Below are 144,179 nucleotides of genomic sequence, written 5' to 3'. Positions count from 1 at the left end.
TTGTGTTAATGGCAAGCCCTCAGCTGTGGGGCCGCAGCTATAAGCTGTGATACTCTCTGATGACCCGCTCCGCCGCAAAACTCCCCGTAAAGGGGAGATTCGCCCGTGGGGGGTCGAAGCAGAAAGGGCCGATTATTTATTGAGGACCCTGAACGCACCGCCGCACGCTCACGTGTGAGCGCACGCTCCCTCGTAATGCTATTTTCCTCACTATGGAAAACAGCATTCACCGGAGCTTTTACAGGCGTAGTGTGTTTTACTAAGGCCCCTGAACGCACCGCCACGCGCCTCTTTACGAGTGCGGGCGTTGCTATAATGCAGCCTCTATCACTATAGTAAACAGCATTATTTGGAGTCTTAGCTTCAGGCATAGAGTGTTTTCTAACAGAAAAACGTCGGCCATAATGTCCCTGTACCCGCACCGCACTATAACAGTGCTGCCTGCGGTTTATCACTCTCACCTGCGCACTCCCACTAGCCTCCTCCCTAACGGGAGCTATAGCTGGGGCGGCGAATGGGGAATTTGTACAGTCATCAACATGTGCAAGTGTATTGTGGAAACAAAGGACACTCAGACTTGGATACAGATCAACACCATCTTTATTTTTTAAAGGTTTTAACGGGGATCTGGGCATTAAACAGGGAGGAGGCGGGATTCGCCCTCGCGTCCCCGGTAGAGGGAATTTCTCCCCCCACCGAGGCGCTACCTCCCCCCGCTAGACGACTCCGCGAAGATGGAGCTCCCGACCCGGGTGCTCTCTGCTGTTGCGGAGCCTGCCTTAGTTGGGCAGCCCTTCCCCGTGACCGCCTTATGCCGGAGCCACGGGGTGGGCCGTAGAGGTGGAGGGCGCCGCAGCCCTGTGCCGGCGCCTCTCCCTTCGCTTTACTGTCGCACTACGCTCCCTCCCCTGCATGGCAACGCGAGGGGGGGCACGTAGCGGGCCCTGAGGAGGAGCCGGTGGTAGCACGTGGCTAAACTGGACTCTCTCCTCCTCTAGGCGGCAGAAGCGCTGGGTGACCGAGGAGACCGACCCAAAGAGCCCCTCCGTGGACACGGGGGCTCCGAGGAGATCCTCTCGGTCCTTTTTAGATAGGGCAGTGAGTCCTAGCCACACGTGACGAGACGCCACTGTGGCTAGGGAAATCACCCGCCCTGCTGCGGCGGCCACGCCACAAATCAGATTATTCATCTGACCCACAGCGCGGTCCGAATAACCGCTCTCGTCCTGAGGCGAGATGGCGGGGGCGTCTGCCTGAGGGGTGATCAGAGAGACGCCCAAAACGCCAAGATTATTGGCCGCAGCCGCCAACTGCGTACCGAGCTTGAACATCTTATCCAGATATTCCAAGGTATCTCGGTCCCGGGGCAGCGGGGGCAGAGGACGTATGCCCTCCGCCCAACCAGCCGCCCGCGGAAGCAGATGGGCCGCCAGGCTCACATCGAGGGGGGGCACACCTGGACATGTCGTGTCCAAGCGCTCCACCACCTTAATGATATCCGCCATGGCGGCTACCGGGGCCTTCGTTTTTAATGGCTGCTGCCATGTCGCCTCCACACACCGCCATACATCTGGCAGCTGGGGCGAAACGAAGGTCGGCTGCGCCGGATGCACCGGGCCATAAACCCCCGTTTTCAGGCGGTTTACAGGCCTCGGTGGCAGCGGTGAGGGGAGCGGTAAGCCTACACGCTCCACCGCCAGAGTCATCACCGCCGGGAAATCCCTCCGCGCAGACCTGAGAGCTGGACCTCCGGTCAGCGAGGCGTCCTCCTCGTCCTCCATCGGAACCGAGCCCGCCTGGTCCCATGGAAGAGAGGACCGGAAAGACGTCCCCTCGCTCCCCGAATCGCGCACGTTCACGACGTCGAGCTCCCGATCCTCCGACTCCTGCGGGGTAGCCCTCGCCAGGGAGTGCTGCCCACGATGCTCCCGTATGAACCGCGGGATCATCTGGCAACATGGGCATGCCGGCGTCGGGCCCATATTATCCACCGCGTGGTCAGGCCCCAAACACGTAAAGCAGAAGGGGTGCGGATCAGCCTCTGCGATGAGATTCGGGCATTTCGGGCAGGTCCTGAGGTCAAGTCTTACTGACTCCATGCTCTCACACTTTCCCCTTTTTTCTAACGTCTCAAGCCCGTGGAATCACTTCCGCTGCTGAAGAAAAAAGGATGGCAGTCAGGAGGCGAGGCCTCCTTTTATACGGTGTGATGTGCGCGCATTCAGGTAGGCCCGCCCTGGGCCGGCTACGTCTATAGAAGTCTCAGTGGGGGAATGCACGCGGGATAAGGTAGTACCCATAGAGTCCAGTAGAGGGCGGAGCCTGTGAGAGATATAACATAGCCAATAACAAATAAATGTAACTTATTTTATTTTTGTTGTTCATTCATATCTTATTTTACCAGTTAACATTTATTTATTTATGCATATTTTTGTATCTCTCCAACTTTAAACGATATTTTTGGTTTACTGTCCTATAGTATACATATATAATATAATGATTTCAAACCTGTTTTTATTTATCCTAATAATTATAAAGGAGTGCCTTGGAAATATGTGTTTACATAATTTGTGGTCAAAACGTTTGAGACCCACTGAGATAACATCTACTCCTTATATCCGTTTGCGCAGCTAGCACCATATTCTAATAACAACAGCGCCGGTACCGGTGCGCCCTCTCTCTCTCTCCCTCGCTCTCTCTCTCGCTCCCACGCTCGCACTTTGGCTGTGAGTTGCGGGCGCCTGATAAGCCAACATCCCCCACTTTCATCACTTACAGCATCAGCATTCATCAAATCCCCACAATGCTTTGCGCACGGACCAATTTCCCCAAATCTGTGGCGGAAAATGTAAGGCGGGGCCTCTCATATGACGCACACCTGCACACTTGCTAGCCTGTTCCACTCTTTGTTTTCCGAATGCCAGGAAGTATTCTTGCCTCACTTCTGAAGAAAGACGCTCGGAAGACATGTGCTACCAAGCAAGCGTACTCGAGATTGAGAAACACCCGCCGACTCCGAGCTGTCCGACTTCAGGCGAGCTTTTTGAGACCTCCCCCGGCTGCAATCGGCTATTCTCGTCTACTTTAGAGGCGAGCCGCAGCTCATCTCAAACAAGCCTAGTATCTCCACCCAGGACGCGAGGGCGAATGCCGCCTCCTCCCTGTACGATTCCACTGTTGTGACACAATCATTTGCACAGGCATAAGAGAGGCGAAGCTATCATCCCGAGGGGAGATAGGTTTCCTCTCGGCAGAGATTCAGGCCCTGTTGCAAAAACAGGCAGTGTCTGCTGTGCTCACTCAAGACAGAGAGGAAGGGCACTATTCCCTGTACTTCCTGGTCCCCAAGAAGACAGGCGAATTCAGGCCCATTCTGGATCTTCGCGGCCTGAATCTCCACATTGCACGCAGAAAATTCCAGATGTTAACTATAAAACAGTTACTGGGACTGGTGCAGCCAGGCGATTGGTTCACAACCATCGACCTGAAGGACGATTACTTTCATGTCGAAATTGCTCTGAAACACAGAAAGTATTTGCGTTTTGCCTTCCAGGGTGTAGCCTATGAGTACAACAGGCTACCGTTCGGCTACTCCCTGTCCCCACGCACGTTCAGCAAATGTGTGGCACAGCGCTCCAGCCGCTGCGCGCCCATGGCATGAGAGTTTTCTTTTATCTGGACGACCTCATAGTCATGGCCAGGTCCAGGGAACGGGCAATGTTTTATCCTACACCTAACCAAGTTGGGCTTTGCGATCAATTGGAAGAAGAGCACCCCCATACCTCACCAACAGGCGTTGTATTTGGGAGTGGTGCTCGATGCAGACGCGCTACGCGCCACCCTGTCAGAGAGCAGACGCGCGTCCCTGCTTCAGGCGGTTTGCAGGCTGTGACAGGGGGCAACAGTGACAGCTTTGACTATCATGCAGACTCTGGGTCTCATGGCGGCTGCTCACGTTGTGGTCCCGCTCGGGTGACTGCATATGCACCGCCTGCAGAGGTGGTTCTCCAGCCTGCGTTTGGATCCCAAGAGGCACAAACGGCGTCTGGTGACCATCAGTGGAGGGCAACCTCCGGAGGGGGGCGCCCTCCACGTCATAGTCCATACACGCTCTTCACAAGGTAAGTGTGTCTGAGTGTGGGACATGGGGCACTTGCACTCTCCCCGTGCTCCTTAGGGACTCGGGAGAGGTGGTGCATAGTGAGCCCATACAGGGCTGAGGGCTCTCTCCGTCCGCCTATGGGCGGAGGGGGAGGGCCCTCAGCGCTGTTCACGGTTGGTAATATTTAGTGGCCCCAATTTGCTGTGGTACATTTGCGAAACACTAGATGAGAATTTCTAGAAAAGGAACACCAATAATATGAGTTTAATTTGTTTTCTGACTACGCTGTTGTGTCATGCCTGAGAGCTACTAACTAAAAACATATTCTAAATTGATATTAATGTTGAAAATGTATCCCCACAGGAACACTTTGACCATTGCTTACTTTGCTCTTTCCCTGAACACGGCAAACCTTCACGGTAACGCTTACTTCAACTGTTTCGTGTCGGCTTTGGTTGAGATACCAGCCTACGCTTTGTCTTGGGTAATGTTTCGCTGGTGGTCCAGACGACTGAGTCTTTCATCAACCCTCTTCATGGGAGGAGTGTTTCTACTCTTCGTACAGCTCATGCCAGCAAGTATGACCCTTAGAGGAAGCATTTTCACAGTAGATTAATAAAGCTTTGTGCCTTTTTTTCATTTGTTTGTCTATGTAGGACTCATTATATAGTATTTTCAGATGCAAAATGTGTCTACTTTCTCAGTTGCAAGCAAACATAATTGCGGATAATTGAATTTGCATCTTATATAACTCAACTTACATGTAACCTCTGATTGAATGCTTTACCCGCTCTAGACCTGGTTTATCTCTCCATAACACTGGAGATGATGGGGAAGTGTGCGGTGACGACAGCATTTGGTATTGTGTACGCATACACAGCTGAACTCTACCCAACAGTGTTGAGGAATACGGCCTTGGGGGCCTGCTCCATGGCCTCCAGAATAGGCAGCATCATTGCCCCATACAGATGAAGCGTCTTATTTTGGACAGTTTAAAATGCGAGGGTCGTGATCGGTTCGTGCACGTTCCGTGATGGCCGGCCGGCCCCCAGTCTGACTTGATACCGCCCCCGTGAAAAATAGATTTAATTATTGTGAAGCCAGCTGCAATGGATCATTGATCCACCAGGGGGTGCAGTGGGGTTCCACACTGGAGTCATGTGTGGAGTCTTGTACAGTATGTCTGGTACTAATGTATAGCGGATCTTTGTTAAGATCCATATGTCACGGATAGGATCATAGTCTGTGCTAAATAAGACATGTAATCATTTACAAAACATCACCATGTTGTTATTTAACAAAATAATGTTGTTTAGTCGAAGAAAACGAACAGCAGCCGGCTCTCGATTTTTAATCCTAATTTAATCGTTTATGTTCGCCGAATTGACATGAAATCACTGACAAATATGAATATACTGTATTCAACTTCATTAAAATGTTATTAACGTGCCTAAACTCAGTAATTCACTAAAAATTACTGATCCCTCCGCGTCGCGTCGCGGAGGGATCTTGATCCCTGGGTGTTATTTTTCCCCATAATGACCAAGTCGCTGCAAATTATCCCGCTTATTACATGGCCACATTCTCAACAAAGTAACGACATGACTCCCAATATTAATTAAAATGCTTTTATGGATTTAGAAAATATTTGTATTGATTTAAAAAATAGTTGTATGTATTGATTTAAATTTACATGCATCCGCTAAGAAAAATAGTCCGTTGTTACCGTTTTTTAAACAGTCAGAATGAAACGGCAGCTCTCAGCTGTGTGTGTACACTCCTAATGGCCCATCACAGCTCTCTCCCCCCCTGATCTTTCTTTTCCAACAGTTAAGTTAACTGTAGGTTACTCTGAGTGACAAGCTTACAGTTAGTGAAGTAACACTTTTTTTTTTGTGAGTCACGACCTCGCTGTTTCATTCTAACATAACGCTCCAAATATGACTGTTTCCACTCGGACTTCAATACAGCAACACCATTGTTTGGTTTCCATGGTAGCGTGTCTCTTTAGTAGCGTGCACTCCTTTCCTGTAAATTACAGGTCCAGCCAGGCAAAACAGTAATATGAAACATGAACGTTAGTTTTTCACTGAAATGATCAAATAAAGTCAAAATGTCACAGTGTTTACAAACATTGACCATACCGTTCACCAGCCCCCACCCCACTATGTTGAGTATAGCCTACTCTTTGTTTAAAACGAATTGGCCATCGGAATGTGTGTGTCCCAACCCCCCCCCCTGTGATATCTCTTCTCCAGCAGTCTGTAGTTTGTGTTCGCAGATCATCACCCATAGCTATTTCAATTACCTCTCAAACAACCTAAACTAGTTATAAATGTTTATTTTAAATAAAGTATGTTTCTTCACATGTTAGGTCTATATTGAAGGTTCATTGAAAGTAAAGCTTACTTTGGTTCTTGTGCTCTAGTTCTTCAAGGAATCTTACTGAGAACGTTATGTTTCCTCTGACTGCTTATGCCAAAATCAACGACAAATTATCTGTTTTAAATACCTTTTTCGACCGTAAACTTTAGAATGAAATGTAATACCGGTTGTTCATACTGACAGAAGAAGAAATAAATTAAGTATGAATGAGAATAAGACTTATGTAATGTATTGACATTTGATCAGTATAAATGTATTACTAACTTTATCCACTGTGGTACCGAAGCTTGGATCACCGCCAAAGACATGGCCGAGGGCAGCTGGCAGCTTTCAATATTTTTCATGTGCGATTCTAACGCTTTCAGAAAGTGAAACATACAGCATCATTTGAGAAAAATAAATCAAAATAAGCGTTATAAATTAACCCTGACTACTTGTGTTTAGGACTCACTGTATTTTGGTACTCTCTAGGTCTGTGGGCCAAATCCGGCCCCCGACTTCATTTGATTTGGCCCGCAAGAGCTTCAAAACATATAATATGTTTATTATACGGTTTCATGCCACTTTACAGAAGCACAATGTCCATAAACTACATGTACCACAATGCATCTTGTGACATGCGCACTGAAGAGACTTGCAATTATTTGAAATTATTTGCCCTAAACTTCTGCTCTCAGACATAGTTAATTATTAAGCTTTTGCTGTGCTGTCCCTCCTAACCAAACTCGGGGTGTGTGTGTGTGTGTGTGTGTGTGTGTGTGTGTGTGTGTGTGTGTGTGTGTGTGTGTGTGTGTGTGTGTGTGTGTGTGTGTGTGTGTGTGTGTGTGTGTGTGTGTGTGTGTGTGTGTGTGTGTGTGTGTGTGTGTGTGTGTGTGTGTGTGTGTGTGTGTGTGTGTGTGTGTGTGTGTGTGTGTGTGTCTTTATGACTCAGAATATTAATAAATTGGGATTTGATATGGGGGGGGGGGGTTCTGTTAGAAGGTGCGACGGGGGAGGGGGGAGAGAGTTAGACGCTCGTGAATTGTCAACGGGGGGGGGCCTCTCTGCACGGAGGAGCCGCGGAGAAGTGAATCACAGTGATCTGCTATTTTAAAGTAAATTCAACACATATCGACCCTAAATATAGCATATATTAAGAACGAGAAAGTGTTAACATCGTTTTTTGTAAACATATGACCAATGTGCGAGGGTGATGACATCAGAGCATCGTCCTATGGGCTTAGCCCCGGACAGGTACAACAGGTATTCACTCAGAGGGGGGTAGTTACCCATTTACATGTCAAAAAGCAACATACAGTAGGCGGGTGGGGGATGGTGAACGTTTACATTTGTCTACAGAATACATTTAATTTAAGGGGAGCAGTTACTGAGAAGTATATAATGAGAACTGCTACCAATGGTGGCCTATTTAGTTTATTAAGAAATACATATTTGTAGCTTTTTTTTAATCTGCAGTAGGAAATGCAGAGAGTAGTAGGACAGGGCTGGTCCAACCTGATCTGTAAAGTGATCTAACTAAGTGCTATTCATTTTCTTGACGGGGAAGTGCAGTGTAAATGGGGGGCTTATATGCATTTGAAAAGCAATATAAATCACACAGTTCGTATACAATAGGCATTAAAAGCACCATCGATAACCATTGCCCTTCTCCTATTCAAACCAAAAGAGAAAATGCAGATATTACACTCTGAAAAGAAAGGGTAGACATATCTGTACTCTTAGTGCCAAGTAGCTAAGCTATTCATTCGCAGAAATGTAAAGTGATCTATACATTATTTTGTATTTTTATTAAATTCGACAATGTCAATTTCACTTTCCACTATGTCCACCGTTGTTTTTCACAACCAATGGCAGAACTTTATTGAGGCCTGTAATTAGTCAACTACAGGTCTCTTGGGTCAGTCTTTTTCTTCCAAAAAGCTTGTGACAAGATGTTATTGCTCTTGGGGCATTAAAAACAAGATTTTAACTTTAGTTTTTTATATAATATCTTCATTTTCTATTGTGAAAAACTAAGTCTTAGTTATTTAATATATAGCGCCATCTCCTGGTTAAACCCTGAAATTGGAGAATAGTGGGAGGGCCTAACATTCCTGGATACTGGTCTTTGGCAGGTCTTAGGCAGGTAACTGGCTGGCAGTAGGCAGGAAGCTGTATGCTGGCGTCCAAAATAAGAGGATCCATCTGTACTTCATTTACTTAAGTAAGGATGCTCTCACCTCTGCCTTATTTTACACTTCTTACATTTTCCCAAGTATAGAATTATTTGGATGCTTTCCAAATTTCTTACCCAACTGACTTCTTGTTAGAACAAGCTGGTGCCTCCACTGAAACAAAACAGAACAAAAGTCACAAGAACAAAGAATCTAAAAACAGGCTTGATTAGCAACCACATCGGATAGACCATTATGCTGAAAACGTAACTCTTTCACTTCAAATGTCGAGGCTTCTATTAAAAGATTTGATTTAAAGTACTGATGCAGCCACATCAAATCCTTACAGTCGCTATACCTTTTGTCTTTTTGTTGTTTTTAATTGCTGTGGACATGGTTGTTTTTCACTGGCTCCTCCTTTGATGTGCTGCCACAGGAAGCTATTCCGTTTCACTGCCTTACATCCTGATGGGAAGCATTACAGTTGCGTCCGGGTTGCTGAGCCTCCTGCTGCCCGAGAGCTATGGAATGCCTCTGCCTGACACCATCAGTCACATGCAACACTTCCCCGGGTAAAACTGCACCTTCCTGTCACTAAATCTCCCAGAAACCAGTGATATTATTTATTATATCACTTTATGCACCATAGCTGCTACATTGTACTGCCATGTGGTAAATGCTTGTATGCTGCTCATGCTCTTTCTGCATGTCATGTATTTATTTTTGCTATGTATATAAATGTCATGTTCTTGTATGTTGTATGTGAGGGGACTGCGGATGGAAATTAGCTTAAAGCTAAAATCCGGCTCATTTACGCTTGTAAGCATTGTTTTGTTTTAAAGTGTTCATCGATGTGCACTGTCCCGGTTCAAATAAATGATTAAATTAATTAATTAATTAAAAATAATAATTTGTACGTTAATTTGAATTAACATAAAAATGGACTGGGTTTAGTTTTCTTTAATTTTCTTTTTAAAAAAGCAAATATGTTCTTGGCTCAAAACTCATTTGTCTACCGGCATTACAAGTAAATCAAAAGAAAGAAACATGGCTAACTGTATGCTTTAAATCTGAAATATATATTTGTATGTGAATGAAAGACATAAAATAAAATAGATAAGTAAACTAAAAACAAAAAAATATGGCCTCCATAAATAAATAATAAAAACAGTTCAAATAATTACTTTACTACAAATACAAATAAATTACAATTCATCATATTCATAATAGTCATTAAGTGTCTGTCAGTGCTTAACAGTGCTTGACTTAACTGCACGTATCCAGTTTAATTAGAAACTAAACTGCATCTCTGGTAGGTCATAAGTAAGCCAGTCACACTAACTCAACACATTACATCAGGGGTGCCCAACCAGTGGATCGCGAGATGTGTCTAAAAATAGAACAACAATATTCTGTTTTATCGTTAATGTCCTATAAGATAATCTTCCTGTGCCAGAACAATAGAGTGGCGAAGTCCCTCCCCTTCCGGTGGACCTCCATGGGACCTTATTTCGGAAAAATTATGTATTGAAGTCAATGGAGAGAGAAAGATTATCTTTCGATCCCGTTTGAATTGTGCCACGAATTACACATATGATGTTTGTCAATTTAAAAGATAATTTTGCAAGTTAAAAAAAAAAAAATGTGTCGTAAAACTGTGAAGTAACACATTTGTTTGTGTGAAACACTCAATGAACTACATCTCTGGTCTCGCAGACTCGCACAACAACACACATCACCAAGATGGCCGTCACTACTGTCTTGTCAACAAAACAATTGACTACCCTCACTAGTCAGATGAAACACGTCCAGAAGAATGTCATGCAAAGCTGCCTGCCTGCCTGCCTTCCTTTGATTCTCTCTGAACTGCCTGGTCTTTTTAATGTTTAATGTCAACCATTTGTGCAGATAGCATGAAGTAGAAAAGATCGCAGATGCTAGCGTTAGCGTTAGCATTTCTCCCCGGTCTTAAAGTGTGTATTATAGAATGATCACACCGGTGACAGTACTCTTCAAAGGGTTCACGAAATATGACTACTACTCTTACTGTTTAACATTTTGGGTTACTTAATGTTACTTCATGTTAAGGCTAATAAAAATGACATGGCTGTAATGCTAACTAACGTGCTAGCTACTAGCTAGGTAGCTAACTTGATCCAGACACTCCTGGACCGAGGAATCAATGGAGACTTCGACATTCCCCCGGGGACGCCTCGGCAGACAGACACGCATGAGGCAGTGACGAGAGGAAGAGAACCGAGATCCGAGGGAACAAATATCCGCCATGTTGTTAGCCACCCTGCTAGCATATCAACGGCTAAAGCTACAACGGAGCCTCCCTCCCCCCCCACCCCACCGCTCCAAGCACCACGGCAGGCCGCAAGCCGGTTGCTGTAACGGACAAAGACAAATATCTGCAAGCTGACGACATTGTGCATTTAAGCAACAAAAATGGACTACATATTTTTCATCTGAACACTAACAGCCTGAGACACAAACTGGCTGAACTCAGGCAACTATTCATGAATGGTAAGGCAAGCATATTATGCTTTTCTGAGACCAAATTGGACAATTCCATTACAGATTCAGAGATTGAAATTGAAGATTATCTCGTAGTGAGAAGGGACAGGAACGTGAATGGAGGTGGTGTCTGCATGTACATACATAAAGACACCAATTTCAAAAACCGTACTGACCTGCATCATGAAAATATTGAATCTGTGTGGGTTGAAATTCTTTTTGACAATGCTAAATCTGTAATAGTCGGGACAATCTATAGACCACCGGAACAGAGTGACTTTTATGATACATTAGATGGGTGTTTGGCTGATGTGGGGGATGTAGAGACAATTATTATTGGAGACTGGAACACGGATATGCAACGTAAAGACACGTCCGTCTTCAAGTCCTTCAGTAGGATTTGTGATCTGCACGGCTTCAGCCAGCTAATCACCCAACCCACCCGGGTATGTGAAACAACACAAACTACCATTGATCTCATTCTGACCTCTGACAGGTCCAGGATCTCCAGTAAAGGGGTTATAGCATGCGGTTTAAGTGATCATTATATGATATTCTGTACCCGCAAAAAGCTAAAACAAAAGGCCGGCTGTCACAAAACAGTCATATCTAGAGACCTCAAAAACTACTCTAGCGAGGCCTTTAACCTAGAACTGGAGAGCCTGGACTGGTCAGATGAGCTCAGTGGTACACAAGTTGAAGAAACATGGCTTGGTTTCAAAAACAAATTCTCTGCAATACTCAATGATTTGGCCCCCCTAAGAACAACCAGGGTAAAAAATCGCGCTGAGCCGTGGATGCACTCCGGCATACTAACCGCCATGAAAACCAGAGACAAAAAATGCTCTGAGTTTCATAAAAGTCAGTCAATGCTTTCCAAAAGCACGAGCAGTGAACTCCAGGCCCACGTGACTGAACTAAAAATTGAAAGAAACAGACTAAGAAATTACGTAAGCTCCATGATCAAAACTGCCAAAAAGAATTTCATCAATGTCAAAACTGAGGAAAACAAAAATAAACCCCGTGAACTTTGGAAATTACTCAATAACGGCTGCAGTAAAAAACTCAAAACGAGATAACTTAAACATAAAGACAGATAACAGGCTCATCACAGACAAACTGGATGTGGCCAAGTACTTGACATTTTTTTTCACAAACATAGCCACAACTCTTGTAAATAAATTACCCTCCCACTCAGGGCTTTTTGGAGTAGATCACATCATGACCTACTACAAAAACCTAGGGGTACGCAAAGATGATTTCAGTCTAGCAAGGGTAACAACAGCAGAGGTACTCATTAAACTGAGCGCCCTCAAACCTAACAAGGCCACTGGCCACGACAATATCCCCTCCAAATTCCTCAGAGACACAGCAACTGCCATCTCACCAGTCATAGCTCACATAATTAACCTCTCCATAAAACAGGGAAAAGTACCCAAAGACTTCAAAATTGCAAGAGTAACCCCCCTGCACAAAAACGGCAGCAAATTGGACCCAGGCAACTACCGCCCTGTTTCTATACTTACCTCCATCTCGAAAGTCATGGAAAAAATAGTATATGAACAGGTTGAAAAGTACCTTGCGGAAAAGAAACTAATCTATGAATTTCAATCTGGCTTTAGAACATCCCACTCCACTGACACATGCCTTCTTTATTTGAACGACCACATCAAACAAGAGGTGGACGAGGGTAAATACTGCGGCATGGTGATGCTGGACCTACAAAAGGCTTTCGACACTGTCAATCACCCCATTCTGATTGACAAGCTAAAAGCAATTGGTTTTGATAAACTATCGGTGAGCTGGATGCAATCCTACCTGGAGGGGAGAGAACAGATGGTGGAGGTAAACGGTACTCTGTCCCCCCCCTCCCAGTGAGCTGTGGTGTTCTACAAGGAAGCATATTAGGTCCGTTACTGTTCCTAATTTATGCAAATGACATGTCATCAGCATGTGACTGCAACTTGTTCCTGTTCGCGGACGACTCTGCTGGTCTCTGACAGGAGCAGATTGCAGGTTGAAAAAACCCTCAGCTCCGAGCTCGGCAGAATCTGCACCTGGCTCGCCGATAATAAATTATCATTACACCTGGGTAAAACAGAGTCCATTCTCTTCGGTTCGAAACATAATCTCAGCAAATCCGACAACTTCTCAGTTGCAGTGGGTGACATTATTGTCACAAGTAAGAAGGAAATTACATACCTAGGATCTATTCTTGAGGCAAACCTCTCCTGTGACAAAATGGCATCCAATGTAATAAAAAAAGTCAATCAAAGAACTAGATTCCTATACCGGATCTCCTCTCTGGTAAACAAAAACACCCTGAAAACTCTGGCAGGAGCACTCATTCAAGGGTACTATGACTATGCCTGCACGTCATGGTACCATAGCACCTCCAAGGCGCTAAAAATAAAACTTCAAACATCGCAAAATAAACTGGTCAGACTACTGCTTGACCTTTCATCTAGAACCCACCTCACCTCTGCCCACTTTGACAACCTAGGATGGCTTAGAGTAGACGACAGAGTACAGCTACTTGCAATGGGCCTGGTCTACAAGATCCACTACACCTCTATGGTAGCCATGTACATGTCAAAATTCTTCCCAAAGGTCAAGGAATACCATGATCATAACACCAGAGGGAGCTCCACAAATCATGTAAAACCCAGATTTGGCACAAAAAAGGGGGAATACACGTTTCGCAATTATGCCACATCAAGGTGGAACGCTCTTCCCACAACTGTAAAGGAAAGTAAAACTATACTTACCTTCAAAACCTCTCTTAAAGAGCACCTTCGGGGGAGAGCATTGCAAAACTGGCCCCGGTAATGGTACAAATCTCAACCTGTCGTACAATGGACAGCTTCCCCCCCCCCATCTATGTATATACTCGCATTTTAGACTCTGTTACTAACTGTATATCTGTAGACTTGGTATGTCTTAAATGTCCGGTTAGGATGTATTAGAACGAAATCTAAAATGAAAATTGTAAATAAGCCATCTGTATGTAAAAAACCACCTGTATGTAAATTGTAAATAAGCCATCTGTATGTCAAATATGTCTTATATGTCTTAAATGATATGATGAATTGGAAATGGGGGACCCTGATGTAAACAAGACGAAAGTCTTTCTCTGGTCTGCATCCCCTTAACAATTGTATGTTTTGAGCTGTACTGTACTGTACCCAATATACAAGCTGTTAATAAACTTTTCAATCAATCAATCAATTCATCAGACGGGAAGCGAAAGAACGAGCAAGACCCATTGCTGGTATGATAACAACCTGGTACTAAGCACACAGGCATCTTGTTAAAGTTATCTTATCTTAGCCAGCGCCATATAGATAGATTATATCTATATGGCGCTGATCTTAGCTATCTCTTAGTAGAGGAAAACAATTGTGACATCACTTACGCGACTCTGGGATTTGTAGTCTTTCTAGTTACGTATTTTTCATAGTCTTATATTTCAACAGTTTTACGACAAACTGTGACTTTGTTGACATGGAAATAATTTTTTAAGATTGACAAACATCATATGTGTAATTCATGGCAAAATTCAAACGGGATCGAAAGATAAGTTTTCTCTCTCCATTGACTTCAATACATCATTTTTCCGAAATAAGGTCCCATGGACCGGAACTAGATGGGCGTGACTTCGCCACTCTATGCACTTGAACGCATCAAAGCTTTGTGATTGGCGTGACCCCATGTATCAGGGCGTGGCTGGTGGGCATTCTGTGTAGCTGCTCCAGCCGTCTCCACCCACTTTGAAAAAGTGTGTGGAGCCAGGAATGAGAAACGCAGGAATTTGCTGTGTTTCGGGATGATGGTTACGTGGAGGTATGCATCCTTCAGGACGGATGTGAACCAGTCTCCCTGGTGAACACACTCCAGCACCTGTTTGATCGTCAGCATGGGAAAAGGCCATTACCTTGTTGGACACTGACAGATCGAGGATGGGTCTCATTCCCCCCGCCCCGTCTCCTTCGGGACCAGAAACTAGCGGGAGTAAAAACCCCTGATTTTCTTCCCCTTGAGGAACCCTGGACACTAGGGGTGTAACGGTTCACATAATTCACGGTTCGGTATGTACCTCGGTTTGGGGGTCACGGTTCCCTTACGCAAAGAAAATATATTTCCCCATATATTAACTGTCAATATATTGCATTATTTTGTTTTCTGATTTACTGGTTAATTGAAAAGATTTAATAAAGGAAATCTTTCTGTTGGCTACACCAAGTGATACTGATTAATAATCAACATGAAAAACATATTTATTCATATCTACAAAATATATTGAAAATATATTGAAGATATATAGAATAATATATTGTGTTAATATATTACAATATATATATATTGAATAATATATTGTGATAATATATTGTAATATATGGGATAATACATCAGTAATTGCCGCTTTCCATATATTGAGTAATATATGTAAATATATATAATATATTGGTTGTGTATATATGTGAACATACATTTTACTATATATTAACATTTATATGGGGACATGTACTATATATATTCACAAATATATGGGGACATGTATGCTCTATATATTCAGATTTATATGGGGACATGTATGCAGAATATATTCACAATTATATGGGGACATGTACTATATATATATGCACAAATATATGGGGACATGTATGTACTATATATTCAGATTTATATGGGGACATGTATGTAGAATATATTCACAATTATATGGGGACATGTACTATATATATTCACAAATATATGGGGACATGTATGCAGAATATATTCACAATTATATGGGGACATGTACTATATATATTCACAATTATATGGGGATATGTATGCGCTATATATTCACAATTATATGGGGACATGTATGCACTATATATATTCAGATTTATAAAAGACCATGTACGTACCATATATTCTGAACATGAGTGCAATATATGTTCACAATGAGGAGAAATGCATGTTCTGATAAAAAAAATCTTTCATTTCATTTCAAACCTTTATTTATGCAGGTGAATCCCATTGAGATCATTGATCTCTTTTTCAAGGGTGACCTACTGCAAGTAGGTTCCACATGAATACATATAAACATAACAGAAAAACAAAAAAGGACATCATACAGCATATTTACAGTGACTACAGTTTACATAGCTAGTAACATTTACAGGTTCCAACAGTTTCCGATTGGATAGTATCTATCCTTGCTTTAAAAACATTTAGCGGAACCAAATTGCTCAGACTGTTCCAAGTTAGCGGAGCTGCGCATCTAAATGCTATCTTCCCTAAGACAGTCCTAGCAGTTGGCACATTTAATAAAACCACAGCATTCGATCTCAGGCAGTAGCCACTTACAATTCGCCGTGAGATCAGGGAGCAGATGTAGGAAGGAAGTTTCCCTAACATGGCTTTGTATATAAAAATGTACCAGTGACTGAGCCTCCGTACAGTTAGTGAAGGCAAACCTGCCCTTGCATACAGGGTACAGTGATGGGTTAATACTTTACAGTTTGTCACAAATCTCAGTGCACTGTGATAGGCGGCATCTAACTTGACCAGGCAATTGGCAGGTGCATTCATATAGATCAGATCACCATAGTCCAGTACAGGTAAAAAGGTCACAGTGACTAGCCTTTTCCTGGCCTCAAGTGAGAAACAGGACTTGTTCCTGGAAAAGAAACCTAGCCTAACCCTCAGTTTTTTAAGCAGGTTATTGACATGAAGTTTAAAAGTGAGACAATCATCAAGCCAGATACCAAGGTATTTGTAACAGGTAACCACTTCAAGTTTTATTCCTTGTGTAATTAAAATATCTAAAACAGGCTCTGGTGTCTTTTTAGCTTTTGAAAAGAGCATTACCTTGGTTTTATCAACATTTAAAAGAAGCTTAAGCGCTGAGAGCTGAGTCTGAATAATGAGAAGCTTAATTTGTTTTTTTCTATCAATGTGTAACAGTTATCAAAATACTCATTAAAAGAAGGACAAGGAACGAATAAAAGAAAAGGCCTATAAACAACACATTATGTCATGACTCAAGAACATTTTTATGTAATTATGTAATAAAACCCACATTTTGTAATAATCTGCTGCATTCTGTAACAGCCTGAACGCAATATAAAATAAATGTCCCTGCATTTTGTAATAAATTATTACATTTTGCAATGGTTATTACAAAATGCGTGAGTTGCCCTTTTAAAAAACTGTAATATTCATTATGTAACCATAACCAAACTGTAAATATATCCCAAAATTGATGTTGATATACATGTTGGCTAATGAATATGGTAACACTTGATCTAGTTTTGGCCAATGAAAGATATTCTACTGAAGTATTTTTAAATTATGAGTAAGGATGATTCATGGTTGAATAAATAAATAAACAGTTATAATGTTATTGTTTGCAACTCATTTTGTAATAACCACAGCAATATGTAATAATATATTTCAAAATGTGGCGGCATGTATTACATATTTGCATTGAACTTGTTTACTACATAATGGGCAAATTATTACAAAAGGAGGTGTTATTACATAATGAAGGGAAAATGTATTACATTTTGTATAGGTATAGTTAATAAATGATGCATTGTTATTTCATACAGGGCCAAAAAGAGCAGTCTGTTATCCTATTTAACAATCTTGTTTTTTGTTTCACCTGGTGACAACTTTAAACATGAGCTGATCACTCATTAAAACAATGTCCGGAACAGGGCCAAAAAAACAGTCTTGTACCCTATTTAATCGTCCATCTTGTTTTTTTCGTGCCTTTACTCACAAATTCTTGTGTTAATGGATGTTCTTATATCTGATGTCTTGGTCCCTGGATGGTGGTTTACTACAGCATCTGTGGAACAGAACAATTACAAATAATTAGAAGTTCACAAAAGACAGCAGGAATTATAACAATATCCATAATATCTATATTAAAGCATGGGCTGGCTTGGTGAATAATGTGGGAATACAAATAGTGGAAGAATAGGCTTTGTACATTTTCGTCTGAGTGTGGCGCTACTGGTTGGTATATTTTATGGAATTTGGACCAAGCATCTGCATCTGTAACAGTTCCGTTTAAAACTTTTTTAAATGTAATTGCATTCATCTTTAAAGGTGGGGTAGGTAAGTTTGAGAAACCGGCTCGAGATACACTTTGTGTTATATTCCATGGAATGCTCTTAACATCCCGATAGCAATGAATATCTGAAGTGCTTTGACAAAAAATCCATAAAAAAATATCATCTGTGGAAGCCGTGGTACTGTAAAAAGCACATCCAATCATTTTAGCCGGCCCGGCTGAAATGACTGGATGGCCTACCTGCCTGTCAGCCTTCCATCTGTGCACAAACTTATCTCTTGCCCTCATTGGTCATGTGCGCGTTCGTGTGTGTTGGAGGAGGGGCTCTGTGAGGAAGTGGCAGATTTTTTCCGGCTGTGTATTTTCAAATTCTAGCGCACTCGAGCTGGTTTCTCCAAAATTACCTACCCCACCTTTAAAAGACTACTTTTATTGAATGAGAGTTTTACCTAGCACAATGAGCCTGGGGTGGTGGGAAGGGAGAACTGGGCCTCGGCATCGGCAGGAGTGGTAGTCGCCTATGAGTATTAGAATTTAGATGAACAAAGGCATAGAAAAACCCTGAAATATGTACTGACACAAAGCTACAACCCTCGATTTTGTAAGTAGTAGTAGTAAATACATACGTATATACAATATACAACAATACGCATAATGCAATTAGCAGTACCAGTAATAAAATAACTGAATAAATAGTAGTAGAACCTTTATTTAGCCAGGAAAATCAATTAAGAACAAATTCTTATTACAATGATGACCTGACAGGAGGCAAAAGGCGTCCTGAGGGGATGGGGTTTGGGAGGAAAAAAATAAAAAGACAGACTCCGGGCACTACAGAACCCAGGAGACAACACAATGACACAGAGCAGAGATGACAGGCATAGCAGTTAAACATATAAAATCTCTAAAACAATATTGCTGTGGTTCAATCTGTCATTAAAATAATATAGAACATTCATCCATTCAATCCTTCATGGCAAGGATAACTAAGCTGAATAGTGAATAAAGTGATATGTGAAAAGTAAAATGACAGTGAAATTAAATGACAGTGCGTTCCTTACCACTGCGATCTGGCTCCTCTGTCCTCGTATATTTTGGGTCTGATTCCTCACTACTGATGTCTGCCTCTGCATGGGCCCTCTCTCCTTATTTATTCTGTCTCAGTCACCACTACTATCTGGCTCCTCTGTCCTCTTGACTTGTGGTTCTGCAGGCTTAGTTCGACCTATGAATTTCAACAATGCTCCTGTAAAATATATAGATATATAGTATTATGGGTCAACATTAAAATAACATACACTGGAGAGCAAAATGTGAAATGCCATTGACTGTAGGCTACATATTATCCACACAATTGTCAGCAGGGGCAATAACAACTAAAATGTGAACTAACTTGAATGCATTAGTCCACAACACATAGCCTAACGTAGAGTAGAGAATGAATGAATGGTTTCTGCAAAATACACAGAAATAGAAATAAGGTTCAAATTACAATAACTAACCAGACGATGGTTATTAATAATAAGCAACAGCAATACTAATTGTTGCTAAAACACATTAGACACGTTGCAAACACACGGCTAATAAAAGCTAAGTTAGCATCTCATCCACACACTATCATAGCTTAACTTAGCTAACTAGCTAGCATTAGCTCAATTCCTGAACAACATAGACACTAAAAACGGGACATCAAGACTCATTAACACACTGACTGAGCAGGACACTATGCATACAATCTTATAACATTACCAACACTAAAGATCTGCATATATGCTCACATTCTTCACGAACGCATTCTCTCTGTGACGATGGTAATTATGCATGTGACGATGCGCAATAATGTCCTGAACGCACATGTGTAACCAGCTCGAAGACCCGTAGCTGAACTACTTTAGCTGTCCCTAAATGTGCCTGACTAAAACACGAACGATATAATGCAGATCAAGGAGAACAAGGGGAATTTACAAGACATAGACTAACTGTGGTTACATTACTTAACTAGCTCATCGTCGTCACCAGTCAGAAAATGTCCGTTAGCCGTGGGGCTAGTTTTCGCTATGTTAAACTCCATTGACTTATGCTAAAATGTTAGCGATCTAAAGGTCCGCTATTTTTGGCTGTTTTGGGTCGACTTCAGTTGACTGTAAAATCGAAAATCTTCGAAATTGAATGTTCACAAAGCTGCGGACCGGTTATACACTCATACACGAGGGAACTAACATAGCTAATTTAACTAACGTTAGCTAATGTGGCTGGTGTAGTGCCGAGAGACGGGACATACGGATTAAGCAACTAGACTACTTATAGTGTACATGCAGAATTATTTCAATTTAAAATAGTTTTAAATGCTCACACACATACCTGACTCTGGTGCTGTATTTTCCTCTCGTTTCTTTTTAATTTTCCGTTTCGAAGCACCTGATGAATGCTTTCTCTTTGACACTCACGGGCCGTCTCCACGGCAGCGTTAAAAAAATCTTGGAGGTGGGCGTATCTGAGGCTTGGGGATTTTTTTGCGATCAACCAATCACATGAATCTCCCGCCCGCGACATATGAAGCCAAAAAGCCCGAAGTAAACTGGATATAAACTCCCCAAAACAGGCGAAAACATACCACTGTCTCTGCCACCTCCCTCCATGCCTGGCTCCTCCGGTTTATATCCCGGTAGGTCTGGTCATAAAGCACCGGGGTGATTGATTCGCTACCGCTAATTTCTCCTCCATGTTTTGGAATATGAGGAAATGACCTGCGGTCTGTCTCTCCCAGCATACACGCCGTTTGATTGGCTAGAGCTTGAACTGTCAGATTTGCGTACACGGGATTTGATTGGCTGACGCTTCCTCCTCAGCTTCAAAAGTTGAACATTGTTCAACTTTGGATCTTGAAAATCCTGAGAATCTCCGCTCGCCTGCCCACAATGCATTTCGGCGAAAGCGAAAAAAAGTGACGTCACCCCATTCAAAGTGAATGGGCAGAAGCGTTTCAAGATTTTTTAACGCTGCCGTGGAGACGGCCCGTCAGCGACAGAATCAACAGACAGAGGCAGCAACGCAGATTTGAATCTGCCAATCAGATCAATCTATTGCTGGAGAGGGGGGGGGGCTCCCCGAAATCAGCCGGAAGTGGCGCATTCGAATGCTGTTTGGGCTGTCTGCCGTGGATGGGCTGCGTTCCACTCCAAATAGCCGGTCGGCCGTAATATATGCATAGATATATATGCGTGCATATATTCATATATATATGCGTGCATATATGCATATATATATATTTATATATATATATATATATGAATATATATATGCGTGCATATATGCACGCATATATGAATATATATATGCGTGCATATATGCATATATATATGCGTGCATATATGTGTGTGTCTATATATATTTATAAACTGTATATTATTTTCCATCATTCAATGGACAATTTGTACTTTTTTTATATGTAGGCTACAATCAAACATATGTTCATATATAAAGTGGGTAACTATACAAAACGAAGTGAGATAACTGTTTATGAATATCTGTTCAATTTTATGTAAACTCATGAAAGATAAATGAGTGTTTCAATAAAACTATTACATATAAATGTATAGTGCAGTTTTTGTTTTCATTGCAATATATTTTTTTTATATGTATCAATATATAGCCATACATGGTCCATGCATATATTGCAATATATTTAAAAATATAAGGACTACTTTCCCATATATGGAAATGTATGATCCAATATATTGTATTATATTTACCAATATATTACAATATATTTTTGTTTCATAAGGGTTCGGTACGGGTTCGGTACAACAAGAAAAAGCAACAAAAAAAGTCCCAAATGCATAATTCCAGGTTTGTTGTTATTTATTTTTTGAACAGTGATGCAAGTTTCAGTATAAAAATAAGGAACTCTAACATTTTGAATAATGAACTGTATTACACAGTTAAAAACAAACCACAAACAGTACCACACACACTCAGATGGCCATAGTATCTATAATGGCTGATCTCAAACAAGAAGGTTTCATCAAGCTGTAAAACGAAAAAGAATGTCTTGAAAATATTACAAAATAAATAATAAGAAAGTGTTTTGAGGGCGCATAGCCGTTGAAATATATATGCCAATAGCTTCCGTTATTTATTTTGGTCCCTCGGCTTGCATGTCTATTGGCTTCTTAAAAACAGCGGGGATAAGCTGTTGAACTGCTGTTGTCTTTCGCCGGGCTCCGGTGATTGGCAAATCTGGGTGATGCCTTCTGATATGATTTAGCATGTTTGGCGTGTGTTACCCAGGTGTTATCATAAGCATACCGCACCGCTGTCGACCAACGCCGACACACCGTCCTCCCGATCCACCACTCGCACTCCATCGTTATTGTAGTCCACAGGGAACCCGAAATGTTCCCACACAGCAGATTTAAAAGAAGCAGGTGGGTCTTCTAGCTCCTGTGTGTTATCTGAAATCGCCATACTAACTTCTCTTCTTCTTGTATTTTGTTCGTTTTGTTGTGTTTTCTTCTTGTTCTTCATTTGTTGTTTAAGGGCGGCAGGCAAACTGCTTTTAGGCGCAATACCGCCCCCTGGATTATATATAGTGTAATGGATACTGTCCTGAGTGACAGACTTTTTTCCATTCATAAAAAAAAGGCGTATTCGTCGTGTGACTGCATGTGCCGAACCGTGACGTCCGAACCGTGACGGTTCGGGACGAATACGGATACCGTTACACCCCTACTGGACACGTAGCACAATTCTGCAAAGTCAAGGGTGTTTCATGTGCCTTGTGTAGTCGCAGACATCACCAGTCAGTTTGTGATCAAAGTGAAGCTAAACCAGATGCCGACAGTGGAAGTACTGATGCTGTGGTATCCGCTGTGTCAAGCACAGTTAAAATGAAAGCTAATGTCCAGAACACAGTCCTGCTCCAGACAGTCAAGGCGTGGACAGAGGGCCAAGCAGGGAGAAAAATCATACGCTGTCTGTTGGATGGAGGCAGCCAGAGAAGCTTCGTTCATGAGAATGTAGTTAAAGCACTAAGACTACCAGTGGTAAGGCAGGAGACGCTACATCTTCACACTTTTGGAGCCACCTCTCCAATAATAGTACAGCGCAACGTTGTGAAAGTGTCCCTAAAAAATGTGTGGAATTCACAGCAAGGAATAGAGATCGAAGCAGTGGAAACCCCTCAAGTGTGCAGTGCTGTGATAAAAGTGCCAGGCGAACCAATCCAAAACGAATTAAAGAAAAAGGGTCTGCAGCTTGCTGATTTTCCATTGGAAGGCGCTGATGATCCAGAACTGTCTGTGTTAATAGGAGCAGACTATTACTGGAAAGTAGTGACAGGCAAGGTCCAGAGGATAACAGAATCGCTGGTAGCTGTAGAAAGCAGCTTTGGATGGGCTTTGCAAGGGCCAGTAACAACCTCAGGTGTCACCGAAGCCACTTGTATGCACATACGTCTAGAAGAGGACACTCAGATCTCCAAACAGCTACACGCTTTCTGGGAGGTGGAGTCACTGGGCATCGTTCATGAAAAAGCCCAGAGGAAACAGAGGCTCTTCAAAACTTCGAACAGACTGTAAAATACAAAGATGGCTGCTATCAAGTCGAGTTGCCATGGCGACCAGAGAGACAAGATCTCCCAAACAACTTCAGAGTAGCAAAGGGGAGGTTTGAAGGTCTTAAGATGAGACTTAAAACAGATGTGACCCTGTACACAAGGTACAATGATGTCATACAGGATTACCTGCATCAGGGCATCTGTGAGGATGTACCAGTGAACACATCAGCAGAAGAGCAACCGGAGGCTGTGAAATATTACATGCCACATCATGCTGTTATCCGAGAAGATAAAGCAACAACTAAACTAAGAATTGTGTTTGATGCATCATCACATGAAGAGGGTTGCCCCTCACTAAATGACTGTTTGCTGATAGGTCCAAACCTTAACCCAAATCTGTTAGATGTGCTCATTAAGTTCAGACTCCACCAGATAGCCTTTACCAAGGCTTTCTTGCAGGTAGCTCTAGCAGAAAAGGATAAAGATGCTGTTAGGTTCCTGTGGCTACATGGGCCTCCAACCAAAGACTGTAAAGATGAGCTGCGTATCATGAGAATGAATAGAGTGACATTTGGAGTGTCACCTAGCCCTTTCCTGTTAGCTGCAACAATAAGAAATCATATCAAGCAGTATGAATCAGAGCAGCCTATAGCAGTGGAAGCACTGAGAGAGTCTCTCTATGTTGATGATTTCATTTCCAGCTCATGTGATGTGGATGAAGCCTTTTCAGTTACCACAACAGCAAAGGAGATTCTGTCTCACGCCGGCATGAACCTGTGCAAATGGGTGACACATTCACCAGATCTGAGAGCCAAGTGGACAGAAAGTGGAGTGGAGCACACAACAGAAACAGCCACTTGTGGAAATGTACTGAAGGTGTTAGGGTTAGTATGGAAAGCAGAGATGGATCATTTTGTATTTGACTTAAAGGGACTGCTGGACATTTTAAAAGGCAAAGAAAATACAAAGAGAAGTGTACTACAGACATCAGCTCGAGTATTTGACCCTATCGGTTTCCTGACTCCCTTCACTATAAGAGTAAAGTGTCTGTTTCAAGAACTGTGGGAGAGGGGAATCGGTTGGGATGAGCAGCTGCCTTCAGACTTGGCTGAAAAATGGGATCAGTGGTGTGCAGAGCTGCCAAAGCTTCACCTGGTGGCCATTCCGAGGTGGTACCAAATTGAGATCCAACCAAACTCACAGACAATCAAACTGCATGTCTTCTGCGATGCCAGCGAAAAGGCATACAGTGCTGTTGCCTATCTGCAAGGACAAAACAAAGATGGAGAGGTTGTAACAAGTTTTGTGGCCTCCAAGTCAAAGGTAGCTCCATTGAAGAAAATGACAGTACCCCGCTTGGAGCTTATGGGTGCACTGATCGGGGCAAGGTTAGGGAATAATCTTCTCAAGCCACTCAACATGGAAAAGATTCAACTTTACATGTGGACAGATTCGATGATCGTTTTCCATTGGATTCACAGCTCAGCTCAAAGGTGGAAGCCGTTTGTGTCAAACAGAGTGACTGAAATACAAGGACTCACAAATCCAGAGTCGTGGGCTCACTGCAGCGGCAAAATCAATCCTGCTGATTTACCCACCAGAGGCCAGAGCGTCGAGAACCTCATCCAAAGCAAGCTGTGGTGGAGTGGACCCACTTCACTGTTATCCACAGATGGAGCAGAAGTCATTGATGAGAGCTGTGATGCAGATGAGGTGAACGCTGAGCTTAGGTCTAAGTTTCAGGCTGTAGTACAGTTTACTAGCACTGAAGAAGCTGAGCCACTACTAGACCTAGAGAAGTACAGCATGTTAAAAACTGTATTGAGGATAACTGCATGGGTGAAAAGGTTCATAGCTAATGCCCGTTCTAATCAAAAGATTCAGGGAGAGCTAACTTCAGAAGAGCTCACAGCAGCAGAAGTGTACTGGGCAAAGGTAACCCAAGAGCAACATTTCAGCCAGGAAATGTGTCAGCTGAAATCTGGACAAAACATAAAGAGAGATTGGAAAATCAAAGACTTGAAACCCTTCTTAGATGAAAATGGCCTTATGAGTGTAGGAGGTAAGCTACAGCACTCTGATTTCAGTTTTAGGGAGAAACACCCATGGGTGCTACTTAAAAATCACAGATACAGATGGAGCGTCTTATTTTGGACAGTTTGAAACGCGAGGGTCGTGATTGGTCCGTGATTGGTCCGTGATCGGCCCGTGATCGGCCCGTGATGAAGAGCCGGCCCCCAGTCTGACTTGATACCGCCCCCGTGATAAATAAATGTAATTATTGTGAAGCCAGCTGCAATGGATCATTGATCCACCACGGGGTGCAGTGGGGTTCCACACTGGAGTCATGTGAAATCAACTTCGACACAGTAAGCTGGATGTACAGTATGTCTGGTACTAATGTATAGCGGATCTTTGTTAAGATCCATATGTCACGGATAGGATCATAGTCTGTGCTAAATAATACATGTAATCATTTACAAAACATCACCATGTTGTTATTTAACAAAATAATGTTGTTTAGTCGAAAAAAAACGAACGAGAGGAAATTCAGCCGGCTCTCGATTTTTAATTCTAATTTAATCATCATCTTCACCGCGATCATTTATGTTTATGTTCGCCGAATTTACATGAAATCACTGACAAATATGAATATACTGTATTCAACTTCATTCAAATGTTATTAACGTGCCTAAACTCAGTAATTCACTAAAAATATTTATATTTTAATGGAACGTTGTCTGGCAGATCAAGACCCGCGTCGCGGAGGGATCTTGATCCCTGGGTGTTATTTTTCCCCATAATGACCAAGTCGCTGCAAATTATCCCGCTTATTACATGGCCACATTCTCAACAAAGTAACGACATGACTCCCAATATTAATTAAAATGCTTTTATGGATTTGGAAAATATTTTTATTGATTTAAAAAAATAGTTGTATGTATTGATTTAAATTGACATGCATCCGCTAAGAAAAATAGTCCGTTGTTACCGTTTTTTAAACAGTCAGAATGAAACGGCAGCTCTCAGCTGTGTGTTTACACAGCTCTCTCCCCCCCCTGATCTTTCTTTTCCAACAGTTAAGTTAACTGTAGGTTACTCTGAGTGACAAGCTTAGTTAGTGAAGTAACACTTTTTTTTTGTGAGTCACAACCTCGCTGTTTCATTCTAACATAACGCTCCAAATATGACTGTTTCCACTCGGACTTCAATACAGCAACACCATTGTTTGGTTTCCATGGTAGCGTGTCTCTTTAGTAGCGTGCACTCCTTTCCTGTAAATTACAGGTCCAGCCAGGCAAAACAGTAATATGAAATATGAACGTTAGTTTTTCACTGAAATGATCAAATAAAGTCAAAATGTCACAGTGTTTACAAACATTGACCATACCGTTCACCAGCCCCCACCCCACTATGTTGAGTATAGCCTACCCTTTGTTTAAAACTAATTGGCCATCGGAATGTGTGTGTCCCAACCCCCCCCTGTGATATCTCTTCTCCAGCAGTCTGTAGGTTTGTGTTCGCATATTTATGCTGTCGCAGTTCCTGTTCTTTCTATTCCATTGCCGGTATGAAAGGGTCTGTGCCGGAAATATCAAGATAACACGGCAGGGTCCGTTACAGTTTGTTTTCATCTGATTTCAAATAAACAAAGTCTTGGCTTTCAGAATATTAAACTTGTTTCGGCAAATTTAGATGATAAATACAACTATGAAGCTTGTAACGGCATAATTACTTAAGCGGAGAACGGAGTAATTTAACGTTACAGCAGGCATAACAACAGCCGGTGTTTATTTTATTATTATATATAGTCGTTATTCATTTGTTTTAAAGCTCAATAAGGAAGATTTAAACTTTCACACACGTTGACCGGCGAAAAACTCGGCCCCCACCACGTTGAATGGGTGGCATTTAGTACCTACCCCCCTCTGAGTGAATACCTGTTAACTTCACATCTTGTCACAAACTTTTTGGAAGAAAAGACTGACCCAAGATATCTTGGTTTGATTTGGAGAAGGCTTTTAAAGCCAATTGTATACTAACTCTTCCCGTCAAGAATATGAATCGAACTTCGATAGATCACTTTACATTTCTGCGAATGAATAGCTAAAAATATGTATTTCTTAATAAACTAAATAGGCCACCATTGGTAGCAGTTCTCATTATATACTTCTCAGTAACTGCTCCCCTTAAATTAAATGTATTCTGTAGATTTTGGGGATTCATTAATGCATTTATTGCCATCACCATGCTTTTTCAAGACTCTTTTAAATTCTATCATTTTATAAGGACTTTTCAATGTTCGACATCGCGTGAAACAGAGAATTTCGACATTCTGTATTCCTTGCTTACTTCCTTAAACCTTTTCTCCTCCTTATCTCTTTCATGACTTTTTATTTAATGCCGGTGTTTATTTTATTATTATATATAGTCGTTATTCATTTGTTTTAAAGCTCAATAAGGAAGATTTAAACTTTCACACACGTTGACCGGCGAAAAACTCTGCCCGGTTCCTTCGGCCCCCACCACGTTGAATAAACAGAAGGCTGCTTTTGTGGAGGAAGTTACAGCGCTACATACGCACATTTAGCTTTCAGTGTTACTGACCTGAGATGTTTTTATTACATGAATTAATTACATTGACCATACCGTTCACCATCCCCCACCCACCTACTGTATGTTGATTTTTGACATGTAAATGGGTACCTACCCCCCTCTGAGTGAATACGTGTTGTACCTGTCAGGGGCTAAGCCCATAGGACGATGCTCTGATGTCATCACCCTCGCACATTTGTCATATGTTTACAAAAAACGATGTTAACACTTTCTCGTTCTTAATATATGTTATATTTAGGGTCGATATGTGTTGAATTTACTTTAAAATAGCAGATCACTGTGATTTGGCTTAGTGAACGTGTGTCTCTTCCTCCGCGGCTCCTCCGTGCAGAGAGGCCCCCCCCCGTTGACAATTCACGAGCGTCTAACTCTCTCCCCCCTCCCCCGTCGCACCTTCTAACAGAGCCCCCCCCACATATAAAATCCCAATTTAACCCCTGGCCTCTGGAGCAGAAATGAAAGAGTTTTAAAAATGTTTACGTTTTGGTAAGTTTTTAGGGAAATGTTGTAATATTGCAACGTTGGCCTTAGGTGGGAGCAGAATTTCTGTATTTCTACTCACATTGTCTGAATAAATATATTGAACAACTAAGGGTTCATTTGCAGGATTGATTGCTTACTTAGCCCTATATCAGTATATAGCATGAATAATAATCACACATCACTCATATTTGTTATGAATAATCATTTATCATTTATTAAATAGTAAGTCGCTTTGGATAAAAGCATCAGCTAAATGCAATTTATGAAAGCCTCACTCAGGATTTTTTTAACAAGTGTTTTTATTGCTCTTGGGGCATTAAAAACAAGATTTTAACTTTAGTTTTTTATATAATATCTGCATTTTCTCTTGTGAAAAACTAAGTCTTAGTTTGGCCATAGTTATTTAATATATAGCGCCATCTCCTAGTTAAATCCTGAAATTGAAAATCTGGCAACGCCCTCTTGGAAAATAGTGGGAGGGCTTAACATTCCCAGATACTGGTCTTTGGCAGGTCTTAGGCAGGTAACTGGCTGGTAGTAGGCAGGAAGCTGTATGCTGGAGTCTGAAATAAGATGCTCCATCTGTACTCTGAGCTACTAGTTCAGCGATGTCATGAGAGAGTGATGCATTCAGGGGTCAGAGATACTCTAGTTGAGGTGAGAGAGAGATACTGGATTTTAAGGGGGAGACAGCTAGTCAAGCGGGTGGTATCACATTGTTACATTTGCCGGAGACTGAAAGTTAAACCAGCACAGCAGGTTACAGCTCCACTACCCAGAGACAGAGTGACTGAGTCTCCACCTTTTGAAGGAACTGGGGTAGATTTTGCAGGGCCATTGTATGTCAAGTCTAGCGGTCAGGATAAGAAGGCATATATTGCACTTTTCACTTGGGCTGTCACCAGGGCAGTGCATTTAGAGTTAGTGTCAGATCAGACCACAGAAAATGTGCTCTTAGCCTTAAAGAGATTTATAGCAAGACGAGGACTGTGTAAAGTTATTTACTCAGACAATGCTAAAACATTCAAACTAGCAGACCAAGATCTAAAGGAACTATGGAAGTCATTCAAGGGCTCAGAGCTCACAGAGTTTTTCACTGACAAGGGGATCACCTGGAAGTTTATTGACGAGCGAGCTGCTTGGTGGGGCGGCTTCTGGGAGAGACTAGTGAGACCTGTTAAAACATGTTTAAAGAGGGTCATGGGGAAGGCTTCACTGAACTTTGAAGAGCTAACAACCATGCTTGCAGAGGTTGAGGCTGTGTTGAACTCCAGCCCTCTATCCTATGTACACAATGATGCATCAGAGCCTCAGCCACTTACCCCCTCTCACTTCCTGGTGGGGAAAAGACTAACCTCTCTACCACCAAAAACTTTGCTTCCACCATCTCAGGCAAACAATGCGAGCAGAGAGGACATGAGCCGGGGATGGCGGGTACCGGCAGAGACTCTTAACCAGCTTTTGGAATAGCTGGAAAAAGGACTACTTGATGGAGTTGAAATCAGCTCACAGGTGTGAAACACCTCCACCCACTTTGCTGAAGGTGGGAGATGTCATCCTGATCGGATAGGACAACACTCCCAGGCAGAATTGGAAATTGGGTAGGATAACAGACCTGTTTCCAGGGAGAGATGGACTCATTCGTTCCTGCGCTGTCCGGACTTCTACGGGCAGTTTGTTGAGGAGACCTGTTCAGTTAATATATCCATTAGAGATAAGTTAATGGACTGAAAAGTGATGAAAGACTGTTCATCTTGCGGGAGAATGTTGTAACTTGTTTTATTTAAGGCAGTAAAACATTTGTTTATTTGATTCTTGATAGAAGTTAAAAGGTACAACGTTTCACAGGAAAAGCTTTTATTTTGAAGTGCAAGTATATGTGTCCTCCTCTGACACCTTCCTGTTGTTATGAAAATTGAATACGAGCATGTCGAGTGCATTTTCTCTGTCTTCCACCGTTCTTGTTGGAAACTGTTTAATGAATATAAAGTAAAAGTTCAGTTTGGATAAGACTGCGCTTGGTTCTTCAAACGAAGCTTCTATTACACAACAGTGCTGTCTAATCAACCGACAGGTTTTAAAGACAGCCGGTTTGTGCCGCGAGCCCTGCTGCCTAATAACCGACAGGCTATGAGGCAGCCGCTTATGCAGCTTTTTTTATGTCATCCGGAGGAGAGCTCTCCTGAACCGGGGGAACGGGGAGATCTCATTAGGCGGCTGCCTTTCCGATGATCTCCGGGAGTTCCTGGAGAATACCGCCTATACGGCAGAGCCGAGATGGCGGATAGAGGGACCCGGTGACCCGGGACCCCGTGTCAGCCCGGCAGCCGAACCTATAGGCTCGGCTGTCGGGCTGACACCGGGCCCCGCACAGGGAGGATGGGGCCGGGGGAACCACATGGTGATCCGTGAATGGAGGGGAAGGAGTCGCCTGACTGCTGCCCGCCACTCAGATCCAATAAATCAAGGGCTTGATCCACGGAGTAAGACTCCTGGACTAGCCAATCATCCTCGGCCGCAGCAGCGAGAGCGTCTGCTCTCTGCTGTCTGTGGGCCAGAGGGAGACGGACACAATGAGTGCACGACACCTGGGGAGTGAGAGCCGCGTTTGCGTGCTCCCATCCCCGGCAGTACTTACCTGTATCGTCTGTGTAAAGCCGCTTCCTCCCTGGAGCGATCCAGCCACAGCCGGTCGTAACTCATATGTCGGGCTGACACCGAGCCCCCCCCCTGTCTCCCCCGTCCGGAGGAGAGGGAGGATGGGGCCGGGGGAACCCCATGGTGATCCGTGAATGGAGGGGAAGGAGTCGCCTGACTGCTGCCCGCCACTCGGATCCCATAAATCAAGGGCTTGGTCCACGGAGTAAGACTCCTGGACTAGCCAATCATCCTCGGCCGCAGCAGCGAGAGCGTCCTCTCTCCACTGTCTGTGGGCCAGAGGGCCAGTGCTTCTGCAACGGAGTGCTGAAGAAAAATGGGAGCAGATGGTCGGGCCTACTTCCTATTTATACGGAAGTGAGGCTGTAGGTGGGATCACGTCATAGGTGGGCGTGGATTAAGTCTGTCAGTGCTGCACACGTGCAGTGGGATTACGCAATAGCGATAGCCTTAGAGGGCGAAGCCTTATACGAAATAGAACTGCAGTATTTTATGAAGTATTAATCGTACAAAGGTCAGTTTTATACAAGTAGAAGTGTGTATTTACCTGGTAGTAGGCTGTCAGTAATGGCTACGCCTCTCTATTTGGACTGGTAGATCTCGGCAGACTGGCAACTTTAAAAGTAGCTCTCGGTTCAAAAAAGGTTGGGCACCCCTGCATTACATTAAACGTGTGTGGTAATTCACTCACAGTGCATTCAGGCCTCAACAGCACTGTTCAGTATCTGTGAACCATTACCGCATCTGAATCAATGTTTTCTTTATTAACCCTAGATGTTGTAAGAAGACACCCTATAAACTCCCAAACACCGAAGAAAAGGAAAAGGTTGCAGAAGGGAAGTCTCCAGTTTTCCCTTGAACTGCCTGAAGCAAAAACTGGATAACCATCTTATCTCCTTCCACTTATAATACCTGAGAATAATAATAATGTATGTCACTAGATTTGTGAAAGCATTTGACTTCAACTGCACCATGGAGCTTGACAGTTATTCAAACAACACAATTGTGTGTTTGTTTTTTTTAAATTAGCACCAAACAATCATGTTGCAAAGCACATCCATGTTAATGTTTTGTATACATCTGTGTGATTTATGATAACATTCATAAAGTGCATGTACAAATACTCCAAAATGTATTGGTCGAGCTTTAATTACTTCAATGTTACTCCTCACAAAAAATGTAATTAAATCGATTTATACAGATTGCAATTACCAGAAGGTAATGTTGACTAGGAACAACAGTAACCGGTATGAATTATATACAATTAATAGTACAATGTTTATATAAGCAATTTTTAAGACAATCAATCGACTTTCGTCAAGCACAGCAAGTTATGAATGTTGTTTTCTTGTTATGCACAGGCACTTCAAGCTGTTGGGATAAAATGCAAATAAAGAAACCATTATTTTGTTGTCAGCAAAAAGGAAATGTTTGAATATTGTTTAATTTCTACACATTTTATTTTTAACCTCATAAACATGTACGTAAACTATCAAAAGTGATGCCACCATCATCATATCCTCTCAAGAGTCATGTAGATGATGAGGATAAGGAGGGGTTGGTTTTGGTGGCTATATTAAAGCATGATGTTGCAGTTTTTGTTGCCATTATCTTGTCTGAACATCCAGTATCAGGAAGTTCTGTGGTTGTTTGGGTACAATACCTTGTTGTTTTTTTCAGCTACGGTGACTGTATGTTTTACCCCATAAGCTACCCACCTTTCTCTTTTTTGCATCTGTTGAATAGTTTGAGGTTGTCCAAAACTCTCTGCCAGGAAAAGAACAGAAAAGGCAGAAACAACAGCCAGAGTCCCCAGTGTGATATAAGGCAGGTACTCAAAAATATTCACCTGTACAAGGAGAAGGGGAAAATAAAAGTGTGTATACAGTAGAGCATCCAAACAACAAATAGGTGCTGATTATCCACAGAAATGTGTCGATGTGCTTACACAAATTCAGGTTGAACTAGATCTACCTGAGTACCTGATATTGAAGACAAATTGACTCACTCAGCTTAACAAAAAAGGAGCAAGGCAGCTTCCTATTCTGGAAACAGTAATGCAAATGCCTGTCGCTGTGTTCCTGAGCACTGTTGGGTAAAGCTCTGCAGTGTAGGCGTACATCAGGGATGTACCGTTGGTGATAACAAGTTTACCCAGCATCTCCAGAGCGACAGCCAGCTCTGATAAAGCTGAAACGCAAGAAATGGATTAACAACAGAATATATTGAAAACAATACCTGCCCCTAAATGATGTACTCTGTGAATTATTAACTGCATTGTGTTGGCCCAGGTTTTTACAAGGTAGAATAATGCATTGAATACAAAATATTATATCTCTGTATCCAGCGCAAGTCTGACAATGTTATATTAGTGCATTGCTGAATCCGTGGAGTACTCTAAGACTGAAAGCATTTGCTTGGAAGCATTGCAGTACCATGATACACCACATCATGACACTGCTTACTTTGAGGCACCAGTTGAATAAGAAACAGTGACACTCCAAGGAGTAAGATAAAGATGACAGAGTCGGCGTGGGAAGTATTTCAGTGCCAGCCAGCAGGACATGTAAGCTGGAGGTTTTCCAGGCACTTCAACCTACCAAGACACTCAGAATATGCTCTGGGAAGACATAGGTAAGGAGGCCTACCTCCCTAGCCTGCTGCCTGCATGATCCAGCCTGACATGGGTGTAGAGAAATGGATACATGCATGGTGAGATGGTTTGCTTGTTTTGAGTAAAACCCACCACCAGAGAGGTATGTAGAGGAGGCCAGGCAGAGAGATAGCAATCAGGTCAAAAGTAAGCAAAGAGAGGCAGCATCATGTAGCCAACTGCAAAACAAAGACAAACACCTAGTGATGGGAACAAGACCCGTACATCACCAGTCAAGATCTCAGTGGACAGGAAGAGAGAGAAATATATTAGAGAAGTTCAGGTGAAGATAATAGTGTCTAGACTACCCTAGACTAACTCATCACTTTATGAGCTTTTTTCAGCTTACTTCAGCAGAGAAAAAAGAAAATCGTAGCTATTAATTTGATCGTTAAAATTGTAAAATAGTAGATTCTTCATGTTTTAAATCACCTCTATCGGGATGATTGCATCGCACCAATCTTGAGTCAGATTTTCCTCAGGAATCAGGCAGTGGTGTCTGGGAATGTCTGTCAGGAAGACAACAGAGAAAACGCCTATCCATTGGGCACGATGCTGGCACAGAGCAGGAAGAAGACAACCTGCTGGAAACGTCCCCAGTGACCCAGAAAAGCAATTGTCTCATCGTAATCCTTCATATCATTATCCTAACTGTCCCCTCCAATGTTTTGCAGGTTTTTTTCTGCTGCAACAGAAAAAAAGACCGGTTTGCCCTCTCCAAAGCTGTGAGCTAGCCACGCCCCTGTACTAGGCCAATGCTAAGATAAAAAAAGAGAGAGTTTTACAATATTTCTTAAGCTATCATTTCCTCTTAGGACTTTTGTTACTACCATCATTTATTTATAGTTTTTTTTTTACTTAACTTATCTTTTTTACTGCTACTTATTTCTTCCATGGTTGTTGAGTCATTGGTTTTTATTTGACGTGTTTTAGCCTCTTATATTTAATGTTGCCCACTTATTTATTTTTCTTGCCTTCCATGCACCATCTCTTTGCTGTTGTAACAACATATTTCCTGCTGAGAAACAAACAATGTTCAATACCCTAGACATAGCTGTCAGGGAAACAATCATAAACTATAAACAAGATACCCTTATAGTACTTGTAATGAAAAGATCGCAATGTAGATCAAGTCAATCAAGTGAGGAAGTTCTCCCAGCAACATTGTTATTCTTTTTTGAGTTTTTTATTGCATTTACAGGTTATATATTCCAAAGGTTAAACAAAGATATTGATAACAGATCCAATAGCTTTTTGACAAAGCAATATGGTGTCACAACAAACATGCTAACTGTGCAACATTTGTCTAGTGAAAATGTTGTGCTTTTCAATGTTGTTCAAAAAGAAAATAGTGCAGTGTTTTAATATTAAAGCTCTGTTTTGATATTTGTCATTTTACTTAGCTTGCAAAGAGCGCACGCACAATTGAATTTGTTCCAAAATTATGAAGGCCATATTTGTATCATAGTGCTCCATAATGATAATTATCATTGTAAAAAAATGTCTATGTCTATAATATTTATGAATAACTCATTCATGTTTGACTATGCACCACAGGTTTCGAATGTTATTTTCTTCTGATGCATGGGCACTTCATGCTGTAGTGATGAAAGACAACAAAAATAAAACAATAATTAGATTTTCAAAAGGAACAAAAAACAAAAAAAAATAGACTGATGACACCATTATAACATCCTCTCATATTGCCATGGATAATGACAATGAGAGACGCTGGGTTTTGGTGGTTATATTAAAGGTACCATGAGATCTTTTGTTGAAGTTTTCTTTGTTCTAATTCATTGCTATAAGTGAATACATATATTCAAACACTGCTTTCTTGGTATGAATGTGTCAACAAGGACAGTTTAAGTATTGAGAGTGTTTTGCACGTTTCTTTAAATCTAATAAGTGAATTGTCTAATACTCAGTGTAATTTCTGTGTTTTATAATGTTGATGAAGAAATAGTTAATGCTAGATACCCACCTTTCTCTCTTTTGCATTTGCTGAATAGTTTGAGGTAGAGGTTTTCCAAAGCTTTCCGGCAGGAAAAGAGCTGCAAAGGCAGAAAAAACAGCCAGAGTCCCCAGTATGATATAAGGCAGGTACTCAAAAGATTCCCCTGTATAAGGAGAAGGCAAAATCAGGAAGAGGAAGATCCGGGGTCCTACACATGTGCACTGTAAACATTTACAGGATGTGACATCAGAGCATCCAAACTATTAAAATGGCAGCTTATCTTCACAAATTCAATATGTTAAGATAGGGTCAAACAAATATCTACTATTGAAGACAAGTTTACTCACTCAGCTGTAACAAAAAAGGAGCAAGGCAGCTTCCTGTTCTGGAAACAGTAATGCAAACGCCTTCCGCTGTGTTCCTGAGCACTGTTGGGTAAAGCTCTGCAGTGTAGGCGTAGATCAGGGATGCACCGCTGGTGATAGCAAGTTTACCCAGCATCTCCAGAGCGACAGCCAGCTCTGATAAAGCTGAAACGTAAGAAATGGATTAACAACAGAATGTGAGTGTTTTTTTATCAAATGTTCTCCTTTGCTTGAGTGACTCCAAAGCTTTATTCAAGTCCTCCTCTTTCTCTTAGCAATTATTCCACTTACAAAGCCTTCTTAAAAAGGAACTCTCTCTCTCTCTCTCTCTCTCTCTCTCTCTCTCTCTCTCTCTCTCTCTCTCTCTCTCTCTCTCTCTCTCTCTCTCTCTCTATATATATATATATATAAAATTAACACCAAACCAAAATGTACACATGTGCTCGTAATATCAAGAATTATGGTTTTAAGTTCTAAGTGATGGCACGAGAAGTAAGTGGGAGGAAAGTGACCCCTAAGTCTCTTTCTTAATTCGGCATCATTGCTGGTTTGATTCCACTCTGAAGAAAATCTCTCAATAAGGAAAAAGAAGGACAGGTCCAGATGTATGTCTCCCCCTCTCATCATGTAATGTAAAAATCACTGGCTGGTAAAAATCGACGAGCTAACAGCGTTAGCCTGGAGTCAGATGGAATATTTGGAGTGCAGTTTACTTTGATAATGAGAACATGGCTGTACCAGGATATATCTAATGACAACATTTCCATCGAGCTTCACCATGAGCCTGAGAGATCAGAGGGTCTCTGTGCTGTGGAGGACGCTACCTTGTTCCTGTGCTTAAGACGCCGCGTCCCAGTGGCTACTCTCATTGCACATTTTTACTCTTACTTCCTATGTTTGTATAAATAGTTATTGACTTTAGTCCAATATGGTGCACCTGTAATAAAACATAATGTCCCCCCGGAATAAATTAAGCATTCTGATTGATTGATTGAACCAGGTAGTGACTGCTTACTTTCAGGCACCAGTTGAATGAGAAACAGTGACACTCCACCAAGGAGTAAGATAAAGATGACAGAGAGTCGGCGTGGGAAGTATTTCAGTGCCAGCCAGCTGGACATGTAGGCTGGTACCTCTACAGCTGCTGAGAGGAAGCAGCTGATGTAGGGGTTAGCATGAAGCTGGGATGTGTTCAGGGACAGGCCATAGTACCCAATACTCAAAGAGAACCTGGACATACACAGACCAAAGAGATGTTTGTTATTAGGTTATGAATATATTGAAAATGTATGATCCAATATGGTTATAGAGAGCTTTGTCAAATGGGGCAACTTCAATCATTAATGCTCAATATGATCAAAACCAATTAGCAGGTTGTGGAAAAAGAACACCATTGTAGGAAGTTGTAGCCATGACAGTAGACATTGCTACAAATATAGATGTTGCAGCTAATGTTATGAGTTTATGTTGTTATTTTCTAGTCTACCAACCACTAAAAAGGACTTAACCCCACATAGCATCATTCTTCCATTTGCACACACAATAAAACACAACAACTAATGGCAAGAGCTGAAATGCCAGATGCCAACCTACTCATCAGAACCGTTTAAGGGTCAAGTGCTTTGGAGGAGCCGAGGAGTTGTACCTGCATTCCAACTGTGGGTATGAATTTAAATCTCATTATCTTTCTTAATCAGACATAAATCTGTAAGAATCATCTGCTAAACTACTTTAATAGGTATGCCGGTGTGATCTCAAATTCAATATGATGGCTGGGGAGTTGTAATAAAGAACACTACTCATCACAGTAATGTGATAACTTCTTCTGCTAATGCATTACCTATTGAGTACATTCTGCTGTCTTTTCTTGCTTCTCTTTACCAAGGAGCTTCACTTGGAGGTTTGGGACCAACTACTAGTTACAAGTTCAGTAAAAAGGACATGAACCCTGTTCAGAGTGGATACTCACCACACCAGGCAGAGAATGACAGTCGTGCTTCTGACGCTTTGTGTCTTCACCAGGCTGATAATATTGAGGTGTTTCTGAGGGTGCATGTCATCATCCTGCAAGATAATACAAAAATATAATAATATCAGTTTTACCAGCAGCTAGTTATGTTTTAGCTAGTCTGTAACCTACCACTTTGGTGAAGAAGTAAAAATGTCGAACTGTAGGAAAAATAGCTATGAAATGTGAAAAAGGACTGCTCTTTACAGAATAAATAGTACTATTAAAGCGGCCTTAAGCATATCAATTGGCTCCTGTGTCTTCACAATCCTATTCAAGTCAGACTCACATGTGCACTGTAATCTTTAAAGATGACCGTTGGAGCCTCAACTCTGTTTGTCTTAGCCGCCTTTCTCACTATGGCCTCGGCCTCCTCCACTCTTCCCTGAGAGAGCAGCCAGCGAGGAGACTCCGGGATGAACCTTCCTCAGCATTAAAGACAGAAAACAAAGTTAACCAGAGGGTTTAAAATATAAAACAAAAAAGAAGATGGATGCAAGTTAGAATATTTCAGGGAAATAGCCAAATTGTTGTTACCCTCTCCTGACATTTTGCTGTTATAAGTACAACTTACCACCAGAGAGGGATGTAGAGCACGCCAGGTAGAGAGATAGCTAACAAGAGAGATTTCCAGTCCCTTAAAAAAAAAGCTATGAGAGGCAGAATCATGTAGCCAATGGCAAAGCCCAGACACACACCCATAGATGAGAATATGATCCGAACATCGCCAGTCAAGATCTCAGTGCCTGTAGACAAAGAGAAATGTATGATAGAAGCAAGATGTACATGGCAAATATATGCATATCATTCAGAATCAGATATGTCTTTAAATAGTACTTTTCTTTGTTACAAGAGCATTTACCCAAAACAAAACCAGATACATAGTTGGATATCTGTCCCAAACCATTGAAGAAAATGAGGATGGTGAAAACCGTCCAAGAAGGTGAAAAAGCTTGACAGAAGGAAAAGGTTGTCTGAACTGCCATGGTGGCGAAGAAAACAGGCTTTCTTCCAAACCTAGAGTGAGAAATCCAGGAAATACAGATGATAGAATACAAATTATACAAAATAACATACTAAATATAAACAAGAAATGTTTCATCAACTGTATGGATCAGAGATCATCCAGCATTATGTACCAACATAAAACTTTACAATAAGTGACGTAATACTGAGGAAAACGCCTGTTGGATTTGTAGACTTAAATATTTTCAGTGATTTCTGTACCTGTCTGAGAGCTGTCCTGAGATGAAGGATCCAACAAGATATCCCAGGAAGCAAGCTGTGGAGGTGAACGGTTGCTTCCAGTGATCACTGCACACCAGGTCAAACTGGAATATCCATACATGAAAAATGTAGCAATGAATACAATGACCAAAGGAATCCATGTCAAAAACAACCTGATGAATATAAGTACAATATTCAGTAGCTGACTAGCCTGGATGCTATACTTAACAGCTCCGTGATAGAATGGTTTATCTGTTTGAATGTATAACCATTTTGTCAAAGCTGCAAATGGTAGTATGTGAATGTGCATGGTATTTGTAGAATTGTATCCTTTTATCAAAGGAATTCTCTATCATAGCATAGGAAATTAAGATCCTCAAACATCCTTTAAACAGGGTTAACTGGGGAAATGTTATTCTTATCACCCATTAATTAGTTTAAACAGGTTATTATTTTACATTTTGAATGGCCTTTTCAGCTTCCCTTGGTGAGTTCAGCCCATCTTTTTTTAAATGAGCAAATAGTCTTATGAGAACATGACTAGCCCTTCATATGTGTACAGAGATCACCTTGTAACTTGTCACCTATTTAGTCCATAGATCTAACATTCTAGAAATGTTAAGAATAGAGTCTGCTCTCTACAGCTTAAACTAGGGACACACACACCTCAGAGACCAGAGTAGACTGGTAGATGTCTTTGCTGTAGCTCCACCCGTCCACACAGCCCTCCTGCTCCAGGTCGGTGAGGTTGACGTCCCTGCCAGGAATGAAGCCCTGAGCAGAGAGGTTTCTGACCACATCCAGCCTGTACCTGCTGCATCTGCTCTGCTCCTGTTTCCCATTCACCACCTAACAGTCACATTAACGTTATTACTGTTATAAGCAAAAATGTAATCAAAACTAACCTACCCATGTCAAGTGTGGTGCCATACCGTGTAATAAAAGAGTAGAAATTGTGAAATGTGGAATGTGATCAAGTACTGATGCTGCATCAGTGCATATTGGGGCTGAACATCTGACTGTGAAGAATGTGGTACTACATATTGGAACAAATGATGTTGTGAAACAACAGTCAGAAGCGCTGAAAGAAGACTTTAAATGTCTGTTGGAAACTGTCAGCTCTCTAAATGCGGAGGTGTTCATCAGTGGCCCTCTACCGCCAGTCAGAAGAGGAGTGGAGAGATTCAGCAGACTGTTTGCACTGAACACGTGGCTTTCAGCTGCCTGTACTGACCATTCTGTCCATTTTATTGACAATTTTAACTTTTTCTGGGACCGCAGACATCTTTTTAAGGCAGATGGAGTTTGCCTGAACAAGTCAGGAGTGAAATTGTTTATCTCTAACATATTCAACTGCCTGCGTCATCAATCTGTTCCCTCTGCCAAGGACAAGCGGCAAGAAGAATCAAAACAGGAGAAAGACACAACACATCGTGCAGAAAACCCTGAAGAAGTATCACTGCACCCGCCTGAGGAATGTTCTGATTATGGGAGACCTATGACACAAATGGAGTAGTCTCCACTGCCCGTCACCCCCCCCTGTCAACGCCTTTGAGGATACTCTTCATTCATCCCCCAGCTCTCTCTACTCTCCACTCACCCTTTCACCCTCGCCCTCCCCCCTGGAGTTCGATGACCGCATGAAGGCGATACGCAGGGTTGGCAGCATGTCCTTTACCCCCGCCCCTCAACGACGCCCACCAAAATCACAGAAGACAAGCCTACGTCAACCACCTCCCCCCCCTGGCAGCATGTGCTTTACCCCCGCCCTTCCACAACGCCCACCAAAATCACCGAAGCAGAGACGCGCACCATCTCCCCCGTCTTCATCACCGTGCCTACGTCAACCACCTCCCCTCCCTTCAAGAAAGCATCTGCAGTCTCCGAAGCCTGATAAGGATGTGTGTGTACAAAACGCAACAAACTCTTACTGATATGTGCTGGGTGCAGGCTCAAGGGCGTTTGGCACTCTCAACTCTTTCCAGCACATGCCGGGGCCCTTCCTGCCTGTAGCTTTGCCGATATCTGTGTTGATAGGTAATAGATTAAGAGCGGTGAATCAGCTTAGAAACAGGAAGTGCTCAAACGTTTGTGTGAGTTTATCAAATTTAGCAGTGATTCCATGTCAGCCACAGCTTGTCACAAAAAATCTTACTGATAGTGTATTTAACAAACTTAAACTAGCTTTATTAATGTCAGGTCTTTGGCAGGAAAAACATTTTTAATCAATGATTTTATCACTGAGCACAATCTCGATTATATGTTTTTAACGGAAACTTGGATTGAACAAAATAACAGTGCAGCTGTTCTTATCGAATCAACCCCTCCCAACTTTAGTTTTATGAGTCAGGAAAGAATGCATGAGAAAGGGGGTGGAGTTGCTATTTTGTTCAATGATTCCATTCAATGCAGGAAGACATCTTATGGGGACTTTGCTTCTTTTGAATATGTGGCCCTTCAGCTGAAATGCTCCTCTCGAGCTCTGTTCCTAAATATCTATAGACCACCCAAATACTGTGCAAGCTTTTTTGATGACTTTACTGAACTGCTGTCTATAGTGTGTATTGACTTTGACCGTCTAGTCATTGTTGGTGATTTTAACATCCATGTTGACAACCCCCAGGACAGAGGGGCTAAAGAACTGTTTTGTGTTCTTGATAACTATGGACTGACTCAGCATGTGGCGGAGCCCACGCACAATAAGGGGCACACTCTGGACTTAATTATCTCAAAGGGTCTGAATATCTCTAAGGTTGTGGTGACTGATGTTGCACTCTCTGATCATTCCTGTGTTTTCTTTGAGAGCTCTATTTCTGTTCACAAAAATGTTCAGAAAGAGGTAACCACAAAGCGATATTTAACTGAAAATACTAGGGAAATGTTTACTCATAATTTTTCATCCTCACTTGCCCCTGCTAACATCTCAGTAAATGAGCTAGTAGATCATTTTAATTCAAAAATTAAAAATGTTATAGATACCATTGCTCCAACTAAGATAAAGGAAGTGATTGGCAAGAAAATATCTCCATGGAGAAAGGCCATGACCGTGAGAACAGAAAAAAGAGTGTCGAAAAGCTGAACGTAGGTGGCGAAAAACAAATCTCCAGGTTCACTTTGAAATCTATAGAGAGACTTGGCCTTTATAATTTGGAATTGAAAAACGCACGACAATCTTTCTTCTCTGACATCATTACCAAAAACAAAAACAACGCACGTGCCTTGTTTGCTACCGTCGACAGACTAACAAACCCCCCAGTGTCAGTAGCATCTGAATTTCTATCCACCAGGGCATGCAATGATTTTGCCTCCTTCTTCACTGACAAAATTCAGAAAATTAGACAAGCAGTCAGTGCCTCTGCATCAGGTACAGCAAATGTGTTGTCCCTATGTCCACCTAATATCAATTCAAACACCATGACACAATTCCATCAGATTAATGATAAAAACTTAGAGGACATTATACAACTTCTGAAATCCTCCTCCTGCTGCCTTGATATTATTCCAACAGGATTTTTCAAAGATGTTTTTCATTGCATGGCCTCAGATCTACTTCATATAGTAAACACATCTCTTCACTCAGGTATTTTTCCACAGGCCCTGAAAACTGCAGTCATTAAACCGCTCTTAAAAAAGAATAATCTAGATGCTTCAGTAATGAACAATTACAGGCCAATATCAAACCTGCCATTTCTAGGTAAAATCATTGAAAAAGTTGTATTTCAACAGTTGAGTAACTTCTTGCATTTAAATAACTGTTTGGATGTGTTCCAGTCAGGATTTCGTCCAAACCACAGCACTGAGACTGCTCTTGTAAAGGTCTTCAGTGACATCCACTTAAACACAGACAGTGGCAGAACTTCAGTGTTAGTATTATTAGATCTCAGTGCTGCGTTTGACACTGTTGACCACAACATATTACTAGACCGACTAGAAAACTGGGTGGGACTTTCGGCAACAGTTCTAAATTGGTTTGAGTCCTACTTAAAGGACAGAAACAACTTTGTTTCTATAGGTAAATACACATCTGAGTTGACAAATATGACATGTGGGGTACCTCAAGGCTCCATCTTGGGGCCTCTTCTCTTTAACATCTACATGCTACCACTGGCTCAGATAATGAAAAACAACAAAATAAGTTACCATAGCTATGCGGATGACACACACATTTACGTAACAATTTCACCAGGAGACTATGCTCCAATTCAAACACTGAGTAAGTGCATTGAACAAATCAATGACTGGATGTGTCAGAACTTTCTCCAATTAAACAAAGATAAAACTGAGGTAATGGTTTTTGGAGCCAAGGCAGAACGTATAAAAGTTAGCGCTGAGCTTCAGTCTGCAATGTTCAAAACAACAGATAAAGCCAGAAATCTAGGTGTAGTCATGGACTCTGACCTGAGTTTCAACACTCAGGTCTTCAGGGACTGGTCAGCTTTCTGTCCCCAGAGTCAGAACTAAACATGGAGAAGCAGCTTTCAGTTATTATGCTCCAAATATCTGGAACAAACTCCCAGAAACCTGCAGGTCCGCTGCAACTCTTACTACTTTTAAATCCAGGCTGAAGACTTTTCTTTTTGCCGCTGCTTTTAATTGAACTATTCATATCTTAAACTGCACTGTAACTTTTATCCATGTATTTTTTTCTTTTAATGTTTATTTTATTATCTTTTCTTTTTAATGACTGATTTTAAATGCCATTTTCTTAATGTCTTCCATTTTTGTAAAGCACTTTGAATTGCCTTGTGTTGAAAGGTGCTATATAAATAAACTTGCCTTGCCTTGCCTTGCCTTACTGTACTTAAGTAAAAAAATGTAAGCACATATACTTAAGTATTTTCACATGTTGCTATTTTACTCACTACATTTCTTTTACAGACTTAGTTACTGGTTACTTTGAAGATTTCGTTTTAAATTAATATATGTTATTATAGGTTAAGTTAGCCAGTGTGTGTATAAAACAATTCAAATAAACCCCACCTTTACCAAGTCCAACATTGAAGTTATGAACATATCAATACATGAATAATGATAATACAATTATATAAACTATATGGTGCTTATTTGTGTCATTCTGGTCCGTGTACGTTTTGTTAGTTTGATTTTTCGTTTGAACCAAAAAAACGAAAATACCAGCCTTTTTTCCTTTTAAATCAAAAACGAAAAATCGGGAAACCAAAGCCGTTTTCCCGTTTTTGTTGTTTGAATAAAAAAACGGATAACAAGAAGACCTAATTTAAAAAACGGTCCGGTTTTGGTTTTTGATAACAACTTCATTCCATTTTTTGTTTTGTATTGAAGAATGAAGAAAAGCAGTCCGGTCGACCAGAAGTTAAAGAACATATTTCAAAATAAAAGACACGAGGATATAATGGCAATGCTGTAAAAGTTCAATCCTGGAACCCAGAAGTCTGACGAGGATACGTTTATTTCTGCATTCACATGCAGATATGCGTTTATGGAGAATACAAGTATGCAAGCTCTTTGCATAACTTTATTTCGCTGACTTCCGGTTTGTACTGTGTCGGCAAATCCAGTGTCCAGCTTGTGTGACAACGTCATGTTTGTTGCATACCTGCAAGATTGACCTGTGACAAATGTCAGTGATGTGAACAGAACTGTTGCCCTACTTTCACCTGCACCCAGCAGCAAGCGGGAGAACGATATCTCATACAGTCGACCCCTAAAACAGTTCACACAGTAATGGAACAGTTGTTAACCATGATTTTGTCCAACTAGTCTATATTATGAATTTGATGTTTGTCTAAACTGCTAAGAAGCTGACAGCTGAGTTACAACAGAAAGACATGCAGGCCATAATCACTAGAGACGCTCAAAAGAGGAATGTGTGTGTAAGGCTTACATGAACTGAATTGAAACACTGTCCATTAGTTGATTAATAAACAAGAAATTCAAGTCAAAGTTTTAGGCATTTTCATTTTTAGCACGCTGTAAATATGGACTATGAATGAACACATGCAATGTGGAAACACACAAATAGGTTTATTCTCAATACTCATAACAGTATCAGACACAATGACTTTACTGAGAGTGAAGATGACATGAACATAGTTACTGTATGGTACTGAAGACAAAATACAATATATTGCATTTACCTCTTCCTCTAACTCTCTCTCCAAAATTGGCCTCCATTGTTGTGCACAACAAAGTGTTCAAGCTCAGGTTTCTAAGTGATCTAATTGGTTACGTGGCTTTTAACATGTTTCTGGGGGCAGGGGTTTGATAATTGAGTGTGGTATTTCAGTGGCAGTGTTTAGCAAACAACACACAGGCTGTCGGTTTTGAATAACGTGTCAAATGTAAATAAGAGTGTGTAGTTATTTGGTCAATCCAGTGTCCAGCTTGTCGCTGTGTGACAACGTCATGTTTGTTGCGATACCTACAAGATTTACCTGTGACAAATGTCAGCGATGTAAACAGAAATGTCGACCTACTTTCACCTGCACCCAGCAGCAAGCGGGAGAAATGTTTCAAGTTGTACTTGAAACATTTACGTCTACAATTAGGAGGGTGAGTAATTAAGCTTTTATTTCTGTAACGTTAAACTTATTGTTTTTCTTCAACAAGTTTGACTACATTGAAAGACAGAGGAGGGACAGTATGTGCATTCTTAATGAACATACTTTGTATTTTGTATGTGTCAGGGTGTTATGCTACAGGTCCATGAAGACAGGCCCCACAGTGAGTTCAGGATGAAGTGTTGTTACTGTCTTAGTTACCGTCCGGTTAAACATGTTCCTGGGGATTTGGCTCATTTTAGACAGATTAGACACAGCCAATAGTAAAACATAAACTTTAATATAACTAGCACAAGGTAGCTACTCCCCAGAAATGGACTGACTGGTCTGTGTGTGCTGCACAGAGGTCACAGTTGTGTTTTGTTCCTGTTCTGTTGTTAAAGAGTTATTTTTCTTCGTTCATAGTATAAAAGTAAATCAATTCATATCAGTATGTATAAGAAGTTGTAAGTAGAAAACATTTAGGAAAAAATATGTATTCTTATTAAAGAAATAATACAAAGCAAACTGAATACGTATTTATTTTGTTTCTCTTCTTACAGGTGGGGCTGAAAGACTCGACCCCCGTTGAGCTGGAGCATCATGGCTGCAGGTGTGACGTGTGTTACTCTCCTGCTCCAGTCACATGACTCCCAGTGGGTCCCCAGTACTCAGCTGTAGAGCAGCAGTGGTACAAACCAAGAACTATGGCAAGTCTGAGAATAATGTCATTAAATACTAAAACTACACACTCATCATGTCTCATACACATCTCATCATTTCTATATCTTGCTTAAACCCAGTGTGTAGAACCAGGCCCGGTAGAGCACATGGCTGGGATGTCCGCAATCCAAAGCAGAGAACAATGTCAGAGAAAGTCAAGTGAGAGATTAGTAGTTATGTGAAAGTACGCTATGCACACAGAATAGTTTATGTGTTGATGTCTCTGAGAGCTGAGAGGTGCTGGATCTGTCTGCCCTCAAAGTGCCAGGGATCTACAAGGACTTCACTGCTGCTTCTGCACCATACAGTAGGTATCCCTGTGAGGTGCCACTAGTGGACTCTGCTCTCTGTAAAGTTCAAGCTGGCAGTCCCCTTGTCATATGAACATCACCATGACAGCTAGAAGTCAATTTCTGGGGAGTAGCTACCTTGTGCTAGTTATATTAAAGTTTATGTTTTACTATTGGCTGTGTCTAACCTGTCTAAAATGAGCCAAATCCCCAGGAACATGTTTAACCGGACGGTAACTAAGACAGTAACAACACTTCATCCTGAACTCACTGTGGGGCCTGTCTTCATGGACCTGTAGCATAACACCCTGACACATAAAAAATACAAAGTATGTTCATTAAGAATGCACATACTGTCCCTCCTCTGTCTTCAATGTAGTCAAACTTGTTGAAGAAAAACAATAAGTTTAACGTTACAGAAATAAAAGCTTAATTACTCACCCTCCTAATTGTAGACGTAACTTCACAAGTACAACTTGAAATATTTCTCCCGCTTGCTGCTGGGTGCAGGTGAAAGTAGGTCGACATTTCTGTTTACATCTATGACATTTGTCACAGGTAAATCTTGTAGGTATCGCAACAAACATGACGTTGTCACACAGCGACAAGCTGGACACTGGATTGACCAAATAACTACACACTCTTATTTACATTTGACACGTTATTCAAAACCAACAGCCTGTGTGTTGTTTGCTAAACACTGCCACTGAAATACCACACTCAATTATCTGCCCCCAGAAACATGTTAAAAGCCACGTAACCAATAAGATCACTTAGAAACCTGAGCTTGAACACTTTGTTGTGCACAACAATGGAGGCCAATTTTGGAGAGAGAGTTAGAGGAAGAGGTAAATGCAATATATTGTATTTTGTCTTCAGTACCATACAGTAACTATGTTCATGTCATCTTCACTCTCAGTAAAGTCATTGTGTCTGATACTGTTATGAGTATTGAGAATAAACCTATTTGTGTGTTTTCACATTGCATGTGTTCATTCATAGTCCATATTTACAGCGTGCTACAAATGAAAATGCCTAAAACTTTGACTTGAATTTCTTGTTTATTAATCAACTAATGGACAGTGTTTCAATTCAGTTCATGTAAGCCTTACACACACATTCCTCTTTTGAGCGTCTAGTGATTATGGCCTGCATGTCTTTCTGTTCTAACTCAGCTGTCAGCTTCTTAGCAGTTTAGACAAACATCAAATTCATAATATAGACTAGTTGGACAAAATCATGGTTAACAACTGTTCCATTACTGAGTGAACTGTTTTAGGGGTCGACTGTATGAGATATCGTTCTCCCGCTTGCTGCTGGGTGCAGGTGAAAGTAGGGCGACAGTTCACAGGTAAATCTAGCAGGTATGCAACAAACATGACGTTGTCACCAGTCTATGGTTGTCACACAGCGACAAGCTGGACACTGGATTTACAGACACAGTACAAACCGGAAGTCGTACAAACCGGAGGTCAGCGAAATAAAGTTATGCACAGAGCTTGAATACTTGTATTCTCCATAAACGCATATCTACATGTGAATGCAGAAATAAACGTATCCTCGTCAGACTTCTGGGTTCCAGGATTGAACCTTTACAGCATTGCCATTATATCCTCGTGTCTTTTATTTTGAAATATGTTCTTTAACTTCCGGTCCACCGGACCGCTTTTCTTCATTCTTCAATAGAGTGGCGAAGTCCCTCCCTTTCCGGTTGAGCTCCATGGGACCTTATTTCGGAAAAATTATGTATTGAAGTCAATGGAGAGAGAAAGATTATCTTTCAATCCCGTTTGAATTGTGCCACGAATTACACATATGATGTTTGTCAATTTAAAAGATAATTTTGCAAGTCAAAAAAAAAAAAAATGTGTCGTAAAACTGTGAAGTAACACATTTGTTTGTGTGAAACGCTCAATGAACTACATCTCTGGTCAACCACACACGTCACCAAGATGGCCGTCACTACTGTCTTGTCAACAAACGATTGACTATCACCACAATGAAACACGTCCTGAAGAATGTCATGCAAAGCTGCCTGTCTGCCTTCCTTTGATTCTCTCTGAACTGCCTGGTCGTTTTAATGTTTAATGTCAACCATTTGTGCAGATAGCATGAAGTAGTCTAAAATGGACAACATTGTTAGGAGATTTAAACTATACAGCGATTCTGCACTGCGCTCAGCTCAGCCGTCTCTCGAGTTTGTTATAATTTTTTCTGCCATTAGTTCTTCGTGAGATCGATCCTGTTGGACTCAGTAGGCTAGTAGTGAAACTTCTCCCTCAAGAATGTGGGAACAAGAATGCATGTTTCTCTGCTATTTTGAATCAGCGTTAAAACACCTTTCTTCATGAGACTGATATTGTTGGACAGAGTATTTTAAGAGGATATGGTAGACATGATATCAGCAATACTTCCAGTCAGTAGTCCGGCAGCAGCATTTTTACCCCTTGGAAAGTCTTGCCCGCTATTTCAATTGACTTTGATTGAAGTTAATAACAATATTGATATTATATAGATATATAGATATAGCATATTTGATGCAGTCTTTCTGAACACTTTTAAAATAAAATACTGCAAATTAAGAATATTTCTAATGTTCTGCACAGATAGTGCCTTAACTTGAATTTGAAAACACGTGGCAGCTTTATTAATACCGTAGATGAAAAGATTTGTGGAAGGATACATTCTTCATGGGCTTCAATGGCTCTCTAGATAAAGGGCGTTTTATGGTTGCTTGTATTATCCTCAGATAGGGGTTTGTTTAAATAACTAGTGACATTTTAATAAATATTGCAAAAAAGGGCTCCAAAAAAGGCATATATCCTGGCCGGCTTAGCCAGTGTGTATTTTTTCAAGCACCACAAGATTCATAGTTTATAAAGTACAATTCTGGGCCATTGATTGTGTCATTCTCCAAACTCATACAGTAAAAATTGCTGTTTTTGAAGCCTTAAAATGGTGCAGGAAAAGGACTTTACATTGTATTATACTTAAAGACAGGACTATTCAGTTAAGAGAAGAGAAAAAAGGAAAGCAAATTGTTATAATGGGTGATGTAACATTAATGACAGACATAAATTGAGGTCCTTGGCACTCAGGCGCCGTTTACACGAGAAGAAAACTGCTTGTATCTGCATAGTTTCGCGTGCGTATAGCCCTATTATTTACACGAGGCCAATAGAAACTGACCCCACAAACAATAACGGGTCCCAAGGTGGATAGATTTGCAAACGAAACGCTCTGGGGGGTCAACCGAGTCCGTGTAATCACCTCGATACGAATATTTCCTGAAAAAATAACGATAGCCCCGCCTCTCCCCACCTCTCCTGCTCACTGCTGTAGCAACTATCAAAAATAGCTGTGTTAATTAAACGCACAAGGGGTTCTTGAATGAAATAATATTATAAAAGGCAAACCAGAATTGTTAACGCCCAATATACTCCTTAAACAAAATAAACAGAGTCAGATTTCATGCATTGATCCATTATATTGACAAAGGAGGATCTCACCCGGTGTTTGTAGAGAATATCTCTCTCTTTCTGAGCCGTCCTCTCCACGGAGACGTGCTTCTTGGTCGGGATGCAATATCCACAGATTCGGTTTCTTTCAGTTTCTTTCAGTTTCAGTTTCAGTTTCGGGGCTTAAACAGAAGGGTAGCCATGGCAACATTGCAGCGGGGCTGCTCGGTTGCTCTTCTTCGCGGCTTTTGGTGTATTTTGGCGGAAGTTACAGCGCCACTTACAGTCCCAGCATATGTACTACAGCGTTTCCAGCGGCCTCGTTTGAACAGACACGTTAAATGAAACAAATGCATGTGAACGGAAGACTTTTTTGAATACGCATACTGTGCATAAACGCAAACGGTCCCGTGTGAGCGGGGCCTCAGACTCAGAGGGGTCATTTTGTGATCATGGGGCATCACCCTTACAGCATCAGGACAATATCATATGGAGTCAGACACTGGAAGTGTGCTGGAGGCGTTGACTGGGACTGATGGAAGGATGAGGCTGATGAGACTGAAGAATCTGCGAGGAACGAATTAGCGGCTGAGAAATAGTTATATATTAAAAGACAGCAGCATCATAAGAGGGCAACCAGAGTGACAGAGTGTGTTACTTTGCTGAAGGATATTTGGGACCAGCTATCCAGGCCAGTCTCTAAAGAAGTTCCAAGGTGTAAAAATGCTGCTGCCGGAGTACTGACTGGAAGTATTGCTGATATCATGTCTACCATCCTCTGTCCAACAATATCAGTCTCAGGAAGAAATGTTTTTTAACGCTTATTAAAAGAAAAACATGCATTCTTGTACTCGGGAGGGGACATTGACAGAGGATTACTGGAAAAGTACACAGTAAGTACTTCATATAGCTACTTGTGGGGGTAGTAGTTTCTGTGGTACTGAGACCAACAGGATCAATCTAACGAAGAACTAATGGCAACAAAAAATAATTCCCTCATCAAACTTAGCAGAAGTGGCTTGATTTTGTTCTCAGCAGGGGACTTTGACAGAGGATTTCTCAAAAAGTACACAGTAAAATTACTTCAATGTATTGTTAGTATAGGCTAACTAATATAAAGTCAAACAGTATCAATTTCATTCAGTGTTATAGCAGAATGTTTAATACAGCGTATTTCTGATATTCATTAAAGATCACATGGTATTCCATATGATGTGTGTTACTGAGTTGGGTCACACACAGTTAGAGAGACAATGGTCGTTCTGAATTATCGATAGATGTATTCATTTTAAGTGAGCTGACACAGAGGTTAGAGGAAGTTCAGAGAAGGCCTAAGGTTATAAAAAACAGTTCACCTTTTTGTTTGTTAACTACTCCTAAAGATGTCATGAGACGATGACGTTTAAACATATACAAGTATAGCTTTCAGAGAGAAAAACATGTGACATTTGTGTGATAGGCTGCATGGTCAAATGTGTGTGCGTTAAACATGCTTAGGGAAAATGTGTGTGTGTTCATTGCAGTGGCTATATATGCTGTATGATTGTTGCTACTGTGGGGGGCATTTCCGCGATTGGCTGCTGTGGCAGCAGGTGATGTACTCCCCATTATTGTTTGTTTGTTTGTTGCAACAACTAAATAATAATTACTGATCAGCTATGTCTGTGTTTGTGTTTTATTGATTCCTCTCTGTTACATTCTTTCCTGTTGTGTTATGCTGGACCGCCACAACAAACTAATGGTAAAATTGTATTTTTATCATTCATCAAAGATAGCAGAAAAACATGCATTATGTAGGCTACTATGGAGGGGACTCTGACAGAGGATTACTCACAAAGTACACAGTAAAAGTACTTCATTTCATTTCTGGTAGTGTAGCACCCATAAGGTTGAGGTTGTCTACCTGCACATGCATGTTTATATCACAAGGGGGCAGATCACCTGATGGTTCATCATTGTTTTATGCTGGAGATGAACAGAAGAAGTGTGTCTGTGTGTTGTGCTTTGAGATTGTTTGAGATGCTGACATCTTGCACATGTGCCTTGTGGAAGTTAATAAATGAACGTTTTCTACACCTATAATACCCTTGCGGTCTGAGTGGTGTAACAGTAGCAGTCAAATTAGTACCGAGTCCAACAGTGTCAGTTTTATTAAGAACTTGTGGACAAAAATATTTGTATCACTCATTGAATATAGCAGGGAAAAAAATGAAGAGCAGCTGATTTGAAAAATCAAACTCGAGAGACGGCTGAGGTGACCATGGTGCCAGAAAGCCACAAGTGGGACAGAGCTCTGTCCCACTTGTGGCACAAACATACTCTAGAGTTTTTTACCAAAAGTTCTTAATAAAACTGACACTGTTGGACTCGGTACTAGTTTGACTGCTACCAGAAATGAAATGAAGTACTTTTACTGTGTACTTTTTGAGTAATCCTCTGTCAGAGTCCCCTGCTGAGAACAAAATCAAGCCACTTCTGCTCTAGAGTATGTTTCTGTGGGACAATGTGGCCCGTGGGACATGTAAATGCAATGTCGACGTGTGAACTGTCAACGGGGGGTGGAGAGACACTATGGACGCTCGTGAACTGTCAGCGGGGGGGGGGGGGGGGGGGGGGGTACACTGTGAACTTCTGTCGCCTGTCAGCGCAACTTACATGATGCCGTTTAAAACCATAGACTGTATACAGTTTAAAACATATAATAATAAAGGGCGGTGCCGGCCGTCAGCGAACCGAGCCGGCCTTTCTCCACATCTGATTCATGTCATAAATCAGATTTTAGAAAAGCGTTTTAGCCAATCAAAATGAAATATGCGGGACATCGTCTCAATTTGCGGGACGCACCAAAAGTCGTGAAAATGCTGTGCAATACCGCACAAAGCGGGACATCAGGGGCCTCATTTATAAAGGGATATACGCTCAAAAAATGGCGTACGCCAGTTTCTACGCAATGTTTGCGATTTATAAAATACTAACTTGACGGGAAAATGTGCTGTCCTCCACGCAAACTCTAACCCATGCGTACGCACTAAGCACACAAACGGGAGAGACGAGAAACTGCAACACCGTTGGCAGAAGGAAGAATGGAGAGAAATATGTGGAAATAATACCATAAATAAAATGTTACCTCTCATTTATCAAATATGAAGAATTCATTTTCAAACATTGATTAAAGCCAATCTTAAAATGATTAAACAAACGCCTGTTTGAGACTCCTCAGTGCACACAAAAACATAACTTGGAGAAATAAATAAATACGGATATGCTATTTAAAACCACCTCGAATATGTTGTGTTAATGTTATGAAATGTTTTCTCATAAATGATGCGGTAAGCAGGAGGACAGAATTACGTCTAAACTGACGGCGTTTTGCATTTCTATAGGTTGTAGATACGAGCATGGTTTTAATACTATCACGTTTAATCGTGTTTTATGCCGTTTGCCAAGACTTGATAAGTCGCTCGTAAAACACAGGAGGTATGGAAACTAAGAACACCATATGTGGTAAATTGTACAGCTAATATAACACAACACATTAGTTGTATTTCCTTTAACTGGTGGATTATGGATATATAGTTGCTGATCGACAGCTGGAACACAAACCACCAAATACAACAAAAATAATTCAGATCCAGTTGTCATGACTCCACTCCGGAGGGATTCCCCGATCATTTCTTACAGTTTCTCATCAAGGGGGTGTCTCCTGTCCCCGGTACAAACACACTGCCTGAGGAAGGTTATGTGTATTTTTTTTGTCATTAACTTTTTTCTGACCACTTATTTATTTATTTTGGTGACGATCCGACCTCCATGCTGCTACTCTGGTTCAAACTGCATCCACCAAACAATATGATTTATCTCGACCTCCCCACAATAACCAAAATCTGACACGGTGTGAGATGTCTTTTTTAGCTGTTCTATCGTAATTTCCTGCGATCTTCTTCATGCAGTCAGTCAAAATGAATGAATGAATGGGCGTTTCTTTGACTATGTATAGGCAAATATGGGCGTTACGAGTCGATTGTGATTTATCAAGGGAAACAGGCGTAGGGAGTGCCGTACGCACTTCCCTCGCCGGTACGCAATGTTTTGTGAATCGGAAAATGGCGGAAAATGTATGTACCTATTTTTGTGCTTTGTACTACGTAAGCAACCTTCCTACGTCAATCCTACGCAAGGCGTTATAAATGAGGCCCCTGGTCACCCAGACGGCTGAGTTGACCGCAGTGCAGAATCGCTGTATAGTTGAAATCTCCTAACAATGTTGTCCATTTTAGAAATAGGCCTATTATATTTACAGCCCTTAATAACATTCATTTTCTAGGCTCAATGTGTGTCTTGGCCGTTTTCATTGTGATCGCTAAATTCCCCTTGTTTATAATAATCACAGTTCCTTCAACAGGATGCTGTAGTGATTCAAAGTGTGATTTTAGCATAGCCTACGAGTGCTTTTGTTTTGAAATCACTTCCGTGAGTTTCGTCTGCGCTCTTATTTTGTAAGGTAACTTCCGGTAGCAGAATATGAAAAAACGGGGTTTTTTTTTGTTTCTGTTTTTTAGTGATTTTATTTTTTGTTTTGAGAAGTAGAAAATGAAAATCATCCCGTTTTTTAAGTTTAGTAAATCCCTTTTTGACCGTGATAAAGAAAAACGCCTTGTATTTCAATTTTGGTTTTTCAATTTGAAAACGAAAATCAAATATCCAGTCGTTTTTTGTTTTTGAATTTCCATTTGTGAAAAGAAAATCCAATGACCAAAACATACACTGACCGGACGGGGTCAGTGTATGTTGTGGTCATTGGATTTTCTTTTCACAAATGGAAATTCAAAAACAAAAAACGACTGGATATTTGATTTTCGTTTTCAAATTGAAAAACCAAAATTGAAATACAAGGCGTTTTTCTTTAACATGGTCAAAAAGGGATTTACTAAACTTAAAAAACGGGATGATTTACATTTTCTACTTCTCAAAACAAAAAATAAAATCACTAGAAAACAGAAACAAAAAAACCCCCCGTTTTTTCATATTCTGCCACCGGAAGTTGTCTTTCAAAATAAGAGCGCAGATGAGGACGGTCAATCCGTGTATCTACGGTCCATTTGTTTTCACAACGAAAACAGCCATGACACATATTGAGCCCAGAAAATGAATGTTATTAAGGGCTGTAAATATAATAGGCCTATGTCTAAAATGGACAACATTGTTATGAGATTTAAACTATACAGCGATTCTGCACTGCGCTCAGCTCAGCCGTCTCTCGAGTTTGTTATAATTTTTTCTGCCATTAGTTCTTCGTGAGATCGATCCTGTTGGACTCAGTAGGCTAGTAGTGAAACTTCTCCCACAAGTACTATGAAGTACTTACTGTGTACTTTTTGAGTAATCCTCTGTCAATGTCCCCTCCTGAGAACAAGAATGTATGTTTCTCTGCTATTTTGAATCAGCGTTAAAACACCTTTCTTCATGAGACTGATATTGTTGGACAGAGTATTTTAAGAGGATATGGTAGACATGATATCAGCAATACTTCCAGTCAGTAGTCCGGCAGCAGCATTTTTACCCCTTGGAAAGTCTTGCCCGCTATTTAAATTGACTTTGATTGAAGTTAATAACAATATTGATATAATATAGATATATAGATATAGCATATTTTATGCAGTCTTTCTGAACACTTTTAAAATAAAATACTGCAAATTAAGAATATTTGTAATGTTCTGCACAGATAGTGCCTTAACTTGAATTTGAAAACACGTGGCAGCTTTATTAATACAGCAGATGAAAAGATTTGTGGAAGGATAAATTCTTCATGGGCTTTAATGGCTCTCTAGATAAAGGGCGTTTTATGGTTGCTTGTATTATCCTCAGATAGGGGTTTGTTTAAATAACTAGTGACATTTTAATAAATATTGCAAAAAAGGGCTCCAAAAAAGGCATATATATCCTGGCCGGCTTAGCCAGTGTGTATTTTTTCAAGCACCACAAGATTCATAGTTTATAAAGTACAATTCTGGGCCATTGATTGTGTCATTTCTCCAAACTCATACAGTAAAAATGGCTGTTTTTGAAGCCTTAAAATGGTGCAGGAAAAGGACTTTACATTGTATTATACTTAAAGACAGGACTATTCAGTTAAGTGAAGAGAAAAAAGGAAAGAAAACTGTTATAATGGGTGATGTAACATTAATGACAGACATAATATGAGGTCCTTGGCACACATTTTGTGATCATGGGGTATTACCCTTACAGCATCAGGACAATATCATATAAAGTCAGACACTGGAAGTGTGCTGGAGGCGTTGACTGGGACTGATGGAAGGATGAGGCTGATGAGACTGAAGAATCTGCGAGGAACGAATTAGCGGCTGAGAAATAGTTATATATTAAAAGACAGCAGCATCATAAGAGGGCAACCAGAGTGACAGGGTGTGTTACTTTGCTGAAGGATATTTGTGACCAGCTATCCAGGCCAGTCTCTAAAGACTTTCCAAGGTGTAAAAATGCTGCTGCCGGAGTACTGACTGGAAGTATTGCTGATATCATACCATCCTCTTAAAATACTCTGTCCAACAATATCAGTCTCAGGAAGAAATGTTTTTTAACGCTTATTAAAAGAAAAACATGCATTCTTGTTCTCGGGAGGGGACATTGACAGAGGATTTCTCAAAAAGTACACAGTAAAATTACTTCAATGTATTGTTAGTAGTAATATCCTTCAGCAAAGTAACACACTCTGTCACTCTGGTTGCCCTCTTATGATGCTGCTGTCTTTTAATATATAACTATTTCTCAGCCGCTAATTCGTTCCTCGCAGATTCTTCAGTCTCATCAGCCTCATCCTTCCATCAGTCCCAGTCAACGCCTCCAGCACACTTCCAGTGTCTGACTCCATATGATATTGTCCTGATGCTGTAAGGGTGATGCCCCATGATCACAAAAGGATCCCTCTAGAGCAGGGGTCACCAACCTTTTTTAGGGTGAGGGCTACTTTAAAAAAATAAAACAAGTCAGGGGCTACTTTTACCCCTTTTGTTGTTTTTGTTTTTTGCAGTGTATATATTTAGCACATTTTAACATTATGATATGCTTACCTTTAACCTTTGTGTGCTGTTTGGGTCTGTGGGACCCGTTTTCAGTGTTTACTAAAAGAACATGTATGCAATTTAATTATTTTAACCTGCTTTATTTGGGGGTGGACGGGCCTCACCTCCTCTAGGGGGGTCCGGGGGCATGCACCCCCGGGAAGATTATTTTTAAATGTTGAAGTGAAATGCATCAATCTGGAGCACTTTGAGCACAACATAAATTGATGGATACAGCTCTCAACACTCAGATGAAAGGGAGCTGTATACTTTTCAATAATCCAAACATCTTTAGAATATGATCACAACCAATAACAAATCATTTAAACTTGTTTATTCTTATCTTACTTTATTTTTTACAACTAGGCTATATTAAATAGATAAAGGTGTGCTCTCTCTCTCTCTCTCTCTCTCTCTCTCTCTCTCTCTCTCTCTCTCTCTCTCTCTCTCTCTCGCTCAAAGAGGCTGTGTGCTCCTCCGTGTCGATGACGGCTTGCGTTAAAAAATAATAATAAACATATTTGTAAAGTGGGGGGACACAAACGGGATTTCGAAAAGAGCGGGGGACATTTCCCCCCTGTCCCAGGTGGAAATTACGTCATGCGTGTGTGTGCGTCAAGTGCAATAAATATATATGCAAGTTGCAACACACAGAGTAAAACTCTGCCCCTCATGTGTTGTATAGGCTGGCATGATAGGTTGTTCAATGGGGCTGATGTGTTGTGTAGATTCTGCCAGAAGGAAAATCAGCGGTGAGCTGCCACTCCACATTTGCTTTTCTTCCAGACTGCAACGCTGGTCCCGCAAATCAAGCAAGAACGTGATTGGTCGATATTCATTGTGGGGGTGGGGGGAGGAGGGGTGTTAGATAGATATAGAGTTGTAGTAAGTAGATAGAGTTCGCTATGATTTAGGTTTCGTTTATGCATAGGGTAGATTCTTTTATTTACATTTCCTTTTTTGTTTTGTGTATTTTATACATTTTGGATTTGCTTGGCGAGCTATTTTTAGAACATGCCCCGCGGGTGACTCACGTTGCCCCTGCGGGCGACTAAGTGCCCGCGGGCACCGTGTTGGCTACCCCTGCTCTAGAGTCTGAGTGCCAAGGACCTCATATTATGTCAGTCATTAATGTTACATCACCCATTATAACAGTTTTCTTTCATTTTTTCTCTTCTCTTAACTGAATAGTCCTGTCTTTAAGTATAATACAATGTAAAGTCCTTTTCCTGCACCATTTTAAGGCTTCAAAAACAGCCATTTTTACTGTATGAGTTTGGAGAAATGACACAATCAATGGCCCAGAATTGTACTTTATAAAATATGAATCTTGTGGTGCTTGAAAAAATACACACTGGCTAAGCCGGCCAGGATATATATGCCTTTTTTGGAACCCTTTTTTGCAATATTTATTAAAATGTCACTAGTTATTTAAACAAACCCCTATCTGAGGATAATACAAGCAACCATAAAACGCCCTTTATCTAGAGAGCCATTAAAGCCCATGAAGAATTTATCCTTCCACAAATCTTTTCATCTGCTGTATTAATAAAGCTGCCACGTGTTTTCAAATTCAAGTTAAGGCACTATCTGTGCAGAACATTACAAATATTCTTAATTTGCAGTATTTTATTTTAAAAGTGTTCAGAAAGACTGCATCAAATATGCTATATCTATATATCTATATAATATCAATATTGTTATTAACTTCAATCAAAGTCAATTTAAATAGCGGGCAAGACTTTCCAAGGGGTAAAAATGCTGCTGCCGGACTACTGACTGGAAGTATTGCTGATATCATGTCTACCATATCCTCTTAAAATACTCTGTCCAACAATATCAGTCTCATGAAGAAAGGTGTTTTAACGCTGATTCAAAATAGCAGAGAAAGATGCATTCTTGTTCTCAGGAGGGGACATTGACAGAGGAGTACTCAAAAAGTACACAGTAAGTACTTCATAGTACTTGTGGGAGTAGTTTCACTACTAGTCTACTGAGTCCAACAGGATCGATCTCACGAAGAACTAATGGCAGAAGAAATGATAACAAACTCGAGAGACGGCTGAGCTGAGCACAGTGCAGAATCGCTGTATAGGTTAAATCTCCTAACAATGTTGTCCATTTTAGACATAGGCCTATTATATTTACAGCCCTTAATAACATTCATTTTCTGGGCTCAATATGTGTCTTGGCTGTTTTCGTTGTGAAAACAAATGGACCGTAGATACACGGATTGACCGTCCTCATCTGCGCTCTTATTTTGAAAGACAACTTCCGGTAGCAGAATATGAAAATACGGGGGGTTTTTTTGTTTCTGTTTTCTAGTGATTTTATTTTTTGTTTTGAGAAGTAGAAAATGAAAATCATCCCGTTTTTTAAGTTTAGTAAATCCCTTTTTGACCGTGATAAAGAAAAACGCCTTGTATTTCAATTTTGGTTTTTCAATTTGAAAACGAAAATCAAATATCCAGTCGTTTTTTGTTTTTGAATTTCCATTTGTGAAAAGAAAATCCAATGACCAAAACATACACTGACCGGACGGTCAATCCGTGTACTGTGGCGCGTTTGCACTGTACTGTAGGTGCGCCGCATTTGCACTTCAGATGCTACCCCCGCAAAATGAAGAACCCTCCGCAAAATGAGGCCCCCTCCGCGAGGTGAGGCCCCACGCAGTCTGCGTGATCGGCCTGTAGGGAGGGCCCTGATACAAATATTATTATTATTATTTTTTACTACAAGTTCTTAATAAAACTGACACTGTTGGACTCGGTATTAGTTTAACTGCTACCAGAAATTAAATGAAGTACTTTTACTGTGTATACTTTGTGAGTAATCCTCTGTCAGAGTCCCCTCCATAGTAGCCTACATAATGCATGTTTTCTGCTATCTTTGATGAGTGATAGAAAGACAATTTTACCATTAGTTCTTAATGAAATTGATACTGTTTGACTTTGTATTAGTAAGCCTACTACTAACAATACATTGAAGTACTTTTACTGTGTATTTTTTTAGAAATACCCTGTCAAAGTCCCCTGCTGAGAACAACATCAAGCCACTTCTGCTAAGTTTGATGAGGGAATTATTTTTTGTTGCCATTAGTTCTTCGTGAGATTGATCCTGTTGGACTCAGTACTAGTGAAACTACTCCCACAAGTACTATGACGTACTTACTGTGTACTTTTCCAGTAATCCTCTGTCAATGTCCCCTCCTGAGTACAAGAATGCATGTTTCTCTGCTATTTTGAATCAGCGTTAAAACACCTTTCTTCCTGAGACTGATATTGTCTTTTAAGAGGATGGTAGACATGATATCAGCAATACTTCCAGTCAGTACTCCGGCAGCAGCATTTTCACACCTTGGAAAGTCTTTAGAGTCTGGCCTGGATAGCTGGTCACAACTATCCTTCAGCAAAGTAACACACACTGTCACTCTGGTTGCCCTCTTATGATGCTGCTGTCTTTTAATATATAACTATTCCTCTGCCGCTAGTTCGTTCCTCGCAGATTCTTCAGTCTCATCAGCCTCATCCTTCCATCAGTCCCAGTTAACGCCTTCCAGTGTCTGACTCCATATGATATTGTCCTGATGCTGTAAGGGTGATGCCCCATGATCACAAAATGACCCCTCTAGAGCAGGGGTGTCAAACTCAAAATTAAAAAATGGGTACTAGTCGAGGGCCGGACTGGTTCAATGTTTATTGGAAAACGTATTGAAATTAACTTATTGCACATATTAAACCTGGAACTAACAAAGCTTAAATTATTGCCTATAAAAACAACATTAAATAATCAGTTGCATTCATTTCTTATGGCTCTATCTGCAGCTTTTCCAGAGTCATTTCTTATGATTACATTTTTCCACAGGCCAACAACAGCTTCAACAAAACTATTTCCCTCAAAGAACAAACCAAACATGCCCTGTTGTCGTGAGAGAAAAAGTGCAGAAGGAAACATCCATGTAAACTCAGTTTGCTGCTCTGTGATGCTAGTTCAAGCCAGATACTTGGCATCTCATCTTGGGTGCAAGTTCATCAATGTTTGGGGTCAGGCTCGGAGCTGAGGAAATCGGGCACAAATTGGTTAATTGCCATGGATGTGGTGTTTGATATAGTTTACGTTCAATTTCAACTATTTTAGGCAGAAAAACGTATATTGACTAAAACTTTTAAAATAATTTACTATAATTTAGAAAGGTTTTTGTGAGAAATCATTTAAAAAAGTAAACTTTTTTTCATTTTATATTTTAATTTGAAATGTTTGCACACAATATTATTAATTTAAACATTTTTATCCATTTTTTAAATTATGAATCCATTAATTGTATTGTGTTTCCTTGAGGCTGGGGAAGATATCCAGCATGTAGTTCAACATGCAAATGTTGTAATACAAGTAAGTATATAAGTATAACATGGAAAAGTAAATAAAATACGTTTAGTGTGGATTTATTTTCTCTCACCTTGTAATTACACAATCAAACCATCTATAATTTCGCTCTGGCCTTCACTCACAAAAAAACATTTTGTTGAATTGCACACATTTTTCGAAGCTCTATTGACTGACATGCAATGACTGGGACTGATGGAAGAATCTGCGAGGAATGAACTAGGAGCAGAGAAATAATCCTATTTAAAAGACAGCAGCTTCATAAGAGGCCAACAAGAGTCACAAGGGTGTGTCAGTGTGCTGAAGGAGTTGGGACCAGCTATCCAGGCCACACTCTAAAGACTTTACAAGGGGTAAAAATGCTGCTGCCGGAGTACTGACTGGAAGTATTGCTGATATCATGTCTATCTTATCCTCTTAAATGACTCTGTCCAACAATATCAGTCTCAGGAAGAAAGGTGTTTTAACGCTTATTCAAAATAGCAGAGAAACATGCATTCTTGTTCTCAGGAGGGGACATTGACAGAGCATTACTCAAAAAGTACACAGTAAGTACTTCATAGTAGCCTACTTGTGGGAGTAGTTTCACTACTAGCCTAGTCCAACAGTGTCAATCTCACGAATAACTAATGACAGAACAAATAACAAACTCGAGAGACGGCTGAGTTGACCGCAGTGCAGAATCGCTGTATAGTTTAAATCTCCTAACAATGTTGTCCATTTTAGACATAGGTTTATTATATTTACAGCCCTTAATAACGTTCGTTTTCTGGGCTCAAAGTGAGTCTTGGCCGTTTTCATTGTGATCGCTACATTCTCCTTGTTTATAATAATCACAGTTCCTTCAACAGGATACTGTAGTGATTTAAAGTGTGATTTTAGCATAGCCTACGAGTGCTTTTGTTTTGAAATCAGTTCCGTGAGTTTCGCCTGCGCTCTTATTTTGTAAGGTAACTTCCGGTAGCAGAATATGAAAAAACGGCAGTTTTTTTGTTTCTGTTTTCTAGTGATTTTTGTTTTTGTTTTGAGAAGTAGAAAATGAAAATCATCCCGTTTTTTAAGTTTAGTAAATCCGTTTTTGACCATGATAAAGAAAAACGCCTTGTATTTCAATTTTGGTTTTTCAATTTTAAAACGAAAATCAAATATCCAGTCGTTTTTTGTTTTTGAATATCCATTTGTGAAAAGAAAATCCAATGACCAAAACATACACTGACCCAAAACATACACGACCAAGGTACGTTTTAACCGTTTGTTTTTTAGTTCTAATTGAAACTAATAATAAAACAGAAACGGGTCGTTTTTTTGTTTTTCAATTTTGCCCCAAAACCAAAAAACGGAAATTCAGCTCGTTTTTTCGTTTTTCTGTTCTTACTGTTAAAACAAGTATACCACTCAATGTTTCGTTTCCATAGGTGGGTGGGTCTCCAGTGCCTCCTTGCTTCTGATTGGCTAGTTTGCCCTATGCTTACACTGTACTCTTCAAAATAAAGGTTCATACTCTTTGCCTAGACAGTGCAGTGCGTGTTTGCACGAATATATGGCTACATGCAAAACATACAGAAGACAGTCTGTCCGTGTGTGGGTGCGTATGTGTGTGCGCATCTGTCGGTCTGTTGGTCTGTCTGTCTGTCTCGCGATCTGTCTATCTAGCTGTCTGTCTTGCACTGTCAGCCATGAATCCCTATCTTATAAAGTATGAGTATCTCTCTGTTTGATATTACTGACACTGCTGAATTGATGCGGGCGTATTTCCCGTTTGCGTGGTCAAGTCAGCATCGAGGTTTTTTTCTTCAAATCTATATTAAAATAGCTTGGAGGTTGAGGATTGATAAATACTATTTAGAGTACTTTTACTGTATACTCTGTCAAACTCCCCTCTTGAGTACAATAATGCATGTTTTCTGCTATCTTTGATGAGAGATAAAATGATGTTCTGCCATCAATTCTTAATGAGAGTGATACTGTTTGACTCAGTAGGCTATACTAATTTAACTACACCAACAAGTACTTTTTCAGGTATTCTTTTTCAAATTCCCCTCCTTAGTACAAGAATGCATCTTAAATAAAAATGTATATAGGGCAAACTAGCCAATCAGAAGCAAGGAGGCACTGGAGACACACCCACCTATGGAAACGAAACATTGAGTGGTATACTTGTTTTAACAGTAAGAACAGAAAAACGAAAAAACGAGCTGAATTTCCGTTTATTGGTTTTGGGACAAAATTGAAAAACAAAAAAACGACCCGTTTCTGTTGTTTTTTTTGTTTCAATTAGAACTAAAAAACAAACGGTTAAAACATACCTTCGTCATACACTGACCGGTTTCCCGTTTTTTCGTTTTTGATTTAAAACAAAAAAACAAAAAAAGGCTGGTATTTTCGTTTTTTGGTTCAAACGAAAAATCAAACTAACAAAACATACACGGACCTTTTTTTAATTAGGTTTTCTCGTTATCCGTCTTTTGATTCATACAACAAAAACGGAAAAACGGCTTTGGTTTCCCGTTTTTTCGTTTTAAATAAAAAAACGAAAAAAAGGCTGGTATTTTCGTTTTTTGCCTTTTGGTTTAAACGACAAATCAAACTAACAAAACGTACACGGACCCATTTTAATCCGTGTATCTACCGTCCAATTGTTTTTCTTTATTAAACACGTAAACGGAAGAACGTCTGAGAGACGTTTTTTTTGCTTTTTGCTTTTTACCTTACTAAATGGTCTAATGGTCTAATGGTCATTGGAGCGAGGGGCGGGGCTAAACTCACGGAAGTGATTTCAAAACAAAAGCACTCGTGTGCTGGAACGGTGATAATAAACAAGAGGAAACTAGGGGCTGTTCTCATTTCATCAAATCCCCCTCCTCGACTCCTCAACTCCTCGGTCCTCCGGTAGTGACCTGGAAATGAATTTTAGCGCGCCATGTTGAAGGACATCTCATTTCTCTAAATGCACATCGAGGACTGAGCATCGAGCGTCGAGGAGGCTCTCTGGAGGAGCTATAATCGAGGATACACTGATGGGTCCTCCACGGTCCTCCACGGCTCCTCCGCTCGCATCTCCTGTGGGCGGGACTAAGTCTCGAGGATAGGAGTCGAGGAGGGGAGTCGAGGAGGGGAATTTGATGAAATGAGAACGGCCCTAGGTGAATTTAGCGATCACAACGAAAACGGCCAAGACACATATTGAGCCCAGAAAATGACTGTTATTAAGGGCTGTAAATATAATAAGTCTGTGTCTAAAATGGACAACATTGTTAGGAGATTTAAACTATAGCCTACAGCGATTCTGCACTGCGGTCACTCAGCCGTCTCTCCACTTTGTTTTTTCAAATCAGCTGCTCTTCATTTTTTGTCCTGCTATATTTGATGATCGATACAAATATTTGTTATCATAAGTTCTTAATAAAACTGACACTGTTGGACTCGGTACTAGTTTGACTGCTACCAGAAATAAAATGATCACTTTTACTGTGTACTTTGTGAGTAATCCTCTGTCAGAGTCCCCTCCATAGTACATAATGCATGTTTTCTGCTATCTTTGAGGAATGATACAAATAAATTGTTACCATTAGTTCTTAATGATATTCATACTGTTTGACTGTGTATTAGTTAGCCTGCTACTAACAATACATTGAAGTACTTTTACTGTGTATTTTTGGAGTAATCCTCTGTCAGAGTCCCCTCCATACTGTACATAATGCATGTTTTCTGCTATCTTTGATGAGTGATAAAAAGACAATTTTACCATTAGTTCTTAATGATATTGATACTGCTGGACTCCGTAGTCTTACACCTACTACCACAATACAATGAATTACTTCTAGTGTGTTGTTTAAAAAATCCTCTGTCAATGTCCCCTCCTGAGAACAAAATCAAGCCACTTCTGCTAAGTTTGATGAGGGAAAAAATGATTTTTCTTCTTGAGATTGACACTGTTGGACTCAGTACTAGTGAAACTACTCCCACAAGTACTATGAAGTACTTTTACTGTGTACTTTTTGAGTAATCCTCTGTCAATGTCCCCTCCTGAGTACAAGAATGCATGTTTCTCTGCTATTTTGAATCAGCGTTACAACACCTTTCTTCATGAGACTTATATTGTTGGACAGAGTATTTTAAGAGGATATGACATGATATCAGCAATACTTCCAGTCAGTACTCCGGCAGCAGCATTTTTACACCTTGGAAAGTCTTTAGAGACTGGCCTTTAGCAAAGTGACAAACCCTTGTGACTCTTGTTGGCCTCTTATGACAATGCTGTCTTTTAAATAGGACTATTTCTCTACTCCTAGTTCATTCCTCGCAGATTCTTCCATCAGTCCCAGTCATTGCATGTCAGTCAATAGAGATTCGAAAAATGTGTCCAATTCAACAAAATGTTTTTTTGTGAGTGAAGGCCAGAGCTAAATTATAGAGTGTTTGATTGTGTAATTAAAGGTGAGAGAAAACAATTCCGCATCCTCCTATGAAACGTATTTTATTTACTTTTCCACTTATACTTACTTGAAATAAAACATTTGCATGTTGAACTGCTGGATATCTTCCTCAGCCTCAAGGAAATACAATAAAATAAATGGATTCATAATGAAAAGAATATTGATAAAAATGTATAAATTAATAATGTTGTGTGCAAACATTTCAAATTTAAATATAAAATGAAAAAGAAGTTTACTTTTGAAATGATTTCTCACAAAAACCTTTCTAAATTATAGTAAATTGTAAAAAAAGGTTTTAGTCAATATAGGTTTTTCTGCCTAAAATAGTTGAAATCGAACATTACGTAAATTATATCAAACACCACATGCATGGCAATTAACCCATTTTTGCCCGCTATTTAAATTGACTTTGGTTGAAGTTAACAATATTGATATTATATAGATATATAGATATATAACATATCATTGATGCAGTCTTTCTGAACACTTTTAAAATAAAATACTGCAAATGAAGAATATTTGTAATGTTCTGCACAGATAGTGCCTTAACTTGAATTTGAAAACACGTGGCAGCTTTATTAATACAGCAGATGAAAAGATTTGTGGAAGGATAAATTCTTCATGGGCTTCAATGGCTCTCTTGTAAAGGGTGTTTTATGGTTACTTGTATTATCCTCAGATAGTGGTTTGTTTAAATAACTAGTGACATTTGAATAAATATTGAAAAAAGGGCTCCAAAAAAGGCATATAACCTGGCCGGCTTAACCAGTCTGTATTTCTTCAAGCACCACAAGATTCAGAGTTTATAAAGTACAATTCTGGGCCATTGATTGTGTCATTTCTCCAAACACATACAGTAAAAATGCCTGTTTTGAAGCCTTAAAATAGTGCAGGAAAAGGACTTTACATTGTATTATACTTAAAGACAGGACTATTCAGTTAAGAGAAGAGAAAAAAGGAAAGAAAACTGTTATAATGGGTGATGTAACATTAATGACATACATAATATGAGGTCCTTGGCACTCAGACTCTAGAGGGGTCATTTTGTGATCATGGGGCATCACCCTTACAGCATCAGGACAATATCATATAGAGTCAGACACTGGAAGTGTGCTGGAGGCGTTGACTGGGACTGATGGAAGGATGAGGCTGATGAGACTGAAGAATCTGCGAGGAACGAACTAGCGGCTGAGAAATAATCATATATTAAAAGACAGCAGCATCATAAGAGGCCAACCAGAGTGACAGAGTGTGTCAGTGTGCTGAAGGATAGACCAGCTATCCAGGCCAGTCTCTAAAGACTTTCCAAGGTGTATAATGCTGCTGCCGGAGTACTGACTGGAAGTATTGCTGATATCATGTCTACCATCCTCTTAAAATACTCTGTCCAATATAAGTCTCATGAAGAAAGTTTTTTTTAACGCTCATTCAAAATAGCAGAAAAACATGCATTCTTGTTCTCAGGAGGGGACATTGACAGAGGAGTACCGGAAAAGTACACAGTAAGTGCTTCATAGTACTTGTGGGGGTAGTTTCAGTAGTACTGAATCCAACAGGATCAATCTCACAAAGAACTAATGACAACAAAAAAGAATTCCCTCATCAAACTTAGCAGAAGTGGCTTGATTTTGTTCTCAGCAGGGGACTTTGACAGAGGATTTCTCAAAAAATACACAGTAAAAGTACTTCAATGTATTGTTAGTAGTAGGCTAACTAATACAAAGTCAAACAGTATCAATTTCATTAAGAACTAATGGTAAAATTATATTTTTATCATTCATCAAAGACAGCAGAAAAACATGCATTATGGAGGGGACTCTGACAGAGGATTACTCACAAAGTACACAGTAAAAGTACTTCATTTTATTTCTGGTAGAAGTCAAACTTGTACCGAGTCCAAGAGTGTCAGTTTCCTTAAGAACTTGAGGTAAAAAAATATTTGTATCACTCGTCAAATATAGCAGGAATAATGAAGAGCAGCTGATTTGAAAAAGCAAACTCGAGAGGCGGCTGAGGTGACCACAGTGCAGAATCGCTGTATAGTTTAAATCTCCTAACAATGTTGTCCATTTTAGACATAGGCTTATTATATTTACAGCCCTTAATAACATCCATTTTCTGGGCTCAATATGTGTCTTGGCCGTTTTCGTTGTGATCGCTAAATTCCATCCGTTCCTTCATACTGTAGTGATTCAAAGTGTGATTTTAGCAAACGAGTGCTTTTGTTTTGAAATCACTTCAGTGAGTTTCGCCCCGCCCCTCGCTCCAAGGACCATTTGACCATTTAGTAAGGTAAAAAGCAAAAAGCAAAAACGCCTGGGAAACTGTCGTCGCTGCTGGAGGAAGCCGGAAGAAGGAAGTGAAGTTGGAGACGCGTGGCAGAAAGCTCAGAGAGAATCGGAAAATTCGGATACATACAGAAACGGTAGCATTGGACTGTTTTTTTTGGACGGATTTGCATAAACTGTACATTGAGTGTTTCATCATGTCAACCAGCTCAGATGGTAGCCAAAGAAACAATATGGAATGGATGATATCCAAAGCTGCGAAGAAGAAAAGATCTTTGAGAGACAGAGATAGTTCAGTAAGAGCTCGAAGTTGGTCGGATTGGTCGGGTGAAGCAGACAAGGCTAATCAAAGCAAAAAATCAAGAGTCAGTCAAAATGACAGCCAAGCAATGTTGAATAAAGAACTAGAACACGAGTGGAAAGTTGTAATAGAATTCAATCAGGATGGTGGGCATTACCACCCGATTAAACTTACCAAAGCAATTGAAAAAGAGATTGGAAAAATTAAATTAGCTAAATTCATGAACAACAAGCGGGTATTGATACATGCCAATAACAAACAGCAGCAGGAAAAGATTCTGGGAATGAACTCACTGAATGGGGAGAAAATGAAGGTGCATGTTCCAGGAGCAATGGCAAAACTGAGAGGAGTAATCTCAGGAGTACCATTGGACATGTCAATGGAAGATGTTAAAAGTGAATTAAAAGGAGACAAAATAGTGGAAGTCACAAGGCTTAAAAGCAAACGGGATGGTACACTCAAAGAAACATTATCAGTTCTCATTCAGTTTGAGAGAATCTTACCTAAGGCAGTACAAATGGGATATTTGAACTTCATGGTTAGGGAGTACATCCCCAAACCTCTCAGGTGCTACGCATGTCAACGAATGGGGCACACAGCGCAGCAGTGTAAAGGACAGCTAAGGTGTGCGAGATGCGGAGGAAAACATGAGTATGGAAAATGTGAAAAGGATGCAAAGGTTAAATGTTGTAACTGCGGAGGAGATCACAGTGCTGCGTTTGGAGGATGTGAAGTGCAGAGAGAGGCCAGAGAGGTGCAGAGAGTTAAGATTACAAACAAAGTTTCATACGCAGAAGCAATAAAGAAAGTAAGGGGAACAGTAACAATCAATAAGACCCCTAGTGGAATGGAGCAGAGCATTACAATACAAAATGTCAGGAACACACCAAAAAGTAATCTTCAAATCCAACCCCACAGCGCCACCAAGAGTAAAGAGGATGATGATGTTTTAGGAGTGAAAAAGGTGAATTTTGTGGTATTTATATGCCATACTGTAAATGTTGCATTACAGTTAAAAAAGAAAAGTGATAGAATCAAAGCCATTGTGGAGGCAGCTGGAAAATTCCTTGACATGAAAGATATTAAAGCAGATCAGATACATGCAATGCTAACTAGAGATGGGCGAGTCCTGATTCATCCGGATCATTAACCCGGATCCTAGAAATGAGCTGGTCATGACGAGTCTCCCCTCTCCATTAACCCGAGTCACACACTTGGTGTGACGTACAAATTAAAACTATAAATTGCGTCACTCGCTACTCTCTTTATAACATGTAAAATCACATTACAACGTACCCCAGTCCATCTGCCTACCCTTTAGCAAGTAGGATAGCTGCCAGAAGTTATCATTTGGCTCAGGGGAGGGGACGCGGATCAGTGAAACTTCCTGCAGACTCGTGGGGACTCAGAGGAGCCGACGGCTCCTAACCGTAATAGCATAGCAGATCCAGAGATCCATACTCGTCATGTGCACGAGCATAGCCCCTCCTCCAGCACCCGGCTCCCGCGGCTATATTATGCACGAGTCAACAGCAGACTCAGAGATTCGCAAATCCTGACTCACTGTGCAAAACATAGCAGACTCGTGCGGACTCAGAGCCGTAGCCATATAGCAGCAGATCCAGAGATCCAGCAGACTCGTCATCATGCACGATTCAACAGCAGACTCAGATTCGCTAAATCGCAAAATGACCTTTTTTTTGTGATCAATATGTTTTATTAAAGCAAAAGACACCACTTTACACACATTTAACACATACAAACACCAGTATTGCAATGATTACGCAGTCCATGAGAAAATATGGGGGGCATATGATTAGATATAATTATATGTTTAATAATAATAATTGTATAATTAAGACATTTTATATATTCTAACTGTTTTGCAATTTTCTATCATTTGTCATTGTTTGTTTCTTTTTGTGTGCTATGTTCAAAATAAACGTTTTGCCAAGTAAGATCCTTATTGAAAATGCAGCTATTACACGCAGGAGACTGTTGCACAACATGACAATTTTGTTAGAAGTCTACACTGAAACTTAATTTAGAGCCGGAAACATAATGGACTTAATCAAAATCGCGGGATCCGTGAATCCAGGTCAATGATCGAGAGAGACCAGTAGCCTACGAGTCAGCGGAGCTTCACAGACTCAGATTCGCAAATCCTTACTCACTGTGCAAAACACAGCAGACTCGTGCGGACTCAGAGCCGTAACCATATAGCAGCAGATCCAGAGATCCAGCAGACTCGTCCTCATTTTTTTTTTTTATTTAACCTTTATTTAACCAGATAAAAACATTGAGATAAAATCTCATTTTCAATGCTGACCTGGCCAAGAAGGCAGCAACGTTACACATAACACATAACACAAACATATAAAATACAGAGAACATAACAAAGAAAACAAAAGACGAAAAAGCAGTCACTACATTGTGCACATTAGGACAATAAAAAAAGTACACTACTTATTACTGCAAGAGCAGCTGGTGGTGAGGACTTCAGACAACTTCAATTTAAAACATGATATAGAGACAAGTGCCCTCAGTTTAAGGCGTGATTGAAGGTCATTCCAGGACCAAGGACCATAATAAGAAAGACTCCTTTTTCCAGCCTCAGTCCGTACAGTAGGTACCTGGAACCGTATCCAGGCACTGGATCTGAGGTTGTAAGAGTCACAAACTGGGGCAAATCTGACACATATGTACAGTGGAAGCTTACCTAAAATGGCTTTATACATTAATAAAAACCAGTGCTGCATCCTACGCATAGTAAGTGAGGACCATCCAGTTAGGCTATACAGTGTGCAATGATGAGTCCTATAGGGTGCATTTGATATATAACGCAGTGCAGCATGGTAAAGTGGGTCAAGTTTGGCCAAAACAGTGGGACAGGCAAATCTATAAATGGTATCACCGTAGTCCAGCTGGGACAGGAATAAGCCAGAGACCAACCTTTTACGGGATGAAATTGAAAAACAACATTTAAATCTGAAAAGGAAGCCAAGAGTGAATTTCAATTTCTTTGTTAAAACTTCAATATGGTGTTTAAAGTTCAGATTACTGTCCAACCAAAAGCCCAGATATTTGTAGGTATCAACAAACTCAACAGAAACGCCATCAAGGGTGTCAATGGAGAGGCAAGAGGACGACGCTGACTTGGGAGCAAAAAGCATTGCTTTGGTTTTCTTACTGTTCAATAGCAGTTTAGAATCAAGAAGCGCATGCTGCAGCGTGATAAAATCTGATTTTAAATTGGAAACGGCCATATCCAGAGAAGGAGCACACGAGTATACAATAGTGTCATCAGCATACATATGATAGGTAGAAAATTGCATCTGATTACAAATATTGTTTACATATAATGAAAAGAGCAAGAGCCCCAAGATAGAGCCCTGTGGAACTCCCTTCTCCAAGGTGACAGGGTCAGAGACAGTACTACCCAACCTGACGCATTGAGTACGGTCGGTTAGATAACTCTGAAACCAGCAAATGGCATTAGGCGCGTTCACACCAAGTACTTTTCCCACAGTAGTTCCTGAGAACTTTAGTTCATGAGTTCTTTTAGTTCTGATGAACTAAAGCAGATCGCGTTCACACCAAAATGAGTTCCTGGGGGTGGATTAGGCAAATGAGCCGCTGATGTCACTTCTTCTTCTTCTGCTTAGCTTTTCCTGGCAGGCCGCAAACAACTTCACGGCGAGTACAGTAGGTGGCGGTATGCACCTTAAAGTTGCAATCCGCCAAAAAACCGAGAGAAGAAGAAAAAAAACTTCCGCTTCCGCTGTATGCTTGTGTTTACCTTCCGACCTCAGTCAGACACGCTATGGAGTTGACTGAAGTTGTGGTTTTGGTGCTGAGTTATTTAAGCCAATAACTCAGCCACAAATACAGATTGCGGTTAAGAAGCCTTAACAAAAGGACTGGACAGCGACAAGCACACGCTATGGACATGTTTCGTCAGCTGAGGATGATGACCGTTATCACGCCCAAAGAACAGCAATGGTACGTTCAGTAAATCACATTATCTAATGTAGGATTTATGGAGTTATGTCGGGCTAATTTGTGTCTTTGTATGTGTTCCAGATATGCGGTGCTTGAAGCGAAACGACTGCAACATGGACAATATCAAAATCCAGGTGGCAGCATGTTGCGTATTGCATAACCTGTGTGAGCGTCGTGGTGATGAGTACAGGGAGGAATGGACTGCCTTACCGGCGACCCAGCTTGATGACAACCATTCATATTTTTTTGTTTATTACAAATGAAAGTAAAATATACACAAGTGTCTTGATTAAATGATTGTAGAATAAGGATTTTGGACGTTTGCCCTGCAGCCATGAATTGCATTAAAAGCAGCAAGAAACTTTGAATTGATTTCATTTTATACACATTTATATCCGAGTAGGCAATATCAATATAATCAATTACTGTAGTACATGTCATTTATTTATTTGTGATATAAAGTCTGCCTAGGTGGTGCATATTCTGGAAAATCAATTGAGAAACAAAAAGAACAATCTCAAATTGTTTAAATGACTTCTGATTTGTCTGACCATAGGAAAGAGTTAGATAAGAAATAATACCACTAACATGTCTGTAGTATTGCACAGTAAATAGGCTCAGCAGTTAACACCTTTATTATATATCCTCCTATGTTCCCTTACTATAATTAATTAAAATATTGAACTCACAACACTGTTAATTACAAACTTAACCATTTATCTTTCTATAAATAGTGTTTGTGTTGATGGATGCCATTTTGAAATACAATTGAATGATCTTTTTCAAAGACACATATATGGGGTGGGACACAATAAATAAAGCTTCGCCAGTTTCATGGTGTCATGATGGTATCAGAATAATCACTTACATGTGATGTATAGGATGCTACACAGGTCACCATAAAGTGTCAGGAGAAATAAGCAAGATACATTTTCTGTTTAATCGCAATGTAGGTTCTCTTTTATTTATCAGCAGCAGATCAATAAGTGTCAGTAGTATCAAAACAATATAATAACAGGGACACAACGACATCCTGACTGCAGTGGGGTTTGAACCTGTGCTCCCCTGATCCGAACACCAACGCACCAGACCACTGCACCACACGCCTCCCAACAAGTCATTGTACAGTTTATCAACGACGACAAGTTTTTCTTAATTTTTGTATTGAAGGCCTGTTGGATTTAATCAGCTCGCTTACCACTGCCAGAAGCCCAGCCTGAAAGGTATTTTGTTGCTCCACCTGGCGCGCCGACACCTCCACCTGGCGCCGCCGAGTCAGCATGGCGCTGCATCAACATGAGCAGCTGGTCGTCCGATTCCTGGGCCTTGTGTGAATGCAGCAGCCGTTCGTCGTGCATCTCCTTGGCACGCAGGTCCTCATTCTCCTTGCTGACCATGGCACGGCAGTCCATGGTGTCAAGGAAGCTGTCATCGCGTGCCCACTTTCCTAAGGTGAAATATGCAAGATACAAGATCAGTTTAATCGCAACAACGACACAACATTGTCCAAATACCAGAAGGGGAGCAGCCCATAACAGAGAGCCTCCCACATCAGAGTCATCACTGTGGGCGATCTCCACCTCTGAGGCCCAATCCCAAACCACTCCCTCGACCCTACCCCTCCGTGACGGAGTGAACTCCGTCTGTAGCCACACTCGCAGCTCAACGAGGCTCCCTCCTGTCAGATGGAGGGAGTAAATACAGCGGCAAGCTTTGGGACAAACTCCCCTCTCTCCGGCAGAAACAGGAAATGCCGTAACTGTATGTAACAACGGTTTCAAATCAGCTTCTCTTAGACAAAAAATGTAAATTAATAACTCAAATAAAACTCCAAACATCTTTCATTGTGTTACTTTTTTGTAAAGCTCTTTTAGTTTTAAACCTGATGTTTATAAGCTTCTTAGTTTTTGCAACAGTCTGTAAATATACACAACTTTATAATAAAATGCACACATTTACCTTTTTCTAGACTAAACACAGGTATGATCCTAAGTTAAAAAAATATGAGGTTATCATGAGGTTGTTAACATCGCAATTTATCAGTGGATGTTTGCTGGAACTACTTTTTAACAGCGTGTTTCCTGACGGACACACACAGCGTGACTCCGGTCAGGTAGAGACCGGTCTCAAGTCAGCACCGATGCAGACTCGCTGTTTGAGGGCTTGATAGCCCACTCCCCCTCCACACTCGTTGGTTTGGAACAGCACTTAATGTGGCGGACCCTCCGCGCGAACGCGCAAACGGAGGGGTAGTGTGTAGGGGTAGGGTGTAGCATGTCGTTGTGTCCCCGAGACACTTCACCCCAAAGTGCTCCTGTGGGGATTGCCCACAGTATTGAGTAGGTAAGCTTTGGATAAAAGCGTCTAACAAGTGACATGTAATGATTCAAAAAGCTTTTGGTGGCCATATTGAATAACAAACCAATGTGGTTTACTTGTTATCCACAGTTTAGCTGCTAAATGTTACCTTTACAAAGCTACGCTGAAAACACAGCAAAGTTCATATAACGGTATTAGGTTAGTTGAAACTAATATTTTTATAGTTAAACTCAACACTTTTCTTTGTGCTCCACATATCTAAATGTATAAAGTGTGTTTTCACCTCCGTTCCCTCCTGTTTGCTGCAGTATGGCAGCAGCGGTCAGGATGGGATCCTCTGTGATCAGATAGTGGTCCTGATGGTGTCCGCTGACCGGGCGCAGGCTGCCTACTCTCAGCGGGGGGGAACTGAACGTGGAAACTGTGTTTCTCTGAGGGATCCTCCATGTAGTCTGAGAAGCCTTCTGAGGAAACAAGGTCAAACTATTTAGCATAATACTATGAGAAGGAACAATGTTAAGCCAGTAAATAGAATTTCAATTACATTTCTACTTAAATGTGCAAAAATATTAGAACATCAGTCTTTGTGGCATGCAGGTAATCAACTGTTTAAGCTTTTACCATTAACATGTAGAATGAATGTTGCAAATTACTTGAAATTAGAGCAACTACAATATATTGTTTACCTCAGTGTAGCCACACAGGTCCAGCTATCATGCTAATTGCTAACGTTATATTATCGAGTTATCCCGGAGGGGAAAACTAGTTTCTAATCCTGAGAGAAACACCTCGCCTGAAACACACGATTAGTGCCATGAGTTAGTGAAGCAAATTACAGAACATTGCACACTTATTCACAAGTCAAAACGTGTTCATAGCGGGCATGGATGAGAATAGCTAGCTAGCTAGATGTTATTAGCCAGCTTGGACCTAACGTTAGCAAGTTTTACCGTGGCTAGCTCGATCTACTGAGCAAATAAAAGTACATCTAAGACCAGTATTGTGCAGATTAAAACAGTGCAGTGCATGTATTTTATTTTACCTTGGTAGTCGTCCCGACATGACTTTGCCAGGTCTGCTAACTTTGCAGAGCCACAGAAACTGCATTCAGTAGAAGCTTCGGAATGTGGCGCTTCGCGTCCTCCGAGTCAATCGCCAGAAGCGCAGACACATCCTCATCCTCATCACTCCACCGCTCCAATTTCAAAAATTTCAAACTTTCAAAAAAGGAATCTCTTCATGTGTGCTGCGAAGCGAGGAAATACAATGGCCGCTTACAACAAAAAATTCGGAGTCAAACGGGCGTGGTTTGCTTTCCGCACAGCCAATCAGACGTACGAACTACTTTATCCCACGAAAGACCCTGCTCTGTGGCAGGGACTGAAAAGCGAGTCTCGCGAACTAAGTTGAGCTACTTTAGTTCCTGGGGCTTTTTGGTGTGAACGCAAATATATCGTAGTTCTGATGAACTATTGTGGGAAAAGTACACCAAAGTACTCCGGTGTGAACGCACCTAGTGTGACCGAAACGAGACACCAACATAACATTAGACATAATGTGGTGATCTACAGTGTCAAATGCTTTGGCTAGGTCAATAAACAATGCAACACAAACTGATTTCTTATCCAAAGCAGCCTTAATATCGTCTAAGACTTTCAGACTGGCAGTCACAGTACTGTGCTTTGATCTGAATCCAGATTGCATAGGGTTAAGGATGTTGTGTGAATTTAAAAAAAGTTTTAGCTGAGTAGAAACAAGGGACTCAAGAATCTTTGATAACACAGAAAGATTTGAGATAGGACGATAGTTATTCAACTCCGTGGGATCACCAGCTTTCAAGAGGGGCGATACCAGAGCTTGCTTCCACACAGCTGGCAGTGTGTGAGTGGACAGGGAGAGATTAAAAATATCAGTTACTGGTTGTGCTATCATCTGAGCTGCAATTTTTAAAAAGAACGGGTCAAGGCCGTCAGGCCCGGCAGACTTTTTAGGATCAATCGAGTGCAAACCCTGTAAGACTTCAGAGACCGAGAAATAAGCTAAATCAAAAACAGGGGAGTTCAACTCTTGACTATGGCTGTGAGTACGACCATTGATACCCCTTTCACACCGGCGCTTTTCCAGCTCCTGCTGGGAGCTAGAGCCTGAAAAGCGCCGGTTTTTCCTGTTCACACCGCAGCGGCGGCGCGTCATAGCTCCGGAATGCGGTTCACTTCCAGCTCCAAAAAATTGTCGGTCCAGAGGCAAGAGCTTCGGAGCTATGACGCGGCGTCGCTTACGTCTCTTACGTCGAGGCGTGCAGGAAACCTTACTTTGACCATCCGTTCGCTGTTATTGATCATTGTAGAGATACATGGGCTATACAGGTTGTCATGTCCGACTATCAGAAGTAGAATCATAATGAAAATTACGCCGGTAAAATGTGCCTATAGGAAACGGCTTAGCAAGTAGTCAGTTTAGCTTCGGTTGCTATGCTAACATCACCCATGTTATACCAGAGAAACTTTCATAACAGCGTTGTGATGCCAAACAGCGTCAATTCAGACTGACACACATTCACTTAAGGGGAACTGGGGATATGTATCAGCTGCTTGTGTGACAGTCAGACAGTGAATACTTTAGAGCCGTGTGAGCTAACCCGGAGCTAACGGGAGAATAAACTCCCATTGAAGAGCAGCCAGCACTGTAGCGGTCGGTAAATGCCGCTGAAACACATTAATAAACAATGAACCACGGCACTCTGGAGAAAAGTATAAGGTTGGAGAAGTCGTTATTTAATTTAATCTGGCTTCGTATGATTAAAAGCAACACGATCATCGACCCGATGCAGTCCCCGGCCCGTTGTTGTTGTGGGAGAAAATCAGCGACGTAAACTGTGACGTCATGACGCAGCAGCGGCAGCTCTGGGCAGTGTGAACAGAGCGGGAGCTGAAAAGGGAAACGGGAGCTGAACCAGAAAAGCTCTCGCGAGGAGCTAGAAAGTGAAAAGCGCCGGTGTGAAAGCCGCATTAGAGAGTCATGACTTTGCTCATCAAAAATGTGACCAGCCTTTTTGAAGTGAGCATTAAAGGCATTAGACATACCATCTGAATCTGAAATAAAAGAATCACTGACCTTCAGTTTTTGTGGGAAACTAGAAACCTTCTTGTTCTGAAGTGATTTAATTGTTTTCCAGAATTTGGAATGGTCATTAAAACAATCAGTGGTTAAGCTCAGATAGTAATCAGCTTTAGCTTTTTTAATAAGGGCAGAACATTTATTTCTGAGGACACGAAAAAGAAGCCAGACATCACTAGTGTTAGACTTTCTAGCTAAGGACCATTGCTTATTTCGATCATGAATGAGATCAGATAGTTCTCTAGTAAACCATGGAGTGTTCCTATTCTTAACTCTGAATTTTCTAAGGGGGGCATGTCTATTAATAATCGATAAAAAGTGATCAATAAAAAATTGGACGGCAACATCAACAGATGGAATTAACGCTATGAAGTGCCATTTAACCTCCGCCAGATCGTGTAGGAAAGCCTGCTCAGAGAAGTGTTTGAAGCAGCGCCTGAGCACAATAAGGCCCTTGGCTTTGGGCAACTTAGTGCTCCTAACGCAAGCGATAGTGCAATGGTCCCTGATATCATTAGGAAAAACACCAACAGACACATACTTATGAGCTGCATTTGTTAGAATGACATCTATAAGGGTATCGTTATTGGGTTTGGCAGGGTTTATTCTAGTGGGACTATCAATAAGCTGAGTTAAGTTCAAAGAATCACAAACCTGCTTAAACTGTGAAGATGTATCACTTAACCAGTCCCAATTTAAATCACCCAATAAAATGATTTCAGAAGAAAACTTAGACAACAATTCAGTAAGGCTAGTAGTTGCATCCATGATGGCCGATGGAGGCCTATAACAGCCAATAACAGTGAGAGGAGCATTTGCTATAGTTATTTGGACTGCTAGCAACTCAAATTGCCTTGGAATTGAAATTGAGTGAAGGACAGAGCACTGTAGTTTCTCAGCAGTGTATATTGCAACACCACCAGCTCTGCCCTTACGATCCGCTCTGAATACATTATATCCATCAATGTGAATAACAGTGTCAGTGACAGAGGGTTTTAACCAGGTTTCAGAAACTACAACAATATCAGGCTTAGCAACTAAAAACCAGGTCTTGAAAACATCTAATTTGGGCACTAGGCTTCTAGCATTAACATGCAGAAAACCCAATCCTTGCCTACAGCTAAACTCATTCGGAGTTGGCAAATGATGCAAGGAAGCAGAGAAACACTCAGGACCAGGGTTAATGTTAATGTTACCAGAGAGTAATAGCAGTAACAATATTAACAGTCTGGAAGATGATTTTTTCACATGTGCTCTGGACGCGTCACTCCTCAGAGGGGCAGGGCTGCTCCGATCCTTCGATATTAGCGAGTCCAGATTCAAAAGGGCAAACGGGAGTGCGCATTTCGTGCCATGAAACGTCAGCTTTTGGTAAAAACTATCCGATGGAGTCAGTGCTCCAGAGGTTCCACCATCCGAATGTCCGAAGTGAACAGAGGCATCGCTGAGAGGCAATCCGTCAGTTTTGCCGACATGCACGAGTCAACAGCAGACTCAGATTTGCCAAATCGCAAAATAACCCTTTTTTTTGTGATCAACATTATTTATTAAAGCAAAATACACTGTGTAGCGGAGGTTAATATAACGTCAGTTTAATATGCTCGTGAAATGCAACAACTTTTCGGTTTCACCGATAGGATTTCTACGGTCTTGGTGATGCTGACTCATATGACTCAAATGACTCGTATGATCCGGATCTCTTCAATGACTGACTCAGAAGACCCTGAGTCCGTAAAAGGATCCGGATTTGCCATCTCTAGTGCTAACTATAAATGGAGCTGGGGAAAATGAAAATCAGGATGAGGGTTAGATCTTTAATCATGGTGCTGCACATACTACAGTGGAACGCAAGAAGCCTCATAGCTATTGGCCAAGAATTCAAGAAATATATATATGACCTAGAAGTAGTCCCTGAGGTAATATGTGTGCAAGAAACCTGGTTTACGACCTCAATTAGACTTTGTCATTCCAGGATTTAGCTGTATAATTTATACCTAATGTATTTAGGTGTTTAAGATGCGCCGGTGAAAATGGCCGCATCGTCTTTGTGCTCCTCTCCAACTTTGCCCATTTTCGTATTTTGTACATATTTATTTTACTTTTGCCGTTTTACTTTTAACATGGTTCGCAACATGCTAGCCGACCGCACCTACTCTGCCATATAATATAGCAGAGAGGAACTTCTTCAATTGCGAAACTTCGTGGACAATAATAACTCTCCGACAGACAATGGAGATTCACCATGGCTACCTGTTGCTGTTCTACCTGAGAGACGCAAGAAGAAGACAAAGCGCGGGTGCCGGGCCGGGCTGCTGGTCAGACTGAGGAAACGAGAGAATCGACCCCCTCTTCCGAGTATTCTTCTGGCTAATGTTCAATCCATTGAAAATAAGCTAGATGAACTCAGAAGCCGGATTGCTTTTCAACGGGACATTAAGAACTGTAACGTGTTAATTCTCACTGAGACTTGGCTCAACCCCGCTATCCCGGACTCCGCCATTGTTCCTGATGGATTCTCTATTTTTCATCAGGACCGGACTGCTAACTCGGGGAAAAGTAAGGGAGGCGGTGTGTGTGTAATGACTAATAACAACTGGTGCTCAGATGTGAAGATTATTTCATCGGACTGTTCCGCACATCTAGAGCACCTCATGATCTCATGCCGGGCTTTTCACCTGCCGAGGGAATTCACATCTGTTGTGATAACAGCAGTGTATATCCCCCCGCAGCCGCTCGCCGACAACAACACGGCACTCGATCAGCTGTTTGGGATTATTGATAAAACCGAGACTTCGTGGCCAGATGCGGCGTTCGTTGTGGCCGGAGATTTCAACACCGCCAACATGAAGAAGGTTTTGCCAAAATATTACCAACACATCAGCTGCCCGACGCGCGGGGGAAACATACTGGACCATGTTTATTCCCCTTTCCGAAATGGATATAAGGCTCTCCCTCGCCCTCCCTTCGGCAAATCAGACCATATCTCACTACTGTTGTTGCCTGCTTACAAGCAGAAACAGGAACAGCCCGGTAACAAGGACAGTACAACGATGGAGCGAGGAGTCAGATGCAGCACTGCAGGATTGCTTTGCATCTACGGATTGGAGTGTGTTTGAGGACAATAACATCAACACACACACGGACACTGTCATCTGCTACATTGGGAAATGCATCGATGACGTGGTACCGAAGGTTTCTGTACGGACATTCCCAAAAAAGCCCTGGATAAACTGCGATGTGCGCTGCAAGCTGAAAGTGCGCCCTATCGCGCACAGAGCTGGAGATTTGGAGGAGTACAGGAAGTCTAGGTATGATCTCCGGAGAGCAATTAAAAATGCAAAGAGACAGTACAAAGAGAAGGTGGAATCTGACTTCAAAGGCTGTAACACTAGGAATATGTGGGCGGGACTAAGGACAATGACTGACTACAAAGGAGCAGCGGGGGGTGCTGCGGGAGTGTCTGCGTGCGCATCTCTCCCAGATGAGCTGAACAGTTTTTTTGCACGCTTTGAGAGCAGCCGGGCTGTGGAGGTACAGAGGGACCAGGAGCTACCCTGCCCTTTTGTTTTAAATAGGGCAGATGTGTGTAAATCCTTTAAAAGGGTTAACCCACACAAGGCTCCTGGACCTGATGGCATCCCTGGCCGTGTTCTCAGGGTGTGTGCAGTTCAGCTGGCAGAGGTGTTCACAGACATCTTCAGCAGGTCCCTGTTGCAGTCTGTAGTCCCCACATGCTTCAAACATTCCACTATCGTTCCTGTCCCGAAAAAGACAATCATCACCTGCCCCAACGACTACCGCCCAGTAGCACTCACCTCCACCATAATGAAGTGCTTTGAGCGGTTAGTCAAATCATTCATCACCTCCTCCCTCCCTGAATCTCTGGACCCCCTGCAGTTTGCAGTTTGCAGGGCCTAATTTTGTGGCGCAAGGACCCCCCAGCCTGGTTCTCTCAATACTTTAAGTTTGACATGGAGGAATGCGAGGGCACTTTGCAGGTGACTCTACCCGATTATGAGACACTATTTTGGGGCGTATTTTTTACATTTTCCTGGTTCTCAAAATAGTTTAAGTTCAACATTTTGAGCCATGGAGGAATGCGAGGGCACTTTCCAGGTGACTCTACCCGATTATGAGGCACTATTTTGGGGTATAATTTTTACATTTTGACCCCTTTGCCCGGTTATCACCAAAGTTGAGTTGGATGATTTCGACCATGGAGGAATGTCAGGGGAGTCCGCGGGGGACTCCTGCGGGGTCATGAGGCACTATTTTGGGGTACAATTTTTACATTTTGACCCCTTTTCCCGGTTCTCACCAAAGTTGAGTTGGATGATTTCGACCATGGAGGAATGTCAGGGGAGTCCGCGGGGGACTCCTGCGGGGTCATGAGGCACTATTTTCGGACACTTTTTTCCCATTTTCCCCCCTTTTGCCTGGTTCTTTGTATTTTTATTTATTTTCCTGTTTTGGCCCGTTTGACCCGGTTCCTTCTGCCGGGGGCACTGCCCGGTCCCGGGTGCCCCCCAAGGGCTCGCGTAAAGCCGTTTCACCCCCCACATTGACGGATTTTGACCATTTTTGGCCGGCTCTCACAAAAGTTGAGTTTGTTGATTTTGACCATGGAAGAATGTCAGGGGAGTCCGCGGGGGACTCCTGCGGGGTCATGAGGCACTATTTTCGGACACTTTTTTCCCATTTTCCCCCCTTTTGCCTGGTTCTTTTTATTTTTATTTTTTTTCCTGTTTTGGCCCGTTTGACCCGGTTCCTTCTGCCGGGGGCACTGCCCGGTCCCGGGTGCCCCCCCAGGGCTCGCGTACAGCCGTTTCACCCCCCACATTGACGGATTTTGACCCCTTTGCCCGGTTCTCACCAAAGTTGAGTGTGATGATTGCTGAGTCATGATGCACTATTTTGGGGTACATTTCCCCCATTATCAACACGGACTAGAGATGTCTCGGAGATGGCTCGGAGCCCACACCCTGGTTCTATGTAACCCTGGAGGAATGTCACATGAGTCGACAGGGGACTGCTGCTGGCTAATGAAGGACTATTTTGGGGTACATTTCCCCCATTATCAACACGGACTAGAGATGTCTCGGAGATGGCTCGGAGCCCACACCCTGGTTCTATGTAACCCTGGAGGAATGTCACATGAGTCGACAGGGGACTGCTGCTGGCTAATGAAGGACTATTTTGGGGTACATTTCCCCCATTATCAACACGGACTAGAGATGTCTCGGAGATGGCTCGGAGCCCACACCCTGGTTCTATGTAACCCTGGAGGAATGTCACATGAGTCGACAGGGGACTGCTGCTGGCTAATGAAGGACTATTTTGGGGTACATTTCCCCCATTATCAACACGGACTAGAGATGTCTCGGAGATGGCTCGGAGCCCACACCCTGGTTCTATGTAACCCTGGAGGAATGTCACATGAGTCGACAGGGGACTGCTGCTGGCTAATGAAGGACTATTTTGGGGTACATTTCCCCCATTATCAACACGGACTAGAGATGTCTCGGAGATGGCTCGGAGCCCACACCCTGGTTCTATGTAACCCTGGAGGAATGTCACATGAGTCGACAGGGGACTGCTGCTGGCTAATGAAGCACTATTTCCGGGTACTTTTTTTTCATTTTCACCCAAATTTCCCTGGATGAAATATTTTTTAGTTTTTTTAGTTTTTAGCCCAGTTTTGGCCACAGCGTTGCCTGGAGGATAGGACCGAGATATGACAGACTCTCTGGCCGCCTCACAAGTCACTATTGTCGGACACTTTCTTTGCTTTACCCCGGTTCTATCACTCTTTCCTCCTTTGACCATACAACCCGTTTCCTGCTGGGGTGGTGCCTGGTTCCGGGGTACCCCAAACCCTCTCATGGTCGGGGCACCATGTATTGATGCATCGGACCCAATGTTGCCATCACCAGCCCCGCGTTGGTGCGGAAGTGGGACCATCTGACCCGGTGGTAACCCAATACTTCCCTTCGTCCATGCACCATGAATTGATGCATCGGACCCAGTGTCGCAACCACCGCTCACGCTAACGCATATAAACGGAGAACTATAACATAATTTTGATCAAATTCATTATGTGTGTTTCAGTAAGGATGTCATCTGAATGCCCGGTGTGCAGACTCTTCTATCTGGCATTGAACAAACACCTTAAGCACAAGCATGCAGTGCGGAACTTGGAGGAGAGGGGAATCCTCCTGAAAATAGCCAGTGGAAGGATAAATGTTCGGACCAAACCCTGTCCCATCGCTGGGTGTTCGTACGCTGGGAAGAGACTGGACCGTCATGTAAAACATGACCACCCTGAGTTGTCCCGACATGAGGCACATCAGGTCATGGCAAGGCTGAAGCATAGTGTGGCACTGCAGTTGCTCCATGACCTCCGTGAGACTAACCCCATCATTGGAATGGCTACATCATTGGATATAGACAATGAGGAGGAATACCCCGGGCACCCTCCACCCTTCTCCCCACATACCGAGTGTGACAACGAGGACTGCAGGCAGGTGATGCTGGAAAATGTGGCATTGAGGGCTCAGAAGGATGCCCTCAATGATGAGGTGAAGACCCTGCGCTCCAGGCTGAAAAAGGAGCTAAAACCCAGGAAGCAGAGTGCTGCTGTTCTTGAGGAAGAGGACGAATGTATACGATTTAAGGGCCTGGCAATCCCAAGTACCTCCGGCATAAACACAGTAGCCTCAGGCAGCAATACCCCTGTGAAGAGCCCGGTGAAGACTGTCATGCAGTCCCCAGTAACCTCCGGTAGCGAGACCCCTGTGAGGAGCCCGGTGAAGACTGTCATGCTTGCAGTAGCCTCCGGTGGGAAGAGACCGGTCAAGAACCCTGTGAAGAGCCCAGTGAAGACTGTCATGCTTGCAGTAGCCTCCGGTGGAAAGAGACCGGTCAAGAACCCTGTGAAGAGCCCAGTGAAGACTGTCATATTACCAGTTTCCTCCGGTAGCGAGACCCCTGGGAAGAGCCCGGTGAAGACTGTCATGTTTGCAGTAGCCTCCGGTAGCGAGACCCCTGTGAAGACCCCGGTGAAGACTGTCATGTTTGCAGTAGCCTCCGGTAGCGAGACCCCTGTGAAGACCCCGGTGGAAACTGTCATGTTTGCAGTAGCCTCCGGTAGCGAGACCCCTGTGAAGACCCCGGTGGAAACTGTCATGTTTGCAGTAGCCTCCGGTAGCGAGACCCCTGTGAAGACCCCGGTGGAAACTGTCATGTTTGCAGTAGCCTCCGGTAGCGAGACCCCTGTGAAGACCCCGGTGGAAACTGTCATGTTTGCAGTAGCCTCCGGTAGCGAGACCCCTGTGAAGACCCCGGTGGAAACTGTCATGTTTGCAGTAGCCTCCGGTAGCGAGACCCCTGTGAAGACCCCGGTGGAAACTGTCATGTTTGCAGTAGCCTCCGGTAGCGAGACCCCTGTATGCCGGAAGACCCGTGCCTCTAAGCTGGCTAATGACTTGCCCTCTCCCTCAAATTACTGGTCCACTGGGTGTGGACGGGGGAATACCATGCGTGAAATCACGTTGCCTAGAAGCATGGAGGCGTACCTTCAGACATACTTGGATCACTGTTTGGGTGTCGCTCCGACAGTAAAACAGAAAGACAATGTTGTGTCGAAGATCAGCCGGATAAAGAACTTCATAGTATACATGGCCCATGGTGTTAACCGCCTGTCAGACTGGCTGTTCCTAAGAAACATGAAGATGATCCGTGGCTGGAGCGAGTATATTGTAAAGCCGGGCCGGGCAGTCACAACATCAGAGTTCTTCCTGAAGAATGTGCACCAGTTCATGGGGTACATGTCTGAGTCAAAGCCCCGGGGGTGCAAGCTCACCCAGTCTGATATGACCCACATAATGAGAGAGGTGAAAGCCAACATGAAACACTTGAATAAGGCAGTCACTCTACATCAGTTTAAGGTGAAGAGGAACAAACTGGATCGTCTGCCGAGCCAGGCGGAGCTTCTCGCCGCCATGGCGGCCGCTGAGAAGCGCATCCCGGAGCTCCTCGACCTGATGGCCGGCACGCCGACCTCAACCACCCAGAAGCTTCTCTATGGCTATCTCACCCTCCATTGGAGCCTCCTGTATGGCCACCGTACGGGCGTGTACGCAAACATGAAAAACAGTGAGGTCTTAGAGGCAGCCATAAGGGGAACTGCTGAGGGCTACATCATCCATGTGCAGGATCACAAGACGGCCAAGACATATGGCGAAGCACAGCTGGCGCTTACAGTAGAGGAGTTTAGCTGGGTCATGCGGTGGATGGGGATTAAAGAGGCATTGCTGGGTCCTCAGAATGAATTCTTCCTTTTCACAAGGGGGAATCGGGCCTCCAAGAACCTGAACGCTCACTTGAAGAGGGCATGGGCTGATGCTGGGCTAGAAACAGCCGTCACCTTCACAATCCTGCGCACTGCCCTGGCTGACAATATCAAGCATCACCAAGATCCAGAAAGCCGGTCGATTCTCGCCAGGTTTATGTGTCACGACGTAACCACGGCGGACCGGTTCTACGCGAATGCGCCAGGTATAAAGGAGGCATTGAGAATCCGCTCCATATTCAGGGCGTCATCAGATGCGGCAGCAGCTGCATCATCATCAGAAGGATGTCTACCGCTGTCAGATGGGGAGACCTCCGAAGAGGGCTGCTATAACAGTATTGCTCCATCATCTTCACCTGATGGGTCATTGGAGCGGCAGCAGCAGCGGAAGCGGAAGCGGGAGGGAAAGAGGCCAATGAAGTCGGGACCGGGGCTGGTTGACACTCCTGATGATGGGGCAGGGGCCGTGGACTCAACCTGTTTGCCCTGGTGCACCGTAAGAATTAGACGCCTAATTTGGTCCCCTGAATCCCGCTAAACATTGTGAATATGTATACCGTGTATATAATTATTATTATAATCCTGTGTATACATTTTGTAAATAGTACAATATCTCCAGGGCGCATAACTGCACTTTACAAGCCAGGAAAGGTGCCAGAATCCTGGGCATACATTTTGTTAATAGTGCAACACCTCCAGGGCGCATAACTGCACTTTAAAACGTAGGTTAAGACATTTAGTAGTACTGTTATAGCAGCAGTAGTACGTGTAAATAGTTTATGTTTTAGGCTCTGTGTACTGTGGTTTTTGTTAAAATAAAATAAAAAATAAAAAAAAAACAATAACCTTGATGGTTACCAGGGGCAGAAAAAGTGCCACTTTCCATCAGCACCGGGGAGGCACTCTCCTTGGTGCTGAACCCTGTGATGAGCGCTCAAGTGTTGGCGGAGGAGGTGTAAGCCAGAGGAGGGTGAACAAAAGTTAAAGTGTTTGAACCTCCAGCCCAGAAGGGGGGGTGATGCCGTGAAGAAGGCCGAATATGGATGCTGATGGGCGGACACAGAAGCACCATAAAACCACCCCCTTGTAAGACCACCAGGGGCACGAGAATACCCTCCACAGAAGGGGGGGTGATGCCGTGAAGAAGGCCGAATATGGATGCTGATGGGCGGACACAGAAGCACCATAAAACCACCCCCTTGTAAGGTCACCAGGGGCACGAGAATACCCTCCACAGAAGGGGGGGTGATGCCGTGAAGAAGGCCGAATATGGATGCTGATGGGCGGACACAGAAGCACCATAAAACCACCCCCTTGTAAGGTCACCAGGGGCACGAGAATACCCTCCACAGAAGGGGGGGTGATGCCGTGAAGAAGGCCGAATATGGATGCTGATGGGCGGACACAGAAGCACCATAAAACCACCCCCTTGTAAGGTCACCAGGGGCACGAGGTTCTGGTGGGTGTGAATACCTGTGTTTAGTCCGTGGGGGAGTGCTTAACTGTGGGGGCCCGGGGACTCAGGGTGTGCAAGGTTATGGAGGTCCCACTGTTAGGGGCCCATGCTGGAGGTAATTAGTCCGTCCTTGGGGCTCTGTGAGCGGGCAAAAAGAGGTGATTTCCCCCTGGTCTCTGCTGGAGGTGCAGAGTCCCACTGTTAGGGGCCCATGCTGGAGGTAATTAGTCCGTCCTTCGGGGCTCTGTGAGCGGGCAATGAGAGGTGATTTTCCCGGTCTCCGCCCTGGAGGTGTGAAATAAACAGAGTCCCCCTGTTAGGGACTGGTGCTGGAGGTCTCTAGTCCGTCCTTCGGTGCTCTGTGAGCGGGCAGAGAGAGGTGATTTTCCCCTGGTCTCTGCTGGAGCTGTGAAAGAAACAGAGTCCCACTGTTATGGGGACATGCTGGAGGTCTCGAGTCCGTCCTTCGGTGCTCTGTGAGCGGGCAGAGAGAGGTGATTTTCCCCTGGTCTCTGCTGGAGCTGTGAAAGAAACAGAGTCCCACTGTTATGGGGACATGCTGGAGGTAATTAGTCCGTCCTTGGGGCTCTGTGAGGGGGCAGAGAGAGGTGATTTCCCCCTGGTCTCTGCTGGAGGTGCAGAGTCCCACTGTTAGGGGCCCATGCTGGAGGTAATTAGTCCGTCCTTGGGGCTCTGTGAGCGGGCAGAGAGAGGTGATTTTCCCCTGGTCTCTGCTGGAGCTGTGAAAGAAACAGAGTCCCACTGTTATGGGGACATGCTGGAGGTCTCGAGTCCGTCCTTCGGTGCTCTGTGAGCGGGCAGAGAGAGGTGATTTTCCCCTGGTCTCTGCTGGAGCTGTGAAAGAAACAGAGTCCCACTGTTATGGGGACATGCTGGAGGTAATTAGTCCGTCCTTGGGGCTCTGTGAGGGGGCAGAGAGAGGTGATTTCCCCCTGGTCTCTGCTGGAGGTGCAGAGTCCCACTGTTAGGGGCCCATGCTGGAGGTAATTAGTCCGTCCTTGGGGCTCTGTGAGCGGGCAAAAAGAGGTGATTTCCCCCTGGTCTCTGCTGGAGGTGCAGAGTCCCACTGTTAGGGGCCCATGCTGGAGGTAATTAGTCCGTCCTTCGGGGCTCTGTGAGCGGGCAATGAGAGGTGATTTTCCCGGTCTCCGCCCTGGAGGTGTGAAATAAACAGAGTCCCCCTGTTAGGGACTGGTGCTGGAGGTCTCTAGTCCGTCCTTCGGTGCTCTGTGAGCGGGCAGAGAGAGGTGATTTTCCCCTAGTCTCTGCTGGAGCTGTGAAAGAAACAGAGTCCCACTGTTATGGGGACATGCTGGAGGTCTCGAGTCCGTCCTTCGGTGCTCTGTGAGCGGGCAGAGAGAGGTGATTTTCCCCTGGTCTCTGCTGGAGCTGTGAAAGAAACAGAGTCCCACTGTTATGGGGACATGCTGGAGGTAATTAGTCCGTCCTTGGGGCTCTGTGAGCGGGCAGAGAGAGGTGATTTTCCCCTGGTCTCTGCTGGAGCTGTGAAAGAAACAGAGTCCCACTGTTATGGGGACATGCTGGAGGTAATTAGTCCGTCCTTGGGGCTCTGTGAGGGGGCAGAGAGAGGTGATTTCCCCCTGGTCTCTGCTGGAGGTGCAGAGTCCCACTGTTAGGGGCCCATGCTGGAGGTAATTAGTCCGTCCTTGGGGCTCTGTGAGCGGGCAGAGAGAGGTGATTTTCCCCTGGTCTCTGCTGGAGCTGTGAAAGAAACAGAGTCCCACTGTTATGGGGACATGCTGGAGGTAATTAGTCCGTCCTTGGGGCTCTGTGAGCGGGCAGAGAGAGGTGATTTTCCCCTGGTCTCTGCTGGAGCTGTGAAAGAAACAGAGTCCCACTGTTATGGGGACATGCTGGAGATAATTAGTCCGTCCTTGGGGCTCTGTGAGGGGGCAGAGAGAGGTGATTTCCCCCTGGTCTCTGCTGGAGGTGCAGAGTCCCACTGTTAGGGGCCCATGCTGGAGGTAATTAGTCCGTCCTTGGGGCTCTGTGAGCGGGCAGAGAGAGGTGATTTCCCCCTGGTCTCTGCTGGAGGTGCAGAGTCCCACTGTTAGGGACTGGTGCTGGAGGTCTCTAGTCCGTCCTTCGGGGCTCTGTGAGCGGGCAAAGAGAGTTGGTTTTCCCGGTCTCCGCCCTGGAGGTGTGAATGCAGGTGCCTGCATTTAAACAGATTCACCAGTTTATAACATTACTTTAGCCCTGATCAGAGCCCTGTTTTATGGGTAAGAAAGTGGCTTTTTTCCAGTTCTGCCTCCATAGGCGTCTTCGTCGTCATTTTTCCATTACCGACACTTCTTTTGCCTCCGTCTAACTCCACTTTTTCCATGTGTAACATTGTTCCTTCTGTATTGCCCCTTCTTCCGCAGCACAGTCACAGCTGTTCCCTGATTCGCGGGACCCGCAGCCTCTTTTGACTTCGGAGCCTTTCCCTTTACATTTTCTTCCACTTCCACCACAGCCGTCTTCCCCTTCATTTTCTCTTGCGAAACACTGCCTCGCTTTTCATTTTTGACCGCTGATTCAATGTTTCCCAACACTTCTTTGTCCGTCACTTTCACTTCCTCATTCCTGACGCGTGATATCCGCATTCCAGAAATCACGTTGCTCCTCTTCGTAATATCTTCGGTCCCAGACCTCATATTCTCTCAGGAATAGTCCCCCCCGACAGCTGTGCTGTTCAGGGGGGTTCTCAGCACAAAATCCTCCAAAGATTCCTCCGTAATACCACTTTTTTCCCCGGTTCTCCACCAAACAATCTCGCTGCCTCTGACACAAATGCGCCACCGGGCGTGCACAGGGTGGTATGGCCGTAAGCAAAGAGTTTGGAGGGACATTGGCTTCCTATAGCTGGGTGTCAGAGAGGGGTTGTAGGTCCCCGGGCCCAGTTTGGGTGCTGAAAGGCGGACTGCCCACCTCCATGTCGATGCCCAGCAGCTGGGGGGGGCCTGCTGAAGGTCCCAGGCCGTGCTGTGAGCCTTTCTCCCCCGCTTCAGCACCTGGGCGCTCTCCGGGGTCCTGGAGAGTCATTTCCAGCCTTCTCTCTGCACTTTTTCGGGGGAATGCTCCTCTCCTCTCCTCTCCTCATTGATTCAAACAGATTCAGCAGTTTCTAACAAGACTTTAGCCCTGATCAGAGCCCTGTTTTCTCAAATCGTATTTTCAGAATCTGACCCTCTGCCGTAACTCCGCTCCCCGAGGTCCTAGAGACTCGGCGATAGTACCGTTGGATGCGGGGTACGTGGAAATGGGGGGGTACAAAAAAAGCCTGAACCGAACAGAGCTTGTTATCAAAAGTTATGGATTAGTAGCAAGATTTCACAATGGAGCTCTCCGGGGTGCTGGAGGTCTCTAGTCCGTCCTTGGGGGCTCTGTGAGCGGGCAGAGAGAGGTGATTTCCCCCTGGTCTCTCCTGGAGGTGTGAAATAAACAGAGTGCTACATTTTGTAAATAGTGCAATATCTCCAGGGCGCATAACTGCACTTTACAAGCCAGAAATAATGTTTAAATGGTCGGGGAAAGTATTTTTAAATGTCTGGAAGAGAGTTTTAGACAGTCATTTTGCACGAAATCATTTAACATAGACGCTCTCCTGAAAATGCACAGAATATGTGCTTTTTCAGGAGACCGTCAATGTTAAATGATTTCGTGCAAAATGACTGGCTAAAACCCCGGAATAAGTGTTTGAAAGGCGGGGAAAAGTTGTTTAAAATAGTCTGATACCTCCAGGGCGCATCACCAAAAATGTACAAGCCAGGGAAGATGCCTGAATCCCGGATACTTTAGGTCTGTCACTTAGGGTGACCGCACCACTCCGACGCTCCCGAGAGCGGACGTCCATTGTTTGTAAGGCACCTAAGAGGGAGAATGTACAATTGGGTAAGGGCCTTTTTAACAGACAGGACATTTAGAGTAAAGGTTGGAGCAGATATTTCCAATTATTTTGAAATAGAAAATGGTATTCCCCAAGGGAGTGCAGTCAGTCCAATATTATTTAACATCATGATCAATGATATATTTACATGTTTAGACACATGCATTCAATCGGCTCTATACGCAGATGATGGGGCTATTTGGATGAGGGGAAGAAATGCCCCATACGTAATGGAGAATATAGCTAGAGCGATTAAAAAAGTGGAGAGGTGGTCATATAACTGGGGATTCAAAATGTCAGAAAGCAAGTCATGCTACATGGTATTCACAAACAAACGCAAGATTGATGGCCAACAGCTAACACTATATGATCGTCCAATGACAAAGCTGAATGAGTTCAAATACCTAGGACTGTGGTTTGATAGCAAATATACATGGAAAATGCATATTAATCAAGTGGAAACAAAATGCAAAAAAGTATTACATTTATTGCGAGCTGTAGCTGGATGCAACTGGGGCGCAGACAAACAAGCATTAATAGACATTTACAGATCAATTATGAGGTCCACAATAGACTATGGTTGTATAGTCACTATACAACCATAATCTATTGTGGACCTCATCAATTTTTAAAAGCGGTGTTTTTGCTGCTGCAGCAAAAACATCGCTTTTAAAAATGGATAGAATACAATATAAAGCATTGCGGTTGTGTATTGGAGCGATAAAGTCATCCCCTATCAATGCAGTTCTGATAGAAGCAGGAGAGACGCCTCTGGAGATCAGAAGAGAGAAACTTGCTCTGTCATACTGGGTCAGGCTACAAGGAAGTGGAGAAGAAAATATTTCAAACAGAATATTACAGGATTGCTGGGATTATGCAAAATTCCAGGGACGTGGGTTTGGCTGGACGAGTAAGGAGAGAACGAGGGCATATGGAGTGGAGAATATCACGTTTGCCAAAGCAACCCCATTTAGTAGTGTTCCCCCATGGCTTTTCCCAGAAGCTAACATAGATATGAGTATCATAGAAAGGAAAAAAGAGTGGCAAATAAATGAAGTGGGAATTAAAACAAGTATGTATCTGAATGAAAAGTACTACAATTACCTACAAATGTACACAGATGGTTCTAAGAACAAGGAAGAGTGTGTTGGAGTTGGTATATACATCCCAGACTTTAAAATATCTATTTCAAAAAGAGCGTCTGATCAATTATCAGTGTACACAGCAGAAACGCTTGCTGTAATAATAGGATTACAGTGGGTTGAAGAGGTCAGACCAGATAGGGTGGTGATGTGCACACATTCATTATCCATATTACAAAGCATACAATCAACAACAACTGCCAGAGAAGACATTCTCATAGAACTGAATCATAGCCTGTTAAGACTGCACAGAGGCGGCATAGATCTGCAGTTCTGCTGGGTGCCTGCTCATGAGGGGGTGAAAGGGAACGAGTGTGCTGATAAATTAGCAAAAAGTGCACTTCAAAAGGAAATCACATTACCAGTTCAACTTGGTAAAGGAGAAGGAAAAGCAATAATTAAGAAGAAAGGGATGGAGATCTGGCAGAAAAGGTGGGAGAAAGACCAGAAAGGCAAAGAGTATCACAAAGTACAAAAGACAATTACAATTCATATTTATAAAGAAAGAAACAGAACGGAGGAAATCACGATCTCTAGACTCAGAATAAATCACACGGCTTTGAATGGTACGCTGTATATCATGGGGAAAAGTGACAGTGACAAGTGTGGGAACTGTGGAGTAAAAGAAGATGTAGAACATATCTTGTTACATTGTGACATCTTTAAAGCGGAGAGAGAAAAACTAAAGGCTAAAGTTTTAGAGGCAGAGAGGGAATGGAGTGTGGTTGGTGTTTTGGGAACAAAAGGAGAGGGAGTAAGAGCTATCAGAAAGGCACTGTTTACATTCTTGAGTGAAACTAGGGTAGGGAAAATAATTTAACATTAGGTCAGGAAAGAATATAGATTTTTATTTTTGTTTTATTTATTTCATGTTTTTTGTTGATTTAATTATTTATTTTGATTTATTTTGATTAGATCATAGGTTAAAGAGTTGGTATGATATGATGATTCATACTCATGTACAGTAGGTGGCGGTATGCACCTTTTAAGTTGTTTGCAATCCGCCAAAAACGAAGAGAAGAAGAAGAAGAAGCAAAAACGCCGATGCGGCTGTCACTACCCGATCCGTTCACCTGCCCGATCGGTACTGCGCATGTGCGAGATGGTCCGCCATATTGGACAACTACATACGGCAACTCTAATAGGACACTTGACACAGTGGCTTTTGGCAAAGCAGAAAAAGAACCGAGAGAGATTATTGTTATTACAACGTGACTTCACTATTATTTAACAACTCTTTTTTTTTTGTCAGAGTAAGTGAGACATGGATTTAACTTCTGTTAGACAGCTATCATACTGAATAAATATTTACTGTGAATGTATGCAAAAATGTATGGCATATAGCTGTCTAACAGAAGTTAAATCCATTTCTCACTTATTCTGACAATGTACTTAACCCCAAATAAAAGAACCCAATAAAAAGAGTTGTTAAATAATAGTGAAGTCACGTTGTAATAACAATAACTCATCTCTATCAGTTCTTTTTCTGCTTCGCCAAAAGCCACTGTGTCAAATGTCCTATTAGAGTTGCCGTATGTAGTTGTCCAATATGGCGGACCATCTCGCACATGCGCAGTACCGATCGGGCAGGTGAACGGATCGGGTAGTGACAGCGGCTTTCACACCGGCGCTTTTCACTTTCTAGCTCCTCGCGAGAGCTTTTCTGGTTCAGCTCCCGTTTCCCTTTTCAGCTCCCGCTCTGTTCACACTGCCCAGAGCTGCCGCTGCTGCGTCATGACGTCACAGTTTACGTCGCTGATTTTCTCCCACAACAACAACGGGCCGGGGACTGCATCGGGTCGATGATCGTGTTGCTTTTAATCATACGAAGCCAGATTAAATTAAATAACAACTTCTCCAACCTTATACTTTTCTCCAGAGTGCCGTGGTTCATTGTTTATTAATGTGTTTCAGCGGCATTTACCGACCGCTGCAGTGCTGGCTGCTCTTCCACGGGAGTGTATTCTCCCGTTAGCTCCGGGTTAGCTCACACGGCTCTAAAGTATTCACTGTCTGACTGTCACACAAGCAGCTGATACATATCCCCAGTTCCCCTTAAGTGAATGTGTGTCAGTCTGAATTGACGCTGTTTGGCATCACAACGCTGTTATGAAAGTTTCTCTGGTATAACATGGGTGATGTTAGCATAGCAACCGAAGCTAAACTGACTACTTGCTAAGCCGTTTCCTATAGGCACATTTTACCGGCGTATTTTTCATTATGATTCTACTTCTGATAGTCGGACATGACAACCTGTATAGCCCATGTATCTCCACAATGATCAATAACAGCGAACGGATGGTCAAAGTAAGGTTTCCTGCACGCCTCGACGTAAGAGACGTAAGCGACGCCGCGTCATAGCTCCGAAGCTCTTGCCTCTGGACCGACAATTTTTTGGAGCTGGAAGTGAACCGCATTCCGGAGCTATGACGCGCCGCCGCTGCGGTGTGAACAGGAAAAACCGGCGCTTTTCAGGCTCTAGCTCCCAGCAGGAGCTGGAAAAGCGCCGGTGTGAAAGGGGTCTGACAGGAGAGCTCTCCTTGGAAAAATTATTTTATTTTTTTGATACTGATACTTCAGTAAATCATCCGATTTATTTTTCCACCCCTGGATACAACATTATGGCATTGACAACCGTGTCCTTACATTATCTTTTCCACCACAGTCCAAAGTATAGACTAATTGATCACTTTATGAGCCTCCTTTAACTTTTTACAGCAGACTCGTAAAAAAACTAAAAACATGCTGCACATCTGAACAAAAGTATTGTGAAAACAAATTAACATTTTGTTTCTGGTTTGGCGAGTGTAATAATTCATAATGAGGGAATAAAACTGCTACATTCTTCATTTTTTGTATTACCTCTATCGGGATTATTGCATCGCGCCAATCTTGAGTCAGGCTTTCCTCAGGAATCAGGCAGTGGTGTCTGGGAATGTCTGTCAGAAAGACAACGGAGAAAGCGCCTAATCCATTGGGCACGATGCTGGCACAGAGCAGGAAGAAGACAACCTGCTGGAAACGTCCCCACTGACCCAGAAAAGCAGTGGACTCATCGTAATCCTCCATAGCCTGAGTATTAACTGTTTTCTCCCAAGCTTGCAGAAAAATTCCTTTTCCAACTCAACAGAATGAAGACATACAGTTTGCAGTCTCTTAAAACTGTGAGATAGCCACGCCCTTTAATAGATAACCATGAATGCCAACAAAGAAATACAAAAATAAGAATTTTACAGCATTTCTCAAGCAATCATTTCCTCTTAGGTCTGCTGTTTAATATCTATTTAATGTTGTTATAACTTGCTTTTATTACTGGCTAGTACAGTAAAAGTTATTTTGCCTTTCATCTGAAACATTCCTTTGCTGCAACACTAATCATTTTCCTAGCCATAGCTGACAGGAATCAAGCATGTATAAGCCACATTGCTACACATATTACAATTACTTGTATATAGACTCTCCTTGCAGTATTTATATTATATTGTATTTGTATTTACTTCTATGTACAAATGACAAAAAAAGCCTTGAATCTTGAATCTGTTTTTTTATTATCCTTGTCAGGTTATATATTACAAAGGTCAAACGGTATAGTTTATGGATGCAATTTTTTGCTGACAACGCAAATGGCTATTACAACAAACATGTGAACTGTGCAACTTTTGTCTAGTGAACATGTTGTGCTGTTCTCTGATGTTAGGTTAATCTTTCACAGCAAAACATGAATTCACATTTAACAGGTCACCCTTATAACAGTAATAACGGAAACCTGTCTCTGTCTAGACCAGGGCTCTCCAACACGTCGATCGCGAGCTACCGGTAGCTCGCGGGCAGCTTTTCAGTAGCTCGCCGCTCGATTATTGATTATAGCGTAGTAAGGTTGCTTATTGATTTTTCGGCCGCGGCTGGACAATAACGTTTTTTTATTTTAGAATTTTTTCTGTCACACGAATATCAAATGGTCGGTGACGCAGAGATCAAGGAACAGACGTGACAGCAGCACAGCGACAACACACACGGAGCAGTCTGCTTTCTCCACCAACACCAGTCCAGAACTAACAGCAGAATGACCCGCTCTGAATCAGGCCCTGTCGCTGCGCGTCAGAGACACACAGGGAGGGATTTGTGTTTTTTGAAAAACACTCGTTATCGTCATGTCAGGTTTTTGGTGGATTTAATCAAGTCTTGGATTGCAGAGTATGAATGTCCTCTTGCTATTTTCAGTTGATAAATACTTGTGTAAAGTTTGTGAAGGCAGGAGGAAAGCTTCCGCGATCACCGTCTCCTCTCCGTTCCTCCAAACCCCGCCCCCTCCCTGAAAATAATGAGTGACAGGCTGATAGTGACCCGATAGAAACTTTATTATTCACTTAATCACTGATTGAGATATGATGAAGCTAACTTAATCTCATACATTCATGGGATTTATGTAACAGTAAGACAGATAATGTAAGTGTGCACCCACATGCACTATTTTTGTTTTTATAATGCTATTGTAAATACTCCTGCTGTTTTCAGACTCAAGTCCTGTGTGTGATGCATTCAAGACATTCAGTGTCTTTTTTTTCAACTGATGAGGGCTATGTGAATAAATGTAAGTGATGTGATGCAAGTAGCTCTTGGCCACTTTCATTTTTTGAAAGTAGCTCTCAGATGAAGAAAGGTTGGAGACCCCTGGTCTAGACAAATGCCAGAAATGACTTTAGCCATATCCAGTCTGAAAGTTCACTAAGACAAAAGGTCAGGTTATTTATTACCATGGCTAAAAAAAAATTGTGAATGCAAAAGCTTGTTGACTGGTCACTTGCATTTCCACAATACACAGTGTTTATTAAATGTGTGGGGGTTTTTGCATTAAAAAAGGTAACAGACCTGTTGCATTCTATCATGAAATTAATGTATGTAATGAAAAAAAGGTTGCTACAGTTATTTGACATTTGACAAAACTTATGTTATTAAATATTATTGTAAGGATCTTTTCTGGTTCCCTTTTAAGGTAACATACATTTCCACAGGTAGATTTAAACTCCAAGTTTTCATTCAACCATTTCAGTTACAAAATAGATGTTTGGGAAAATGAAAGAGTGATGTTTTCAAATGGCTAAAAATGTGTTAAACAATGAGAAATGTTAACAGGACTAACACAATTCAAAAGCGATATTCACATATAACTTTCATTAATGAAGTGCTAGATTGTCAAAGTGGACTTTCAAGATGTTCCAATCGTATTGTTTCTTTAACTTATGGCTGATTTACATTTTCTATATGCAAGCATAGTCATTTTGAGTGATGGAATACATGTTATTCCCATTTTCTTTTAACCAAGCCTGTGTGACTGCAGTTCTTAGTGGCAACCTCTCCAAAGAAAGAAGATAAACCATTTTTTTAAATATTAATATTGGTTTGTTGTACTAACAGTGTGGCTTTTTTGGCCTTTAAAGGTAGGGTAGGTAAGTTTGAGAAACCGGCTCGAGATACACTTTTTGTTATATTCCATGGAATGCTCTTAACATCCCGATAGCAATGAATATCTTAAGTGCTTTGACAAAAAATCCATAAAAAAAAAAAAAAATTCATCTGTGTTAAGGAATAATTCTTCTAGATATCTAACCTTTTACTCTGACATATGTTATCTCCTCTAAGGAAAGGCCTTGGTGCCATATGTGTTGTTGTCCCCAGTGTGAGACCGGTCAACTTGACTGGCACGTAGGGTAATTGTTGTGAGAACACTGAAGCATTTCTTTATCGGTGTTTGTGGGCTCTCGGATGTGAAATCCTTGAGGCCATGAGCGTTGGACGCAGATGATTCAGTGTTTAGTCTACTCCTTCAGAGATGTTGATTCTCTGTGAACCTGTTGAAAGGTCTAGCATAGAGAGAGGTTCTTCAGAATTGACGTGGCAACTCTACCGTGTGGTCAGAACCTCTGACTCTTTGATTTGTGATGTGAATCCTCCGGCCGAATACTCTGAATAAACCCATCAGTGTTTGACATCAAAGCTCCAACTCTCACCGTGTCTCCTTCCTGAGTCGGTGACTCCATGCATTACTACACAGAAGTTTCCTCCACAAATTGGCGTTGTCGGCAGGATACCAACATATCTTCAGAGACTGGTAAGTGTGATTTCAAATCTACATTTGGACATTGCCTTACCAGAATCTGTGATTGACGGTATCCTAAAATTATCTGTGAAGCTAAGCGGCTGCGGTTCGTTTTGGTTAATGAACATTTGGGGCTATTAACCCCAGGGGATCATCCAGGGACTCTGTCCTGGCTGGTTCCCTCTGTGTGTGATGCTCGGACGTATGTGCCGTGCAGGCATACACGGAGATGTTTAAAAAAAACCTTAATGAGGGCAGCAGTAAAGTGGAACTTCTGTGTGAAATCAAAATAGAGATTTGTAATGAACAAATCGCCGAGATTCCGGGGGTTTCAGCGGCCAACACTAGCAGTTAACTAAAGCAGCCATAGATATTACCCCCAGCGCCTCTAAAAAACACACGGCTCCAGCTGCTGCAGCTCCGGGGAATGTGTGTCAAATACCTCCCCGTATCTGCATGAGCTGGTGAAGTGAACTCAGAGGGAGAAAATCACAGCTTTTGTCTATAACTTTAACTCACACCACCGCCGTCTCTATTAAAAACGAGACGGTTTAAAAGCACTCTCGTGGCTTGTGGCCATTTACGATGTGCTGGCAAGTGCGAGGTGCGTGCATTACCTGATGCGACAGGCACCCTACATTGCTGAGGAGCTGATGTCGGTCCGGGGTGCATACATAAAATGATAGGCTAATTGATCATGGGTGGGCAGTGGTATGCAAGTGTAGAGCAAAACTTTGTTTCATCGTTGGGATGAGCTTGATGGGAGGTGTGTAGGCTGGTCGAGTAGGACTACAGTTAACTGTGTGGTTTCGGATAGAAAGGGTAGAGGAAAAAAGTCTATGTGCCCCGATCGGGGGGGCATAGCACCACTAAAGCAGGGATAGTGGAGTCGCAAGAGGATAAGCTAGTTATTGCTCTTGGACGGTCTTCAGGCACCGATCTAAGGACTTGTATACAAGGGTGGAGGTACGAGTCAAGGTACCCCACTGGATTCCCATTGGGAGAGATCATAATAGTCCCTACCTCCTCTGAAACCTCTTTAATCCGGACTAAATTGAGCTGGATGAATTTTTGCTGTCACGCTGGTGTTTATTATGAGTTCATCATGTTTGTTTGTCTGATTGTTTGTATCAGGGGTCTATATTGGTTTGTCTAACCGCCGTCTTGTGCATGTTTTGTAACAACTAATAATGAATCAGTCCATAGCCAGGGTAAAATAAACTAAGCTTTAGTTAACTCACCAAAAGTAAATGACTTGAGAAAGATAAATAATATATAGTGTTTTGCAAAATTCTGGTAGTATAGATGTGCTGCAAAATGAAAATAAATAGCAAAAGAGTGTTTTATGTCCTGCATCTGAGTGTGCAGAGGAAATGTAAACAAGGAGCACACTGTTCAGGGTGTGCGCTGTAGGTGTAAGAAGAAGAGAAGATAATATTACTTTAAGAATACATTCTTAAATTGTATTGCTGGTATGTTAAGATATGTTTGTGACCTTTTATAAACCCTATGCCCCGTCCTGCACCCTGAGACCCTCAGAGGCATCACTGCTGGTCGTAAACAACCTGCTTGAGGAGGTCAGGGTGGCAAAATCTGTCTGCTGTTTTAGGTCAATATTGTATTATTTGTTTCATTTATTCTTAAATCTATGTATTGTTTGGTAATAATGAAAAAAAACGTAATGTATTGAACACATTCCGAAACAAAGCTGATAAGACAGAACTTGACTCAGACATAATACAAATTATTGTTGAAACCTTTTGCGCTGTTGCTGCAAAATGGAAACTTTGTTGATTATCTATTCCAACTGGCCACTGGATTCAGATAATTAATATAAGTTGAAGTTTAATTACAGTTTTAAATATAGTTTAACATTCTTTATTAAACTGCTTCAAATGATTTCTCGTATCAACCAATTGGTCTCCATAGACATTACTAAAATTCTAATAGTTGTTAAACTACTGACAAGTTTTCTGAAACCGAGTTTATTAACAAAAGAGTAAAGGTCGCTGGTTAAGCCAGGATCAATATATTTGTTGACGTTTTCATTACAGTGTGCATAATAAATGTGTTAAATGAATTGAGCAATTCTTTAAAAAGTATAATGTTGCAATCTCTTTACAATAAGTAATTACAGTTAACAAAGAAATAGAGGTTGTTTTCCAAGGGCCTCTCCTTCACAGCCCTACACTTTAAATCATGAGACTTTCAAATCATAACAGACAGAGATCGGTATCACTTTGTGTTGCAAGCCAAATCCATGTAAAGGTTCTACTTGAGCCCAATTTAAATACCATAAAGAAAGTATTGAACCCAGCTCAAGCTAAATGTCAAATGTATTTAATTAATGTACAAGTGTTTTGATTTATTTCAAATGTTCTAATCTCAGCTTCTTTCGAGTTCAGTCGAAGCAACAAATTGTTTCTCATAACATTCTCACTGCTGTCCCAAATGTTTTAACCTTGGGCAGACAAGCTGTTCACACACCCACACCCACACACACACACACCCACACACTTTGGATAAGTAGTCACCTTATCCACATTGTAAATTGTTGCTTTCTTTAAAGTTATTAGTAATTTAAGATTAATTATTAAATTAAATGTGGTACATAAGATAAAATAAATAAAATAACTTGACTTGATCATTTTGTTCACAACATTAGACCTGTCCTCTAATCTCTACTAGAATAAGATAAGTGTGCATGTTTGGATGTTTTAACACTCCTGTAATGTACCTAATCTTGATATCCTTTTCATTACAGAGCTGGGAAAATGGTGTATTGATTAGATTCTGATCCGTGCAAGTCCAATTTTAACTGACTTTAGTTCTAATGTTAATGTTAATTTGACTTCAACCCATAAGTAATTAAGTAAATGAACTCTAAATGTCACATGATGATGGATTAGGGTTCCACATTTCTTCCACTAATTTGTTTTACAATTAGACCAAAGGTAAAGAGAGACATTGATGACCTTGTGTCCCTTTTGTTAGTACGTGGTTCCATTTTGTCTATGGCCTTGGACGGCTTCACTAAAAGTCACCCAGTTCTGCCCTGCTGCAGTCCGGCTGAGTGCAGTCACAGAGATGCTATGGCTGCTCTACATGACATTAATGGTCTGGTCTGAATGGACACCATTTCCTGCTCCCAGAGAGAATGACACTCCTCAAACTGAACATTACAGCCGTTGATACTGTCTCACATGGGTCTGCTCCCCCCCACTGAGCCATGACCTGAAAGCATGACATCTGCTATGAACACTTGGAAGCCTCCCTGTCACACCAGCACCAACCCTTGGGTCAGTCAGATGAGACTAACGGCTTCACTTAGGGCATTTGGTTCAGATACATGACTCTCGTTATCGCAGAGTGGGTTGTTTTTAAGGCTATTCAGACTGCTATGCAGAGGACGCCTGTAAGTGGGCGAGCTGGTAAAAGCCCCTACTATTGTTTCAAATAGGCCTAATGTCAGGGGTCTCTTAATGTCTAGTTCTACATGTATTCACATTATATAGACAATGTTTCCACCTGGTAAAACTAAAGGCTGCACAAAACTCAGGCTACAATACAACCATTCTGTTCTGCTCTAACGATTCAATGCATAGATTCTACATCAAAACAATTAGCTTTTATTGTTTCCAATGATAACGTCACCTTAAGTGGAGGAATGCAAACCTGTTTTCAAATGTAAGGTTTTGATTTTGTTTGACATTTCTCAGTAATGACACCCTCAGACACCCAATATCATTCATGCTATGCCTTCAGTAATAACTCAGATGTTAAAGGGATGAAACTGTTCCTCCCAAATCAGATAAGCTTTGTTTTTCAACAAATGTATCAATTTCCTGCATAATATATGTTTATCACAATGGTTTTTGTAAGCTGCACACAGGTGATACTGAGTCTTCTCGATTAATAGATTATAAACTATACCATGTTTAAATAGACTCCTAAGTTATTATTTCATATGTACCATATGTAAGAAAAGGGAGGGAAGAGTCAATTATATTGAGTAATTGATTTTATATTGGGTAATTTATTTCTCAAACCTATGTTTTATGGAAGAGACTAAATATTTCTGATAAACTAATATGTTATCAAAAGGTAAATGGTGAATTAATATACATTTAGAATCATTGAGAAGGGGTTATATCCACAGGGACAAGCTCACCTTTAACTTACAATAACATTTCTCTGCTATGGACTGATGAGTATATGATTCTTGCATGTTCAATGACTAACTATGTGAAATATCTAACCAATATGTTGAGAAGGTTTCACAGGCAGGCTCCCTCAGCCTGGAGAGGAGCCCACACACCCTTTTCAGATCGGAGATAATGTGCTAATCAAGTCTCTTGAAAAAGATGTTTTGTCTCCCAGGTGGAAAGGTCCTTTCCAGGTGTTAATAGTGACCAGAACAGCCTTAAAAGTCCAAGGTAGGACAGAGTGGATCCACGCTTCACGATGCCGTCTGTCTCCTCCACCGGTCAGTGGGGAGGGTCAGGGTGTAGGCGTGTGAAGGCGGTCCTCATACTCCTTGTACTGCTATACCTGGCCAAGGAAGCCCTGCTGGACGACGCTGAGGCAATCCCAACGACAGGTGGCGAGGGCTCTCGCCACTCCGAGGGAGAGTATAAGGTGCTCTTATCTAAGGGCACAGACAGGTTGTTTTCGAGCACCACACAAACATTCAGTATGGTGCGAGAGAGAAAAAGAGTGAGAAGAAGGAGGAAAATGGGCCCCGAGAGAAGGCTTCTCTCTCTTCCTGCTCTTTTCAGTGACAAACCCCTTTTCATCCCCAAGAGAGGGTCACAGAATATTTCCTTTGAATGTTCGACTACAAAATGTAACTCCAATGACTGTGTTGTTGTGTTTCCTGTGTTTTTAAGCAAAGGCTTGTGGGCGTGGAACGTCTATCCAGAGACGGGGTACCAGCGGTTCCAGGTCTCACAGCGGATGGTAAGAATAACACTCAACACTGTTGCAAATGTGCCCCCAGAAATGTGGTGTTTCACTAAGGAACAATTAAAGGATGATCCCATGTGTACCACACGGACACCAAATTACAAAGATCCCAGTGCAGGGGTCACTAGATGTTCATTTAGTGAACCAGGTTCAGATGTAATTAAGTCACCAGAGAGTGATGTAGACTCTTCAAAAAATGCCTTAATTACTCCACCTAAACAAACTCAAACCAATTCCGCAATGAGTTTAATGTTAGACTATGCACATGAACGCAAGGTTAGCAACTGTTGGCTGTGCCAGAACATGCCAGAATCCATGTACTCTCCCATGTTCAGCCCAATTCCTTTCACAAAAGCTGACTACAGTTTAGTCACCTGGAGTGATATAGCATCCCGAATTAGCAAGGCCCTGGTACGGTATTTATGTTTCCCAGCAGGAAATTATAGCTCTCTCCAAGGTTGTGGAGAAGCACCTTAATGTGTCCAACACAGCCATGTTAGCTGAACACAAAGAACTGCAGGAAGTTAGAACAGTGGCATTACAGAATCGCATGGCACTGGATCTTCTACTAGCAGCACAGGGGGGTACATGCAAGGTGATTGGATCTGAGTGTTGTTCTTTCATCTCTGATGCCACACCTGAGGTCATGGATATGGCTCATGATACTGCTAGGGGAATAAAAGAATTGCACGAAACTCATGGGTTTGCATTTGGGGATTTAACTGGAACATTTGGGTCATGGGGAGGAGGGATTGTAAAATTCATTGTTACCATTTCAGTGTTTATCCTAGGTGTGCTAATCCTGATAATATGCCTAGTCACTGTAGTTAAACTAGTCCTGCGAAAGATTACCAAAGTCGCCCTCCAGGCCCCACAGAGACTAGTGGGGTACACCACCGTTGATGACACCGTGATGATGTACGACGCCGAGCTTCCAGACCCGTGGGTCACTGCCGTGGTTTCCGAACCATGGGTTCCCCCTTACAATGACCAATGAATTAAAATTGATGCTGAGATTAAAGAAAAGATATTTTGACTTTTCCCTTTCAGGTTGTTACACTACACGACAAATATCTGATTTTTCCTTTTCAGATTTTGAACACTGTATTTGATTAAAATGAATGTATTGATTTTTCTAAGACTAAGTGCCTTACTCTTGACTAAAGCGTAATGAAGTAAACATAAAGTAATCCTAAAATTGAGGACACTGCAACTTTGTGGATTACAGATTGATCAAATCACCACTGTGAATGTTATGCCTTAGCTGGATCTCTGATGATCCTAAGTTTGAAATGCTTTTGACTAGTGATTGCCTTAAAGCAAATCTTTAAGCTGTTTCTGGTTTTGATTTTATAGTTTGATAAATGACATTAACTAATGGTTTAAATGATAAAAGATATTAGTTTAAAACAAATATTTTGCTATTATGTATCTGTGTTTTATGTGTGTTCATTATTATGCTTTTGACAAAAGATGCTCCAAACACTGATGAGAGATAATTGTTCCTATTATGATTGGCTGTATCAATCATTGTGATTGAATGTTTCAATCTTATTCTACTTTGTGATGTAATTGAATGTAAGGTGAGACCACACTCGAATCTGAAGATTGATTTAAGTATTGACCAGAATTATTAGACTAATGTTTTAAGGTTATCAAAAATGATAAAAAGAGAGGAACTGTTAAGGAATAATTCTTCTAGATATCTAACCTTTTACTCTGACATATGTTATCTCCTCTAAGGAAAGGCCTTGGTGCCATATGTGTTGTTGTCCCCAGTGTGAGACCGGTCAACTTGACTGGCACGTAGGGTAATTGTTGTGAGAACACTGAAGCATTTCTTTATCGGTGTTTGTGGGCTCTCGGATGTGAAATCCTTGAGGCCATGAGCGTTGGACGCAGATGATTCAGTGTTTAGTCTACTCCTTCAGAGATGTTGATTCTCTGTGAACCTGTTAAAAGGTCTAGCATAGAGAGAGGTTCTTCAGAATTGACGTGGCAACTCTACCGTGTGGTCAGAACCTCTGACTCTTTGATTTGTGATGTGAATCCTCCGGCCGAATACTCTGAATAAACCCATCAGTGTTTGACATCAAAGCTCCAACTCTCACCGTGTCTCCTTCCTGAGTCGGTGACTCCATGCATTACTACACAGAAGTTTCCTCCACAATCTGTGGAAGCCGTAGTACTGTAAAAAGCACGACCAATCATTTTAGCCGGCCCGGCTAAAATAACTGGATGGCCTACCTGCCTGTCAGCCTTCCATCTGTGCACAAACTTATCTCGTGCCCTTGTTATGTCAAGTCTTGGACCTTCTCAATATAACTATGATTTAATTACAGTTTCCAGATATTGGAAGAGGCCTATGAGTCTCTTTGCTAATTATCAATGGTCTTTGCAATTAACAGCAGATGTACCCATGTTAAGTAAATTGGCAAAGGTCAGAGGAACTCCAAGAGAGGTCTTCCTCAGATATAATACAGTTAAAGTCTTGTTAGTTAGTGGTTCATATCCAGCATGCATTAGCTAAGAAACGATAAGGATGTTGGTGTGTTAGTTAATGTAAAGAAATGTATGTGCGCTCATGTGCAGACGATATATATAGTTTGTTAATTGGATAATTCATATCCTGCAAGGCTCCTAAAGACTTCATGAGATAATGACCTTTTGACATCTGGAACTTACATGTTGCTCTGATGTTGGTGCGTCCAAGTTTAGGAGACCTGACAATGTGTGTGCGTTAAACATGATTAGGGAACATGTTCGTGTGTCATTTAGGAAACCTATAAGTGTCTTGTGTTTCTGAATATTCGAAGAAGGCATTGCTGTAGGACTGCTTGAGAGCAGAGGTAATGTTTTCCTCATTATTATTGATTGTTGTACAACGAAATAATAATTGATCAACTATACCTGTGTTTGTGTTTTATTGATTCCTCTCTGTTTCATTCTTTCATGTTGTGTGAGTACTTGGATCGCCACAACATTTTGGAGGTCCTACCGAGATTGCCAATGCTGGAAGTTGCTGTGTTCCTTCTCTGGGGGTCTCAACTCCCCTTGGCCAGGCAGCCCTGAGATGGCTGTGGTAAACTCAAAGAATTGAGAAACCAGACTTGGGACTTCCACAGAAGAGATACCAACTCACAGTAAGCAAAACGTATTTGGAATTAAATGACTTTGAAGTTGTATTGGTTAAAAGGAAAATGCAGAGGAGTGGATTTGAGATATTTGCACAGTTATGGTTGAGATCTGTTGATTGTTTGTTTGTTGATTGTTTGTTTTGTTTGTTGGTCTTGTTTTATGTTGATAAATGTTAATACTGGAGAGATCACTGTATCTGACCTCGTAATCTGCCTGAGAAGCTAAGGGTTTGATTGAGGGGATATGATCTTTGCTAGCCGTAAGGACATGTTATGCTGGAGGAATCACTGTATCTGACCTCGTAGTCGTGAATTCTGCCTGAGAAGATCCTAATGATTGTCTTAAGGTTCAGATATTCATTTGGCTGAGGGGGTATGATTTGCTTTGCGAGCCAAGTGCACATTCGGTCCGTTCGGTAATTAAGAGATTAATAAGCCCGATCTGAGTTCAGGGAGTTAAAAGTATAAAACTTGCCTGGCGACTCTGTGAATTCACTATATACAAAAGTGGAATTTTCCATGTTTTGTCAGGCCGTAATGTAGAGTCTGTGATAAAGCGCTAAATGTTTTTGGTATACCATAGTTTGTTGTTTGTTGGTCAAAGAAGCCCCCCCCTTTCTTCTGAAAAAGCTGAGAGCTCCAGCCGGGGTGTGTCTGTATTTGTCTGTGAAAGTATCTCCCCCCCTTCTCCTGATTCTGCTCTAATTGTCGAGCAGCAGCTCGGAGTGTGTCTGCTTGTTCTTTCGTCTAATTCCTGAAAGAAGGACTGCTGAATGTTTAGTGAGTTTAAAAATAAGGAGTGGAAGATCAAAGAGTGATCTGAAGTTGGAGTGAATACATTGGAATTAATAGATCAATGTGTGATTTGACGTAGTAGCTATATTGAAATTAATAAGAAACAATAATTTGTTGCTTTTAGCATAGTCTTTGTAGGATACAGTTATGTCACATTGTGGTTTTTATGAGAAGTTTTGAGAACTGATTGTTACCATTGCATTGCATTGTGAATTTCATGGTATTTGTCATTGATTAAGAATTGTACTTAATTATATTTTTAAGGGAAAATTATATTACATACAGTAACATTAAGGGAAAGTAAAAAGAGATTTACTGAGCATATGAAGTAGCTATATTAAAATAAAAAGATTTAGTATTTATTTTCACCTAGAATAAATATAGAGTACAACACATTTTATTATATATATATGATATATAGGTTAAAATAAGATTAACTAAATCAAAGGGTTACAAATCATTAAGGGGTTGCTATGGGCACTAATAGCAGCCGTCAGAAGGACCTTCAGGGTCCTGCCAAGTGTATGTATGACAAATATGGTAAATCAGCCATAACATTTTTGCCAAAATGGCATGGCAATTTGGGATTTCCTCAAAGTGGGAGTTTTCACCATGCCTCTTTGATATCACTGCGAAAAAGAATGTCGAAAAGATTTGAAGAAAAGATTAAAAAAGCAAAAGTAAGTGCCTGTAAAAAAGTTAATAAGAAATGGTCTAAACAGCTTGAGATTTTGAAACTTTGGGAAAAGGAAGCTGAAAATAGGAAGAGGGTTGAGCAAGTTTGTAAGAGCGTTAGAGTGTTTGTCTCATTGAGTACTGATGATGTAAGTGAAAAGATGATAAAAATGACTCCTCGTGGCCTGATTGAAGAGGTGACAGGCTCAACTTATTACACAACGCCATTTTGTAGGGTTGTTGCAGATTTTGAGCCAAAATGGTCTCAAGATGGCTCTTTTGAAAATTCTGACATAGCAATGTTGAAAGACCTCATTGATCAGCCTCGCCCGTTTGCCCCCCCTGATTGGGATTTTGAGTACATGTGACAGAGAAGCCATCCCATTGTATTTGCTATCAAGATGGAGTACCTCCATATCAAAGAGGTGTGCTTAAAATTGAAACTGTATTCATGGGAGTTGCTGATTGTACAGTATACGTAGGCCGTTATCCTAGTCAACATACATTTCAAGGAAAGGGACGTGTTATAAACATTGTTGACGATGAGGGACTGGGTTTAGGACATATGGCGACAAGTATTGTGGAGGATCTTGTTTTTATGTGTGGGGGGACAAATTATTATTATTATTTGCCTAGATATTGGTCAGGATGCTGTTATTATGCTCATTTAACACTGCCGGTTAATATAATTCATATGTCGGATACAGCGCTAAACATATCATCACCTGACACATTGGAATTGACTGATACTCATATCAGAACAAAGAGGTCACTCTCTGCGTTCTCGGCAGGTTCATTTGGTCATAAGGTTCCCTGGTATGAGAAAGTACTTAGTTTCTTCTACCCACAATTAGGAACACTCACCTTATCTCTCCATGTCGACAGTCTATCTTATACTATGTGGGGTTTTGCAAATGCAACTACAAAAGGTTTCACTCTCATTAAGGACACTTTAAAGTCCCACAGGTTAACTTTATTGAAACACCAATTAGCCTTAGACTATTTGTTGGCAAAAACAGGGGGATTGTGTGTAACTTTAAATTTGACTGATGGTTCTTGTATGACATTGATTCCTGATAATACAGATAATTTAACTGATGTTATTACAGCCTTGGACTATTTTAGATCTGCTCTAGGTAAAAAGTCTGGCTTACTCGATGCAGCAGACCAGGATTGGCTTGCTAGTATTTTTGGGTCTTGGGGAACGAGAATATTGCAGTTTGTACTTCCTGTGATTGTAACACTTCTGATGATTTGTTTATTTGCTGTTTGTTTTGTAAGTTGTATCAAGGCAATGATTAATAGATGTGTTACTACCTCTTTGACTGCTGTAGCTATTGAATCTGATGTACAAGTTCCTGCAATGTTTTATGAGGAATGTAAAGACATGGATGAAAATAACTGTTTTCAGGATTTACAAGACTACCTGGATGATAAGCTTATCTGATCTCAGCGCCATGTAAACCAATATAGGAAGTGATAACATTTATGATTAGGTTAGTTTATGATTTCATTATATTTGAATCAATATAACATTGTGTTGTGGGTTTTTTCCTTGTTACAATAAGTAATAAGAAGTGTGTTGAAACATGTTATCACTAATATACGTGTGTTGTTATGTATTCATGGGTGTTACATTTGAATGGACAAAGTACATTTTTTTCCTCTTAATTATAGAGAGGTTTTTTATATATATTCCTAAAAAACGATGTCCCATTTTAACTAAAAGTAGATTAGCGCAAATGGTCTTTTCTTCCACTTTTATGTATAATCAAAAGGGTGGTTTTTTGGCTATTTGTGAGTAGGTAAGGTACAGTACAACCTGTGATTTCTGCCTTGAGTAAAATGATTAACCATTGATAAGTATTTTTCAGAAAGTCATTTTGAGCTTTCAAGAGCGGAACTCAGTAGGTTATCTGTAAGAGTTTTTTTGTATGATCTGGAAACTTAAATTAATAAAAGGAGGGAATGTTATGTCAAGTCTTGGACCTTCTCAATATAACTATGATTTAATTACAGTTTCCAGATATTGGAAGAGGCCTATGAGTCTCTTTGCTAATTATCAATGGTCTTTGCAATTAACAGCAGATGTACCCATGTTAAGTAAATTGGCAAAGGTCAGAGGAACTCCAAGAGAGGTCTTCCTCAGATATAATACAGTTAAAGTCTTGTTAGTTAGTGGTTCATATCCAGCATGCATTAGCTAAGAAACGATAAGGATGTTGGTGTGTTAGTTAATGTAAAGAAATGTATGTGCGCTCATGTGCAGACGATATATATAGTTTGTTAATTGGATAATTCATATCCTGCAAGGCTCCTAAAGACTTCATGAGATAATGACCTTTTGACATCTGGAACTTACATGTTGCTCTGATGTTGGTGCGTCCAAGTTTAGGAGACCTGACAATGTGTGTGCGTTAAACATGATTAGGGAACATGTTCGTGTGTCATTTAGGAAACCTATAAGTGTCTTGTGTTTCTGAATATTCGAAGAAGGCATTGCTGTAGGACTGCTTGAGAGCAGAGGTAATGTTTTCCTCATTATTATTGATTGTTGTACAACGAAATAATAATTGATCAACTATACCTGTGTTTGTGTTTTATTGATTCCTCTCTGTTTCATTCTTTCATGTTGTGTGAGTACTTGGATCGCCACAACACCCTCATTGGTCATGTGCGCGTTCGTGTGTGTTGGAGGAGGGGCTCTGTAAGGAAGTGGCAGATTTTCTCCGGTTGTGTATTTTCAAATTCTAGCGATCTCGAGCCGGTTTCTCAAACTTAGCTACCCTACCTTTAAGGTCACATTAAATCAAAAAACATAAATTTGCTTTTTCCTGTAGTTCTATTTATCAATCTAAATGTGAGTATAGAGTGTTAGACATATCAATTATAGAGATGTCTTCAACTCTCCAATATAATGGAACTAGATTGCTTGTGGTTCCCAAAGTACCAAATAATACATTTTACAAACTCAACACCAATGTTTCTTTCCAGAAATCATGATCTACTGTAGTTACAAGAGAGTCCAAAGACCTTGTTGTTAGCAGTTAGATGAAGAAACAATGTATTTCTTCTGAACTTCACACACCAACCGTATCAAAGCGCAGGAGGAAGCATGTATCGACACACAACAATATATTCTCTTGATCTATCCTGAGCTAACGTCTCTCAGCTGAGGATGATGCCATCAATGTTTACATCGGGCGTTGTAGCAAGCCTTTCGTCCATAGATGCACGGTGATTTCTAGAAAGATACATTACTGTCGAGTTTTTCAAATATACCTTTTTGAGCCTTGGAGCACCAATAGTGCCATTCAGTTCCTAACCCTAACCGAAGGCTGATATCAACAATACTTGCACCAAAGCACAACTGTTGAGACAACAAAGAATATGCCTTTTTGATATTGAGGTAAATTCTCCCTTTAGAGATTTTTGGACTGGATGTCTTCCCATTTCACAGAGCATGCAACAGTCAACAGCTGTTCAATGTGATACACAATGAGAAAGTAAGGCTAGTAATAATGATGTTAAATGCCTGAAGCAGTGACATCAAGGTCTCATCTAATTTAAGGGGCTCTATTGTGCTTTTGGGGGATTTCCTTTTCCTTTATTGTGCTCGATTGGACTCCTTTGTTTACTTTGTAACATAGTGACATCTCTACATAGCACTCGCTTCTATTGGCTAGCGCTCCAACACATTGTATAATAGGCTATGGGGAGAGAGATCTCTAATGGCGCGTTTCCACTACACGGCCTCGCTCGGCCCCGCTCGGTATGGCTGGGCCTCGTTAGGACTGGCTCACTTTATGGCGCATTTCCATTACAGTTTAGGAACTGGGGTAGTATCTATAGTAACGCAGTGTAGGCGGAGCCGTGACGTGATCTTCAGAGGACCCCAGAAAAACAACACAACCGTTAACTGTTAGCACTCAGAGCTCACAGCTCCTCATATATGTTCAGAAACTAGACAAAAGTTAAACAAGTACAAACCACAGACTGCCTGTGTCATGGTGAATACAGTCGCTGCTTTATTTATGTCTGTATAGGCCGTTGTTGTGAGTGTGGACGGTCGGAGCATATACTGCGTTAGCTTAGCCGATCTCCATTTAGAAAACAAGCATTTTAAAAGGTTTTTCGCCTGCCGTCTGTCTGCAGACTTGACAAAGCATTAATTCATGGTTTTTACTAACCGGTATCAGTATGTTGTTACTTCGGCATCATTTTGAAACGTGTATTACAATTAAATCACGGTCAAATATGTCCATCTTGTTGTAGTTGTTGCCCCCTTGCCAGCGACGCTCTCTCTAGTTTAGCATACTCAGCCCGACTCAGCCTCGTTGTCTCTGGCCCTGGACCCACGATTTTATGAGGCCAGAAAAACTGTGAATTAGGACCCGCCGGCCGGTACTAGGCCAAGTGGAAACGCAACCAAAGACGGGCCGCTGACGTCACAGCCCTCTTAAACCGGGCTGCGGGCTGTAGTGGAAACGCGCCATAAGTGGTTGACCAATCACAACAGAGCCGGCCAGCTAACCAATCAGAGCAGACTGGGCTCTGGTTTCAGACAAAGGGTGAAAAGAGGTGCTGTAGCACAGGTATGAGAAAAATAAAGAGCTTTTTGAACATTAAAGCATGGAGACATGTCACAGTAGAGACAGCAAATACAAATATGAACCTGACATTGAGCATAATAAGGGCCTCTTTAAAACAAAGTTTTTTCCACCATACGGTCACCTCTTATTCCTCACACATACAAAAAGAAGAAATGTGCTGGTAACTCAGGGTTCTTTGGCTCATGAGCATCACTGCCAGTGTAAAAGACTTATACGATGCGGATGTTGACTTCACTTTGTTTTCAGCTACAACCAATATTAAGACGGCTCTTTTAAAGTGAACGCATCACAAACAGAGTGTAGAGGGATGGTCACAGGTTGCAGCATTATTAGTGCAGCCTCCTATTTGAACACTAACTTGGAGTGTAACTTGGGGGGGGGGGGGGTGTTGAATTTCAGAAAAGCACAATGAGAGCCTTTTAAGTATGACACAGCTGCAAACACTACATGTGTGAATGCTCGAGAGGCCTGCACCCCAATCATATGGTTTCCTTTCCCTCATTGTGCTGGTGTTTTCAGGCTGTATGCATGTATTTTTCATGAGAGATCATTCCATTTTTCTGTCAATTGCCAGACTGCAACTGCCTTGTATAATTACCAATAATGACAGTGTTAGGATGCAGTCGCTAGGCAACATCTAAAGAGTGCAGACATAAGGATGAAGGAGATTGTGTACCACTATAGAAAGGGTTTATTCCAGGGTTTTATGCGCTGCATTATCATGGGAGTGTTTGGTCAAATCGTGTTTATGGGCTTCTCAAAATCTCCATCATCTCTCTCATGAATACTGAGGGTGGTGTGGGCGTAGGCACATGCACAAGCACTCACAATGAATGGATTTAATAGTAAGTATTTGGTTTGATTTGGTTCAAGGACATGTAGGTTATTGAATATTTAATGTATTCAGTTTGAGTTAGTGTTGATTATTCAAGCACACATCTGTGGTGGTAATAATTCAAAATAAAATAAATATAGATGATTAAGGGATTGTGCAAAAATGATAAGTGTAGTAAGGGGGACTTTACTTTATGTTTTACCTTTATTATACATTTGTACAACTCTTCCCTAGATTCGAGTCTTAAAATAATGTTTAGATATGAAACAATACAACAATCTTTTCAATTCAATGTTCCCTTACCATAGATGTTAAGTAAAACATGTATACATATCCTTATTTGTAACATATGCCTTAATTTTTTTTTAAGTAATACAAATATTTTTTACTTGAACATGAGAAATGTGGCACTGGTCTATTTTAATTATTTTATTAGGAAGAATATATTATATATATATTTTTTTCCTCTAATGTCTGGAAGAGCTTAATAATAAATTGTCAAATCATATTTAAAAAAAAATGTTTTGTGAGTTGAGATTGTTTTTTCTTTCTTTCTGTCGTTATCAGGATCCCCATTGGCACTAGAAAGAGCATTGGCTAAATGTATTAAATATGATATAGCCTCATATCAATTGTAGTTCCTTAATCGAATAAACCCAGCATCGGATCGAAGCAGAATGTGATATTGTCATATATCATATCGTGCTAAATATTGGAAAGATATCATAATGATTAAACTTGTAATTTGTACCTAACAACAGTACAACTCCTTTAAATACATAGCAAAAAAAAGGTATACAAAATTATGTATGACACCTAATGAAACATGAGGTACCACAACGTGAAGATTGAATATCTTTATAGCAGTAAAGAGTGAAATAAGAATAGCGGTATATAGTTGAACACCAGCTCTGTGGTTGTGGACAGGCTTAAGCATTGTAATATCTCTGTTCCACCAAGGGCCCAAATAACAAAACTAAATATAAATTACACCTGGTGTCCTGCCTAATATGATATAATATATGGTTGTTGACAATTCATCACAGGTAATACAATTAAAAGATTCTGAGTCGCATAACCAGGCATGTAACCAGGTGCGTTTAGGATCAGCAAATAAGCCCCTCAGACAGGTGTGCCAAACAGCGCACGGCAAATATTAGAATCTGAGCTAATTACTGTCGGAAAATGTCTAGTGACGTGCGGGAGAGGAACACAGTGATAAATGCAAATGACGCTTCAATGTCTTGTTGTTCGGCTGAAGGACAGGCGGAAATGTGTGTGTGTTTAGGAAAAAAGAAACCCCAAAAAGATGTGTGAAGCAGACAAAGTCAACCTTTTCCACTACAATGATTTGCAGGCGTTGTGGCAGCACGTGATGCCACATGGTAGCTCATAAACGTGACTAATAATTTTTCTCATTTAGATTTCATTTTAAACGCCGTTTGATTTATGTTTCCTCATATAAGAAGACACACAATATGATTTATGTCCCTTAATAAAAAAAAGACCAATAATATGATACGTTTGAAAGCCACATGCTGTTGGATATAAAAATGTCAGTATCAGTTTGAGATGGGGCAGTGACCATCAATCACAGAACTAAAAAATATAAGATATATATGAGAAGACAGGTTAAGCAGGGTGCCGTACTACAAAAAAAGGAATATTAAGGAAATCAAATATCAATTGGTCGAACATTTTATTTCACTTCTGCATTTACCTGTTAAGCTATGACATTTGTTGTTATCGTTTTAAGCTGTTTTCAAGCTTTTATCAGTGAACACTGTATGACATAATCTCCCTTTCCCTCTTCTGTCATTTCTACAGGACCCCTCTGTTTTAACAGATATGGCTGCTGCACTGTGGAAGATTAAATCACTGCACATGGGCTTGTGGATCTTCTTCCTGCTCGTCAACCTCCTTCCTGCAGCCAGGTACGACAACAGCCTATTGTAGTTGCAAGTTGCAACACAGTCTCACTCCCTGATAGTCCAATAGCGACGCTTGGTCAGGGTCCTTTGGCGTGCAGTTGTGACGCACCGAGTCTCCTTCAGCTTCATAAACGGACGCAAAGATCTTTCAACTGATTCCAATGTATTCCCATCGGCGGCGGTATTTGACGCTCAGGGAAGCACCGCATATGTCCATGTCGGCGGCAGTTAAAGGCAATGTGAGCGTCCATTCCCTTTGGATAACGGAGGATTTTACACCCGGAAGTAAGTATTCTCCTTACTGTCGATTGATTTTACAGTGATATCTGCACTACTCATCAACTCAAAAATAGTTTCCGGTCTATTCTGAGACCAAATCACTGTAGATAAATAAAGAACTGAGCCAGTTTCAGTGCAATATTTAATGCAGCCGAACCATTTATTACAATGCATTTATGTGATGACTTTCAAAGAGTAAAGCAAGCACTAGCTGAATAAAGTATGATTTTATGTTTTACGAAACGTTTTTTTCATATGGAATACAATCGGAGGTCAACCAATCACAGAGCTTGAGGACTAATCACGGGGTTTGTCGAGCAAAGCGCATGGTGTAGTCTCAAACAATAGCTGAGGATTATGGGTCTTCGGCCATCCTAAACTCCGATACAACTATTTGTTTCTCAGAGTCGAAGGGGAAAAACACAAAACCATTGCACACAATTTAAACCAATCAATGTAATTAACAAGGATAATCTGGTGTTTTTGAGTTGATGAGTACTGCAGATATCACTGTAAAATCAATCGACAGTAAGGAGAATACTTACTTCCGGGTGTAAAATCCTCCGTTATCCAATGGGAATGGACGCTCACATTGCCTTTAACTGCCGCCGACATGGACGGATGCGGTGCTTCCTTGAGCGTCAAATACCGCCGCCGATGGGAATACATTGCAATCAGTTGAAAGCTCTTTGCGTCCGTTTATGAAGCTGAAGGAGACTCGGTGCGTCACAACTGCACGCCACAGGACCCTGACCAAGCGTCGCTATTGGACTATCAGGGAGTGAGACTGTGTTAGTTCACCTCTCAATCCCCCCCCCCTGACTCTGTCCCTCCAGCTGATTTTCTTGTGATGTGCTTTGTATAATACTTTTAATAATCAGTCTCACTGCTGCAATAGACATAGTCTAACAAACGCCATCAGAAGTTAAATCTATGCTGTAAGCACAAAATCAAGAGAAGTTTTTTTCAGTTTTTACACAGAGAGATAGCCTTATCTGTGACTTTGGCATATTTAATTATCCAAACCTCTTTATTGATCACAATTGGCTGTGAAAATCTTTAGTATTGAATGATCCATTCAATGCAAAAGGTTTATCCATTATTTACTGAAGTCTCAGGATTTGAGACTTCCTGGACCTCACTGTGACTTTCACAGTTTTGGACAAGGTTTAAAAATAGATCTCATCCCACCTTGTCATGATTAGGCCCAAAAAGAGCAAACACAGAGTGAGCTCACGCTCTCATGGAAATGTAACTCGTACTCTGCACCGGTCTGAATTTCATTGACTGCTGAATTAATGTGCATTGTGCAGCACACCACAGCCCTGACTTCACAGCATTTCTCCCCCCCCCCTGCATCCCGTGCACATTTCTTAGTTTGTGTGCTAGTCATCAAATAAATATATACAGGACAAAACTCTGGAATGTATAGAAGTCATTCTAACCACACTGCTTGTAATTTCAAACGAAGAGATTACATAGGTTGACATGTTGGCATTGATAAGGTGTTATGTTATGGTGGGTAGTGTAAATCACTTAAAGATTTTGCACGCTGTGAAAGGCGAACCTGGAAGAAGCAGGCAGGGAGAGAAATCAGAAGAGTGTGACAGGGATTAGCCCAGATGTCTTTGTCGTTGTGCCACTTGGCTCTCCTAGCTTGTTAGGCACACACAGAGTTCAAATGACATACATGAAATAGAAATGTGTGGTCGGAACACCATTGGTCCGGTACTGTTTTTCATGGTATGGGCGGGACACCTTGGTAGCATTGAAGGTAAGTCCTAATGATAGCAAAGCTCGCTATCAACTGTGTTCCAACAGTTTGTGGGAAACCCTTTCTGTTCCAACTGAGGGTGTAGGAAAATTATTCCTAGCATTCGGTGCCATTTCAGCTAGGGTATTCAAAAATAAAAAACATAATTGTCCATGTTTTTTTAATTTAATCTGAATGATGGCTTGTTAAAGTATTAGGAAAATATTTTTTATTCAAGCTCAGGATATTATGTTTAAAAACATTTCTTTTTACCATCCCCAGTTAGTGTCCACCCTGTTACTGTGAAAAATAGTAACAGGGTGGACATTTTATGCTAAACTTGGCTATTGGTACATGTGTGATGATAATCAAGCTAGCACTTGGTGACAACAGAAACATATATTTGATAGATATATTCACCATATTTTCTAAATGTAAAATAAATGATCAGTTCCACTAAAAATGAGCATAACAGGGTGGACATGTTATGCTTTACCGCAACAGTTAAGTTCTTTAAAACATTAAAAAAAACGTTGAAGGAAGAACGCATACACTCTGGTTCTTGAAGATGATTCTCCCACTCAAAATGTATCCTTCTTCTTCTTGAGTCATACCAATAGTAGAATAGTAAAGGGGCGTGTCCAGAGGGATTCAAATCAGAGTAACAGGGGGGATATTCAAACAGGGGACACACACTTTAAAAAAAACTTTAAACAATAAAAATGAATTAATAACAAACATTTACATTTGGTGAGGAATATTAGCAGAAGGGTTATACAACAGTGACAAAAATGTAACATTTGTTTGTATTCTCTTAAGGATTCTTAAGAGAATTCTCTAACCCTCTCTCTTTGATTTCTTTTTTTACATCTGTTACAGAAGTTGAGCAAACTTGATTTGGGACACAGCAATTTGGCCTACTTGTGTGTATCAGAGTAATTATTTAGAATTTAGAATATCCTGGGTAAATATAAATAACATTATTGTTTTATGGTAGAGGGGTATAAACATTTAAAACCAAGCTTTTAAAAAATAAGCATTAGACATTTTAAATACAAAATATATGATATAATGTGGTGGGGACCTAAATGGCACCGAATGCTAGGAATGACTGATACATTTGGCTGTATTTTGTCTTGGGATAATGTATAGATTCTCAAAAGATTTTTAATTTATAGTTTGCAAGCCAAGATTTGTGTTTGAGGTTTAGTTATTATGGTGGTCTGTTTTTATACAATGACAGTTTTCATGAAAACACTGCTTAGAACACAACACATGCTTAGTATTGGCAGATTTTTGCCAATACCCTGCCATAGTTTCCATAGAGAAAAATGACATCTTTAAGTTTTCTTCAGTGTGAACGTAAACTAGTAATAGTTGTCCATACATCCAAAAGCTAACAGCTAATTCGAACAACATCATAGTACCAATTTTTCATTCTAACTTGATGCATGTGTGAATAAAACCCACAGAACGTCAAACATAAAGGATATATAAATATATACATCATACCTAAGAAATTGTTTATTGATTTGTGTCTCTTTTATAGGAACAATTAATTTACAACATCCAATATGAAGGTTTATCTGAAACAAGCTCAAATACCATAATGAACTTAATCCATCAATTATTATTATTGTTATTATTGTAATTTAAATAAAATGTTATACCCGGAAAATCAAATACAGTGAAACTAAATCACAGGTTTGAAGGGATTTATGTGGAGGGAAGTCCAGTGACAGGTGATAAAACTGTGTGCACGCCAGAAGTAAAGGGCGTTGTTTATGGTGAAGCTGGAGTGAACGAGGACATCCCAACTCATACCTGAGGACTCCTCTGTCCTTGCGTCTCTTCCTCGTGTCTTAGCTCCGCCTCCGTAAGACGCGAGTGAGGGAAAGGAGGAGGCAAAATTATCATTTGGGATGAACCTTGAATTGTTGGTCAAGACATTTTGAGGTTATATAAACTAAAATGTACACCAAACATGTTGTAGTATCGCGTGACAACAGACACACCACTGTTCTAACTTCTACTTTCACATTTGCATTTACAGATAACATTTCTAAAGAGAAAATTCATATTTTCATAGTTAAAACTGCATTAGTACTTTAAGCCTGACCTTGGTTTTGGCTTCGCGGTATGCGTGAGGCCGGAGAAGATTGATGATAGAATTATTGGCATTAGCATTCAGGATGTTAATGATCATGGAAAGTCATTAGATGTGATGAGAGCAGCAATTAATAATGGAAATGTATAAAGTGTTGACACATTCAGACACAGAAGATTGTCATCACACCATTTCCAGCAGGGCCTGATCGGTAAATGCAATTCATTATGCATGAACCGAACACAGCATGTGACAAGGCTTTTCACAAATGTTAATCTTTTTGGAATTACTTGAGACATGATGTAGTGCACATACTGTATGCAAAACACTGGCACAACAGTCTTCACTTCACACATGTATTCAATTTAACCTGTACTAAATCAGAGTTCATTTGAGGGAAAGACATTATTGTGCTGCCTCTCCAGAAATCTGAACCAAACATGGAGTTCCTCTCGGAAATGTACGTCTAAAAGTGAAAGTAGACATTAATTGTCCATCAAAGTTAAAGTTGCTAGAGTTTGGAAATAATCCTCAGAACGTCGGCTTGCACATATTCCCAGAATATCTGCGTATCAGCAGAGCAGTTTCTGAGCAGTGCCACCTCCCTGATGCTATCTGCGGGCTCCAAATCAGCTTTACTACAGTCGAAGCAGGAGACTTTCCTGATGGATTAAGGTGTAACAGACAAATCCTCCCTATAAGGGTCTGTCATTCTGCTCGTCACCTAATTTCCTAATTTCCAGCACACTGCGAGACAGGGCTGATTAAGCTATTATTCCCAGGAATCCATGTATTACATATGAATGAGAAGGGCTGTTTTAATTTCTATTCGGCGAAGGGCTTTCGCTGCCTTTAGCTCCTTTAGCTCGACTCGCTTCCAACCCCCCGCCCTTCCCCTTCTCCAGTCAACACCTAACAAGTGTGGACACCCGGGCTGTCTTGTTGTCTATTTTGTTTGTTATCCATCGCCGAGCTGCTGGATAACGTGTCACATAATCAATAGCTATAAGGATGAGAGTGCTATATGTACACTTTGCTTATGGATTGAAGTGAAGTTGCCAAGGCTCCCCTTGCTTTCTCACCCCATCTCTTGCATGAATAATTCAAAGTGTGGCAGAGAGGGGCATCACTTTGAGAGGTGACCTGGTCAACAGATAACATTCTGTTTCGGTAGTGTTGTCAAGGTTAATGTGTCACAGGTCTGTACAAGGGCAATGTATTCATGGCTGAGACACTTTGCTGATTGAATGACCGGGCAAATTATTCCTACTTGAAGCCAAAAGTAAAGAAAGTCAAAGGTTTACGAGATGTAACTCATATTAAAGGGGGAATGATCGGTGAAAATGTGCAACCTGCCACACTTAACGACATAAACAACAATTATATGCATTACATGTAATGAAGTTGTATCTTTTTAACCGCAAGCTTTACTGCAAAGGGTCACTGTGGAATTAAACCCTTTTTTTTATTATTAATATATGTCCACAAAGTACGAGAGCCTGATATATTCATCGACCGGCAACATCCGCCCCCGACTCTTTCTAAAGTTAAATCTGTGTCTGAGGTAACGCTATGGATAAACAGTCCATTCAATACGGATTAAAAGTCTGATTTATAGGGTAATTTCATGTAGCTAGATACCATTTTGTGTTGCTGTTAGCAAAACAAATACATTTTGTTGCAATCCTCACTAACTGCATTACCCCCACTCCTTTCACTGCAATGTTCTTTGGTTAAAAACTACTAGAAGCTACTAGAATATTCATCCCAATCATGGACTGAAAACCAACACTTTCCAAAAGTTGGATCATAAAATGTAAAAACACAGAAGCAGTGCAGTAATAAAGGAATTTAATATCACACAAACCAGCTGTGCTGCATATTTTAACAGCTTGAAAAATGTGTCAGACTGCTTTGGCAATTGATCAAACAGCTTTTTGTAGAAGAGTCAGTTTAATTCCTATAGGGTGGACGGTTGTGATTCTCCACTCCATTTTGGCACAGTAAGGAAAGTCGATGCTGGGGTTTTAGTTTCCTAGAAAGAACCAAGATAACCACAAGATCCATGCACTTAAATGAAATGATGTTAATAAGCAACTATCAAAGATGTTGGTTCAAGGTATTGATGTAAGGCAAGACATTTTTGTCTAACTAATCAAACATTTTTGGTTTCAGTTACAGAGGAAAAAGTGGAATAAGATGAATGCAAACTGAGCAGAGGGCCAAATATTGGAATTGGAATAAGCTGGACACATGAATCCAAGTAGTCAGAAGGCATCTGAGACTTGGAGGACTGCTTTGGTCGTGTTTATTAGGTTGTTTTAAAGTACCCATTAATCCTCATCTGCAATACGGAGAGAAAAGGAAGAAAACTGCTCGGGTTTTTAAATACATGTTAGACAGTAGAAACTGTTGAGTGTGTTTGATTAATTAACATATCATGGCCCAGTATTAACAATAAAGCTTTATTTTCAGTGCACTCATGAGTTTATTGAAAGCAAAACACCATGGAGCATGCATTACATGTTCTGTTCTGTATACCACTAATACATGCATTCTTCAGCACACCAGGAGACAGGTAAAAGACACATTTCCAGGTATTTATTTGTTTCCGCATTCAAAATAGAAGGCTGCATAGAAAATGATCGTATGAAAAAACAACCTACATAAAGAAAGGGTTTCAATTCCTCATATTATTCTCGTTTTGATCCGAAATCCTTTTTTTCATTTGAAACTTGTCCGAATGAATAATTAGGATGTAAACAAAGGAGTCTAATCGAGGCGAGGGGGGGAGTGTGTGGGAGAGAGACTCCCTGTGGAGGGAACTTTGGGATCTGAGCCTTTACAAACCATTTACATGTACTATATAACTATAACACTATATAGTGTACTATTGTTCATTTTGAATGAAATAGAATACAATACATGTGTTCTGATTATATACAACACACTAGAAGAATGGTAAAAACCCCAAAAAGCATTATAGGGCCTCTTTATGCTACATTATATAGTAAAGATCCTTAGGCATACTAATGAAGAAGACATTGAAGACCAGGTATGAGCAGTGCTGCTGTTAGATTCCTGTGATTGCATTACTTCACAGTTCGTACTTGTACCTGAAGCTCCACCACCTTCCTCCGAGGTGTCACAGGTGGAGGTGCAATGTGTGCTGTTGTCATATCGGTGTCTTAACATGTTGCCTCGAGTCACAATGTGGGAAATGTAGATGCCAGGCTTTGAGAAGGAAGAAGATCCACTGGGATGAGATGATGCTTCTGCTTCTGCTGCTTCATTTGTGATTGATTGATTGATTTTACAATACAAAAATGTACGCATACTTGACCTACTATGATGGTTCGTATTTTCATTATTAACTGAAATAATATGTTGACAACCACTTCTGATAACTGATTAATCTTGGGAATCAGTTATCAAACAAAAAGGAAAGCGCTTAATAATATCAGTTTCTCGTCTCTAAGAATATGCCTTTTGATGTGTTATTGAACTGAATTGAATGTGGTATTGGCAGGCAATATGAGGATACTATTACATATGTTATCCCATCACAAATGTGTTAAGTGTTTGGCAAATGTTACATTATTGCCTTTTATAATTCCTGGATTGATATTGAGATTCCATTATGTTGAGTGTGTTCCACAACCTGAGAGCTGTGGTGGTGAGGCTGTGTGTGTGGAAGGTCATCTGAATGTCCTTCGTGTCCCAATGTGGCTGTCATGCTGAACAGACTGCTGTGAGGGACACGCTTTTACTGCAGAGGCTAATCTGGCAACACCTCAATAAATTAAGTTTTAGCACCTTTATATGGAATGTGTTCATGTAAACTTGTAAACATTTGCTATAAAAAGGCACATATTTCCCCTCACATCCATAAATACAAACACACTTCCATATATGTATTTATATTAGAGCACACCTGTCAGCAATTTGCACTAGTTCAATGGAAGCAGGAACATTTACATCTCCTTATTGGTTGTAAAAAGTCATTTCAGCTGGAGTCAGCAACCAAAGAGAGAAATCAAGTTAAGGATCATCACGATCAAAGATGAAGAGAGTGTGATACCGAGATGGAAAAATATGAAAGCATAACACTGCTGACAGCGCTGTGAGTGATCAGAATGAAGAGCTTTAATATCATCAGCCTCTTGTTTCACAAAACACCAAACGCCATGACACACGCAGCCAGATGGGCCATGCAGATGTTGGCAATAAAAACCCAGCAAGACCCTGCTGTGTGTGTCCTTTACCTGTGGCTTCAGGATCACTAAATCAAGGCACTTTAGGTAATATACACAGGAAATGTACGCTTTCTCCCTGGCTGGGGAATTACATGGAGTGCAGTCTGGCCTGTGTGGCCAGGATTTATGTGTAATTTCAGCACGGCCCTATTTGATGTATTGGATTCTGTTGGCACCCGCTCCACTAGCTGTAAGAACGCTATTCCTTGGAAATTGTAATGAGATTTTGAATTTAGAAAAGGGTCGAATGTCAGGCTAGCTCTAGAGTTGTATTTAATCTGGCTTTCCTTTGGCTTTATAGGAAATTATTTACCATATAAACTCATCTGGACCCGTCCTCTGCCATGAAAAATAACCATATCTTTTAAAGAGTCAGCCTTAAAGCGCTTCATGCTATGGAGCATGGGTACAGTTATAAATGATCTCTTCATTGCTGCTGATGCAGGTGATTGCGCTTTTGTAATCCCTGTAGATATCAGTGCGGCGTGTGACAGCGAGAGCGCGGCTTTCTTCTGAAAACGCCTCGGAAAGTATAGGTTGGTGTCACAGTCGTGGATATCACACGTTTCAGATCATATATTTATGTTAGATAATGTCCTGCTGCTGTAGGGAGGCCGTTGTACTATCCAGCGTATTTCATTGGCGTGCTGCTTTTTTATCTGTTTCCTCTTGCAAAACGTATGTCCTTTAATCACAGTTACATCATTTTTAAATAGGTTTGTTACTTTGTCAAATGTTTAATGAATTAGTTTGATTAAACCTTGCTGCTCATCTATTCATTGGGCCTGGACCTCATTTTCTCATTAGGTTGAAATAATTGTTTGCAATGCTATGATTGGAACACTGAACTTAGCCGACTTGCCTCTCATTATTTTTCAAATAACATTCCTCCAGGTTTTCATTTTGTATATACGCCGAGCCGTACAGATGATAGGTCAACATTAATTTGGCAGTCTGAACAGACACCGCTAAGACATTTATTTGCCCTCCCACTGACCTTGGTTGTCATGGCAGTGAATTAAAGCTAGTTAAAAGATCAAGGACAACAACCGAGGCGAAAACTGTTGTCAAAAAAGACAGAGGCTGTTACAGCAGTGGATTGGGAAATTGAGACTGTATGTGGGAGGAAAAAGACAGGGTGAATTGAATAAGAAAAGGATGCATTGCAGGAGTAATTACACAGCCGTGAAGTTAAAATAAAGACAAGAATATGAACTTCAAATTACTGTACATTTCAGTCATTACCAAATACATATATACGTAGGATTTATTGGTGTATGACAGACATGTGAGTGTTAACACTGGCAATATACTGGTATAGACTATACAAAATATAATGTTGGCAGCATGCAGTGCCTGTGCAAAACAACGCTTATTTGGATTGTCATAATGCTTGGCTTGGTATAATGCCGCTTGCAGCTTTCTAGAGAAATCGCTCAAACAAACACCTTCATTCTCGATGGGGTCGGCCAGTGATAGAAGAAGTGAAGAAAGAAACCAAACGTTCCATTTCGATATGAATTAACCAACAGGTACGTTTTAATGCACAAAGAACATACCAGTGATATGTAAAGCATATATGTAGTGCCTTCTGCTCGTCAGTGAGGATGTTAATGTAAAATGATTATGATGAGACATGAGAGCCTATAACAATATCTCTAAGAAATTAAATGTGTAGGTTATACATAATGGGTATGAACTCAAGGGAAGTGTAACAGTTAGCAAGCTAAATGTTTTTTTTCTTAATAGTATGGAAAAAAGTAACGTTACACATTCACTGCTGCTCTGAGAGGAAGGTGCTCTATGGAATCAAGCCATGCAAAAAGTTCTGCAAATGTATGAACAGTTTGAGCCAGAGTGCTATTCAGGGCTCAGAGGGAATATGTATGCCGATAGTTACAACACACCTTTTCGAGGGCACTCTCACCGGTGAAATACACATTTCTGTAACTGTACAAGACTGACTTCAATGCGGAGCTGAGACTGCAAAGAGCTTCAACAAATTACTGAGCCAACGTCTACAAAGTCGCAGATGCATCTTTTTTCGTCCACATCATCAAGTACATGGCAGAACAGCAGTGTTGGACATTTTGTTGGTGGTAGCAGCTGGAGATTAACCTTTTCCAATTGATTTTATTTTCCTCCTCTTGTTCCACTGTCTGAACAGTGTGTCTTTTAAACACAGTCTCCAACTTTTGGCTTCTAACAGTGATCAATGGGCCAAGAAGTCCTAATTTGGCGTCCACCTCTTGCTTTAACTGGAAGTGTTAAACAGATGGTTTGGGAAGAATTAGCTGGCCATGGCTGTCGTTATTGCTGAACAATTGTTGAAAAAACCTTTTCCCTAGTGGAAATAGTTTTAGCACTCCTCTTCTCTGAGTAAGAAGGCCAATGCAAATCTCTTGGCACTGTCTGAGATGTGTAACGATGTGTTCCTTCAAATCAATACAATGGATAAAAGAAGTCGACACTCAAAACAAATGTTCCCAGTGGACACCTAACCTAACATCTCCTGAAAACACACATTACATTGGAGGTGGTTTGAGCATTGCTAAAAATGTCCCCCAGCTCCCTGTCGTAAGAAGTTTGCCAGGCATCGCCTACTGGGAAAAGGCCTGTGGGCCGACCCAGAACATGCTGCAGGGACTGGAGCCCAGCTGGCAGGAGAGAGCTGGGCCCTTAGGAAGAGCTGGAGGAAGTTACAGGGGAAGGATAATAATAACAATAATATTATTAAGATGCTTTTATTTATGACCCAGAGTGATTCATGTATACAGTAGTATAGGGGCATAAGTGCTTGAATCTAAAGTAAGGCAAATTGTGTATAACTACAAAAGTTAGTTAGTGAGTGGATATTGTGTGAACAGCTTGGAAATGTCATATTCAACATGACAAACTAAAACACACTGGCACTGTCAGGCATCATAAGACGCACCAAGTGCCAATAGACAAGTCCAGAGTAATTGTACACTATTACTACTTTAATCAAGTAGAGATATCTATTTGACCTCTGTGTTAACTTAACAACATGTGTTGACAGACACTTTGTACATTTAAAGGCAATCTCCAGATATATGGCTTTATCGTTCTCGCCATTTACTTTAATTCGACTTGAGGATTGAGAACCTCAACAATTCATAGACACAGACGAAAGACAGTCACCGCTAAAGGTAAGGAGGATATCAGTCAAGCTTCCACACAGGCAGAGAAGAAGAGCTGTGAGCAAGCAAGTGCACACAAATGTTTAGTTTTAAGGGCAGCAAGGCTGGGGATAGGGCAATAGTGTGAAGGTGGCGCATCAACGTGCAACACCGGTGTCAGGCCACTCGAAATGTCCACATATTGCTGCTTTCAAAGTTTAATTTATTCAAACTTTGACCTTGGTTGCCACTGGCCTTTCGAAGTGATATATATGAGATAAAAGCTGTATGTATAGACACTTTTTGTCTACCGCGCTATCTATTCCTGTGCCTCTATAGCAATTTGAATAGCTCTGAGTCTATATGTACTTTATGATGCATGCTATCGTCAAGATGCTAACATTTTTTATAATGACAAAATGAACGCCGTGATGCTAATTTTTACCATGTTCACCATCTTGGTTTAGCATGTTAGCATACCATAATTGGCTCAATAGCCCTAAATTTGTCACGACCTCGATACAAACTGATGAACCCAAATGCACGACCCAGAGACAAAGGGTGTTTCTCAATGTCGAGGAAGGCTGCTCCAGAGCCACTATTTCAAGCATACTACGTCATCTAGTCCCGCCGAAGGACTGTTCCAATGTCCAGCATACTTGGAATTCTACCGAGGCCGGCGTACTTCGTAGTGAGAAATTTCGAGGCTGCACATGTGTAGACTCCGCGGTCTTAAAACCCCCACAATGCTTTGCGCACGGACTAATTTCCAAATCTTTGGCGGAAATCGCGCTCCATTTAAGGCGGGGCCTCGCATATGACGGACACCTGTTAGCCTGTTCCACAATTCTTCGTTTTCCGAGGCTAGGAAGGATTCTTGCCTCGCTTCCGAAGCAAGTGACTCGGAAGACAAGCAAGCGTCCTCGACATTGAGAAACACCCAAAGTCTTGAATGTAACAAAATGTATTTTTAATTCCAAAGATCAGGTAATCCCTCTTAACAGAGTAGGTACTGGCATAAACAAAAGGCACTCACAAGGAGGAAAAACCTAAGCATAACAAAAAGAGAACTTAAGAAAATACAAAATTAACAACAAAACAAAACCTGACATGAGTGAAAGCGATCCTTTCTGAGCTGAGGCATGGCACGACCATTCGGGGAAACAAACAAGACGAACTGACACAGGACAGGGGAGAGACAGGACTATTTAAACATGAGGTGAGTGGGAACAGGTGGAGACAATCAGGGCAGACACTGATGATGGCGACACACAAGGGGAGGAAGAAACAGGGCCTGAAATGAAAGACAAGAGGTAAGTAGAAAATAAAACAGGAAATGACAGACAAAATACATAAACATAACTAACACATTTGACGAGACACAACAAAATTCAAAGTATAGCTGAGGTTGATGGGAATGTTACACATATAGTGCAGGCAATTAATCGTAGTATGTGTTTTAAACTGATGATGGTTTAAGATTAAAAGTGAAGGGATCATGAAGCTGATTAGAAGTAATCCTGTATGGAACATGATCCATACTGTATATACATTCATCAAAGACATCCCATTCTTCTGTAGTTAAGATAGACGATTACAACTGCACTGATTATCTACATTTGCAAGAGCTTGTTCAAGTGCTTTCCCATGTATTACATAAGTTCCAGCTTTTACAAATCCTCCGAAAAGAGAAAAGTTATTTTTGAAGCTTCTCTCAAATCCTGGAACCAAAGTGGATGAAAGTAGTAACATGAGCAAGTTTGTCCTAGATGAACAAATATAGATGTGACAGTTGTCCCTAGAGTAAGCCAAAGCTACTGTACGTTAGCAGCTATCACATCCCCCCTCAGTTTCTCCCTGGTGCACATTATCTGCACAAAACAGGCACGTGGAACTGGCTAAAGTGAGAAGCAAACAAAGAAGAATCAGTCATATTGTGAAGGCTTTGAATGTTACAAGGCATCCACTGGTAAGAGACAATATGCTGCATAATGCGCCGCTGCATAACATTATCAATATATTGTTGGTAGACTAGGAGAGATAATGAGTGGGAGGACCTGGTGAGGAAGATTAGTTGTGTTGTAAAGGTTAGCTCCTGCATGAATTTAAGCTCTGAATTTACTATTTATTCATCAAGAATGTGCTAATTAGAACCCCCCTCCCCTGTGCCTTTTCCCTCATTGTGAGATTTACATGACAGGAAGACTAAATTAAATATTTGTTGCGACACATATAATAAATAAACCAGTGCCCCTTAAAACCACAGTCAAGAAAAAAGTCATCAGCTTCCAATATATCTTCTTCACGAAGCTCCTAGCAGCCTCACTAATCCCTTCCTTTCGATTTCGGTCGCCCCCGGCGCGCAGCAGGAAGACAGTTCAGCGAGTGCGCCCTCTGGGCACTTTAGTGGTGGATGGATATCAGGATTCTTATCAGTCATCCACGGCTCACACATCGCTCCAGAGGGGGTGACGCACATTCAGAGAGATGATGTGGTTAGGGGGGAGGATGCCAAGGCATTTCAGGGGGTGCCCACTTTGAATTCAAGATGCATTAAGCAGACAAATGTTTGTTGGGCTGCGAGTGAATCAGAGTTAGTTTATCCCTCAGAGTTCAACAATATTCATCTTTCAAAGCTAAACTTAAGAAGTCCTACATTTATTAAGAATTGCACTTCAATAAGCATGTCAAAATTAAGCTTTGTACAGATAAGGAGTGAAAAAGTAAGCTGTTATATTAACAATCATCGAAATCACCAGAATCTCCAAAGTCAGTGAGTGTGTTATGATATGTATGCTTGCTGCTAATGAATTCCAATATAACATGTTTAAATATCTGCTTTTTTTCCTGATGGTATGACTAGGTGGCTAAAGTTTTTGCTAGTCACTATTTAGAAATAAAGATGCTAAGTGGGTCTGACAGGTTTGTAAATCTGTTGAGAAAGTCACGAAGTTAGCGGTAGATCAAGAAATCCGATATTCGAGACTGGTTGCCGATTGACCGGTGCATCTCTTGTTTCTTCACACAGAGCTTAAGTTATTTTCAACAAAGCCTAATCTTGTTTGGCCATGTAGGTCAAAGCTTATGGTATCCTTCCACCTCCTGGCAAAAATCCAACCAATAAACCAATTGCTATCCTATCCTAAAACTGCCTAAGCCCATTAGCTACCACTGAAGATTGCTTTCTCAATGTCCCATTCACCGCCCCGACATCCTCCTTTAAATGGGAATGCATCACATTAAGGAGGTAATACCATTTCAGAGGACCTTGAAGGTGGTTGTAGCCATGCTGCCTACGTGACAGAGGAACAGTGCGTTCGCCAACCACGGTTTATGACTCTGGTTTTAATTGGTCGACTTCTCTGCTGGCCTCTCTTGATGTCCCCTCAGTGCTCTTTTCTTTAGCAGATAATGAAATGTGTGCCAAGTCGTGTGTATAGAGGATGTAGTTTCAGTCTGCTGAAAATATTCGCCATCAGAAGCTGTAGGATAAAATATCTGGCCAGAGAAGTCAAATCAGTCCCTGAACTTGGGACATTACACCTCCTCACTAATCTAGCTGCCATCACTGTCAGCTATTGAAGCACCTTCACCCCCACCCTAACAGCTCTGGTTACTGCTCACTTTGCTCCCCACTCACTCAACACCTCCTCAACACCTCCTGGCTGGCAGCAGTTACCCTCAGTGGCGTCGCCTGGCCTGGGCATCCGGGGCTTTAGCCCCGAATGTTTTTTCTGTAGCCCCGGACAATTCTCCCTCAATAATATAATACATTAACCGTGCTTTACGTGAACCTCATCATGAGAGGACGCGAGAGGACGCCAGCACTGTAATTTCCCGTGTTCAGTGAATGCAACAGAGGCATGACACCAGACCAATCAGAGAGTTGCATGGAAATAAACGGGTGCTTGTGTGCAAGCTCGGCTCTGTGTGTGTGTGGCAATAGCGCATTTAGTGTGATAGAGAGAGAGAGAGAGAGAGAGAGGGAGAGAGGGGGGGGGGGGGGGGAGGGAGGGACCCGTTCTTATTATACATCCATGGAGTGCCCGGTGCCAGCAGGGACCGTGTTGTTAGCATCTGGTTAGCTAGCTGCACTAACGGTCATAAGGAGCTGTTTGTTCCACAAGAAGCTGGAGGAGAGTCCTCTCCTCTCAGACTGAGAGACTCAGGTGAGCTAAAGGACTCTCTGAGTGTTTAGATAGTTAACTTTAGTCTGAGTTATCTCAGTGGGTCTCAAATGGTTTGGTCACAAATTATTCAAAAGATTATTTCCGCGGCACACCTTAATATGATCATTATAGTTATACAAAAAACAAGAGAATAAACAGTTATGAAATACTATATGGCAGTAAAACAAGAATAGAGTTTAAAAGGGGAGTGATTAGTAAAATATCCATAAAGAAAAAGTACATCTGTTTACAGTTCTGCTTCATATGGGTGCTGAGAGAGGTATCCATAGATCTCTTCATTTTGCTCTCAAAGTGCACCAGATTGATGCTTTTAACTTCAATATTTAAAAAAATATCTTCCCGGGGGAACATCCCCCCGGACCCCCCTAGAGGAGGTGACTTTACACGTTACCCCTGCCTATATGCCGTGAGCTGATTATCGAGCCTTCATTGTAACAGTCACGGGTGTATTGTGTGTGTGCGTGTGGGGAGTGTTGCAGTAAAAAATGCCACTGTAGTGCCACCGCCACTGTGGGCTAAGCCCCGAATGTTTTCAGGTCCAGGCGACGCCCCTGCTCTAACCCATGCGTACGCACTAAGCACAACAACGGGAGAGACGAGAAACTGCGACACCGTTGGCAGAAGGAAGAATGGAGAGAAATATGTGGAAATAAATAAAATGTTACCTCTCATTTATCATATATGAAGAATTCATTTTCAAACATTGATTAAAGCCAATCTTAAAATGATTAAACAAACGCCTGTTTGAGACTCCTCAGTGCACACAAAAACATAACTTGGAGAAATAAATAAATACGGATATGTTATTTAAAACCACCTCGAATATGTTGTGTTAATGTTATGATGTAGTGCCGAGAGAAGGGAGTCTGAGGCGGTGCATCGAAGGTGCAAATCTCACTTTATTGAGCAGCAGAAATTGACATGCTGTCGGGTCGCAGCCTGAGATGAGAAGAGAAAGTGAAAGGGACACACACACCAGTAGGTACCCCGGAGGTACCGTCAACATATATGTCCGGGCGGAAACAATACCCCCAACCTGTAGTTCCTGGATTGAATTATGTAACCCCGTTAATTAATGATCACTACAATGAAATGTTTTCTCATAAATGATGCGGTAAGCAGGACAGAATAACGTCTAAACTGACGCCGTTTTGCATTTCTATAGGTTGTAGATACGAGCATGGTTTTATATACTATCACGTTTAATCGTGTTTTATGCCGTTTACCAAGACTTGATAAGTCGCTCGTAAAACACAGGAGGTATGGAAACTAAGAACACCATATGTGGTAAATTGTACAGCTAATATAACACAACACATTAGTTGTATTTCCTTTAACTGGTGGATTATGGATATATAGTTGCTGATCGACAGCTGGAACACAAACCACCAAATACAACAACATAATTCAGATCCAGTCGTCATGACTCCACTCCGGAGGGATTCCCCGATCATTTCTTACAGTTTCTCATCAAGGGGGTGTCTCCTGTCCCCGGGACAAACACACTGCCTGTGGAAGGTTATGTGTATTTTTTTTGTCATTAACTTTTTTCGGACCACTTATTTATTTATTTTGGTGACGATCCGACCTCCATGCTCCTACTCTGGTTCAAACTGAATCCACCAAACAATATGATTTATCTCGACCTCCCCAAAATAACCAAAATCTGACACGGTGTGCGATGTCTTTTTTAGCTGTTCGGTCGTAATTTCCTGCGATCTTCTTCATGCAGTCAGTCAAAAATGAATGAATGAATGGGCGTTTCTTTGACTATTTATAGGCAAATATGGGCGTTACGTGAAGCCTGCAAAAGCTGCGCCGCATTTCGAGTCGATTGTGATTTATAAAGGGAAACAGGCTATGAAGTGCCGGTACGCACTTCCCTCGCCGGTACGCAATGTTTTGTGAATCGGAAAATGTCGGAAAATGTCTGGACCTATTTTTTTGCTTTGTACTACGTAAGCAACCTTCTCACGTCAATCCTACGCAAGGCGTTATAAATTAGGCCCCTGGGGCCTAATTTATAAAGGGATATACTGTAGTGATCACTGATTCATACACTGGGGTTACATAATCCAATCATGGAACTACAGGTTGGGGGTACTGTTTCCACACGGACATACTTGGTTGGTACTTACTGCGTGCCCTCCCTTTCGCTTTCTCTCTTCTCTTCCTGGGCTGCGACCCGACAACATGTCTATTTCTGTCGCTCATTAAAGTACCCATTTGCACCTTCGATGCACCGCCTCCGACTCCTATCTCTCGGCACTACATTGGTGACCCCGACATAAGTCTCGCGAAGTATCCGAGACTGAACCGAGCACGGCAAAAAAAACAAACGCTGTTTTTCTCGAGATGCCGGAGATTTTTGGAGACGTCCGTGGCTGCCACGTGCACACGGACTGAGGCTCGGTGCGCCCCACGGAATGGCTGAGGACGTCGCTCGCCATTCCTGCGACCTGCTAGGTATGGAGGAACCCGAATTCTACCTCTTGGAGCTGTTTCTTCGGGACATGCGGCTGCATGTCCAGGCTGCACTAGCTCACGCGGCTAGTGTTGAGCCCCGCGCTTTAGCTGAAGAAGCTAGCCGGTTCTTCCTGGCCGCCCGGCGATTTACCCCTGAGGTGCTGGCCACTACACGCTGCGGCACCTTCCCTGGTGGGGGCACGCCGCCTAGCAGAGGCTCCGGGGCCGCCGCCGCCGACAACAGCGGCTAACGGCCGTCGAGAAAGGCTAGCCACGACTGCTAATGGCTAGCAGCTAGCGGCTAACGACATCCGACTGTTAGCCCCTTTTTTGTTTTGTTGTGGTGCCGGAGAGGAGGTTCGATCAAGTCTGGTCGGCCTCGTGTGGATCCTCTCACAATTTCGCCCACCTGTTTTTGATCGTGGACAGGACGACCCTTTTGAGTTTTTTTCTGGTGCCTGAGAGGAGGTTCGACCATGTCTGGTCGGCCTCGTGTGGACCCTCTCGCTTTTTCACCACCTCGGCGGCGGCTTCGGACGTCGCCCATGCCTTCTTCGGCTCGTGGGTGGCGCGCTTCTGGACCCCGTCTCGCCTCGACTCTACGGTTTCGGACGTCGCCCATGCCTTCATCGGCCCGTGGGTGGCGCGCTTCGGGACCCTGTCTGGCCTCTTCCCTCGCCTCTGCGGTTTCGGACGTTGCCCATGCCTTCATCGGCCCGTGGGTGGTGCGCTCTGGGACCCTGCCTGGCCTCACCTCTAACCGCGGCTCACGGTTCGCCTCAACGGCGGCTTCGGACGGCGCCCCGTCTGGCCTCTCCCCTGTCCACGGCTCCCTCCTCCCGGGGACACGGCTCCTTCCTCCCGAGGACTTCGTAACCGCCGCCGCTGTGCCTTCGCCTGCGGCCGGGCAGCGCTCCTCCCTGCTGGGGACCACCGGGATATTCACGCCCGTCCCCACGTCGCAGCACAGCGGCCCTGTTTTCTATGGCTGGCGGAGGTTTTCTTCATTCGCCACGACGCCTACCGCGGCCCCCTTACGACGGCCCGTTCCGGCCCGCCCCCCACCCCCGGTGGGGATGCCCTCGCCCTCATTAGGGCTCCTGCCCTCTCCTGCGGCCCCCTTCCGACGGCCCGTTCCATGGCCCGGCCCTCTCCGCCGGCCCCGCCCTCCTCGGCCCCTGTGGTGCTTCCTCCCGGACGCGAGGATTGTGCCATGTTTGAATTCTGGGGGGGCTTGTGTAGTGATCACTGATTCATACACTGGGGTTACATAATCCAATCATGGAACTACAGGTTGGGGGTACTGTTTCCACACGGACATACTTGGTTGGTACTTACTGCGTGCCCTCCCTTTCGCTTTCTCTCTTCTCTTCCTGGGCTGCGACCCGACAACATGTCTATTTCTGTCGCTCATTAAAGTACCCATTTGCACCTTCGATGCACCGCCTCCGACTCCTATCTCTCGGCACTACAATACGCTCAAAAAATGCCGTACGCCAGTTTCTACGCAATGTTTGCGATTTATAAAATAAAATACTAACTTGACGGGAACGCACTAAGCACACAAACGGGAGAGACGAGAAACTGCGACACCGTTGGCAGAAGGAAGAATGGAGAGAAATATGTGGAAATAATACCATAAATAAAATGTTACCTCTCAAATATGAAGAATTCCTTTTCAAACATTGATTAAAGCCAATCTTAAAATGATTAAACAAACGCCTGTTTGAGACTCCTCAGTGCAAACAAAAACATAACTTGGAGAAATAAATAAATACGGATATGTTATTTAAAACCACCTCGAATATGTTGTGTTAATGTTATGAAATGTTTTCTCATAAATGATGCGGTAAGCAGGAGGACAGAATTACGTCTAAACTGACGCCGTTTTGCTTTTCTATAGGTTGTAGATACGAGCATGGTTTTATATACTATCATTTTTAATCGTGTTTTATGCCGTTTGCCAAGACTTGATAAGTCGCTCGTAAAACACAGGAGGTATGGAAACTAAGAACACCATATGTGGTAAATTGTACAGCTTATATAACACAACACATTAGTTGTATTTCCTTTACCTGGTGGATTATGGATATATAGTTGCTGATCGACAGCTGGAACACAAACCACCAAATACAACAAAATAATTCAGATCCAGTCGTCATGACTCCACTCCGGAGGGATTCCCCGATCATTTCTTACAGTTTCTCATCAAGGGGGTGTCTCCTGTCCCCGGGACAAACACACTGCCTGAGGAAGGTTGTGTTTGTATTTTTTTTGTCATTAACTTTTTTCGGACCACTTATTTATTTATTTTGGTGACGATCCGACCTCCATGCTGCTACTCTGGTTCAAACTGCATCCACCAAACAATATGATTTATCTCGACCTCCCCAAAATAACCAAAATCTGACACGGTGTGAGATGTCTTTTTTAGCTGTTCTGTCGTAATTTCCTGCGATCTTCTTCATGCAGTCAGTCAAAATGAATGAATGAATGGGCGTTTCTTTGACTATTTATAGGCAAATATGGGCGTTACGAGTCGATTGTGATTTATAAAGGGAAACAGGCGTAGGAAGTGCCGTACGCACTTCCCTCGCCGGTACGCAATGTTTTGTGAATCGGAAAATGTCGGAACATTTCTGTACCTATTTTTTTGCTTTGTACTACGTAAGCAACTTTCCCACGTCAATCCTACGCAAGGCGTTATAAATGAGGCCCCAGAGCCTCGAGCACCAACGACAGGTCCTACTGCGTGGAGGAGGCGTGCACTACTGGGCGCTGCCTCCTGACCCCCTGTAAAAACCTGCCGCCAAATCCCTCATGAAATGGCTGCTGCATACATCTTAACTGTGGAATGAGCAAGCCCCCTGTCCACCAGTAACTGTAAGTAGGACAGAATAGAGCCCAACGTACAAGATAGGGGCTCTAGACTCCGCTCCTCACACCATCGCTGGAATCCCAACCACTTTGGCCTGTAACAGGCTGTGGTGGATTCTGCTCTTGCTGACTGGATAGTCTGGATAACTTTATCAGACAATCCCCCCTGTCTCAGCCTGTCCCTCTCAGGAGCCAAGCCTGGAGAGGTTGGCCCAGAGTGGGAAACGCCCCTATTGCACCTGCTTCCTGAGACATCGCCCCCCCAGAACTGAGGAATCGCCCAGGGCTGGCCCATCACCATCTGTGTCATCTCTGCGAACCACGGCGCTCCGCGGCGATCTGGGGCCACCAGGATGACTGACAGATGCTCTCGTCTCACTCTCCCCAGAAGAGGGAGAATGAGACGCAGCGGTGGAAAGGCATATAGCAGCTTTCTTGGCCATGGCTCGTGTGCAAACGCGTCCACCAGTGGCGTCGCCTGGCCTGGGCATCCGGGGCTTTAGCCCCGAATGTTTTTTCTGTAGCCCCGGACAATTCTCCCTCAATAATATAATACATTAACCGTGCTTTACGTGAGCCTCATCATGACACAAGAGAGGACGGCAGCACTGTAATTTCCCGTGTTCAGTGAATGCAACAGAGGCATGACACCAGACCAATCAGAGAGTTGCATGGAAATAAACGTGTGCTTGTGTCATTCAAGCTCGGCTCTGTGTGTGTGTGTGGCAATAGCGCATTTAGTGTGATAGAGAGAGAGAGAGAGAGAGAGAGAGGGAGAGAGGGGGGGGGGGGGGGGGGAGGGACCCGTTCTTATTATACATCCATGGAGTGCCCGGTGCCAGCAGGGACCGTGTTGTTAGCATCTGGTTAGCTAGCTGCACTAACGGTCATAAGGAGCTGTTTGTTCCACAAGAAGCTGGAGGAGAGTCCTCTCCTCTCAGACTGAGAGACTCAGGTGAGCTAAAGGACTCTCTGAGTGTTTAGATAGTTAACTTTAGTCTGAGTTATCTCAGTGGGTCTCAAATGGTTTGGTCACAAATTATTCAAAAGATTATTTCCGCGGCACACTTTAATATGATCATTATAGTTATACAAAAAACAAGAGAATAAACAGTTATGAAATACTATATGGCAGTAAAACAAGAATAGAGTTTAAAAGGGGAGTGATTAGTAAAATATCCATAAAGAAAAAGTACATCTGTTTACAGTTCTGCTTCATATGGGTGCTGAGAGAGGTATCCATAGATCTCTTCATTTTGCTCTCAAAGTGCACCAGATTGATGCTTTTAACTTCAATATTTAAAAAAATATCTTCCCGGGGGAACATCCCCCCGGACCCCCCTAGAGGAGGTGACTTTACACGTTACCCCTGCCTATATGCCGTGAGCTGATTATCGAGCCTTCATTGTAACAGTCACGGGTGTATTGTGTGTGTGCGTGTGGGGAGTGTTGCAGTAAAAAATGCCACTGTAGTGCCACCGCCACTGTGGGCTAAGCCCCGAATGTTTTCAGGTCCAGGCGACGCCCCTGGTTACCCTCATGACCTGAGAGACCACCTCTACAGAACATCTCCCCTGGCCGGGCCTGCCTCACCTGTCAGACTGGTTTAGTGCACTGACCTTGGATCAGATCCATGCTATTCACTCTGCTCAGCCCACACACATAAGTGCCTGTCTTCCTACAAAGTCGGGAAATTCTATGAAGATACAATGCGTATTATAATGATATGCTGATGGCCAGAAGTAGCACTCATTCAAATTTACAAAAGACAAAATGACCTTGTTTCAAAAGAAAAAGATTCCATGTTTGAAAAGGAACTGCTTGAAAAGCCTTTATAGCCTGCTACACAACTACATACTCAATGGAAATAATATTTATGGACAAAGAGCTATGTTGTCCCCGTGTCTTTTCTTGTTTGCAGACAATAGCTGCTTCTCAGAATTTGTAGATGGTAACTGTTGTCAACTGCAAATCATCCACGTAACATTGAGCTAGCGCAACATTGATGCTACACAACAGGTAAACATCTGCCATAGTCAGGGCGAATGTCATCATAAATTGACGATAGGCAGATTGCAGCCAGCAAGTTTAACGTATTCCGATGTTTTTTGACGTTGTTAGTCACCAACCCCAGTCAGTCAGCAACTTTACAAAACAGGACTGCCACAAACCGGCCACTCTATGATCCGCAACATCTTCAACATTAATGAATACCATTACGGCAAAAGCAGACTCTAGCGACATGAAAGGGTGGACATTTATTCAGAGACTATGTTGGTACATGCTACGATTTTTCAGACCATGTAAACTTGTGTGCACTAATAAGCATTGCATATTTCCATAGGATATAGATATAGATAGAGGGCCATTGATATCAGCAGAACATTGCAAATCTGATGCGGGAACGACTTCTAGAGAACACGGCCAATTAAGAAACTATATTTACTGAGAAACACTTCAAGTCTCATTGAATAAACTTCCAGTGAAATTATATTTGCACACACAGTAAACATTTATTTAAACTTTCCATACATATCTTATCCTAATTTCCCCTGTGTAGTGATCATCTGACAATCAAATCTGAATATACTGGCTTTTAGGTTTATTACTGCTTTACACTGCTACCATTAATGTGAATGTGGTCATTATAATCCAAAAATGAAGCAAGTCACGTACTCATGACTCAAAGTTTTTCATGTCAGGCTTCTAAGTATATCAAATTGAAAGTTTTAAAATAACATTAAAACATGTGTCGTTTCCTGAAGTCAAACCTGCCTCCGGTCAACATTGTGCACTTTTCACTGCTCCATTTACTCTGAGGTGTTGGTGGATGAGGCGGTGATTTTCCTGTCACAAATTGTGGAGCATGACTTGTAATTTTGGTACCTTTAAATGTCAAACTCCTGCAACACCGTCCCCAAAAAGATACAAATGTGTGAAAAACGTCTACACAAGTTGGTTTCCTGCCTGTAGCAACTAGTGACCTGTGCCAATCAGCCAATCAGCAGTCACTTGGGTGCAGTTGTGGAGCAAAGAGAACCATAATTAACAATTAAACTACATGACAGATTTACTCAGATGCGTCTTGGGGCCTTTTGGCAACACAGTTTTTCAGGCTTGCCTCACACAGCATTTGTTATCTCATGATCAAATACAACCAGTTTATATTTCACTGTCAAACTTTTCAATTTCACAGCGATCGCACAGAATAATGCAATCAGACAGCATGGTAGTTATTAATAATTAACATTATTTACCCATGACCAATCTGAATAATTTATGAAGGTGGGATAAGTAGAATTCAGCATCGCATTGAATTGAGATTTGATATACAAAATTGTTTGTCTTTAGATCTCCAATGTTCACATCAACCTTTACGTTGCTCCTTTTGCAACTTTTCCCTCAGACAAACATTTAACAATGATGCAGAGTTTGTTCTTTTCAGTCTATTTTTGTGTAAATAGTTCAGGAATATAATGACTGTTCTGCCCTTTCTTCTCTTATCTGGCATGATAATAAAACCTGTGTGTTTTAACAAAAATGATGTCGAATTCAGATGGAATGTCCCATTTTTTGCCCTCATCAGGGAATTTAAACAGCTGGCCGATACTGGAAGACATAGGCACATGTTTATGTGTGTCAGAGAGTGTGTGTGTGTGCTTCAGTAATGCACACAGACACAAGTACTTTGTTTTTCAGAAGTGGATATTTTAGTGTGCAGCAGACATTGTTAGAATGGGTTTCAAGGGACTAAAGATTTCTCATTAATTTTTGAGTTTCCTCTTGTGCCATCTGAGGGGCCACAAAGGCTTTTTGTTTGATATATGATTCATGCAAAGTGAGACATTAGTGCAGTTTAACTCGTCCTAACCATTTCTGAAGCTTTTTGTGTATTCTGTGTCAAACATACATATCTGTCACCTTTTTTATTTGTTAAAGCTCCCATGTCATGCTTTTCCGGTTATTACCCGTCCCCTTATGTGTTATGAAGGTTTTTATGCATGTAAACGGTGTGCAGAGTCAAAACCCTCAAAGTACACCCTGTAGCGAGTAAAACTCTAACACAGAAAATACCTCCCCAAAACGCCTCGTTGGAGATACGTCACTGCCCATTTGATTCTTCCGGGTACCGCATGATGTCATGCGGTACCCGGAACGAAATGGACCAATCCCGAAGAGCTATGGCCACACCAGCAGCGGCGTGTTCCTCCTCCAGAGGTTCGAAGAACTGGCATTTCACAGACGAAAGCTTCCAAAACATTGCCCAGTTTGAGGCCGGATATGCACAGCTTGTTTGGACCGTTTGGAGCAGGGGAAGATCTGGGTATACAACCTGTAAGTTTGCATTGTTATTTGTGTATTTATCAAACAAGACTGTTTAAATGTGTAAACTGTGTTGGACTGCTAAGCCATTGACACAGTGCTAACTAAGTTGCTAGAGTTTCCATATATCAACTCTAATATCAGCAGATGGCCTTGCATACATGTATCTCATAGCAGGAGAATGTCTGCATTCACACACAAAATACCTATTGACAGTATACTCCGGGTGATTTGCCGGTCAGTCGCGAAACGTAATTACATTATAGCTGGCGTAGCGATCTAACACACGGAGCTAGAGCTAGTTTCGGTCAGAAAAACATTTTTGTGATGCTACGTTGCTAGCGTTTAAATATATCAACTACAATGTCAGCAGATGGCCTTACATGTTTGTCATGGCAGGAGAATGTCTGCAGTCACACACACGGAATACTCATACAGTATACTGTACTGTGATTTACCGTACATTGTGACCGTACATATACTGCATGTAGCTAACGAGGCTAGCTGTATGCTAGCGCAAAACAATGTATTCATGCAAGTTACATTGTATGGTAGCAGAATACCCGTATACGATTGCAATTATAAACACGTTATTGCTAGCCTAATATGAACCACTAGCTTTTGTTCATAGTAGTTTTATTACACTGCATTATAGTTGCCTTTCCTCCAAGCTAACGTTCATATCGTGTTAGCTACCAAGGTAAACAAAGCTAGGTTAGCATATTAGCAGGCAAGCTGTTCATTACACAACTACTACTAACTAATCTAAAACAACTAAGTTTCTCTAATATTTTGTGATTTGCATTTGATTTCGTCCAGCCAGATCCTGGCGGACAATCCATGACGGGGAAGGGATTCTACTACTACTGAGGGTGCTAAAAGGCACCGCACCGACTGTGCGCAGGCAAGATGCGAGGAGGAGGAATGAATGATATACCGTGTGTATATATGTATATTTATGTTCATTTTGTACATTTCTAAAAATAAAGTTTAATGGAAATACTTAGTAGGCCTATCCTTTCTTCCCTGAATTCATATATAGCAAACCATGATTTGATTTCTCATCAAACAGTAGTAGTTTATAACGGGTAAAAATAACTTACTCTTTGTTATGAGAGTAGCTCGTAGGCCACAACGGAAAGACAAGGAGACATACACGAGTTTACAAAACCACGGCACATTTATTGTGGTAAATGCAAAGATAGGTGGTTGAGAGGATCGCAGAGTTAGTCTTCCTGCAGCCGCTTTGGAGAGAGACTGTGTCCGGAGGTGTCCGTGATCGTGCTGATTAGCCTCTTCAGCTCCACCCCATCGTAAGACAAAGGCCCTGGGGCCGTCACACTCTTCTATAACAACAGTTAAAAATATATATGTATATAAAATATACCGCTGTACCGACGCCATGATAAGACTGATGTTACGCTGAGAGCAGCCGGGAAAAGCACTGACATGGGCGCAGCCTCTCTGGTGGTTGACTAATCAGAACGAGTGGCCGAGCTGACCAATCGGAGCACACTAGGCTCACAGGGAGGGGGGGGCAAGAGCTCCAACGAGTCGTTTAGTGGAGAAAGTGAATACTGCTGAATACACATGCTTGACAGAGATGCTGTATGCGAAACCAATGTGAGTTTGGAAAATTGCACAGTATAAATCTATTTTAGTATACCTCAACAATGTAATTATGATCAGTGGAAATGGCCATGACATGGGCCCTTTAAGAAAAAGCCAATACAAATGTATATCTCTCACAAATTATGAGTACACTGTCTATTCTGACATATTTCCGGCAGAGCTTAATAATACTCTACGGTACAATTTGACACCCAGAATACATCAAACTGTGCATGACTCGATGAGGTGAAAATCGTGAGCTTGCTGTAAAAAGCCTTAGTCTCAGTGGAGATATTGAGCCTCAAATATCTGACATCATCTGACAAATCGTTAGTACTTCCTTCTTAAAGTTATAATCCCTAAGACTGCAGCACTAGCTGAACTTGGTGTTACTGTGGTGTTACTGTGGTAACACCAAGTGGGGTCTGATATTACACTCCTTGCAGCTACTTTGTAATAAAAATACAACAAAAGAGCAGCTGGTATCTGTTTACTGTGCAACCAAACAATGTTTAAAATGGAGGTTTTTACACAACAGCTGGACATGGTAAGGTTTTTGTTTACTGAGAAATTAAAAGGGTGCAGCCTGTTGCATCT

General features: G+C 41.8%; 1 protein-coding gene across 1 annotated transcript; it reads right to left on the bottom strand.

Moving 5' to 3' along the window:
- Nucleotides 1-34,318: 34,318 nt before the first annotated feature.
- LOC117472173 (solute carrier family 22 member 5-like) lies at nucleotides 34,319-96,644 on the bottom strand. The gene is made up of 11 exons (XM_034117332.1): nucleotides 96,395-96,644; nucleotides 40,424-40,606; nucleotides 39,758-39,861; nucleotides 39,393-39,547; nucleotides 39,105-39,276; nucleotides 38,820-38,952; nucleotides 38,492-38,586; nucleotides 37,538-37,752; nucleotides 36,505-36,687; nucleotides 36,185-36,320; nucleotides 34,319-34,379 (listed from the first exon to the last, which is right to left on the bottom strand). The coding sequence occupies exons 1-11, from the start codon at nucleotides 96,599-96,601 to the stop codon at nucleotides 34,337-34,339; spliced, it is 1,626 nt and encodes a 541-aa protein (XP_033973223.1). The 5' UTR covers nucleotides 96,602-96,644; the 3' UTR covers nucleotides 34,319-34,336.
- Between the last annotated feature and the right edge of the window lie 47,535 nt (nucleotides 96,645-144,179).

The sequence above is a fragment of the Trematomus bernacchii genome, unplaced genomic scaffold (assembly GCF_902827165.1).
Source record: "Trematomus bernacchii unplaced genomic scaffold, fTreBer1.1, whole genome shotgun sequence".
Lineage (NCBI taxonomy): Eukaryota > Metazoa > Chordata > Actinopteri > Perciformes > Nototheniidae > Trematomus > Trematomus bernacchii.
Note: the sequence above shows the minus strand (reverse complement) of the source record. Positions and strands in the feature narration are given on the sequence as shown.

What these genes read in the sequence shown, in the direction of transcription:
- LOC117472173 (XM_034117332.1), bottom strand. Translation starts at nt 96,601, where the DNA reads ATGGAGGATTACGATGAGTCCACTGCTTTTCTGGGTCAGTGGGGACGT. An exon ending in TCAGGACAGCTCTCAGACAG is followed by an intron (nt 39,548 to 39,757) that starts GTACAGAAATCA and finishes TTCTCACTCTAG; the next exon opens with GTTTGGAAGAAAGCCTGTTT. An exon ending in TGTATCTGGTTTTGTTTTGG is followed by an intron (nt 39,277 to 39,392) that starts GTAAATGCTCTT and finishes CTTTGTCTACAG; the next exon opens with GCACTGAGATCTTGACTGGC.